Consider the following 110,422-nt stretch of genomic DNA (forward strand, 5'->3'; position numbering starts at 1 on the left):
TCTGTACACAAATGTCTGTGTGTTTAGCATCGTTGTTTGGTAAAATAGCTTTATTTCAAAAGACGAAAAAAAAAATATTCACACTGAAGCTGTGGAAAGAAAATTGATGAACCATTGGTCGTTGGAGTAGTAAAAAAAGGAGGTGCATCTCAGATGGGGGAAAGGGTAATGGGGTCAATTTACCCTAACAACTCACATGGGAGGAAAAGGCGGGCAATGCTTTGAACCGTTCGTAATAAGGATGTGAAATGATTGACTAGTCATTGTGTGCTGATTTACATGCAAAAAAGTTTCTTTGCCTGGTTCTTTCTTGGCAACTGTTGGAAAACTTTGTGGACTGGTAGATAGGGAGTGTGGCTCCCATCCTTGACTTTCACCTCAGCCTCCAGAGAAGACTTTGGTGGTGTGCCACTTTCTCTAAAAAAATATTTTTTAAAAATTATATGATTATGTAAATAATTTTTTTATCAATATGAATTTTGTTTAATAAAATTTATTAAATAATGCAAAAAAAATTAAAAAAGTATTTTTTATTTTCATTATATTTGTGCTTGAAATTACCTTCTTTAAAAAAAAAAAAAGTTTAGAACCAAAGCGGAACGGGGCCTTTAGCCTCCTTGCAACTCATGCAATATTGCAATCAATCTTTTCTTGCCAGCGGCGGCCCTCTTGAATTTGGTCATTTTCTTCTGTCCGACTTTGGTCCGCTAGTCCTTGGTAGGGTGGTAATTACTATAGCTCTTTGGTTCCTCACGGAATCCGTCGCAGGTCTGGAGTCCTTATAATCACTTCCAAGGGAGGGTTGCTATGCCCAATCGCCCTTCCGCCCCTTTTAGCTTACCAAAAAAAAAAGCAATCAATCAATGTGCTTATCGGAATGATCAGTCATTGCATGCTGTTCAATTCAAGTCAAAAGGAATTCCTTAATTCGAGATGTTCCAAGTTTCCTTTTGTGCCACTGTGACATGTATAGGTAGCCATTTTGCCTTGGTCAGCTAAAAAGTCTTGCTAGTCCACTCAAAACACACACACACACACTCACTCACTCACTCTCTCTCTCTCTCTCTCTCTCTCTGGAGATGGAGTCGAGAAGTTTATTTTTGGTTGGTTTTGAAGAAACTGAGTCAGAAATTAAGGTTGTGATATGCCTTAATTACACAGAGCTAAACAGATGTTGGACATATTAAGTAGTGTATTTTTCCCAAGTATTAGAAGAATGCATAATCAGTCAAAATAGTCGCGCGGCGATGTCTCAAGACCACCCAAATAATTTTTCGCAACTTCTCTGATTGGTTGAATAAGTCTTTCCGTACTTTTCTAACAGACATAATTGTCTCTCCCAAGTGGATGAAGGAGAGTGGTAAAGCACACAACCACCTCACCCACCTTCACAGAATCACAGTACTGCGGCCTGCCTTCAATGGCCAAAGTGTTAGGTTCTCTCTCTCTCCAACACGCAAGTGTTCAAAGTCTTTGTTTAACTTGAGAGTCTTTGTTTACTATAGTCTTTTGATAAAGTGTGAATATCTGTGTCAATATATGATGATGATATATTTTCGCATCTTCCACCCCAAACAAATGAAAGATCGAGTGCTTGAACTAACAAAAACCAAGAAGTTAGACAAACAAGGGTATAATTAATTAAGTAAAACATGTACTCCATAAGAAGTACTCTATTGTTCCTAACTATGGGTATGATTTCTGGAGGAAATCAAAGTGGTATACTAGCTAGTACTTTGGCAAAATGACTAGGAAACGTATTGCAACATAATAAGCTAATATACACAAGTTGAACATCACAATCTGGGGAATACTCATCTCCCCTCTAAAGGACTGCTCTAGTCATCTAGCTAATTAAACAAGACTAAATTAGTTGTCAAGACTAAACGTTAAAAAGAAAAAGAATCTGCAGCGAAGAATTACTGTTGGCCGCAAAGAATTACTAAGAATTATTCTTGGCCGCAAAAAAATACTTCTGGCCGCGAAGAATTACTCTTGACTGCTAATAATTACTCTTGGCCGCCAAGAATGACTTATGGTCTCGCAATTCTTTGTGGCCAAGAGTAATTCTTTGTGAACTTCTAATCTCAGTCATTGGCTTTAATGGTTGAGATGGAGTGTCATTTTTATGTCCCCAAAACGCTCCCCTCTATATATACATATTCTTCAAATTAGCACATAATTTGGAAAGTTTTGGTTTTATTCTCTCTTTTATTTTTTGAAAATTTTTAGAGACATTAATGTACAGTTGTTATAAGTAAATAAACTCACACGGCAATTGTGTAATATGTGCAAAAAGTGTGAGTACTTTACTGAAAGGAGGAGAATGAACTTAAATCATTGGATCAAAGTAATCATCTATTGCAATAATTTGTCTTTTGTTAAGTATGGATGGACCCTACACCCTTGTGTTATGTACTATAGAAAATTAAGTTGAATAAGAAAATTAACTCCAATGCGGAAACACAGGCACATATATTTTTTCATTAGCTTTCAACTTTCAACCCTATGAAGGGGAAAATGAAACTATGACTTAGAATCAAAATGCAACAAAATCAATACACTTGCTGCCACCAACATATCACAATAAATCAAATAGTCAAATATATAATTAATAAGTTTTTTTCCCTCAATCACTCAACCAACTAAGCAATTATCAATCTAAACACATTTCAAAAAATTGTGTGTAAGAGAGAAATTAAGCAGTTTTGGATTCAAAATTGGAATCCATTTTAAAATTAACGTGTGAGGGAAAGAGAGACAGCCTTAGATCACGGTAATCGTTTTTTATTGATAACTGTTAGGAAAGTAGGGAAAATTCGAAAATAATGAATCAGAATAATATTAGAAAACAACAATTTTAGTTTTTCTTTCATCTTTCTTCCAAATATTCATTCTTTTCAAATATATTTCTAGTCTTACTATCCGTAAATCTCAGTCATAAAAAAAATATGTACAAATCCAAGTGTCCAAAATATGAAGAATTCAAAAACTGTCGTTCCATATTATATAGATTCTTTTTCATTCACAAGATCATACGGAGTATTTTTTTTCTACTATAACCACATAATTGGATAGATATGAATCAATTAAACCTGCACAATCTAAAATGGTTAAGTTCGAATTTCAAGTTTCAAGAGTTTATGCAATAGATGTTTAAATAGAAAGCGAAATTTTTAACTAGTATCATATTGCATGTTATGATTCTTATCTCTCTTTTTTTTCTATGATATTGATATCTTACCTTCCACGTTTTAAATCGCTATTATCTAATCGGATTATAAGCAATAAAATTACAAATATAACTTTTAGGGAGAAATTTAGTTATTAGTCAATTGGGTTAAAACTCCTATGAAAAAACCTTTTGATTGATATATTATATAGTACATGTATAGATAGGTAAATATAAATCAAAAAGTCTACCACACCGCTCTCATTCACTGCTCACAATCCTCACCATCCAAAAATGTTTTGAATGATCCAGATTTAAAAGAACTCTTTCAGGAAAGTTTTTAAAATTTGGACCATTGATTATCGAGCCGAACGGTGAAATTGAATGTTACGATTGGGAGAGCAGTGAATCTAAATGAGATTAGGGAACAAATAGAGTTAAAATTTCTTTCAAAAGATAATCCCACTTATCGTAAGATTATTGACTTGTAAAATTGTGTTTAAATTAAGTTCCAAATTTAATAATGGGGAGAAGCATTCAATAAGATTTTGCTAGTGGTATCCCGTACGTGCAATGCAAGGAGAAGTAACACTGAAATCCTTCATGATAAATTACAACTTAAAATATATCATAATCCTGACGAGTGCCCTCAAAGGATCAGCACTCCAGAGGAAAAAGATTCTTCTTTTTTTCTCGGCAAACGAAGGATTTTATTAATCTCGAAGGGGTACATCGAGGGACAACAAAAAAGAGAAACACAAGGTGTATCTCAACAAACATAATAGAACAGCATCCAACAGAGTGTTGGATGACACACCTCAAAGAAAATTACAATTTCAGATTATGAATCCCGTCCAAATACCCCTTAAAGTTGTCCACCGAATATAACTTGATGTCGTGCTTTGTCCTCATCCACATGGCCACCCTTGTTTTGATTAAGTCCGCCACATCCCAAACTAACATAGAAGCATTGTTGAACACACAATCGTTCCGCATCAGCCACAACAACCACAGAGTTGCATAAAGACAAGCTTCCCAAATTTCTTTCTCTAAATTCGAAAATCTATTCCCAAACCACCATGCTATTAGAGCCCCTACCGATGAAGGGCACACCCATTTAACATGCCACCAATCCACTATGCAAGACTAAACAGCCCAAGAGAATCGACTGTCTAGAAACAAGTGTTGAGGAGTTTCAAGATGTAGTGTGCAAAGGGGACATACCAGTTCTTGGGGTTCCGCAATAATGTTTCGGCTTTGAAGAACCGACCTTGTTGCCACTCGCTCCTGAATAACCATCCATGTAAAAATTTCCACCTTTGGAGGACTTAAATTTTTCCACAAGGAACCCAACACAGAGTTCCTTAACTGATTGAAAACATCCCCACATTTATAAGCCGAGTTCACTGTATAGCATCCATCTGCAGACCAATTCCACCGCAAGCAATCAGGTTTGGATGGATTCAGAGTCACGTTCTGTAATCTTAGCTCGAGCTCCTCCTTGTGTAGATTCTCCCAGTCGAACAACCTTCTTCTGAACTTCAAATCTCATCTTCCATTAACCAACATTTCCCCCATTGAACTGACCATCTCCCCCTGCTGATCCGACGCTGAAAATAACCGTGGATATTCGTCTTTGAGACATTTATTCCCCAACCAGACATGGTTCCAAAATGAGGTTTCACTCCCAAAGTTCACCTGCACACGGAATACCTCCTGAACAACCCTTCCAAGGCAAGAATCACTATCCCCAACAGAGCAAATATCCCTCCACACATTCGAGACTGAGCCAGAACTCGGAATGTATGGCAGCCAATAGTGCTGATCTAAGTTATACTTTGCTCTAGTAACTCTTACCCAAAGTGACTCCTTGTCTTTACTAAACCTCCACCACCACTTAGCTAAAAGTGCCATGTTTTGTTGCAACAATTTCTTAACCCCTAAACCCCCATTTGTTTTACTCTTGGTAATGCACTCCCACTTCACCAGATGCAGCTTTTTCTTCTCCACATGCAGTATGCCCCCCAAAAAAATGCCTTTGCATCTTCTCTAGAGTTTTAGCCACGGCCACCGGCATTTTGGACAATGACATAAAATAAACAGGCAGAGGACTCATATTAGAGTTGAGAAGAGTAAGGCGGCCTCCAGTGGACATGCATCTACCGTTCCATACATTTAGTTTCTGTTGTGTTCTATCAATGATAGGCTCCCACGTTTTGATTCTCCGCGGATTAGCACCTAGAGGTAGGCCAGATACTTAATAGGCAGGGAATCTACTTTGCACCCCATTACATGAGCAAGGGCAGCCACATCTTGTTGTTGGACCTTAACACCACAAAGAGAGCTTTTGGAGAAATTTATCTTCAGGCCAGACATTAGCTGGAAACATCTTAATAGCCTTTTGATATTTTTCATTTCCTGCATATCATTATTACAAAAGACTATTGTGTCGTTCGCAAATTGGAGATGAAAGATAATTACCCCGTTTCTTCCAAGCTATACTCCATTGATGATTCCCCTGGCCCTAGCCCTCTCAAGCATAATGTTAAGAGCCTCCGCTACGATATTGAACAAAAAAAGGGATAAGGGATCTCCTTGTCTAATTCCTTTTTGAGTTTGAAATTCCTTTGTCGCCGAACCATTAATCAAAATAGACATCGAGACGGAGGAAATGCATTCTTTTATCCACTCATACCACTTCCCACCACAGCCCATCTTTCCCAACATATCTAACAAGAAACCCAAGTTCACACAGTTATAAGCTCTCTCAAAATCTAGTTTGAGAATCAAACCTCCACGGGAACTATGCTTCCAACTATGAATGGCCTCATTTGCAATGAGGACACCATCAAGAATCTGTTTTCCCCCTACAAAAGCAGCTCAAGCCTCCCCAATTATAATTGGAAGATGTTGTTTTATCCTATTTGCTAACACCTTAGATAGAATTTTATAAATGCATCCCACCATGCTTATAGGTTTGTAGTTCTTAAAAATAGTAGGGCAGTCCACCTTAGGAATCAAAGAGATGAATGTTGAGTTTATACCTTTGGTGAGACTTCCACTCTCATGGAATTCAGCAAAAAATTTCAGCACTGGATCTTTCAGAAAAACCCACCCTTTCTTGATAAAGGAAAAGTTAAAACTATCCGGTCCAGGGGCCTTGAGGCTATTACAATCTTTCAATGCAACCACAATCTCCCCCTCCTCAAACTGTTTTTCAAGTTGAACTGCTACATCCGATGTCAAACGTCTGATAAACTGTCCACCCAAAGCAGGTCAAATTATCCTTTCCTCCCAAAGCAGGTCGAATTCTCCTTTCCTCTGTGAAATTAAATCTGAAATACTCCACCGCTGCTTCCTTTATTTCTCCGGGCTCCTCTAATACTCTTCCATTCACCTTAATAGAGCCTATCATATTCCTCTTGAATCTATAGTTAGCTATGCCTTGAAAAAATCTGGTATTCTTGTCGCCCAATTTCAGCGAATTCACCCTCGACTTTTGTCTCCATAACGATGCAGAAAGTCGTGATAGTCACCAAAATTCTGTTCTCGACTTACATCTCTTTGCCTTCTCCTCCTCCGTAAGTAGGCGCTCTTCTGCTAATACATCAATTTGGTGGAGCTCAGCCTCACATTCCTGGAGTGCACTATTTATGTCTCCGAAATCCTCCTTTTTCCACACCCTCAGCTTGCCCTTGATCGCCCTTAATTTCTGTCCACCCATCTACTTTGACAACATCCCACGTTTCTTTAGCAGTCCGCATACAGTTGGGGTTGGAGAGCCAAATATCCATAAATCGAAAAGGTCGAGGGCCCCAATCTCTATCATCATTTAGAAGCACGACTGGACAGTGATCAGAAATTGGGCGTGGCAATCCCCACTGAATAATCTTAAACCGCTCCAACCATTGCTGGGATACCAAAAATCTATCTAGACGACTATGAATGGCCTGTTGTTGATGGTTGGTCCATGTGAATTTCCTACCAATCATGGGTAAATCTACCAATCCTATATGACTGCAAAAATCTGAAAAATCCCTCATTCCCCTCTCTATTCTGGTACAGCCAATCCTTTCGTTGATCTCTTTAATCTCATTAAAATCCCCCGCTACACACCATGGTACTTGATAGTTCACTTTTAACCCCAGGAGCACCTCCCACAGTTCTCTTCGATTACCGAAGATCTTTCTAATTAAAATATGGTACAGATATATTAGTAAATTTTATCTTCTTCGTATGTCACTACCTAAGTCATACAATGCACGTGCGGGGGCAAGAGGATAGGTGCATGCGTGAGCGCATCATGAGTGCGTGTGCTATTTTAATTGGGAAAAATTTTCACTCACCTTCCCTGAGGTTTTTGAAATTGCTATGTTCTATCCTATCACCCTTATCGGCTAACGTCTATTAACGGAACAAATTGACGTACATTACTGCCCCTCCATTAACCTCCCTTGAGAGACAACTGAGGTACCTTCATTCACTTACTGATTGAACTCATCGGATGGGCACCGTGGGCTCAACTGGACTTCACTCCATGAGGAAAATTTGTTGCTGTCAAGCAAAAGCACAAAGTGGAATGAGGGTGGCATCAAAATGGAAATATAGTTTTTCAATTTAAAGAATTGATGTAAGGTCCATTATAGGATTTGTAACATGTCCAATACACCTCATATTTCCAAAACATCTCTAGTCTAGTCCATTATTTTTTTTAAAGTCTCAGGTCCACTTCATTTTTTGACAAGACAAAATTGTCCCTTCATTAAACTTTACGCAACCACCACCACTACCGCCGCCACCGCCCCACCACCTCCACTATCACCACCACCACGCCACCACAACCACCACCACCACAGCCACCAACACATCCCCACGACCACTTCAACCATCACGCCACCACCACCACAATGTCGCAACATCCACCACAATTACCACCACCACGCTGCCACCAAAACCATAACCACTACCACTCCACCACCACCACCACCCCGCCCCCAACACCACCACTACCACCACGACGCAACCACCACCGCTCCACCACCACGCCCCCACCACCACATCCACCACCACCACCACGACGCTGCCTCCACTACCACCACGACGCCCCCACCACCACCTTAACCATTATGTCACCGCCGCTGCCACCACCACCACCACAATGCCGCAACCTCCACCACAATTACCACCATCACTACACCACCACCTCCACCACGATGCGACCACCACCGCTTCACCGCCACCACAACCAACACGCTGCCTCCGCCACCACAATGCCGCCCTAACCACCATCTACACCACCACCACCACCACAACGCCGCAACCACCACCACTCCACCACCACTATGCCCCCAACCCCACCACCATGCCACCACCACCACCTCAACCACCACGCCGCCACCACCACCACAATACCGCAACCTCCACTATAATTACCACCACCACCACCACCACAACCCTACCCTCACCACCACCCCCACCATGTCGACCACCACCACGCCCCCCACCACCACCACGGCGCCACCACCTCCACCACCTCTACCACCACCACCATTCCACCGCCACGCCCCCACCACCATCTCCACCACAAGCACCGCTCTACCACCCCTACCACCTCTATCACCATCACACCCCCACCACCACCTCAACCATCACGCCGCCGCCGCCACCACCACAATGGCGCAACCTCCACCACAACTAGCACCCCGCCCCGACCACCACCTCCACCACTACTACCATCACGACCACAACGACCACCACAACCACGCCACCACCACAATGACCAAATGCACTATACATACTTTTCGTTATATATTTAGACTGCAAATTATTAAATGAACACCAGCGCTCATGACAATTTAGACTGCAAATTTGCACTTTTAGACTGCAAATTTGTTAATCGAACACCAATACCAGAAAAAATTTAGACTGCAAATAAAGGCACTTTCGTAAACTTTGCAGTCTAAAAGTGTAAATTTACAGTCTACACAAAAATTTAGACTGCAAATTATTAAATGAATACTAACGCCAATGAGAATTTAGACTACAAATTTGCACTTTTAGACTGCAAATTTGTTAAATGAACACCAACTCCAGAAAAAATTTAGATTGCAAATAAAGGCACTTTCGTAAACTTTACAGTCTAAAAGTGCAAATTTGCAGTCTAAATTCTCATTAGCGTTAGTATTCGTTTAATAATTTGCAGTCTAAATTTTTATGTAGACTGCAAAATTTGCACTTTTAGACTGCAGATTTGTTAATTGAACACCAATGCCAGAGAAAATTTAGACTGCAAATTTATAGTTTCGGACTGCAAATAAAGGGATTTTCATAAACTTTGCAGTCTACACACAAATTTACAATGCAAATTATTAAATGAACACTAACGCCAATGAGATTTTAGACTGCAAAAAGAAAATTTAGATTACAAATTTGCACTTTAAGAATGCAAATAAAGACACTTTCGTAAATTTTGTAGTCTAAAAGCGTAAATTTGCAGTCTACACAAAAATTTAGACTGCAAATTAATAGATGAACGTAACGCCAATGAGAATTTAGACTTTAAATTTGCACTTTTAGACTGCTAATTTGTTAATTGAACACCAACGCCAGAGAAAATTTAAACTGCAAATTTGCACTTTTCGTTTGCAAGTAAAGGCACTTTCGTAAATTTTGCAGTCTAAAAGTGCAAAATTTGCAGTCTACATACAATTTCAGGTTGCAAATTATTAATAAATACTAGCACTAATGAGACTGCAAATTGTTAAATGAACACCAACGCCAGACAAAATTTAGACTGCAAATTTGCACTTTTAGACAACAAATAAAGGCACTTTCATAAATTTTGTGTTCTAAAAGTGCAAATTAGCATTCTACGCACAAATTGAGACCGCAAATTATTAAATGAACACTAACGTCAATGAGAATTTAGATTGCAAATTTGCACTTTTAGACTGCAAATTTATTAATTGAACACTAATGCCAGAAAAAATTTAGACTGCAAATTTGCACTTTTAGACTACAAATAAAGACACTTTCGTAGACTTTGCAGTCTATACAAAAATTTAGACTGCAAATTATTAAATGAACACTAACGCCAATAAGAATTTAGACTGCAAATTTGTTAAATGAACACCAATGCCAGAAAAAATTTAGATTACAAATAAAGGCACTTTCGTAAACTTTGCAATCTAAAAGTGCAAATTTGCTGTCTACATAAAAATTTAGACTGCAAATTATTAAATGAACACTAACACCAATGAGAATTTAGACTGCAAATTTGTACTTTTAGACTGCAAATTTGTTAATTGAACACCAATGCCTAAGAAAATTTAGACTTCAAATTTATAGTACTTTTAGACTGCAAATAAAGACACTTTCGTAAACTTTGCAGTTTAAAAGTGCAACTTTGTAGTCTACACACAAATTTAGACTGCAAATTATTAAATAAACACTAACACCAATGAAAATTTAAACTGCAAATTTGCACTTTTAGACTGCAAATTATTTTCTTAAAATACTAACGCCAATGAGACATCAGAAAAGCAAGTGTAACCCAAAAGGAAGGTGAATTACCAAAGAAGAAGTGGTGGTGGTGGAGTGATGGCGGCGACGTGGAGTGGTGTTGTTGATAGTGGAGTAGTAGTGGTGGTTGTGGTGGCGGTAGTGGCGGTGGCGGTGGCATGGTGGTCGTCATTGTGGTGGCGGTGGTGGTGGCGGCATGGTGGTGACGGTGGTGGTGGTGGTGGTGACGGCATGGTGGTGGTCATTGTGCTGGTGGTGGCGGTGTGGTAGTGGAGTGGTGGTGGTTGTGGTGGCGGCGTGGTGATTGTCATTTCGGTGGTGGTGGTGGAGTGATGGCAGTGGCGGCGGCGGCAGCGGCAGTGATGGAGTGGTGGTGGTGGTGGTTATGGTGATGGCTTGGTGGTGGTGGTAATTGTGGTGGAGGTGGCGGCGTTGTGGTGGTGGTGGTGGTTGTGACGGCATGGTGGTGGAGTGATAGCGGTGGCGATGGTGGTGGTGGTGGTAATTGTGGTGGAGGTGGCGGCGTTGTGGTGGTGGTGGCGGCAACGGCAGCGTGGTGGTGGTGGTGGGGGCGTGGTGGTGGTGGAGGTACCGGTGGTGGTGTTGGTGGCAGTGATGGTGATGGCGTGGTGGTGGTGGTGATGGAGGTGGTGGTGGGGGCGTGGTAGTGATGGAGGAGTGGTGGTGGTGGCGGCGGCGACGTGGTGGTGGTCATTCTGGTAGTGGTGGTTATGTGGTTGCAATAAGATCGAAAAAAATGAAAAATTATATTTTTTGTATTAGCCAAACAATGTCTTGTTTCTTTTATATATGTTATTTTTGTCATTGAAATTATTAATCGACTAAAAGTGTTAGAAATTTTAGAAGTAAATTGGGTGGGTTAAAAACATGTTATAATGGACTTATCAAAAATTCTCCCTTTTCAATTTCATTTATCTGTTTGTTTTCGCACCGCACCTCAGGTGACCCGTACCCAAAAGAAATAGGGGACAGCTTCAGAACTCCTATTGAAAGAATATTCCATGTGATAGCACAAAAAATAATAAATCTCAATGAAAAAGAAATAGGGGACAGCTTCAACTTTGCTTTCATGACGATCCCAAAATATCGCAGGATGACTTCACTAAAAAGATTTTATGGAATAAATTTTGAAAATCAAAATCTTGGCATTGATATTCAAATCATGTTCGCTCGTGTCAGAAAGATTTCCTGCTATATCCCCATGTCCTATTATGACATGTTCACCTATTACATAAGTTCACTTTTCTCAAATAATCCAAAATCTTTCTAGCTTTGACTTATCAAGGACTTAAAACAAAATACAAATTGAGACTCTATGAATTCGTACGAACAAAATAAAGCAAATAGATAAGCTTTCCAAACACAAATACAAGTATCTATCACTAATCTTAAAAAAATGTGAACATTTACAAGATTTCAAAGCACCACTTAAATGGAGTACTTTTCATGTCCGTAATTTTAGAAGCAAAAGTACTAATTATGCCTGCACAATAATTTTCATCAGAAGCCCCTCCACGTTTCAAAGCATTTTGTTTCTTCTTCTTATTTTGTAACTCAATAGATGTCTAACCTACTTCTAATGGAATGAAAAATGGATACTACTAAGCGGTATACAGATGGGGAAGGCCTAAACGGCATCAACTATCACACCAAGTATTTACGATCTTGGCGAGAATCGAATCATCATCTTCCATATGAAAAAGTGTCATTTGACTATAAGCCCGCTGACACAATGCAAAAAGTCTTTAACATTCATCGCTTATAGTATTATTTAATTTATTCACACATCAAACAGAAAGCATGGAAAAGAAAAGGCCCCAATAAATCATGATATTCTCTTTTATTATATGTTTACGTGGGTACCAAATAGAAAAGGCTCCTAAAATATCCATATTTTGGAGGATTAAACCGGCTGCCGCTCAGGGCCGGCACTATTTTTTGCTATAAAGAATTTGTAATACGTGTGGTGTTTGCTTGTGTCAAAATCAACTTTTCAAAAATAAGTAAATAATACCGGCCGGCACCCTGCAAATTTTATAAACTTTTTATTGTACATTCAGCTACCTCCCTTTTATAGCACGTTTTTCAATAAATTTTCTCTTTCATTTACTATCCATATGTTTATCGAAACTCTTTTCTGCTTTCTCGAATGGAGAATCGGCTCTGCCCCTGACATGGCGACCTGCTACTCCCAAATTCTGCTATGCAATCTGTCCATATTCTGCTTTCTTATTCCAGAAACAAAAGCACTAAATTTCAACCTGACAAGCATAGGCCCTCAATGTCAAAACGTCAACATAACAACATTCTCAGATGCCTATATCTCATCCCAAGGCATCCAAGTCACCTCCGACGAGCAGAACACCGATTTGAAGCAAGTTACCGGTAAGGCCACTTACATCAAACCCCTTCACCTTTGGGATAAATCCACTGGAAACTTGACAGATTTCTATACGCATTTCACTTTCGTGGTTGACTCGGACAGGCTTCCTTCTTTCGCCGATGGACTTGCCTTCTTTCTCGCTCCAGATGGGTCGAATTGCACGGCTGGTGGTGCGATGGGCCTCCCAATTGACCCAGTTACGATAGAACACACTAGCCCCTTTGTTGCTGTGGAGTTTGATTCGTACTTTGATAGCGGTTGGGACCCGGTTGATATCACTCCTGTTACTCATGTAGGCATCAGTGTCAATTCTCTTAAATCAAATGTTACTGCTGTTTGGTACTGTAATATAACTAATGGGATAGAGAACGAGGCTTGGATTAGGTACGATTCAAGTTCATACAATCTAAGCGTAGTTTTTACTGGTTCTACTAATACTACAAGAGTGGAAGATACTATTCATCTAATTATCGATCTGAGAGATTACTTACCTGAATGGGTAACATTTGGGTTCTCAGCTGCAACAGGGGCGCTGTTTGAGAAACATAATGTTAAATCATGGGAATTCAGTTCGAGTTTGCAGGGTAATGAAGCCAACAACAATGTTAAACCTTCAACGAAACCGGGACCAACAAGACTCTCCCCTGGAATGAAACCGGGACCAAAAAAACTCTCCCCTGGAGATTTGGCGGGATTGGTTGTTGGCTCTGGTGTTTTGGTAGGTGGGCTGGTTTTGGTTGGATTTGGCTTGTGGAAGAGAAGTAGAGCACAACAAGAGAGTAAGTTTGAATTTGAGATGTCCATGGAGAAGGAATTCAACTCCGGTATTGGGCCGAAGAAATTTTCCTACAATGAATTATCTCACGCGACAAATTACTTTCTGGAGGAACAAAAGCTTGGAGAGGGAGGATTTGGAGGAGTTTACAGAGGTTTTCTGAGGGAATCTAACAGTAATATTGCAGTCAAGAGGATATCAAAGGGATCAAAACAAGGGAAGAAGGAGTACACATCAGAAGTGAACATCATCAGCCGTTTGAGGCACAGGAATTTGGTTCAACTCATCGGGTGGTGCCACGAAAAGAAAGAACTACTACTTGTTTATGAGTTCATGGAAAATGGGAGCTTAGATTCCCATCTCTTCACAAGGAGAAGCTTGTTGGCATGGCAAACAAGGTACAAAATTGCTCAAGATTTGGCCCTTGCGTTGCGCTATCTACACGAAGAATGGGAGCAATGTGTCGTGCATAGGGATGTAAAATCAAGCAATGTGATGTTGGACTCAAATTTCAATGCCAAATTGGGAGATTTTGGGTTTGCTAGGCTTGTTGATCATGAAAAAGAGTCACAAACAACGATGACAGCAGGAACCATGGGCTACGTCGCACCGGAATGTGTCATCACAGGTAAAGTTAACAAGGAATCAGATGTCTATAGCTTTGGAGTCATGGCATTGGAAATAGCATGCGGAAGAAGAGCAATTTGTGACGAGGATGAAGAAGTCGAGACAGGGAGTTTGGTGGAGTGGGTTTGGGACCTCTACGGGAGGGAAAAGCTGCTTGAAGCTGCAGACTTAAAACTGGGTGAAAATTTCAATAAGCATGAAATGGAAAGATTGATGGTCCTTGGCCTCTGGTGTGCTCATCCTGACAGCAAGCGCCGGCCTTCCATAAGGGAAGCGATTCAAGTTCTTAATTTTGAGGCTCCATCGCCTTGTCTTCCACCGGCGATGCCCGTAGCAATTTATTTCACTCCGACTTTCATGGCTGACTCTTCACCTTTTCCATTATCCAACGACGACTCACACTGTTTCCAGAGGCAGCCAGATGCAATCTTCAAGGTCTAGTTACAATAATGTGCATGATTCCTCCAAGATTGTTACGACGTTCCCTCATGAGTACAACTCCTCTTCCATTCGTGATTTTTTTTTCTTATAGGAAGTGGAAATATTCTACTATATCCAACCTAGGTAGGACTTCTTTTACCACTTGGTTTGTAAATCTCTTTAAACTAGGCCAAGGAAGTTTTGTGCCCTGCATTAGCTCAAAATCTGTATCAAAAGCTAATCACTTTAAATTCACCTTACCACCTTGGAGTGGGTAACTGTAATAGAGGCCGGCCGGGGCACACGCGATGCATGTGCAAGTCGATTTTTGCACCGATGCACAAAGGCTGCCTGTTATTTTGTTTGATACCTAAAAACAACTTTGCCAGGGAGCCCTTTTCTAGTTGGAAACTTTATTTTCTAGGCCAAAATCTAGGGGCCCAAGTAGTTGCTTCCTTGGCCTAGCTACCTTCAGAGCCGGCCCTGCTCTCTAAGTGGAACTAGATCCTATTGAATGTTACTAATACTTCTACAGGTCACGATTTTCATACCACAATTTCTTTCTATTTCCCGTCCATTACTAAAGAAGATTCGTAGTTTCATACCCTTCACGAAGAGGATTATCTTTACACAACACTTTGGCTAATTGTTGTTCTTTGTTCTTCAGTGTGAAACGTTCATATATACAACTTTCTGGTGCTTAAGTTTTGGGTCTAAACAAAGGCAAATGTGAGCACAAAAGAATTGAACTGTGAAGGCGGAAGGGTATAGAAACTGGTGAAGTGGTGGGAGCAATAGAGGTAGTTATGACTTATGAGCAGCCACAGTTGTTACCGATCTTCCCCGGGCAATTGTAGAACCTTCGATCCCTGTAGAATAAGGGTCCTCACGAAACAAATAACTAAAGAAAAAGTCTCTGCCAATGCTTTCTGTGAAGAATTTTGGTCTTGTTAGCACTTTCATAGATGTGGAAGAGTTCATCTTTTAAGAATTTTGGCTGATCACGTCTTTTGGAAGCTAACAATCAAATGTTGTTGCTACATCGATCTTTTCTTCATACTACTAGTTATTGGATTAGTTGCTTCATTTTTATCACTTGGCAACAACTTGTTCAACCCTCTCTTGCTCGATGGATCCTACGATTCAAGAGAACGAAAAATAGATAACTTCTTTCCTCACCCAAATTGAAACAAGAGAAAGGAGATAACTTCTTTTTCAAAACATTGCTCTTTTGTTAACTTATTAAAGCAGCTTCATTCAACTTGTTCGCAATAGCAGCGAATGCAAGATATTGTAAGTTCGGTGGATTGTACGAAAGCTTCATGTGTTCCTTCCTGTAAAGATAAGATCTTAACTGCTTCACTACTAGTACCTAGTTTTGATACTAGTAGATTCCTTGTCTTTTACGAGGATTCAAACGTTCTAGCTCGAGAGTTCTTCACTTACTATGACAAATTCTTAGCTAAAAGTTGTACACCATAAAGCCCAGTGTGAGAGATGTTACATGGGCTCACAACATGGTTGCATCAATTGTTCTCCTTACTGATTCTGTTTTCCCTGAAAGTTGGTACTTTGGTTTTGGATTCGATATGTTCCAGAATCAACTAATCTCAATTGCAGTTTCGCGAGAGAGGTTTATGTATCAATTTTGTATCTGACAAGTCTTGTTTCCACAAACAGCTGAAGCGGATATCAAGCTTCTATCACCTTCTTCACTCGTAGCCCGAAAAGCAAGCTTTTCAAGGTTCGACATGCAGGAACATGGTTTATTCACATGGAAGCGTGCTCAGAGTGCCCGGGATGCAGAAACCAGGGATCAAACCACTAATAGTAGCGCCGTCACTGATTCCCTTCAACCTAGAAACATGTTATACCCCAAACCAAATCAACACACACGAGACCCGCACAAACAACAAGATATATGTGGTTCCCCAAAATCAGGTACTCCACGGAGGTAAACCAGAGCAATTCTCAGATAATGGAAGGTTTACAAGTGAGGCCTCTCACCTCACTAGTCACTACACTCTCTCATCTCTGACCTACATTGCTGCTACAAACAGACCTCCCTTATCTCTCTGGTTCAGACGCCAATAGCAAAGACCCAAAGCCCTTCTTATAGCCATGGTCTTGGCACTATTTAGAGACAAAATTCATAACAGTAGATGGGTGTCCATGTCTGAGGCAAACCCATGTGAGATTGATGAAGAAGGGAGCCACCATGGCCCCTTTGTCAACAAAACAGTCTATCAACTGCTTATTCCAGCAATTGCTCAGAGGGAAAAATTAGTGCAATGCCGCAGTTTAGCGAACAAGTCTTCGCATACTTTTCGATGTACCATAATAGTTTCGATCAGGAAATTCCAATTTCCTTTGAGAATATGGACCGAAAAGAGGAAAATTCCAAGGACTAGGCAGTCTCTTTCGTGGAACTCCCCTGTTGATGCAGGGAAACCAAACGTAACCCACTCTGGAATTTGATCGTGCTTAGAGGTGGTATAGGATCGTGCTTGGATTCATAACTTAAGCTAGCGATTAAAGCTTGCATTTTCATCTTGTTACTAGCTAAATTAATCGCACTTGGACTTATCCGTCTTGGCATACTTTTCGCGATTTTCTTGTTTGTGGAGTTCTAACTCCCTCCGAGAAGGTGGAAATGCCGAATAAGCTCTAGAGAAGATATTTGTTGTCTATTTGATCAAAAGAGTTTTTGCATATGTAAATAACATGGTGTGATATTCTAATAACGGGTCACATTACTTTGTGTTTAAATAGTCGCGCTTTCCTCTTGCTTTAAGTAAGCACGACGGACGCTATGTTGAATCGGGCGCACACGATAGCTTCCCCAAATGATCAAATGAGTCTTTTCTTTTCAATGAAAAGAAGTAATCTGATTGCAGAGGTTCCATTTTCTCTGTCAGTGTTTCCTCTAGGGAACTAACAAGTTACTTTAGCTCAGATCGAGTTTTTGTTTTCTTTTTATGCGGCCTAATTATAAGCTCACTGTAGACGTGATAAAATAAAATAGAAATAAAAAATAAAAAGCTCACACTTGTCAAAAAATTGCTCACTTATGCATAGCGTTTTGATTTCTAGGCTCACTATATTTACGTGTCCGTTACAAAAAAGGGTTCTTACCAGCCGGCCCTCTTTTGTCTCCTTTTACCTGTCCAGGCCCACCTCTTGTCAAACCCTACCCACCTAAACCCCATTTTAAATAAAGTACCTAAAATACCCCACCTTTAATACATATCAAATCTTCCCCCAAAAAATCGTACAAACCAGCCATGGAGAGGAAGCCGCCGACGGCACCCCCTCCCCGTCATCTCTGCCTCCGCCCAACCCATTAACGATAAGGCCCATTGGGCTTCCATTAGTTTACGAAAAATAGTGCTTAAGGCCCAACCCAGTAACGATAAGGGTATCTTGAGTTTGATTGGTTACAATTAACTCCTACAAAAACATGTACGTTCTGAAAATGCAACTTTATTTATTGCATTCCCCTTTGAGTTGTGCTACCAAGAGATGCTCCCTTTCACTTTGCACCAAAATAGTGTCTTAAGACCAGGTCTCTCTTTTGCTCGTTAATTAAATAACAACGTAATTCAATTACCGAAACCACGATATACCTAGGACATAAATTAGTCCTAAAATTGAAAAGTAGATCTCATCCAAACAAATTTGACCTGACTTCTCGATGATTGCATAAATAAGACGCCAAGTGACTATTGATCAAGGTTTGATATGCATTTGATTTTTCTGCTGACGATCTTCTCGGTAAGTTATGGAAGACGAAAGATCTGGGTGCTCGAAATAAAACAAGAATCCGTATTATGACAACTGTTCACTGCAACTGGTCATTTTCACAAGTGAAGGCTCAACTGCTAAGGAAATTACAAAATGGGTTACGACCTGGCAAGGGCCTTTTTATATTGCTAGCTAGGAATCCGAGGTAAGTTTTTATATTAGGATTTAGGTTTAATGAGTTCTTGGATCTCTGACACTTGGACAAGCTCTTTGTTGGAGAGGCATGAAACTTTACATTATCTTCAACCCCACCCTTTGCCACTTGTTTATTATTTACAGGGTAAGGATTCTGCAATCCTCTGTTGGAGTACTGCTTATTTAAGGTAACATGGAATCTTAAAAATCACGCATGTATTTAAGGTAACAAAATACAAAAGCCGCTAAAAAAAAAAAAATAGAATAGAAAACTCATAAGTCCACTCAAGATTAAGTTTTGAAAATTTCAAATCTGCATCCTGCAAAAAGCACCAAGCACGTCGTAGTTATACATGCGGACATTGCAAACCCTCATACCCAAATTTTTAAATAAATGTTTATGGCACAGGGCTTGGCCCCCTTCCACAACAAATATATGAGGGTTTGTTGAAAGCATGCCTTGGCAAAAAGATGTGGTGTTTTCTAAGATAGAAATAATTATGGTCTCACATGCATTGTTATAAGAGTACAATGAGCTAGAAGAAGTGTAATGAACACGATTTAGGTGCAATTTTGATTGGATTGGTGAGGAGAAAACATATTAAAACTCTATCATGATCGCGCGCGTTTCGTTTTCATCAATAACTCTATATACGGCAAGGGATTAATTTTACAATTTACTAACAAAGAAGCTAACTAATGCCTAGATAAAGTTTTGTATGAATTGGCTCAATATAGAAAATGATGGCATGCGAGTAGATAGAAGTCGAACCTCATTTCAAATGCTTCAACCTCTTGAGGTACTTCTATTGTGACCATGCACGTCTGATTATTGAATCAATTAAGGGTGCATGTTTCCACTAATAAAAAATACTAAAAAGATAACGCATTTTATCATCTTGTTTTCACTAACAAAAAAGTTTTAACATTTTACCATTTCGTTTTCACTAACAAAAAAATTGTCAATAAAAACTTTTTTGGCTACAGTAACTCTATTCACAAACTCATCAACAACTTATTCACTATCGAAAATAACTTGATGTTTCTCAACAATTTATTCACTACCGAAAATACCTAATAATTTCTCAACCACAAATAAAAATCTATAAATTTTTCACTATAGAAAACACGTTTGATTAATTGGCATTAATGCGTTGTTTCAATGGTTTTAGCCTCGATGTTTCCACCAGACGTTGGGTCACCCAATATGGGTTAAAATAAATCCGACAATCACAGAATTGATAGTCTCTCAATATAACAATAGTGTTGGGTGCGAAAGTTGGCCCAAGACACTTTGTATTACGAGGAAAAAAAAAAAAAAAAGAGTGTTGAGTTAGCACTATGTGCATGGATATTTTGCACCATTTTTTCCAATACTATATACCCTCAAATATTTATATAGCTGCGATTAAGATGGATAACTTTGTTTTGACAGCTGTGAATGCCACGAAATAATTTTTTAACAGCACGATGTACAAATAGACCGTTATATATATATATATATATATATATATATATATATATATATATATATATATATATATATCTCCTCATCCTCATCCCTTTTCTTTTTTTTCGGATAAGCACAAAGAATGTTACTATTAATCATATATAAGGAGTACAATGATTAAAGGAAACGAGAGCAAACGGCATCACGAAAAAATCCTGAGGGGAGTTGGGAGGGTCAAGGCGCTCAAAAAAAAAATTAGCTAATCAAAATCAGTCTTTCACTACACCGACAATTTTATGTATCCATCTCATCTTCATCTTCATCTTCCAAGTAGTGCTATGTGTACGAATGGAATGTACAGCCGATGTACATATGGATTTTGTGGAGCCCACCTCGGGTCCCAAAAAAATGATTCGAATCGACCATTAAATTTTAAACATTTTTTTATGAAGCCCAGTAAAAAAATCAGGTCAATCCGATATTGGTAAGGATTTTTCTGAACTTGTGGGGTTGAAACTGAACAGTTAAGTAGTTTTGCCCTCACAAATTCAGAAAAAATCATTACCGATATCAGGTTGAGCTGATTTTTTACAGGGCTCCATAAAAAAATATTTTAAAAATAATGGACGATTTGAATCATTTTTGTGGGACCCCGGTGGGCCTCACAAAATCCATATGTATATCGTATGTACATTCCATATGTAATCATAATTTTACCACGATACCCCTCAGCCCTTGTATATCTCTCCCTCCTCTGTAATCAAGAAACCCTCAGATGATAGAATAGGCTGTCGGGTCGAAATCAGGTTCCTTATCCTTTTGTTCTTTCTTTTCCTTATCTAGTTTTTCAAGAGAAAAAGCACTGGAAGGTAAGGAAGAGAAGAGAGGAACAGGGCCGGCTAGGGGTAAGCCCCGCAAGCCGGCCGGCTCGGACAACCCCCGGCAAGGGGCAACAAAAAAAAAAAATTTGTATGTATACAAAAAAAAAATTAGAAATTCAGCAAAAAACATATTTAGGGGCATCATCCAAAAAAATTTGTACAAATTTTTTAAAAAAAGTAAATATGTATGGTTTCCACCTACTTTAAAAAATTATGATACTTGAGAAAATTAAAAGGGTAAAAGAGAGGTTTTTACATATCTGGGGTAAATAACAGATTAAAAAAAATAGGAGGGCAAATTATTAAGAGAGAAAATTATGAGGGCTATCAGATAAGAAGAAAAGGGACGCTATAGCCAAAACGAGAAGGGACGGATGATGTAATTCAAGCTAAATGAACAATATAATCTTGTTTTTGTCCTTTTTTTGTTGTTGCTTGTATGTCTTTTTTTTATACTTAACACTAGTGGGCAACGAGCCCTGTTATTCGCAATAAAGATTTGCAGACAACCACATAAGGAAAAACTCGTTTGGGCCCATTCTAGGTCCCACAAAAATTTAGAAATATATTCATAAATTTTTTAATATTATTTTATGGGGTCTGTAAAAAATCAGTTCCAACGGACATTAGTAAGTGTTACTTTTGAATTTATATGGGCGAATTGAGCAGTTTCGCCCCAACGAATCCAAAAGTAATACTTATCGATCGATATCTCTTGAAGCCGATTTTTTACAGGGCCCAATAAAATAATATTCAAAAAATTTTGGATATTTTTCTAGATTTTTGTAAGACCCGGAATGAGCCTGAACACATTTTTTCTTGCGTGGTTCCCTGCAAATCTTCCTTGCGATTATAATTTTCGAGTGGGCAACCAAACGGAAGGTCGGGCTTGGACAACCCAAATGTCGGGGCCGGCACTGGAGAGGAACAGAAAATCAGTACACAATTACGCCTTATTTATCTCTTAACGTTTTTTGTCCGGTTTCTGCTGTTAGATAAAAGAGAGGAATTGGGCGATGCACGTATAAGCTGGATTAGAAGATCAATGGCTACAAATCACAATTTTTCATACATTTTTATATATTTTTTACACATTTTAAAACAATATATTTCTTAAATCTCAACGACAGACTACTAGACTGTCTTCAGCATTCTCCTTAAAGAAATGCGTCCGTATATTTTTGGTACTTTTATACTACATATTTATACTAGTACTATATACTCCGTATGTTTATTACTGTATTACATATATAGCATATGTGGCGCGCACGCATCCGACCAAAGTGGGTGTTCGATCCTTTTCCATTTCCCATACTGTTTGGTGACAGCGAAGTATTGGTAGTGATATGACCCGGACCTGAGGAAGGAAAATGAGAAGGAACCTCGTACGAGCCAAAAATGTATCTCAGCACGATAGAATATAGAATATAGTGTAGAATTTATTTAGTACTGACAAGTTGAGTGCGCCTTTAATAACTAAAGTTGAGTGCGCCTAATTATAGTTGCAACAGACACATACTAGTAGTACTTGTATACCTTTTCAGCTACGATTATCATTCACAGCTGCAACTTCCCACCAACTTTTTGTAAGGAAGCGTCGGGTCAACTTACGCGTATTTTGACTAATTCTGAAGATCAAATCTCACGGTCTTGGTATCTCTCTCTCCATCTATTGACTAAAAGATATGTTATTTTTAAGAATCACAATAATGAAATAGAACCCTGGTATTGGTACCGATAAGATTGATATCGATGGGGGATCCGAAATTTGAATTAAAAAATAGAAAATTGGATCGTGCACCTAGCTACACATATTGAATCGAGCTGTTTTTCGTAGACCCACTCGGATTTTTTTTTTAAATTATTGAACGGTTCTGATTATCCATGCGAGACCCAGAATGGATCCCGCATTCCTGTCTGTACTCTATCCATATCAATCTTATCGGTCCCCTTAGGATTACGCAATAAGATATGGACAATTGGGAATGGAGGGTTTTTTTTTTCCAAAACACCTATACACCTGCAACGTAAAAAGAGTAACCTACAAAAATTAAATAATACCAATTACAAAAGAGATTAGCGATAGAAAAAAGGGGAATAGTGTTAGAAAAAATAGGAGTAGCAAAATTAATTTCTTAAAAAAAAAAACAGCAGTGCTACAGTCACAGACCTTGGCCACCGACCGCGTGTGGGGTCCACTCCGGACCCCGCACAAATGATCCGAGCCGCTCAATAATTTTAAAAAAAAATCGAGTGGGCTACGTGAGAAATAAGCTCAATCCGATGTGTGTACGTGCTCGTTCCAAACTTTCATTTTTGAATGGCTCAGATCATCTGATTTTGGAACAGCTCGGATCGAGCACATACACACATCGGATTGAGCTTATTTCACACGTAGCCCACTCGAATTTTTTTTTTAAATTATTAAGCAGCTCGGATCATTCGTGCGGGACCTGGAGTGGATCCCACACAGGGTCGGTGGCCGGTCACCGACCCTTCCGGTCGGTGACTGTAGTGTTTCTGAAAAAAAAAGGGTACTCCGTAATAGAATAGAACGGAAAAGCACGTGTCAGTGATCTATTAGAAAGTCAGACAGCACCATTTTCGAATCACAAGCACCACCAAATCTTTCCCACAAATCAAAGACCATTCTGAGAGTCCCAGGTAACAATACTTACGCCCACTCGCTCGAGTACGTAATATCCCTACTCTCTCACTTCACTCGACGCGTGTCCTCCTCCTCTTCGGCTCCTCCGTTGACCAATTGACAGCTGTCACCGTCCAATCGCGGGTGCAGGATTTTTCCTCTACTCGCGCGACTACGAATTTCTCGGACTTGCGGAAGTGCTACTGTGGTTTCTGGTGCAGAGAAACCATTTTTTGGCTAATGGTTTTACCTTCTCTTTTTGGTAAACCACTCTTCTTCCACTTAAAAGCTGTTTTCATTCAACAAAAGAAACCCCCCCGTCTCTCTCTCTCTCTCTCTCTCTCTCTCTCTCTCTCATTATTTCCACCTAAATAGTAAGCTTTTTGGGGGACTTTTCTTCTTTTTCCTGTCTTTTCTAAAATTTCATGGCTATAAGTGAATTTCTACTTTATTTTGTCCTATATTTTCTATTTTTATCTGATTAATAATAGTTTGTTGGTTTTTATTAATCAATAGATTCATTTGGTATTTATTTGCAGATTATAGGAGATGGGGGCATTGCCAAGATAGAAAACCCTAGGTTACGAAGTATCAAATCGAATCAGACTTATTGTTGTGTTCTGAACTGAAAGGGAATATCAAAGGAAAAATATGGGGAGAGGAAAGATTGTGATAAAAAGGATTGATAATTCAACAAGCAGGCAAGTAACCTTCTCTAAGCGAAGAAATGGATTGCTCAAGAAGGCTAAGGAGCTTTCAATACTTTGTGAGGCTGAAGTTGGATTGATTATCTTTTCAAGCACTGGCAAGCTCTACGATTATGCAAGCTCTAGGTCAGATTTATTCCCGAAATTTCTCCTCTCTCTTACTTTCATATGAAATTATTTGATTTCTATGCTATACCTGGCCTCTTTTAAGTCATTTTGTGATGTTGTGTCGTTTGTATGATGTGGAGTACTCATCAAGCTAGTGAATTGAAGTGTTTTTATTTCATGTCTTGATTGCACTTTTTTCTTTATTTGTAACTAATAACGTTTATTTGATAAATTTGGAGCATCTTTTACAGAAATAAGTTTTTGTTTGTGCCTGTTTTAGCATTGCCCTAATAACTAGAACATCTATTAAAGTAGATCATGCATCTTATGACCAATCATCATGACTTCTACATCAAAATTCTAAAAAGAGATTACCTAAGGTACACTTACTTGAACTCAGATCACCTGCCTCCTGTCCCACCTTCTTCTATGTCTCCAGCTTGGGTCTTGTTGGTCCCGAGGGTGGCTGTTGTTTTACATGGAAAACCGTGAACCACTTATATTTGAGGATATCAAGTAGTAGGCACGTGAGGCGATAGAGGATTCAAATTCAGTTTGGCTGAGGTATCCAGATATATTTTTGCAAAACTAGATTTTTGTCACTTGCGGCATGCCTTAATTGGATTGCACTTTTGTCACACGTATAATGCATTGATGATGCATATGGTAAGAATTGATCGCAAACTGATTTTTGCCCGTTAGATGAAGGAATTTAAAGTGGATTTTTTTAAAGTGATCAATAATTAAAAGTTTTCATGCAAGAAACTAGAACGATTTACTTTTTATTGTCACAGTAAGTGTTTTGGTTTGAAATGAAAAAATCACAATTAAAAGACCACACTATTCTATATGGGGATTATTACAGAACTGTTGTTTGCGTAGAAGTACAGAATGAGTTCCATGATTCAACGAATTTGAGGAATGAATTATAATCTACACTTAATTCCAATGCAGATGAAATACAAATTAATACCTCTTTGAGGGAATAGTTGTTATTCACAAACACTACTCTAAATTACATGAGATGATATATTCAGACAAATTTCTTGGTTAATGCTTGGTCAATGTTTTACCATGAAGTGCTGTCTTTTGTGGGAATCAGAATCCCCAAACTAGTGGAAAGCAATTGTCCCAGCTTTGCATGAGAAAATTTTCCACTTTCCAAGAAATAAACCAATAAATGTAGAAGGAATTGTACCTTTTTTTTTTATCTGGAGAAGGAATTGTACTTGGGAGGGAACATCCCAACATTCTAGGACTAAACATACAAATGATCAACACACGTGTTAAAGGACTACAGAAGGGTACGTACTTGAGTCTACACGAACTTTTTTTTTTTTGGGTGGGGGGGGGGGGGGGGGGGGGGGCCAGGGTACAAACATTTATGCATGCAGGGTACGTGAAATGCTTTTTGAATTGTCTTTCGGTTTTGATTTAATGGCATGATTCTATGGTATAACATCTCTTGAATTTTTCGATTTTTGGTTTTGATTTAAGGACATGGTTCTATGGTATAACATCTCTTGAGTTCCTCGGTTTTTAAAAGTGCAGGAGGGTCGCTATTTCGGTAGTAAAAGTTTTTTAGAACAATCATGTGCTTAAGCATATATGATTAAAGGTTATGTCTATTTTTAGTCATCTCTGCCCATACCCTTATCTAGTGGGGATCGGATTACATAGGTTTGTTCTTTACTTCTATTGTTCAATTTAATTTAAAATTTACTCCATATTTCTAATTGTATTTTTGTTCCTTAGTTTTGACAAGATTCATGGATATTGGGGTATTCAATGTCATGATCAATTGGTTAATGCGAAGAGGGTTGGGTAGTGATCATAGTCACCTAGTAATCTATAGGGACTTCGAGAAGCTTTTGATCTAAAATTCAATTCTTGTGTCAGGTCAGTTCGTAAGTGCAAAACATCAACTTCAATTGGCCCCCGCTTATAGATGGTGAGGTTGGTTCCATGGATTAATCTGTTGTGTTAGATACGGAGTTATCAAAAAAATTTGTCCTCCGTGCGCGAATTGGTTTAAGTTGCTCATAAGCTTTGGATTCTTTCCTCCCATATACGTAGAGATCTAAATATACAAATCTGTAACCTAATTAAGAATTTCCATTACTCTGCATCCCAATTACTATAGATCTAAATATACATAGGTATGGAGTTTAATGTTTGCCACATATTTTGGTTCAATGTTTAACCTAGATATAAATTTGGTGTTATAATCTTACAAGTATTTCAAGTGTTGGGCAAGAAACGGATGGTGAGTTTCTCTTTACTGCTCAAAAGCGGGATTGGGTCGTTATATCCTGAAGAAAGAACTCCATCAACCCAGTGTAGAACAAGATAATTCGTTCATAGTGCGTTTCCACATACCTCAAACCAAGCCCACAAGCCACAGGCTTTTCTGAACCCATCTCATCAATATTTTGGGGTGATTATTTGGTTAGCTATCATTATATTGAGCTTATTATTCTAATGTGAATCCTAAGCAGAAGAATATTTCCAACAATTTCTTCTGCTTGGTTCGTTATTATTACCTAAATTTAAAATTTTAAGTGATGAGAAATATAGTTATCAAACTAACTTAATACTCAAAACTTGATGCATTCCAATTTTAAGTGTTGAATTAGGTTTATGAAATAATTAACCAATCAGATTATGTTTGATTGATCATGAATTTATGGAGATTTGTGGGGTCAAAATAAAAGCGAAGGGATCAGTAAAGATAGTGTTTTCCTCTCTCTCTCTCTCTCTCTCTCTCTCTCTCTCTCTCTCTCTCTCTCTCTCTCTCTCTCTCTCTCTCTCTCTCTCTCTCTCTCTCTCTCTCTCTCTCTCTCCCCGTAGCTTTTCGTTTCCATTCGCAAATCTTGTTTTTTGCATGAGAAAGCATGCATATTAATGTACCAGTCAGGTTTTTTGGGTTTCGCATTGGTTCATGGTTGGCTTCTTGCCAATAGATGTGTTGTACATACATAGTTTTTATCTGTTTATTTTCTTTAATCAGCATTTTTTTTTATTAATTATTTCAAAAGGATTACAAAGATTAAAAGAATCACGGACACACTAACATAAGCCACCCAAGAACCAAAAACCAAAAGAGACAAGATGTCAACCAAAGCACCATAAACCAAAGAACGAAAGCCGAATGCCCCGCTAAAAACACCCCAATGACAATCAAACACCAAAACAAACTAAATCCAAAAGAAACAATCTCAAACCCAAAAGAAAACATATCGAGAGAACAAAACCAAAAGACCTAGAGAACAAGCCAAAAAACGCCAAACCACAAAATTAAAATTCAAAGGAAAGAGAGGCGCCATCCTCGAAGTCATCATCATTATCCACAAAAACATCATCCTCCAAGTCATCTAGAGCATTGATCATTTCCGCAAGTTTTTTACTGTTATTAATATACCTACAAACGGATAAAATAAAGCATGCATAAACTTCAATAACCGATTGCTTCGCAAATTTGCTATGAATGTATAACATTTTAGCATTATGTATATGCAAAATATTCTGACCACATATGCGCATATTGGCCAATCAAAAGAAACTCAAGAAAATGAGTTTGTGACTACCCCCTTCATCTTATGCTAAGCCCTAAGGTTGTAAGACTTGCTAGCCACTTGTTTATGACGGAAGATAGATACTCCTGGATGTATAGTCCGAAGCGTAGGATTTTTAGTTGTTTGTAGAATAACTTGGTAAAACCAAGATCGTACCACAGGGAATCGAATACAGCTAGTTCAGATTGTGGGCTATATGTGAGGTTGGCGACGTTTAGACGGCCAACTGTTGGTTTTACTTTGAACGGTGGAGATTTCTCTCGAAAAGACTAGAAATGAGTTTAATAAACTAAAAGAGGCAAGTCTAGGGATCATCCATCCTGTGACTTAGGCTGTTATCGATTCTTGAATATAACTCAAGTGAGAGTCGCAACTGCGCACTCACGCTCAGAAGACTTAGCTTTAAAGATTACGTTTAATCAAATGATATGATTTACCATAATCGAACTAACTTGTTTGAACTAATTAATCGAACATGTAGGATGACAGAGTTCCAAGCATACTGTGTGCCAAGATCGCTTGTCGGCACAATATCAAAAAAGTTAACAATCCTAGTTTAGACCGAAAATTGTAAGATTAGTTCTAATTTGAAAACCATTCTTTTAAGCCCGAGAGTTACAAGAAAAAATAACAACCTAAATCATTGGTATAGATTATCCTCAAGACTTAGCCAAAAGACTACTCAACCATGCTCAAAGAACAAAAGATAGTAGAAAAACGAAGCATGTGATTTAACTGATAAAAACTGAAATAAACTTAAAATTAACGAAGATCTAAGCCATAGCTACAACATTAATAAGCAAGAAATTAATGAAAAATAAGTAACTAAAGTAGTTATGGAAGAAACAAATCTTGAAAACCTTAAGACAACAATGGAGAATCCTAAAAAGCAAAAAAGAAAACTTAGGCCTAAAGTTATGCTATATGGTCATCTAAGGCACACAAGCCTGTTTATATGGCTTGTAAATCAACTTTACAAAAAACCAAAATATTCCTAAAATTTCTCAAAAAATTTCTATAAATGGAAATTTTCTATAAATAAAAGATTGAAAAAGTTAACAAAAATCTGCAGATTTTTTCTGGTAGTACTGGGACTGGCATTTTCCTTGTACCGATACCGGTGTTTTTGGCCGAATTGGACAACCTCTGGACTGGCAGTACTGGTACTGGCATTTCCTCAGTACCGGTACCAGTCTTGTTTGACAAATTTTTGGGCAACTTCGCGGGGGACACTCCTAAACTCGGATTTGGGTGTTTTTTAGACCGTTGAAAAGCTTGTTGAGTTTACTTTCTAACCCAAATGATTTGGATCCAAGATAATTTGTACATAAAAAAAATGATGATTCTACCCTCAGCTAGTCGGAAAATGAATAGCTTTGGTAAAATCTTCATATCTCCTTCAATTCCCTTGACTCTTGGGCGACCCGAGCAACCTCCAAACCATCTTTTTGAGCACCACAATGAGGTGGCATGTGGCCTTGGTTGCACCTGAAGCATTCATTGCCGTTCAAACGCATCTTATTTATACAAATTACCAGCTGAAACACAGAAAAACCTACCTTACATACAATATCTCATAAAACACGAACTTTATAAACGTAAATACAATAAAACTAAGGACTTAAGCACTAAGAATATGCATTATTGGATGCTTATCACCACTTGAATACCTAATACAATTACAAACGGTTAGAAAAATGCCTTGAATTTATAACTTTCTTATTTGACTAATTTTAGGGTTTTCTTATAAATTGGGGGTACTAGGGTTGGTCCCTTTTGGGTCATTATGGAGAGGCTGCTTTGGATCCATGGACAGTAACATTTGGATATCAATGTGGAGTTGTTGGTTCCTTTTGTGTTGGGGCCGGGCTGATATTAGGGTTTTGGGTTGTCTTTTTGGGTTTAAATAGGATTTGTGCTTCCTTTTGAGTTCTACCAAATATTTGTGTTCCTGAATATCGTTTTGTTCTTCGTTGAGAGTTACGAATATAGCCAGCTCTTTGCATTCTCTCATCATTCATAGTGAATTCTTTCTCGCTCTTCGCCTGTAATGTACATTTAAACTTTATGCTTGAGCAGAACCACGTAAATTTTTGTGTCATTGTTTTGATTGATTGCTGGTTTGTTTATTCTCTATTTTGTGTGTCATAACAGCATCTAAAAGGTCAAGTCACCTAATCATGAGAAACAGCTAAAATAGTTTTTAGTCTTCAATTTGGATGAATTACTTGGAGGTATTAGAATCTAAGGTGAAATTTATTGGACTCATAAGAAGGTCAATATCATAAAGAAAGGAGATTGAGTCGAGAAGTTACAGAGTACTCCAGGTTCGGGAAAGGTAATAGGTAGATGAAGATAGGAGGCATTCACAAGGCATTATGGGTGAGTTTTTCATTAAATACGGTCTTTCAATAAGTTGTTTTCGCTATTTGGCCTTTTCATTTTTTTTTTTTTTAACTATTTAGACTTTTAGTTTATATATATGAGGAAAATAATAAACAGTTTAGTCCGCTTAATTAGCCAATTAGGAAAACTTGGCCTACGTAAGTGCATGTCTAATGTCAGGTGATTCCTTTGACCTAACCTCGTGTCACAATGCTAGAGCTATATATTGACCCATTTTCATCCTGCATGTCACGTTACATTTTCTATATCATATTTCCTATTTTTATATCATACTTCCTTTCTTCTTCAAAATCCTCAGGGGTTCTTTCTGATGTACCTAAAAAAGCTTTTTGAGTCGAGCATTAAAAACTTGGACGGTATAGGGGTGCTTCTTGTTGGCCTCTCGTCAGCCTTGTCTTTTGAGATCTGGGCGGCATATGGATAGGCATGGAGTGTGTATGTCTTGTGTCGGGATGCCATCTTGTTTCGAATCTTTTTAATCTTTGTAATATTTTTTTGAGATTAATAAAATTTCTTCTTCGTTGTTCAAAAGAAATAAGTTTAAGAAACGAACCTATACCTTCTTCTTGGCTAGCCCTCTCAAATGAGTTAGATTTGTTCTTACTTTGAGAAATCCTGAGTTCAGATTTCAGCATCTGTCTCTGCTAATTCTCTTTCCAAAGACTACCAAAATTTCTTTCCTTTCTCTGACCTGTTTTGTCTGAATCTACGTCAAAATTCAAGACGACCTTTAATTAGCTTTGTAATAGTCTACACAGTGCCCTAAGATGCACGACAAAGTGCTTGCATACTCTTTATATTAGCGTCATGCCCGTTTGATGTTCAGGACAGTGAAAAAAAAATAGAAATTTTTTATTCCTCGGGCATCAAATGAGCACAATACTAGTCTATAAATACATATATGTAGGTTTCTATCATACGTAGGTTTGTACGTGACACGTGGCAAATATTGGGTAAACTTCTGCATGATTATTTCGGAACGGGAGGCATGCACTAGGTGCACAGCACGGTGTTACGCAATCTCAATCGTCTAAAAATGTTATGGATGGTCCAAATTTTAAATGAAGAGTTGAACTCTTCCCCGGAAAAGTTTCATTTTAATCCAAACCATTTATTACCAAGACGGATGGTGCATAGCACACTGCCCAACATAGTCCCCGCTTCCAATCACAGATACAAATTAGAACCTCAGTATTAATTAAATGTTAAAACCCACGTTGTAAAATATTAAACATACAAAACCAAAGCATTCTACATATTAGATATATCATTATTTGGAAAGGAAAATAGATTTGTAGTGAAATTAATCTTGTTATACCATATATGTATCTTTTGATCAACGTATATGTTTAGTTATTTAGGTCAAAGAGACAGAGACTAGTACTCTGGTTCATCGAGACACTCTTCTTCATAATTATCATAGAGAGAGAGAGAGAGAGAGAGAGAGAGAAAAGAAGAAGAAGAAGAATTTATTTAATCTTCTTTTGGATATTTGATAGAGATTTTTAGAAGCTTTTGAGATTGATAGAAATCCAAACCAGTTTCCCAACTTGAAACATAAAAAATAAAAAATCTAATATAACCATTTACGGCCTTTCTATTGGTGTAAAAGGCAACGGTAGTGATTTGAAAGTTTTCTCATAATTGATGACCCAAAATTATATTCTCTGAATATTTTTTTGCTCGACTATATTCTCTGAATATTGACAAGCGGTAGTCAGAAAAGTTTTTTTTTCTTCCTTTCATTTTTGTTCTTTTGTAAGGTAAAAATGAGACTAAAACATAAAATAAATACATTAAAAAAAAAAAAAGCGCAACGAAGGAGAGAGGGGTAAGTAGAACCAAAGACTTCTTTATTTCATTTTAAATAACTACTATTTGCTTAAATAATGTGTGTACATATTTCCAAAAAGGGGGTGGTGATAATGTCACGACAGTTACTTACTCAAAATGGTTTGAAAAGGCTCAAGTAAATCTAGACACTTTGAATCGTTGCTATCCATAGGAGGTTATTGTTTTTAAATCTAGACACTTTGAGGCTCCTATCTAGATGAAATACATGAGCTTTCTAGTATGATATAATTCGTCTATCTTTTGTGAACCAGGTTCGTATTAGGTTTTTATCGTTGTATTTCGGATGAAATTCCTTGTAAGTTCCTTAGGGCTTGTTGGATGGGAATCATTGACATCGATAAATGAAAAAATATATATTATATATATACGAGAACCATTTTTTTTTTACCAAAAATAAACTCGATTTATATATAAAATTAAAATACAAAGGACCGGAACTTCGTCGGTCGGAAAGTAAAAAAAACAACAAACAAAAACAAAACACAACAAATAAACAAACAAAACAAATTAAAGAGAAAAGCCACCTGGAATCAAGACGCCGGAGTCGAACCCGTCAATCACACTTGTGAAAGGGAGTTGGAGTGGCCAAATATGAACACAGAGTAGACTCTCCTGAATGGATCCGCCACATCACCTTGAGCTCATTCTCGCCGCAGATTGAAGGCTGAATCCGCTACAGACGCCGCCACAATCGCCTCTGAACTGGTTCCAAGAGACCAGATCTAGAATTCTAGATCTGGCTCCTGAGTCCAAAAATGATAGAGAGAGTAGGAGATCTCACCCTAAGGAGAGAGTCTCAACCACCTCACAATCATGGGCTTAGAGAGAACAGGAAGAGAGGAGAAGTCTGGAAATGGGAGATTGAGAGAAGATGAAGAAAGATGGTGAGAGAGGGGGGAGAAGATGAAGAAAGATTGGGGGGTGGGGCCGGCACCGGCGCGGCGGTGGGGAAGGGGGATGGAGGGAATGGGGAGGAACCCACCCCAGAGCTTCTCTCTCTACTGCTTTCTTTCTACACGCTAGCTGAGCCTTTTACATACGAGAACTTGGACTTTCTATAAAATGAGGTGTTCTGCATTTCATGTACACCATGAGGGCCATTATGGAATTTCTCTTATCTGCCTGTTGCTCTTAACCAACCCAATGGTTACTCTAGCTTTAGGCAATTTGTAATCCCATAACAGATTTTATTGGCACTCTCTGAATTGAATGAAAACATATCGGCTAAAAGTAAAGATGAACTATAAACAAAGCAAGCTTTTTAACAAATTCATTGAAAACCAGGTACTGCATTAATGTTTGAATCTAATGAATTACGTACATATACCAGAATCGACAGATGAACAGAGAGCTGTAAGGTGTACAAAAAGGCCTCAAATATTTCCCTTCGGAGACATCTGATAAAATTGGAACAATTCAGTCATTGATTGTAATACAAAGACGAAACCAAATGTGTTGCGAATGCTCGGTGTCCACAACTCCACATGCATAATCCTACTGTATGATTATTGTCACTCTACTTTTTTTGGGCATGGATCAAGCTTCTTTGTTCATTGCTATTTGCTGCTGTGTATATATAGGGTCATAATCTTACGGTATGATTATTGTCATAAATGACACATACAGAGAAAAAAAAAATTACGTTTGAGGAACAATATTTACAGTGCTTCAGCTCTTCTTTTCATCAGCACAAAAGCTGTAATCGAGCGATACGACAGACTGAAAGAGGAACGCATTCAACTTCTCAATCCCATCTCTGAAGTCCAGGTAATCTTCCATGATTTATTCAACTTTTCCTGCATCAGTAATGGCATACATATTGAATTTCTGCTTTCTTTTGACATGAACGTTAATTTGTTAACAATAACCAAACTTAACAAAATTCATAGGGCAATGCGTAGATGTTTCGATCCTTTGGTTTCTGATATGTAGCATATTATTAATGGCCACCTATCACCAGAAGGCAATAGTTTCCCCTGGACCTTCACTTAAGGGTTGACAGATGTCTAAAACTACTGAACAGAACAAGATAGGTTTATAGTTGATAATATGATTTTCTGAAAGAAAGAGACATATGACACGAACAACGATACATCATACATCACACATTATAATTATAACAGGCCATCACCAAAGAAATCCGATTTGTAAGAGCTCCTTGGAAATTTAGCCCTCAAGTTTTCAGCACCTTATGTAATACTACCGCAAGAAAAAACTACATAAGGTTACCGTATTAGTATGAAACAGTATACAACACACAAAACTTTATGTAGAATGCATCATATTTCAACATAAAGAATACATCAGCCAACCAGCATAACATTGGAAAAACTACATCCTGACTTCACATATGAAATATTTGCAACTATTTAAAACCAATCCACCGGAAACAGAAACCAAACAACTTTTAATGACGAGTTTTCATATTTACTCTGTTCTCTTAGTTATGGCCTATAACTTCAATCTGCTTCGTTGTTCAATTCTTCGTTTCATCACAAGACGAAGCAAGTTAAGATCCTCTACTAGTTACTACTGTAGAGTCCACCACTCCACCTTACTTCAATATTCTTTGCCAGTCGTTCTATGAAAATTAGATGATAACAGTGGTACCCTTATTCGAAATGATAAGAGATTTATGTGTTGGACTTGGGTAAGCAAAATCCTGACCTTTGTACGCTGGAGTAGAAATGAGGGAGAAATGGGTACTGCACAGGGGAATTCGTAGCTTCAGAAGGTCCAATAAGTAATCACTTTCAAACAAATTTAGGAAATCTGGAATGCTGTTGGAACATTTAAGGCTGTTCCAGTGCCATCACATAGCTCGCAAACTAAAGTTGCACTAGAAAACACCAAGAATGCAAAAAAAAAAAAAAAACCAATGCAGGAAGCTACACATAAACCATAGACCATTGGCAGATCAACTGCTGTGAGGCCCTCCATGCAGCATAGATATTAGATTTACATTTCTGAACAAGTTCAAGTACTAGATTTTGGCATTAGAAAGTGAAGTGTGGGACGGTAACTGCAACTTTATTACACATGGACAGTGCAGATCATGGTAGTTGACAACGTTTGACTAGATCACATGCTTAGACTGGAAGGCTTCCGATGATACAATTGTCTTCCTAGACCTATTTCTGGATTTTCTTCCCGGAAAAATGGATAGCTGGATTCAAAACCCAGCTCTATCTACAACTTGTTATATAAGCCCATCAGTGTGGCCCCAACAGAGAGAGACTATTCTCTCAACCCTGGGAAATCAGTGATACCTGAAATATTCTAGTGTAAAATAAAATGAAATACGGAAGGCATGGACTCCGTGAACGTCCTGCGCTGCACGTATCATGAAGATGCAGCCCTTGAATTCGTCAAAGATACTAGATTCAGGGAAAGTGAGCAATACAAGGTCACTGAACATTGTTTTCGAGTAATTATTCAGTGCCCCAAATTCTTCTCTACCACACATTTGTTTGGGCTCCACACAATGTGTGTGGAGCCCAAACAAATGTGTGGTGGAGAAAGAGTTTGGGGCACCAAGTGGCGGTGCCCTAGTGGCATTGAATAACTTTCCATTGTTTTCCTAGTTAAAATCAAACCCCCAACCCCCCAACCCAGCCAGATGGTTCTTTTGTTTTACTTTCTGTTCTTTTTGTCGTCTTAGATTGTCAAATGTGAATCCATGTTTACCACTTTTGCCAGTTGCCATGCAGTTCTGGAAATTAGGAAGGCAAGGCATAAAAGGGGGGTTTGGCCTGAAATACAACTAAAATGTGACAATGCAGGGTCATGTAGCTTATTTGGCCTCATTGCTTTGCTTTCGTTGTGTGCACTTTAGATTAGGTGGTCATCATCTAATCTTGGATGGCTCGCATCTTAGTCTTGAGATGGTCCCCATCCTTGTCGTATTGGCCTGGGTTATACCCCTTGAATTGCTATTTTACTACTTCATTTTTTTAACAGCGCTAATTTTCTACTTTATCCTTGTATACTCCCGCTAACCCCAAAGAATTCTGTATGAGACTGGAGTGACAGTCACATTGATAGTCCTCTAACAGCCTAATTGAGAAAAGTATAACTCCGAAGTTTTCACTTCTCTAAGCTTTGTGGTATGGCCACACTTAGGCTGAAAAAGTGGGCAAAGAGCAACAAGATTTGCGGTGTTCAAGCTCTGCGTTTGGTCAAGACAAACCGTCTTCAGACGGAGTAAGTGGATACAATGCACTGTTAGGCCATGTTTACTCTTCCTGGATTAGACGAGGAATTGGACAAATAACACATTGATCCCAGATATTTTCCTTGTTCTCTAATCACTCAAATCCCACATTTGGTCATCCACAGGGGGCGAGTATATAGTCAAGTTGGACTGTTAATTCATTCAACTTGGTTAACTAATACCACCCCTCACCCGGGACAAGTACTACCAATGTCCAGATCATCTTCCTCCCTCCATCGGCAATCCTAACCAAAGTTAACATCATATTACAGTAATCCAATGGTATGGGGAAACCCATCAAAAGTCCCTACTGCTGAAGGATCAGCAATATAATTTGATGCATGTCATATCGCCATGCACCAAAGACAGATCAATAGCCAAACAACAGAAACAACCTCACAGGTTATTCTTCTGGTTAGAGAATCCATCCCACATTGCTTCTCTCAATCATTCAAGCTCGTCCATAACTTCCAAAGGCTTGGGTTGATTGCCTCCAAACTTCTGACATGCTACTGACTGATGTCAGCTTTCTTTTTTCTGCTGGATACCATTTTCAAACGAAAAAAAATGTGGACTACTACGCAGTCTTGCTGACAAAGTTGATGTACGGATTTGAACCATATTGTTGGTGGAAAAACGAAGAAAGTGCACCCAGCAGCATTGAGTTAATGCTTCATCTTCTAATGCATTTGGAGGTCTCGGCTGCTAAGACACAATTTCAATAGCAATTATTCTTCTACATAGATTTGTCGGCGAGGCAAGTAATGGTCTGATGTTTCTAATTGCAGAAGCATGAACAGAAGTCCCAGACCATCTATAGGAAGAAGCTCCTGAAGGATCCACAACTGTCAAGTTTCAGCATAAATCCATTGAAAGATAGTTCGTTCATCTTTAACGATCAGGAGAACTAGAAAATTGCAACCTAAGGCAATTAAATGAAGGAACTTATAAGAAGTTGGAGGATTGTTTTGTGCGACACCAGCTAACATACTTTCCATCAGCGTTCAATCCCCAGAGGTAAGATTTGCCATTGCAAAATAAAGGAACCATAACGAATAATTACTCGCTTACTATGCGTGTTCATCAATACTAGAAGAGGACTGGGATTGTATAATATGCACCTTAAACTCCGACCAGACTGCTACACAAATAGAAGATGGAAGCTAAGTTTGCAATACATGAGCGAACTAGGGACATGATTTGATAGCAGCCATCTCCTTGAAGGGTAAAACAATAGGGCACCAAGATACAAGGTGGTACCTGCATACCATACGCAGGTACTCCTCAAGGGAAGCATTCCCAAGAGCAAAAACCTTACGACTTTTTAAACCGGATCTTCCAAAAATTGCAATGAAAGATGCCATATTTCACATACCTAGGAAGATTCTAGCCTAGTACTTCTAAATTTTGGGAATCGAAACAAACCGAGAAGCAAAAGAGGAAATCCGCAAAAAATTAAGCTACTTGGGCTTTTGGGATTTAGTCTCAAAGATCAAATTTCACCCTCCACAGGGCCATTTACCAATTTACTCTGTTTAATTTAGTTACCTCACCATATTTTTTCCTCCCTCCCTCGCATGCATTACTAAAACTAAAATCGTCCTTAAGTTCTTCTATGTTTTTTCTTATCAGCCTTAAGTTCTTCTAGGTTTTCTCTTATCATCCTTAAGTTCTTCTAGGTTTCATTAATAATAAAATTACAACGCAAAAAACCCGAGAGAGGATCCACAGGTTGTGATTTATCACTTTATCAACTCCACGCCATCTCCACCTTGATATGCTTCCAAGAATATGCGCTGTATATTTTGAGAACTCAATGATTTTGGAGCCAACTAATGGTATATCCCCAAATAGTAAATCTACTATCACCTCAGTGCATTGGTTTGTCATAAGTAAAGCAAATTTTATTCCACAAAAGCAACAATTGGGAATGTTGCCCTCGAACAAACTCACAGCTTACATCTGTCATCAGAACTTCATCATTACTCATGATTCTTGGTGGAATGCACAGCCATCTTTCTCGCACAACTTGTTGCTTGACCGCAACCTGCATCCATCTTCATGATTTCACTCCTGAATAACACATATTATTGCTGCTCATCAGTGTTCTAAATGGCACTCGGCGCTACTCAAGCGGTGACCCGCCACCAAGCGATTCGGTGTTTTTTTCAAAAATATATTTTTTAAATATTTTTAAGGCAATCAAGTCCCGCCAAGACCGCCGCATAGCTCCTCCAAATCTCCGCTAGCCACCAAGCTCCGCCAAATCTCCCTATTCGCCGAACAAGCCACCGAGGGTGAAATCATGCCGCCGAGCGCCGGCGGCCGCCATTTAGAACGCTACTGCTCATAAATCTAAATCAGCTGTGGTCCACGAGCTGCCACCAAGAGGGGAAGACAATGATAGGAGTTGGCCATGCCTTGAAGGCCCCTTTGAGACCTACCGATCAAAAAAGGAAAAAGGCCCCTTTGAGACCTGCCTCGTATTACTCCAATCTTACCAAATTGTTCATCTCTTTCCTCTATGAACAAGTCTCGGAGTCTAGCTCGACACCAACTCGCCCAATATAATGAACTTGTGATGAATGAGCCTACTGACGAGTTATTCCACTACAACTCGGTTCATCTACAAGACTGCAACCCTACTCAATACACAATTCTAGTTACTAATATAAATGTCTGATATTTTGTAGAGTTGAAACCCAAAATTCCCATGATATATAACCACTAAAAGATATAAAAAATAAAAATAAAAATAAAAAAATTAGGAGTTCTCTCAATCATACAGAGCAAAAACTAAAATGCTTCAACTTAAAGCACCAGATTTGGGTGTTGTGTCCTAATAACTTAATAGCACGTTAGATTTCACTATGTATACACATTTAAGTCTACGTTACCTGGGGCGTGGGGTCATACCTGTAGGAAGAACAGGAACGGTAATGCCCTACACTATTGTCCTATATTATGGTACGATAAAGGTAGGCTTATATATAAATTACAAAGCAGAATGTACTTTTTTCGAGAAAATCTTATGACAAAAATATTTTCTCCCTATGTTATTCATGCAGGAAAAATGACTATTTTTAAAACATTATCTCTTGCAAAAACTCTACTCCCTCTAGCTTTTTAGTTTATCATATTTGATTTTTTTTTTTAATTTGGGATCACTAGGGATTGTTAAATCCCCATTTTTTAATAGTGTGCCACGTTTCGGAAGGTGTGCTTCACAACGTAATACCCAGGGGTATTAAAGGTCCCAGGAAACACAGGTTTACTTACAAAGATCAGGCACAACATCACTCTCAGGGATTCCTCTTCTATAGAAACATATCAACTAGCAGGGCAATCACCTAGACAAATGGCCTCCCCCATTTCATCCAACATCCTAGAGGGATCTGTCTAGCCTCCGATCCAAAAATCAAGGAAAGTCAAAAAGAAAGTGTTAGCAACACTCCTGAGGTCTACGTGTGTCCCATTCGTCTAGTCATGGTGGCACAAACAAACGTTTGAACCGATTGTTTTGGTTGTGTGATATGCTTAAATTAATTTTTCAATGCTCAAATGTTTCTATATACATATAAATATATCCCTGTACAAGTAACAACAGCCTGAGCTCTCAAGCTTTTCTCTTAGAGCAAGATAATTATACACCATTGAAGAAACAAGTGTCGTCCTTTCTTTCTCGAAGGCCGTCGAACTTAAGGCCAAAGCTGTTTGCATTTATCTCCTTGTTGTGCTAGTCTATGATGTAGTTGTTTAATCAATTTAGAAGAGGATATGAAATTCTTTTATATCAAATTCATAAAATAGAGGATATGAAATTCTTTTATATCAAATTCATAAAATTGGTCCTGCATTCTCATCAGATTATATTCGACATGATAAACTTATTGTTTGTATTTTCCAGTTTTGGGAAAGGGAAGCAGCAAGTTTGAGGCAACAGCTACAGTACTTGCAGGAAAGGCACAGGTAAGATCCTTTTGTCCTATTACTTTTAATCACAGACATCCGATATGGGCCAATAGACTGTAGAAATGCATTGTGCATTATAAAATATAAATGATCAGTGGTCTTACATAGAGGGCAAACCATCTATGGAATGGCCATCAATGTGGGACATCTCAGCTACTTTCATGGATAGAGCAATACAACATCCTTGAACAGGACTATCACAAACAAAAACAATGTATAACTTAAAGATGGATCACTTAATTTACACATTCGCTAGTAACATAGCAAACATAGGTTGAAAGCACGGACAAACCAAGCACGCTTTCAACACGATTGTACGTAGTTTAAAGCACTTGTTCACTGCGTTACCTGGCTTGGGTAGAGTAAAATGTGTGGATGTGCTTCCAAGTATTTGACCTCCCTAAACCCTAAATCTTAGGATGGAATATATGTCCACACATTGGGGGTGGTAAGTGGGCGCTACTTCAACATTTAGACTGACATTGTAAAATGAGATGTCATAAACCATTTAGCTATGTACTTGAAACTAAATTGGACTATGCAGGAAAGGGTTTCTATCTTCCATCCAAGTAAAATAATTTATTTCCTATCTAATATGAGCTTCTCCTTACAAAAAGGGTCAAAAGATAGAGAGCTCCAACTGTCTAATTCAGGTATGTGGGTAGTACAACGTACCCTTGTCGTATCTGGTGAATATGCATGAGCCCCTTCAAACTTTTTCTTCCAATTGCCTGCTTAATGTCCCACCTAAAGAAACCAGCCCTTCCAAAGTCAGAAGGAAGAAACCAACCCTTGCCAAGTCAGAAGGAAGAAAACGGGCAAGATCTTACACAAAATCATCTTTATCATACATAATCCCGGTATTACTAGTGGCTTTTCAAGTCTTGCAGAATATAATGAGTAAACTATCGAGGGAATGAATGACAATCAAAAGTGGTACTATTGGGCCAATAATTAGGATAAAGTTAAAATGGAATGAAATGCAGACTTGGTGAATTCAACTACATAAAAGATGTGGTACGCCCTTTGCGGATAACACGGACGAAGGAGCTTATAGATTGTAACTTCGCAAAAACACCTCCTAAAACTCGAAATCTACGCCAATGCTTAAAAATCCTGAAAAGAACCACAGCAATACCAGCTCCTGGACCTCAATCCTGTCAAAGCATATTACCATCACCTTAACTTCATTCACCAAAGACTCAGAGCTAATAAGCTGCTTTTGTCCCCTGGCAGAGACATCATCAATGAATCAAAATGTAGAGATCAGCACCCCACAAAGCTCTCACATTCACCAGCAGTTCATACCTAGCAAAAAATATGGGGCGACGCATCTTCTCCCTTCCAAAACCACCCTGCCTAAAGTAAACTTGGGCAACCACGTCCTTTAAATCCATTTGGCCGTTAGTTTTTCATCCTAAGCAAAATGACAGCATACTTTCAGAATTTAAAGGCTCTGCAAGATCAGGAGTGGCTTGAAAGGAGATCAGCACCATGCGATTAATTTCATAACCAGCTCTCACAAAAAAAAAAAAAAAAAAAAGATTTAATGGGTCAGTTGCTGCCTTGCAATATTGGACCATGATATTAAGGGGTTGGACTATACTGCCCAGATAACATACCACAGACGTAGTCCCTCCTAGAACCAGAAGTCATATATTATTCACTTCTATGCCAATGCTTAAAACTTTCGAAGTTGCCCACAAAACATTCATGAAGATGGGATGGTGTTCCAAAGATGAAGCTATACGGGTACATTTTTAAAAAAATTGGTTTTAGGTCAATTATGTGAATTTCATAAACCCATAAGTCCACCTATTACTTTTGTAAGGTGTCAAGTCCAATTTAAAAAGTTCATAGTAGGGTACCCTAGGGTTTAGGCACTTTCATAGGGTTTTATGGTGCACTTTCTTATTTTAGGGTAGGGTACCCTAGAATTTAAGCACTTTCATAGGGTTTTAGGGTGCACTTTCCTATTATAGGGTTTTAGTGGTTTAGGCACTTTTATAGGGTTTTAGGCACTTTCATAGGGTACCCTTGGGTTTAGGCACTTTCATAGGATACCCTAGGGTTTAGGCACTTTCATAGGGTACCCTAGCATGTGGAATGTAGATTGTGGGCTTACAAAACTAATACGTAGACTTATGGGCTTATGAAATCTCTATAGTGGACCTATCACCAAATCTCCCTACATTTTTTAGGAGTTATGGGCAGGACACCAGCAAGACCAGACAATACCCTTCACATCCTATCAGTCCTCAAGTGATGGATAAACCAAACCCATGATTACCGCTTAACTCTGCTTTTAGGCATTGTCAGCAGCAAAATAAACCAAAGACTATTAAAAGGTCCTTCAGAAGAAACAAGAAAAAAATTTTGGTTATATTGGAAATAAACTGTTTCCATGAAAGGCAAAAATAAGATCATACTAGCCTATATAAAGTTTTCACGATATGCACCATTAGTGGCCATCGAAATAATTGCAGGCAACTCTTGGGAGAAGGACTTTCTGGCTTGACTCTCAAAGATCTACAAAATCTGGAAAGCCAACTGGAAATGAGTCTGAAAGGTATCCGCATGAAAAAGGTATGCTTGACCTCAAAGCATTCTGCTTCTCAAAAAGTACATGATTCCTCATCTCAAGTGTATGCCCCGCCCTAATTGCAGTTACTTTTTTCTGCAGGACCAAATTATAAGTGATGAAATAAAAGAATTAAACCGGAAGGTCTTCTTGAAAATTGCCAAACTTCCAGTTTTCTCTCTAAATTTACACACATGAAGGAACTGAGTTTAATTGACGTGTTACAGGAGAGTACCATTCACCAGGAAAACATAGAGCTGCAGAAGAAGGTAATCCAAATGTGCCAAGAGAATAAAGAACTGCGTAAAAAGGTAAGCCAGATATGAACTCCAAATAGGTAAATACCATATGCAAGATTACATACCACTGTCTTCTTTGAGTGGAAAACTGGAAGTTGATCTCTAGCCCATTCTGACCAGAAACTTAACATCTCAGGTTTATGGAGCAGAGGGTATCGATCAACCAAACGGAAGCTCCCAAGTTTCACACGGCCTCCTTGGATATGAGTTCCAGGCACCAACCAATCTCCAGCTAAGCCAGCCGCAGTCTCAGGAGAAAGCAACACCAGAAAAAGCAGTGACATTAGGGTAATCTGTCTTAAAATAGTCAATTTCCGAAGATGAGAATGAAAACCAATTGTTTAGAATTGTCATACCTTGAAATTCATACCAGGCTACAGCTGCACTAGCCAAGCAGGTTGACAACTGTGGAAGGATGTCAGCCACCACAATATTGCCCCACAGTAACTGACATCAGGCTTCTCACCATTCAGACAGCTGAGCTACAACACAAATATCAAGCACAATAGCCATCAGATTTGCTAGCATGATCTATCGAACCAGTTTTAAAAGGACCATATTGGAATCATAAATCTTTTGTGTAAAGCCAAGCGATAATGAAAAAATCACGTCTAAAATGTTCCATTAACTTTCTACAGGTTATATAGGTGTGCAAATGGATGTTGTTCTGTTCTTGTGCTTGTGCTTGTCTGATGGTAAAGGTGCAAAAACAATGAACAGACGCTCTTGAATTTGTAACATTGGGATTAAAGGCAGCAAGTACCCAAAACTTTGCATACAACTCGCTACATCTCAAGCAAAATCAATGGGAAAACCGCCTCAGGAGTAAAAGGATGCATGATCATGAGAAAGCTTGAAGTCAGCTCAAAAATTCCTGGCCAAGACCGCCCTCATTTATGGAATTGATACCAAACAAGGAAAAAAGAAAAATGCAGATAAGTGCAAGATTAAAAAGTGTGTACATTAATTTAGTGCATCCCAACCTGATTCAAGTAACTGCTTCTCAAGAGGATAAAAAACAGCAGACATATGCACATAAAGAATGACATCGTCTGTCACAAGGGAAAAGGAGCACACATCATGACAAAGCAGTTAAGGAAAAAGGGTTATTGCATCAAAAAGCTCAGTTTTCCATATGCTCCCAAAGACAGTCTTGAAACAACAAGTAGCATGAGCAAGTTGTCCAACATACCCTTACTATGATTAAGATATGTGCAACAACTAAGAGTCAAAGAGAATAGCAGCATAAGCAAGTTGTCAAACTAAGTTACTGCTATCTATCACATCTTGAGATGGATTTCCCTGAATTCATTCATCTCATTGAACTTTCGCACCATTGGTGTGATTATACAATCAATCAAAGCCTCAAAATAGCAACCGGACTAGAAACATCAAAGGAGTTCAACCATTTCCTTCTGCGCCTCTTAAAATCAGTAGGCGAGCACAGTGCACAGAGACAACTTCTAGCTTTCTGTCTCTTAATAAGATGCCATTAAACACCCTATTACTGATGGAATCAACTGGGTAAGTCATTCAAACAAAGACACTGCTCTAAATGACAACAATAACTAATGATGGTTAAACACGAAGACACCCTGCGGTTTATGAGTGAGGGAGCAAGCCTGGCTGAATAAGTGTACATCCATCACTGAATCGAAAAAGGTAAACAAAACGGGAAACAAAGCAAAAAGATCTCTAAGCCTATATTGCCTGAAATAAGTTCCCTTATAAAGTACATTTTCCACAATTCTGATCAGCAGATAACTTAGGCACATCCAAGAATGAAACAGACAGGCTGAAGCACAAAATGAACGAACTGGGTTTGGCCAAACATGATAATTAGACGAAAACCAAGAAAAGGAGCGGGCAGTGTTCAGATGTCATCATGATCTTCCATGAGATTTTATAACTTAATGGATTCAAATATTCAATAGACACAGCAACAAGTAAAAGATGCCAAAGAGAGATAGGATAACCAAAAAAAACTATTAAGAGATTCAAGCAACTTATCTATTAGAAGAAATGTTTACAGGAGTACTTGTTTGTTATTTGTGAAGGTTTCAGGATTGGATCTTGTGTATGGAGGAGGGAGCATTGGCCTAATGGGTTTGGTTTCTAAAACTTTCACCTTGGCGGAGGCCTATGTTCTTAGGTATTATTCCACTACTGACTACACTACCTTAGTTTCGTTGGTAGGGGCCATGTCCTTCCCTCACTGTCCCATTTCTCTCCTCCCCAATCACGTCTATTGCCAATTACCACTTTCAGCAATCCATACACGACACCAACCATAATAACACTGTGTCAGGTACCAAAATAATTACTCGAGAATCCTGATGTTCAGTCCTAAACCTTTCTCTTTCTCTTTGTACTTTCATCAATTATGTCTTCTCTCTACGATTTTACTGGATTTGTCCAAGCTTTTTACAATACATTTAACCAATCAAAACACTCAATTGTTGAACCTTGGTAAATAATTGTCTAACTATCTAAGTAAATATTTGTGACTGCATGCGAAATGAAGATATACTTCGATTCACTTGAAGAAATACGACCTATCTGCATCTAAGTTTCATGCTGTTTAATCTTAGAGATGAAGTGACCCAATTAACAAATGGTAGTTTGTGTTTGTTGGTCAATTAATACATTTGCAGGACATGTTAAGAAACTCACTGCCAAAGTATGGCCGTCCTCAACAGATAGACAAGTATACAGTTCTTCTCTTACTGCAAAACAAGAAGTCTACACTATACGGTTGACTTTGGTAGCCTGTAAACAACAAACAAGATAAGCAATCAATTGTCCAAGTTTGGCTTGGAAACTTCCTCCCTTCAAACAGCATTCAAGCATGGCTTTTATTTTTTGAGCTAATTTCAGACCTTCTATCAAGTAAAGCTCGAGTACTTGGGTATTTTAACACAGCACAGCTTATCAAACTCAGACCGAGCTGAGCTTAGAAATTAATGTTGTGTTTGGATGAATTTTTGAGAAAATTTATAGGGTTATGAGTGGAGAGAGAAATGAGAGTAATGATTGGAAGTAGAGGTAATAATTGGAGAGAGATAGAGAGAGAAATGAGAATAATGATTGGAGATAGGGGTGAGTAATGATTGAAAGTAGGGGTAATGAGTGTTTTTTGAGTTGAGAATTTTTTTTCAAAAAGCAATCCAAACAAAGCATAACTTGCTTCAGAGTGTGTACAAGTTTGACTTGTTTGCAGAACAAGAAAACTTTAACTAGCTTTCAACGAGTCGCACCACGACTGAAGATCAAGTAGCTAGCTCCCTATTTAGAGCCCGACAAAAAAAGGTGTAGGTATAATACAAATAAAACGCCCCATGTAGACCATTGGCCTAGTAACTTGTTAAGGCAATAAGGCCTAACCACGTGGCCCAAAATGCTCAAGCCCAAGTTACTAATAGTAATTTACATGGTTCCACATATACCCAGGATCACCCATGTAGACTTCGATGTGGGGCGGGGTATCACAAAAATTCCATCTTAACCACCAATCAAAAGAACCAACAAATAACTCAAATGCGCTGGGCGAAAGATTATGCTTGGATTGCATGGTTATCACTAGTATCATGTGTGACAGTGATTTTGTTTTGAAATAGTTTACTTATGTAATAACCGAACATTTATGCTAGAATAGATAGTAAGAACTAGGAGAAGGATATCTATAAGCTTACCAAATGGAAAGAGAAGAAAACAATAAATTTTTGTCAGGTGCATAAAAGATGCCGATTGTAGGGAGTGAAGGATGATGAGAACCGATTGTAGGGAGTGAAGGATGATGAGAACAAAGGAAGATGGAAGAACTACTTTGAGAAACTATTGATTGAGAAGCATGAGGAGAACCTAAATGAAGAGGGTTGTATGCTTCTGTAGACACCCTAATTTGGCTTCGCAAATTTTTAAGCCCCGCCATGAGCGAATCCTGATGATGAAATGATTTCCCCTAAGATTTGATTCGGATATCGAGCTTTGGAAGGTTTGAGGCATCCCTGTAAACACCCCAATCTGGACTTCCAGATTAGTTTACTTTTGGTTTTTGATTCCCTAATGATGAAACGGATCAAGAACACCCGGGAAATGATAGCATGTTTGAGCTTTGAGTGTTTGCAAAACCCTTGAACCTAAGCCATTTCAAAAAGCCAGAAAACCCGCTGGCACGCGTTGGTTGAGAACCAGCGCACGTGGGTCAAAGTGCCAGGTGTTTGTCAAATTGTCCTAATTGACCGTTGACCAGCGCATGATCATTTGGATCCGCGCGCACGCATCCACGACCCGCGCGCGCTGCGGTTAAATTTGCAGCCGACCCTAGTGCTTTCCACTTCTGGAAGGTTTCTGGAAGCTTTCCATTGATGGAAGGTTTCTAGAAGGCTTCCATTAATGGAATAGTTTCCATTAATGGCATGTTTTCCATTAATGGAAGGTTTCCATTAATGGAATAGTTTCTATTAATGGAATAGTTTCTATTAATGGAATAGTTTCCATTAATGGAGGGTTTCCATTAAAAGAAGGGTCTTGCCCTATAAATACCCCCCTTTGTTCATCTTTTAAAGGGTTCAAAAAAAATCCATACATGTTGGGTTCGAAAGGTTAAGGAAAAAAGGTTACAAAATCTTACACCCCATTTCACACCTCATTCAACCTCAAACATCAAAGCTCAAACGCGTTTCAAACTCAATCTAGGTATAGCATACCTACTGTTTCTATTCTGATCCCTGAGGGGGGCTACAGGGCCAAGGCTGGTAATCAATACCAGTCCTGGTCCTAAAGCTGGCAAGGTTTCAAAAACCGTTGTGGTAGGAACCAGCGCGCAACGGTCCCAGTCTCACGCGCGACACTCCGTGGCCGCGCGTGCAGGACCGCGTGGGGATTGGTTTTCTACTATTTTATGTCTTTTTGTTTATATAGATCACTCTACAAGCATGATAAAAACCAGTTTACTACTTTCCTTTGCTAGAAATGCTAGCTGTATTTCAATTTGCATTTCTGCTGTTATGGAGTACCCTTGGGATCATTCTGGACCAGTCCCAGAACCCAGAAACGTGTAAACCAAGCACTGGTGTGGTTCAGACCCTCGCGCGCCATTGCGCAACCCTCGCGCGCCAGAGCGTCTCTGACCAGTGGCTGGCCTTGCACGGGTAGATCGACTTTAGGCCATTATTTTGTCTCCACGCTGTTTATGGGGTGTTTTGTTAATTTGTAGGGCTTTTTCAGCCTTTAAATTGTATATTAGCTGCTTATCAACTGCTTATAACTGCTTGATTTGTCCAGGGTGTGCACTGGTCCTTCCAGAGCGACTCAATTGTTGTAAGGATGGATAGAAAGGGGATGATGTAACACATAGAGTACAAGTTGGATGAATCAAGAGGCGAAGTGCGGGAGTGTTGTGGGACTACAATGTACCTACAAAGTGGAATGGAAAATTTTTATTATATCGCTATAAGGCCTGCTGTGTTATTCAGCAAAGAGTATTGGACTACTAAGAAACAACATGCAAGTAAGGTACGGCCTTCTAGCAAGTTTGAAAGTTGGTAATAATCATTCAACTGGCAGCAGCGGCAAGAAGCGGAGGAGTACCGGCAGTGATGATGCAGAGAAGTAGCAGGGGTGTTGAAGCAGAGGAGTAGCAGCGGAGTTTTCATGCGATGATGCAGAGGCGAAAGAGCTAGGGTTAGGGTTTCTGTTTATCGGGCCGGCCGGCCGGCCGGCCCACTGCACTTGGGCCTGGCCCATTTTGGTTGCAATTGGGTTGCTTTTCAGGTTTGGGGTGTTTTGGAGTTGGGTCCAAACATAAGGTGTAGATTGGGCTTGTCCCTTGGGAGTCTTGTTGACATCTTACTAACAGGTGTACTTTAAAACTAGAGGTGAAGAATTAGGTTTAGATCTCGCGGGAAGAAGTTGCTCAATGCATTTCTACTCCTACTGTATTGTACTAATTTCATTTTATATCCTCGTGATGAATGAAATTATTTTTGCCGATCAAAAAAAAATATGAGTGCAACTGAAATAATAATGTTGCAATGAATGTGAGGTAAGACTTTGCAAGATAAATAGAAACAAGAACTCGCAAAATGCAGGGGTAGCACTAATAAAAGATGAGATGAGAAGAAGAAAAAAGATTATGGTGGTTTGGACATATTTAACTCAGATTGACCACTGCAGTAGTTTTAAAGAGTGATATGGTTAAGGGTAAAACTAGGGGGGGCGGGGCAGGGAAGGTAGTTTGAAAGTTGGTAACAATCATTCAACATAGGTCTATAAAATTAAATTCACTCAATATAGGGGGAAAAAATGTACGGCCATAATTAGTACTTTTATCACTAAAAATGTAAGAAGAGAAGACTAATGATTATTGAAAAATGTAAGAAGACCGATGATTGTTTCGATAAGGATGTAAGATTTTGAAATTTTATCTTGTTGATTACTAATAAGTTTGTTTTTGGAAGGTGGCTTATCTTTTCAATTTTGCTTGTAAATTGCATAAATGGCCCCATCTTTTCAAATTTGCCTTGGGCCCGGCCCACCCCAAAATGTCAGGGCCGGCCCTGATTCCCTACCACTATAAGCATCGTGTAACAACCTCAACCTAGGGTTTCTACCATTGTTTTCTCCCCAGTCCAATTCAAAAACACCATGCAGAAGCCTCAATCAGTCCAATCTTGTTACCATCATTAATAACCCCTTCAAATGCTAATTTGATAGGATAGTGATTTTGGCACTCCAAAATTGATGGAAGTGCTCCAAAACTGAATTGTGTTAATATACAAAACGACGTCGTTTTGGAGCCCTCCATTAATTTTTGGAGTGCTAAAATCAATTTCCAATCTGATAACACCATACTCAAATAAGAGCAAAAAAGAATTCAATAACTACATAAACGCTGCATCTACAATCAAGCCTACTGCTACACGAAATCGATAACAAGTAGTCCCAAATGTGCATTACTATAAATAAATCAATCAGCTATCAGGCTCAAAAACAATAAAGATCGAAAGAAACCGAAGGACAAAGTACTATAGAGAGGGGGGGGAAGTATATGTGACCAACTTACCAGTTAAATATCAAATACTGTACTTCACTAGAGGAGAAAGAATCGATTTTTTCCTGCAAAATATATCATCGCATCAGAATGTACAACTTTAAACACATGGCATGTATACAGACAAACATAGCGTGAGCGTCACGAAGTGAAGGATGCGGTTGCGTAACTGTAAGTGATCGTATAAGACGGTGACAATCGCCGTGAAAGGAGTCAAGGACAGACTACAAAGCTCCAGGAAACCGAGAGAGAGAGAGAGAGAGAGAGAGAGAGAGAGAGAGAGGACGAGAAGTGAGCATGTACGTACGGAAGAGAACACAACTGTGGATCTATGGTGTCTGCACATGCGTATCGATTGAAGCTCTAGAGAGAGAGAGAGAGGAAGGCGGGGAGGAGAGAGGAAAATATCAGAACTCTGGAGAACGTTCGAGTGTCCAATACTATATAAGTACTCCTAAAAAAGGCAACGAAACGGAGATCAGATGCGGTTGGAACTTCTTTTGTTCTTGTAACTGGACACCTGGCGTTAAATGCGTCTCCTAGTTGCAATGCAGAGAGTTTCTTTCTTTTATTTATAACCGGATATCCAAGCCAGCTTTTGCGCACCTTGACTAATTTTGGGGTCCTGAAGATAACAAACAGGTATAAACTCCGGTGACCCAAGGTTTGAAATATTTGACCTTCGTGAGAATGAAACCTGTGACATCATGGAGGAGCACTTATTGTTTTTTTACAACAACTTGACCAAATCCCTTGGGGTTAGTTTGTTTTTTTGGTAAGAGGAAATGCGGTTGTGCACAATCTGACCCGTTCGTTGGTTCAGATTTCATCTCACCACCAAGTCGTTCATTGGTGAGATGAAATATGGACTCGACCTTTATGAGACTGAGGTCATTCGCCACAATAAGCTAAATGGCTTATCTTTTCATCTTTATTCAAAAAAAAATCGCATTGGTTAATTTTGTCGATAATTTTTTGCTTCGTTATTACAAGAGAAATCTAAAAAGTAAAAAAATTTGATCGAAACTTAAATTTTTTTAATTTTAATAAAGACAAAAATAAACCAATAAGTTATTTTTTTATTTTTATTCAAAAAAAATCGATTTCGATTATAATTTTTTACTTTTTAGATTCCTCTCGTAATGACGAAGCAATAATTAACAGAAAATTGACAAAAAAACAAACAAATGCAAAAAAAATTGAATAAGAACAAAAAAAAAATAAATCATTTGGCTTATTAGGCCGGATGGCCCCTAACTCAAGTTGCTTCCAAGAAGTTGCTAGGTGGGAACAATTTTCCATTTAGTCACGTAATACGCACTAAGTCACAAATGCAGGTGCGTCAGCTCCAGGCAAAGTGAGCAATTGGGAGTAATAAGGGATCTTATCGAAAGATTACGTGACCTAATGACATGAAGTGTGAGGAATATTCGACGAGTAAAATAGTTCCTTGCCCCCGTGATATCAAGGATTGGAACCAAGGACAATCTCAATCTCAAGTTCTCAACCTCATTGGAAGCTCCGGGCTCGCGAAATCTTAGCGTGAGGTCTTACGATTACGAGTACCAATGTGAAAATAAAATGTTATTTTAGCCGATCAAAAATAAGGATATTAAATTTGAAAATCATATTTTATTGCTTTTTGTGATGATAATTACCGTTAAGAGGTTTTATTTTCACCAATGAACATAGTTTTGAAAGTCAAATTTGCAAAGTATACACAAACGTGCACGACATCGAGGCGTCTTAAGATTGGAGGCCCTAGACACGGAACTTGATCGCTTAGTGCTTGGGGGCTGCTCTTGGATTTAACGGAAAGAAAATGAGAAAATGATTAGAGATGCATTAATAAATTTCAAATCATATGTTGAATCACTAAAAGTCATCTATTGAACCACCCAAAAAAATTCATGTCGGGCTACAAAAATTCGTAAAATGAGTATCAGACTTCCTAAATAATGAGTGTGTATTGAAGCATTTTCCCAGCACGTAAATGTGTATGTCATTTTATTGCTACTAATGAATATTATAGTATGTAAGATCATAAAAGCATGCACATGTGAGCATTAACATGGTAATTTTTCTTCTCTCTTTTTTCCTTTAACCAAGAAAATGAGTGAAACTGCCATTTTTCTTCTCCTTCCCAAGTTTCAAATCCACCACACAAAAAATACGAGAAATATTGTACTTTATGAGCTAATCCTAACCAATGAAATAAACCCAAAACTATTTCAAATGTGAATCTATATAATATGGAATAGCGATTTTTAAATTCTCTATATTTTGGACCAACGGATTTGTACATATTTTTTCTATAGCTGAGAGTTACGGATAGTAAGACTAGAAATATACATGGAAAGAAAGAATATTTGGAAGACGAATGAAAGAAAAACTATATTAATGTTTCCTAATCTTATTTTGATCCCTTATTTTCAAATTTTCTTTACTTTCCTAATAGTTATCAGTCAAAAACGATTACCGTGATCTAAGGCTGTCTCTCTCTCCCTCACATGTTAATTCCAAAACGGATTCCAATTTTGAATCCTAAACTGCTAACAACTGTACATTAATGTCTCTATGATTTTTCAAAAAAATAGATAGAAGAATACCAAAACTTTTCAAATTCTGTGCTAATTTGAAGAATATCTATATTATAAAACAGGACGGGTATCTTACAGAATATTCTTTCTCAACGGTTCAAATTTATCCCTGTCCAATATTTATCTACCCATACAAACAAATCCGACGGTCCAGATTTATTTTCATCCTTCCTTCTACAACATGGCAGTTTGGTAAATATCGGAAACTTCAAGACCAAAAAAGGAGCTCATTTGAATTGAAATATCCTAATCAATCATGGTAATCTAATATTACAAAAATTGAAGTTTGAAATATTGGAAAGGAACACAATCAAACCTTCAATTGATTCCAAACGGCAATCAAAGCTTATTTTATTCCCAAAATAGTTACAAAATAGTTAACAATTCAAATTTCGGGTTTTAGCTTGAGTAAAGATCTCTTACTCCATGTTTCTATAGATGGTATAGAAAAACGGCAACCAAAGCTTATTATTTGATTCCTAATTACTAGCAATTCAAAGCTTAATTGATTCCTAAAATAAATCTAAATTGCTGAATTCCGGTTAGGTACGTAGGCTGTATCAATTAGGTAGGTTCCATAAAAGCTAATTCCTATGATTTTATACCTCTATACATAGAAACTAGGAGTAATTTTTTGGGTAAAACTATAGAACCAACAAAGTATTTTAAGTTTTCAACCCCCGACCTTTCTACCGCCGACGCCGACGCCGACGCCGCTACTTCAAACCACTTCAGGTTAGTGGGCTTCCGAATCTATTCTTTTTCGTTTGTTTTTTTTGAATATCTTCGTTTTCTCTCCGAAATTTTTAGTATCTTTGTTTTTTTCGTCCCGCTTACAGAATGAATAATAAGAATGTTAATCCTAATGTTGTCCGACGCAACCGAAAGCAGCCATTATCTGTATGCCACACCGATATTGAGATGTCCAAACAAGCACGCCATGTTAGGTCAAGGGTCCCACTCAACGAAAAGGTTATTCATGAAGATACTAATATCCATCACCCAATACTTCTTTTTAATCAAGTCTTGCTTACCAGTTACCATGAAGTATTTTTTAATAATGAGAATGATAAACGATAGGGGTGCATACTCAAGTTCAACCGATGAGGTGTACGGTGGAGCATTGAGGGAGATAAATTTGAATGGCACAGCATCGCATGGTAAGATTTCTAACCGCACGGTTGGGTCAACTGATCATAAATCAAAGTCGTGATAATTTTAAAAAACGCACGTGCATAGAAGAGATTCTTTTCTTCATCAAACAATATTACTTCTACTTTGATAAAGACCACCTCTACTGCTAATTAACAAGGATTGCAGCCAAAAATATTGTTTTGAGTTTTTTTAAATTGATTCAAGATCCGTTTGGAATAAGCAAAATCGCTTGGCTTACAATTTCCTTAACAATTTGGAATAAGCAAAATTGATTGGCAATTCAAATTCCTTTAGCTTGAGTAAAGATCTCTTGCTCCATGTTTCTATAGATGGTATAGAAAAACGGCAACCAAAGCTTATTATTTGATTCCTAATTTCTAGCAATTCAAACTTTCTTTAAATCACTTAGACTTACAATTTCCTTATCGATTTGAGTTTTTTTAAATTGATTCAAGGACCTGTTGCAATTACTGATTTCCTGAAGCATCTTTATGATGGTATCGAGTAAAAGTCCTCATCAGACATATAGCTAGAGAGATGCTTTTAGTTATCCAAATTATGGTTTTGTTAGTTTACTTTGACTTTTATAGTTTATTTTCAATTTCAGCTATAGTTCCTAATTATTTTTGATAAACTCTTTTGTACTTTATATGGTAGCAGAAAGGAGGTGATGATTGTGTTTTTTGAGGGAGCCCTCAAAATTAGTGTTTTATTGTGTTTCTGAACAATTTTTTTCTAAACAAAAGTCAAATGACTCACTACGCACCCTGGTTGAAATTAGTGTTTTTACTTTAACGTTAGTGTTTTTGCACCAACGTTTAGATTTAATATGCACGTATCTAGAGATAGAAGGTGGTGGAGGAGGTCATACTGTTGGCTATTCTTTTCCGAATGACTCACATTCTATCTTCTTCTTCTTCTTCTTTTTATATTGTTGGCTACCATTCTATTTTTTTATTGTTAGTAGCTGTTAAGTGCTACATCAATTATGGTGGCTTCGAATTTTAGGGGGATGGCCCCCTCTGTGTACTGAATTCATTAGTCTTAACTGACATTGAATACGTTTTGATCGACTTAGTTAATGTTTGTGATTGGAATAGCAGCTTCGAAACGGTTTTGATTCCTAAGTAATATTTTTTATTAAAAGTAGGTAAATTTATTGTTGATAGTGCTAGAAACTTTTATATTAGGTTAATGCCTTTTAATTAATAAGCGCTTTCAAGCATAGACTCATTTGTTGAGAACGTGTTGCATCATGCCTTCAGGCAGAGGGCACAATCTCTAGGGATTGGAAAATTGTTTGTTCTTTATTTGCTCATTCAAGTTAAATATGTCAATGAATATGCTTGGGTTATTATTTTCCGCATAGTTGGATTTGTTGGGCAGTGATCATAGTTCTGAATACCGTTTCGGACAGGGTACCGGTTTTTCTACTGGTACGGTACGTACCGGTACCGGTCAGGTACCGGGTACCGTTTCGGATTTACCGCAACTATAATATATATAATAATTATATATAATTATAATTCAAAAAAATCCCCCATATCATACAATTCATCATAAAATATCTCTACTAGAGATTCTCTAGTCCCACATTGCTTAGTTACAAAACTCTTTTCCACTTTAAATGACTTTGCACACTAGTGAACTTGTGAATGAGAACCCCATAAGAGGTCTCGCGCGCTCGGGAAAATGTGCCGTGGCCGAAGGCAATTTGAAAAAATTGATTCGGAAACCAATTAACCAGGTGCGCATCACGGGTTATTCGTGCGCAGGGGGGGTGCAAATTCGGGATCTAAGTCTCGCGCACGTACTATGGTTAAGCCCGTGTTTTGCTAAAATTTTTAACAACGTTTTTTTAGTTTTTTTGGGCTTGAAAAGTTTTTTTTTTTTTTTTTTTTTTGGGACCAGAATTTTTTTTGGGACCAGAAAAAGTAAAAAAAAAAAACTCTGCAAAATTTCGGCCGGAATTTCCGGTATCCCGATACCGGCCGGTATTTCCCGAAACGGCCGGTACCGACCGGTATTAGGACCGGAACGAAATTGGGGGGTTAGGGTACCGGTTCTTCGTCAAAACGGTACGTACCGGCCAGTACGGAACGGTATCAATAACTATGGCAGTGATTGATATATTGCACATGGGTTCAAAATTTATTTGCGTGTACTGATCGTTCGTGCCGTGCCTTCAGGCACGGGCATACACTAGTGTATATATATAGGGGAGCGTTCCGGAGACGCAAAAAAAAGACACTTCATCTCAACCATTGAAACCAATGACTAAGATTAGAAGTTTACAAAGAATTACTCTTTGCCGCAAAGAATTACTAGAGGCCGCAAAGGATTACTCTTGGCTGAGAATTACTTTTGGCCACATTGAATTGCACTTGACCGAATTGAATTGCACTTGGCCACATCAAATTGCTTTTGGCCGCGTTGAATCGCATTTGGACGAGTCGAATTACTCTTGACTGCATCGAAATGCATTTGGCCGCTACGAATTGCACTTGGCCACATCGAATTGCTCTTGGCTGCGAAGAATTACTTCTAGCCCAAAGAATAACTCTTGACCGCGTAGAATTGCTCTTGGCCTCTACAAATTGCACTTAGCCGTGTCGAATTGCTCTTGGCCGCGAAAAATTACTTCTGGCCTCAAAGAATTACTCTTGACCGTGCAGAATTACTCTTGGCCGCTACAAATTTCACTTGGCCGCATTGAATTGCACTTAGCCTCATCAAATTGCTCTTGGCCACATCGAATTACACTTAGATGCTACGAATTACTCTTGGCCACATTGAATTGCTTTTGACCGCGTATAATTGCACTTGGCTGCATATAATTGTGAGACTATAAAGTAATTCGATGCGGCCAAGTGCAATTTAATGCGGCCAATAGTAATTCCTAGCGGTCATGAGTAATTTTTCGCGACTAGGAGTAATTCTTCGTATCATATTCTTTTTCTTTTTAACTAATAGGTAAGAGAACAAAATTGTTGTTTAGTACAACTTGAGTTGTTGGTTTAGATGATTTGGAGTTTTATGATCTGTCTGGAATTGAAAATTGTAGGTTTTTTGTTGGAGTCTTTTGGGTAGACAGAGTTTCAAACTCTACTCTTTACTTTGTTATATTATATATGTAACCTTGGAACTATTTTGCTTTCCTATTTTTCTAGGTCAGTTAAAGAAACAGGTACGATAGGGTTGTCACTTTTGAGTGAGTGAACGTTCAAAAAATTGAATTCGAGTTGGAATCCCGTATGATTATACATTTTCAATATCTCTAATGCTATCCCTGAATTCAACTAACGGAATTAAATAGATTTGGTAATATTTGTTATGTTAGACTATTTATGAACTTGGTTAGATGGACCATGTTTGAAGCTTATTCTTAAAATTAAATAAAAAAATTTGAGAAGTAGATTTTGTTGGGAGAAGGAAAAAATTTCTAATTTACGGTTATTTGTAATGCTCCTCTCGCATGAGGTGGGACCATACGCATATCCAGGACTCACTTCATGTAAAATTTTAAAAAGAATCTTTGTATCCACAAAAAAACCTTCAAAAAAGTGGGATTTTATAGTTTATTTAGACTATATTTAGAAAGTATTGCGTGGGAAATTACTAGTGTGTGTATACCACTTTTGTTGCGCCTTGTTGTTTAAATAGCAGTACCAGGTTTCTCTCCAGTTAAACTTCAGAGAAGTGTAGACAGTTTTTGTATCTCGATAATTCATGATTCAAATATAAAAATGTACGTCTCTTTTCAGTAAGAGTTTTTAACAAATTCAAACCATTAAAAATATTCGTGAGCGATTGAAATAGCGCGGAATGCTTTATGCAGTCCAAATCTAAACGACTGAGATGCCATTTCCAACATGTTAAACAATAGGTCGTAAGATTAGAGGCAATGAAGTCTCCATCTATGGCACCATTCATCCGAGTTTAACTATTTGGAGTCTCCCATGTCCCCTCGAAAGTAAATTGGATACTTATGTGTGTTGGTATGAAAGTAACGTGAAAACCCGATTTGCTGGGTTGTTCAGAGATTGCGGAGAGTGGATTTTTAACTATTACGATATGACAAGCTAAACCGTGGATCAAAAATCAAATTATGGGGTATATACGGAGGTCTCATCATAATGTCAGAGAAGAGCATAAACAATGTCAAAGTCGGATTAGATTCTCTCACGGATGTCCATTTCAAGAATTCTAACGGTCCGCACCTGTGCCTCGCTTAGTCACACATACTGTCAAGCTAACCAAAGTGCAGACCACGTAGCTAGCAAGGAGGGGTGCAGGTGCGGCAATTTGTGCTAGAGTATCGTCTTATGTCTATTGTCATGTATATTTGGACTTTTTCATATGATTCTCGTTGTGAACTTTTGAAACTAGCGATTGCTCGGTGGCTCCGCACAAATGTGTGGTGAGGAGGGAGTTTAGGACACCCGCCTACCATGTAATAATTTTTCACTTTTGAACATTTGACATTATGAAGTACCCAAATAAAAAAGAAACAAAGAACAAGAGTCTCGTATATCAGCAAAAAGTTATGGTTGATGGGTCAAAATTTTCCGGCCCATTTACATCCATTGTTGGGCTGGCTGTCCAGACAGCCCAATCAAGTTCTTATTGATAAAAATGAAAGCCTACAAATCCTTCTAAATTGGAAGGCCCAATCTTCTTCTCTTTTTTTTGGATTTTGATTTTGGCGTTCCAAAAATTACTGGTACCAGCGCTCCAACAGGTGGAGTGCCAAAAATTTTTGGCACTCCACTTTTGGAGCACCGATAGTAGTAATTTTCGGAGCGCCAAAATCAATCTCCTTTCATTTTTCGAAAGTCTATGTCAACTTTTGTTTTCGCCGCGCCAGCTTATGGAACAAATGCAACTTAAATAAGTTGAAAAAAATAGACTTTTTCCAACTTGTACCGCATGCAAATAAGCTCCGAAGCTCATGTGTTATTTTTTTTTTTTAACAAAAATGTTAAATACAAATGTCAATATATAATACATGTGTTATTAAAATACTTTCACATCAATTTCATAAGAAGTAGTTGGAACCACTATTTGACTAATCCTTCAGTCCAATATTCAATGGTTTGATCAGTTCCTGAACAATTGCACCTTATTCTCTTTATCATCATTTATTTATATTTCTCTAATATACAAGTATTAACGAGAAACTTGGCTAGTAATTTTTACATGTTCAAACTAAACTGACTGTAACTCTTCTCTTGAATTTTTTACACTCTCTATGAATTCTAGTTTCTACTTTCTAGGAGTATGATTTGGTTGTCCACTTGTCCGGCCGGCTTAACTCTACATCAAGATATTATGGGCAATGTATGAGAATGACGTTACGGGAAAAAAATCAACGTGGAACATCTACTTTTCAAATGACGTTAGACCAAATTTTGTCATCCGTTGAGATTCGACAAGATATAAGATGGAATATTCTATTTTCTTTTTTTTTTAAATCAGAAGAAAATTTTGTTAATGAAACTTCAATAAGGCCACATCGAGCAGGGAGGGAATCTATCTTTTAAATCAGCTTTGTGGTGTCAAACAAATTAGCGGTTCAACTATGAAGTCAAGAACAACTTGACGAAGAGAAATGTGAAATTACGTTCACCATTTGGGTCAAGGGTACGTACTTGATATAGCAATTTCATAATGTGCTTTAAATTATAAATGGACTATATTGACTTTTGTCTTCTCACATCGTTAATTATTACACATAATAAGTACTTCCAATTATCTCAATTTTAGATTGCGGATGTATTTTGATACCCGGGATATGAACAAAGAAGGACTTTGATAGATAAAACAACACACCAAGACATTAAAAAGAGGGCTACTTCACTAAGAATGATAACATGTGAATTGAAACTAATGGGATGGATGTCAATTATCAAAAACGACTCGATCACTGAGTCCGCCCCGTGGGAAAAAAATTGTCCTAGAAGGGATGCGAAGAAATATTTGAAACCCCTCTCGAACCATTCTACAAATTTCGAATTCCATGTTCGAAAGAGAATCTCGATGTGGCAGTATACACGTAGCCCCATACCAGATCCTCTAACTAGGTACCGCTTTTTTTCCTACCAAATCGGAGGCAGTCAAGAATGTAATGTCAAAAGAACCAACGATGGTGAAAGAAGAGCAGGAGTAGGACGGTATTGGCAAAACAAATATTTATTTTAAAAGAGGTAATAAATACAATAAATTAGGGGAGTCTTAATTATTCATCTTCAAATCTCATACAACTTAAGTATTCATCCTCCATTTTTTGAACAGTTATAATTTCATCCCTGTTTTTTTTTATACCAAAAGTGCCCCTATACCAAAAACTGCTCAAATCAAGCCCTTTCCGGTCATTTTTTTTGCCTATTTCTCGCGGGTGCCCTTAAAATCACGTTCTGAACACATTGAGCGGCTCGGATTATCGAAATTCAATCGGAAAATGGGAGAAATGGGGAGGTCCTTATTTTAACTAAAATAAGGACCTCCTTATTTGAAAATAACTGTATATATATATATATATATATATATATATGTACACACACACACACACACACACACACACACACACACACACACCAGAAAATGAGACCAAAACATAATCTTTCCCATCCCGTCCCACGATTTCCGTTCAATCCCTAAAATTATGGATCCCAAAAATTCGGGTGGGATTATATATAAGTAAGCATCTCTCTCTCTCTCTCTCTCTCTCTCTCTCTCTCTCTCTCTCTCTCTCTCTCTCTCTCTCTCTCTCTCTCTCTCTCTCTCTCTCCAAAGTCCTCCATAAACAGCCGCCACCATTCACATGTCCTCCGGTGGGCGGCGATCCACTCGTCGTCCGATGTCTTCCGCTCTATCGCCGCCGTTTCCCTCCTCCCTCTCGCCGATCAATCATCCTCCGTCGTCATCAATGAAGCCGACAGAAATCTCCCTTCAGTACCGTTGCTGTTGACCGATTCCCTCATCCCTTTCACCAATCAATCATCTTCTATCGTCAATGAAGTTTAACGAAGAAGTGGGCGTTATCGTTGTCGCCGAAGCAAATCTTTAAGATGTAGTGATTTGAAGTTTTTTTTTGTTTATATGGTTTGGGTATTCATGGTTTATTAACCATGAATCAACGATTGAATATTTATGTTTTTTTTTCTCGTCTTGTTCGTTGATTTTTTTAATTTATGACTTGTTTGGGTATTTTTACCATGATTATTAATGAAGGTTTCCATGACGATACACAGATTGAATGGTTTTTTGTTTATTTGAACCATTTACCATGAAATATTTGTTCGAATCATGGGATATTAATCGTGTCCACGTAGTAATCGTCATGGTACTTTAACCATGTAATGTCATTGTAATTTAAACATGTAACGGTTTGAATATGTCATGTTATATATATTTTTTACGGTAATTTAGCTATGTTCCATTTAATAAGATCAATGAAAAATATGACTTTCTGTTATTTGGTTGGCCAACTCGAAGAATGAAGAAAAAATATAAATATGTGGTCAACTTATCATGTTATATTCCTAAAAATAAGTAATCAATCATATTGAAATTTACCAAATCCCATTGAATTAGGAAAATAATCCAATCCAATCCCACTAAATTGGAAAAACAATCAAATCCAATCCCACTAAATTAGGAAAGCAATATAACATTGAATTAGGAAAATAATCCAATCCAATCTCACTAAATCGGGAAAACAATTAAATCCAATTCCACTAAATTAGGAAAGCAATATAACATAATATATGTATATCATAGTGAAAAGGGTAAGAAAGATAATTCACACACTAAAAGGATGAAAACATAAGTATGAAAAAAGGGCGGGATGAATTCTTACATGACATAGATAAAGAGGATGAATATTTAAATATTCCTACTTTCATACATGCTAAACACCACATTATTATTTTAATGTGATCATGTTGGTTCATGCGCCATACTTAGCCGGTCTCATCTCTTTTTTCCTTTTTATTTTTTAATTCGGTTAGATTCTTCAGTTATATATTAGTATAATTCAACTGGACAAATTTTTTTTATGGCCTTGTTACTAGTATTTTTTTCCCCTTCTTGGGCACTAAGTCAAAACAAACAGTAGCTGACAATTTTTTTCAATTACTTTATTTACGGCTATCAATTGCATATGAAAGATTGGGAGTCAAATGGGAGCACGACAATAAGTAAAGAGGCTTACTGCTTTGAACTAGCAAGTTTTATTCCCACTATTTAAAAAAAAAAAAAACGAATATGTGGAAGTTTGCTCGATCGCTAAGTTAATGTTTAAAATTAATTTGAGATGTTTGTAAAGTAGTGCAGACAGCCGGTTATATACGAAAAACATACTTAGATCAAAGTGCAAAAAAATATGATATCTCATGTCTATGGCTTCGTAAATTGTAATTCTATGAATGAGTGTGCAATCATGTCAAAACTACAAGGACTAATAATATAATTTACAGTCATACAAGTACATCTGGTCAACAGCGATAAAATTTAAGTAGAGTGTACCAAGTCGCGCAACACGAAAACCTTCTCAAGGGTCTCCATATTGCGCTAATGAACTACAAATGTAGGACGCTTTGGTATGCTCAATCGAATTTTTTTCATCGTCATGCGAACCGTCCAATTTGTAAGGTATGGTGAGTAGCTCGTTCAGGAAAAAATTTGAATTGATCGAATGCATTAGCCCTTTGGGCAAACGACATTGATTATAAGAAAATAGATGGTCAATATCATTCAAAAAAAAATGTATTGCAAGACAAATCTATCTCGATCATATAAATAGTAATATCTGGTTACAATATTTTTTGATACACGTCAACAACTTCTACACATTTAACAGTTCAAATCACCATGAAAAAAAATTCAGCTAATCAGGTCCAGAGAGTGTATAAGTCAAAAAAGAAAGAAAGACTAAAATACCATCCCATGGTATAAGGGCATCCACATCTCTCTTTATTCTCCTCTTTAAACTAAATTAAAGAGCCAAATTAAGAAAAAACATCCAAAACCCCCTTTATTAGTCTCTCTTCCTTCCTCTCTCTACTTTGAAGAAATTTTAGTTTTGCTACAGTAGCTCGTTTGGATAGACGAGCTACTGTTTACTTGCCTCTAATTTTTATATTGTTTCTCTCTCTTTCTCTCTTGTAATTGTTGTGTACCAGCGCCAGCGGTTAGAGACAAGGGCGGTCAGAGACAAGGGAGACTGGGAGAGTTTTTTTTTTTTTTATATCAGAAGGAAGAGTTAAATGGAGTATTTAATTGAGGTGGATTTGATTATTTATTGAGAGAAGAGTGAGAGTAAAGAGTCTGATGCAATAGTTATTTTAAAAGTAGATAGCTATAGTAATAAAGTGACATTTTAAAGTGTAAATTGGTCCAAAATGTAAAAAGTCCTGTGCGGATGCTCTAACTAGGTGTCAGGTGACATGCTTCTGTAAATCCATCACGAAAAAGAGGAAAAAACATCCACCACCAACCGGTAAAATATGTTGGAAGCAATCCGAGTTGTCTAGATTCGCTGGTGATCCATCATCATCCATGACTCATCAACTAACACATGCACTACCCTTTTAGTAACTCTAAAACCTCAGAAAAATTGTCAGATAATACCCATTTCTAATCCATGATTGGCAGTTTCATTGGACATACCATGCCGTACATCAGATTAAAATAATCCTAGTCCTGGTTTTGAAGTTTCCACGAAACTGCACTACATGTTGAACGCCTTGAGTAGTTTTTTATTGTTTTGTTTTCCTTCTTGTTCCATCTGGAGGTAGTATTTCTCAGGCGTTTTCTAATTGGGCTTTAATTACGAATCTATCTATATCTGGGTGTTAAAAGCTTGGAACGACCGTCCTTGGATCAGAAACATCCTTTTCTGAGTTCTTTCTGGGGTTTGATTTCTTGTTCTGATTTGGGTCTTCTTTGTTGGCTTGCCGTTCCTCAAGGGTCCTGGTTGAGGTAAGCGCTGACGCTTTCTTCTTTGTTGGTTAATTTATCTTTTGGTTGATTATGGGTTCTGTTTGATTTTTAAGAGTAATACTCAGTTGTTTTTTTTTTGGTTTTTGTTTGGGGGGGGGGGGGGGGGGGGGGGGGGGGGGTAAAACCCCTGGTGGGTTTTGGTTTGGGATTTGATTTGATGCTAAAAACGTGGAATTATAATGTTAATTTTTCAGGTTAGTGTGGTGGATTGGAAAATCTTGGTGGGGTTTAAGGGGGTTGTTGCTGTTTGGTGGATTGATAAGAAGGGATTTTATTGAGATGTGCAGAGTTGGTTCATTCCTGTTTTGATTTGTCAATTTGTTCATTATCGCCGTCTGTGATACGGGATTTGATTCGAGAGGGTTGGCAAGAGACTATTTTTGATGCTGAATTGGTGTGTTTCTGTTTGATAATTGAAGGATTTGGTTACATATTGAGATCTGCAGAGTTGGGTCAATCTTCTTGCGAATTGGTCCGGTTGGATTTGGTATCACCATTGCCATCTCTGGTACCGAAATTGATTCCAGAGGGTTGAAAACAGACTGTTTTGACGCTTGAAATTGAAACTTCTTGAAAATTGAATGTGAGTGTTATAGTTGGGCTCAGTTCTGTTGTATAGAATCTTCTTATCCTCGTTGTGGTTATTCTGATCAGTGACTAAAAAATAGACTCGGGAATTATGGCATTGCCTCTGGAAGAACTAAACCTTGATGGAGAAGTAGAGGGAGAGGAAATGTTGACAGAACGCGCACCTCTAAAGGAGAGTCGGCTTTATAGGACTAGTTTCCCGGGTGCTGTGAGAAAAAGAGCCTATATTTTCGATGGGGAAGGGAATTACTATAACAAGGATTGGGATCTTGTAGAGGGTAGAGGGAATGAATTTTGTTGGTACCATGTGGAACTTCCCAAAGGCAATCAAAAACTTTCTCAATCCGCTCAATACCTCATTGATGTTCTTTGCCCTCCCCTAAAACTCCAAGACATCCTCTCTCTGGTCAGCAACGGACCCTTTTGTGGGCATGTAGATGGTGCCCTTGTGTTTAGGGTTAACTCACCGGGTACTGCCTCGGGCAAATTTACATTCAGAATCGCTGCAAGAGTTACTGAGAATTCAGTGATTACAGTCTCTTTGGGCCGTGTCCCAAGATTGGGCTTCTCGCCTGTTGGTGAGTCTCTTCTTTCAGAGATTCCAAGTGTGGAGAGTCCAAATCATGTGAGAGGAGAGAAGGAAAAGGGTGGGATTGTGATTGGGGAGCATGTTCTTGAATTTTTGTTGACTATGAATCATTCTGAGGAAGCGGATAATCCTGTGCCGAAATCTGTTGCGAAACTCGTCATTCATATTATTGACACACATGTAGATCATATCCAAGATATCGTGACCAAACTTGAGATTGACCTGGATGGGGTGGAGTTTGAATTGGATAGAGGTAAGCTTAATTAATGCAAACTTTAGGTTTCTGTATGCGCAAGTACTTATTTTCCATTTCATATATGTTCTTTTTGAGTACTGATAAATTTTATGAAGCATGCTGTGAGTTTCTATTCGATAGTCGCTATTAAAGATGTGAGACACTAGCTTTCATGGCGCATGATGTCCTTTCGATCTAGAACTACTTAATAAGATGCCCTCGATATTGTATTATGGCATGCCTAGGGTTGGACTTGGTTTTGTCATTACTACCTCAATTTTGGTAGCTATAATATACCCATTCCAGATTTCCATCTTGATATTGTAGATTGTATTTATTATTTAACAAGTTTCTCATGATAGTTAATTAGAAGGCCACCCCTTATGGTACAACATTTGCGACTGAACGAAACCTTGATGGACTGCTTCTCATGTTTCTTATAAGCTCTTTTGGATTGGAAAACTTCCACTCACAGAATTCATTTGTTACAATAATTTCCTGAGGAGTCAGATACTACTGTCCGGCTTTGACGAATGGTATCAGATCTTGGCACGTAAGAAAAGTCATGTTTCATTAAAGCAGTGTAGCGGAAGTAAGGGTGAAATGAATGAATCGTTTTACTAGAAAAGATGAAATTAAAGAGCAGCCATTATTAACAAGTCAGAAGTGGCACAAATTGTAGGGCAAAACTAGAAGAGAAAAGCCATTTGAGTGGTGTGGAGAAATTTGATCCGCGGGGAGGGTGTTAAAGAACTAAAGGAAGGTGAGAACGTGGGAGGAGGTGAAAAGAAGTGACACAACTTAGGATACGACTTTGGATAGATACAGTTCAAGAAATGGTGAATGCGGCAGGCGTTAAGTAATTAGGACAAAGGCTTGTTGAGTCGAGTTGGATAACTTTGTCTTTGCACAATCATGATGACGCTGCCACCATCAATACTGGTGCTATAAACTGTTGTTCGATCAGCATCACTATAAGATGTTTTACGTAAATATCAAGATAGAGATCAAGTTTTGGAGAATTTGAAAATTTTGAGACTGTTGTTGAAATGCCTTCTTGACAGATTCATACATTAACAAGGCCACACTGATCATACATTTTAATATTGACTTGAGTAGATAACGTAGATCTTTCCTTAATTAGTACAGTAACTTTAACGACCAGGAGTGTGTGCTTTCTAGCTCCTCCCATTTAATATGATCTATTGAGAGATCCAGTCCTTCACCCAAAAGCCTGAATGATTTCATAGTTCGTTTTTTCTGTCACTTCATCGTATAAGTCTATTTCTTATTTACGTCTTCTAATGTCAAGACAAGATTCGTTCCTTTAAAGGAGGATCTAATAAAGTACTGTTAGATTTCAGTTTTTTTTTCTTTTTAATCAATGATGATCTCATTCGCCTCTGATGTGGGAGGTGCAATAGTTAATGACAATAATTGACATCCTAAGATCATATGCATTAGCTTCAGATTTGGCTTTAACTGGTAAAATCGTTAAAAAGGAAACGGTGTGGTTAGATTGAAAAGAAGTTGCTTCCACATTCTGTTATTTTATTTCTCAACTTGAACTCCTATTCCTCTTTTTTTGGATGTGCATTATTTTTTATGCGTTGTTTGATTGCACCATTTTGTTGGGATCATTGCAGGTGGTTTTGCTTTGAAAAAGCAAATGCTAGATGACAGAAGATTTCCTAAAATGCATCTTGACTTACAGCGCCTCTTGCAGGTAATGTCCATCCTCTATGGCATGGCATGAGTGGAGAAACATAAAGACATAACTTCAGTACATACTCACGAAACATATGGCTGTGGTAGTTTATTCATGGCTTGCAAAACGGGTCATGTTTCCTATTCCTTTTCATCCAAAGAGTTGTGATCAATGAGCTTCTCATAATTCTCTGATGTGACCTCTTGTCATGTGATTATCCCTTATATAGGTCAAAGAATTTTGAAATAAAAGCACACAGCTACACGTTCTTGTGGATTTTACCCATTGTAATCCGACGTGGATGCAGGTTATTGCACATGGGGAGCAAGTATTTCCACGAGTCAAGGAGAAGTGCGCTTCAAAACACTGGTTTGCCCATGAAGACATCAGTTCACTTGAGGAGTTAATCAGTCGCCTCAGGAGGCTAAAGGAGAATGTTGGATTCATAGCCAATCGAGTCACAGCAATTCAAGCTGGTCTAGACAGCTGGCAGGCCGAGCAAATAAATAGAAAGCTATACTATCTCTCGTTCCTTTCGATCATATTCCTCCCTCTATCTGTAGTGACTGGAGGTTTAAGATCTTTCTTCGACCCTATGCTCTCTTTTTTAATACTATTCTGTGTAAAATTTGACTTGTTTATCTAGAATTGAAAAAGTAGGGTGCCAACACATTTGGTAGATGTTAAGTTTACATATCAAATAGACATCTTTTAAAAAGATTACAAATATCTTTTTATCCCAAGGATAAGCAATTGCGTAATGTTAGTATCATGAAGAGAAGGGCGGCGCGCCTCTCCGCTCATGGGGGTGGGTGAGGTTGCGTACATCCAACAACATCCAACCTTCTCCAGACCGTGCAGTGGCTAGCCCATTGGTGTTATGTAGATATAACAACTACTTTTGCTAAATAAATATCATTGAACTAAGATTTTTGGGCGTTGGCTGAATGGTTTAAAAAATCCCATTTTGACATCCTAATGTGTCCCAAACATGCTCCTAGCATGTTGTCAGCATGTCTAAGTAAAATAATTGTACGTAAGGATTAGACACACTTTTAGGCGTGCCCAACATGTGTCTGTGTCCGACACTAGTCAGACACCTATGCGCAAGGCTAGTAGACATCTCCGTGCTTCTTATCTTTCTAGAGAGGGAGAACCATTCAAAGTGAATCACTTTTTTTTTTTGCTTTCTTTAAACAGTGTTTGGGATGAACGTAGGAGGAGTTCCTTGGACGGAGCAAAGAGATCCGAAGCTGAAGGATGGTTTCCGCAATGTCATCTTTCTATGTTTTGCAATGCTGCTTTTTGTTCTTTTGTGCTTCATTGTCCCAGCTATTTATACACGTGTAGCTGCTTGGCGGAGGAAAAGAGAGATAAGGAAAAGCTGGTCTCTCAACAGGAAGCCGTTCCTCAGGAAAAGCCTAGGAAGCGAAGAAAGAGGAGGTTACCTTCGGCTTTGAGGGTACATGCTCTGCTCTTAAATTTTTCTATTATGTGGAATACTTGCTTTGGTTCCTGCTTAATCATGTTGTGTTTTCTTACTTCAGGACTGATGTTTTCTTACTTCACGACTGATGTTCATTGTCTTTACTTCATTTGGTTTGATTCAAGATGCACTTTTCCCAGACTCAGATCATCAATTTTGCTTAACCTTTCACTAGAGATGTGAATCAATAGTGAGCACTTTCTCTCATTAGGTCTGGTGAAGAGATGGAACTGCATAGTGGAAGCTCAGCATCTTGCATGGTTAGATTTTTTTTGTCCTTTTCCCCTTTCTTGAATTCATTGTTTTTTTGTACATGTTTTTTGTATTTTCATCTTACAAAATGCGAACATGAAGATTTGTACAATGATTCATTTTTGCACAAATTTCTTACAACAGGCATTCTTTGACTCTGAGCCTTTTTTTCCTTGTAATTCAGTTGCGCTACGATTTCGAATATTCTTAAATGGTTACAACTGCAAATGGTCGTCCAGTTTTAACTGCTAAAAACTCTCTCCAACCTCGGGGAAAAAAAGAATCAATGCAGCCAAACTGGTGTCATGTACAATTTCCACTACGTATTTGTATATCTCTTGCAGTACGGAAGTATTTTCCCCCGAACATGCAGAATCCTTGCAGAAATTTTGAAGAAACTAATACATAGTGAAAAACGATAAAATTTCGTTATACAAATTGGATTTTGGAAAATGGAATGCAAATTCAGCTGAGTTAGTGAGAAATCAGTTTTGGAAAGGTCCACCTTATTGAATGAAAACTTTTCTTCATTAGCACCATGCCTAGAATACCATATCGATGAAGTTCAGGTAGCTTGGATTCAACATGCTCATGGATCCAGGCTTTGGCCATGGCCATGGCCATGTGCAGTGGTAGATGTGGATTGGATATTAGCAGATCTAGCATAATTCAGTCAGAATTCACAAAGCTTGAGTTTGTGCAACCGATGGTGGAGATTCATAAATTGAGTTGCTATCACAGAAATGAATAAGACATGGAGTTATTAGGAAACGTTGGACTATCGTCGCGCAATTCGTAACTCAAATGTGATTGATTAGTGCAGGGAGATTTTATCACTTCAGCGGGTGATCTTTTATCAAGGTGATCTTTTGTCAAAGAAATACAACAATGATTAATGTTCTGTTGATCTATTAGAGCATCCGCAGTAGAATAAGCAAATGTATCAATTTAGAGGTTGCTAAAGTTAGCAATGTCAAATCTCATATTGGTTATTTTTTGTCCATAACAAAACCAATAGGCCCTTCAAACTTTTTCCCTTAATTTCACACATATTTTTTGAAAAAACAGTTTTTAAACAGTTTTTGAAGAAAAGGATACAGTTGTGTAAAAAAAACAAATTTTCAAAAACACACTCTGTTCACTTAAAAATTGTAAATACAGTTTTGAGAAATTTTAAAAGAACAGTATTTACACTAACAGTTTTGAAAATTTAAGAACTATAAATAGAGTTTTTAAAAAATAGATTTTGAGTAAAAAAAGAATTTTGAAATCTCAAAAACCATTTACCAAAAAAAGTTTTTAAAAAACAGTTTTGTGTAAAAGAGTTTTGAAAACAGTTTTGAAATTTCAAAAACAGTTTTTTTTAAAACACACTTTATTTACTTACAATTTTTGAAAAAAAGTCTTTTGTAAAAAAAAAAGTTTCTGAAAAAAAAGGGAAAAAAATCTGAAAATACAGTTTTTAAAAATTACTTTTTGAAAACATTGTTGACAGAGAGAAAAAAGGGAAGAATGAAGGCCTTGTTCGTTTGCGAGTTTTGAGTATTTTAGTTTGGGTAGTGGGTGGAAAGAGAAATAAGGTAATGATTGAAGATAGAGGTAATGAGTAGAGAGAGAAATGAAAGTAATAATTGAAAAAATAGGGTAATGATTGGAGAAAGATATAGAATAATGATTAGAAAACAAAGTTAAGTATATAAACGAACAAAGCCAAGGTTTTTGTGTAATGATGGTATACTTAATTGAGAGAGAAGATTTGGTTATTTGCAAAAGGTTGCTAGCTTTGATTATTCAAAGACCAAAATTTGATGAGTTGCTAAAAGGTTGCTAAATTTGATTATTCCAATATAAGCACTTTTTTGAGCAAACATTGTTAACCTTAGCAACATTTTGATTTTGATTATTCCACTCTGGATGCTCTTAGTAAGTAGCAATTAACACTTATGGAAGTTTGCGTACCATTAAAAAAAAAGGGGTGATGAAAACTCGACTTAAAATCGATGCAATGAAAAATTACAACTTCCCTTATCTTGACGCAAGAAAAACTTTTAATTCCATGTACACTTCTTTACGCGAAAGAATTGTCTAAACAAATAAGGCATTGATTCACATAGTTGAACGATGGCATTGCGAAGAATTGAAATCAATATTGACACGACACAGATTTCTGGCTATATCGGGCCTAAACTATTTTTGTTTTAAACCAAACAGCGAAAATTTATTGAATTAAGACATTTGCCAAAGACGACATTTGTTGAGGAGTGTGAAGTGATGGGTTAAGCCACACGTGGATCAATAAGAAGTGAATTCGAGATCGAGACAAGACCTCATAGGTGCACTCTATTAAGCACTCGTTTTCTAGGGTTTCATTATGTATTGGGAGGCAAATACGTCTGATTTAGCCAAACTCAAAACAAATCTAGTACTTGCATAAAACACCCAGAAAAGCAGAATATGCAACAGTAGGGAGAATCAACCTTAAAACGAGAGACATAAACACATCGAAATTGTACCTACACATTGATATTTAGAACTTCGTTCATAGTAACCAAAAAATGTCATTTGTAATAACCTCCCCAAGAAAAAGCAAAGCCTCACCATAAGAGCCATATGCTAGTATCCTACATCTCCGAATGATCTAAAGTTGTCTCGCTCAGTACAGGAATTTCGAATGATTTAAAGCTGTCTCGCTCAGTACTGGAATTTCAACATACGTCCCAATTATGGAGGAGCCCATACATACCAACACCGTCAAGACGTGGACAACTCCAGGAGCAATCCAAAAATGCTGATAACCGGTTCTGCCCCCATAGAATGCAAACAGTAAGAAACTGCTCACCATCTCTGTAATCTGAAAGGCATTCTCCAGTATCATGGACATCACCGTATTGAACCTCAAGAAATGGGGATGTTTCTTTCTCCTCACCACACCGAAATATGCAGCGATAAAATATAGCATAACAAAACTTTTCGCCAATTTGTCAAAAACCCGGTAAAATCCAGATGTCAAGAACTTGAATTGCTCCAAGCATGGGTAGAGACTACAAGCTGCTTCCCAATACTTCGATGTATCCCGGAGGGATATGAGATATGGGATGCATGCCAGAATTCTCCACCACCACATAACCTTCTCTCCTTTTGAAGCAGGGTCAGGAATATGCCAAGGCATCTTCTCCATGGAAGTTCTTGGAGGGGCCAGAAAAGGTTGCTTCTTCTGCATACATATTGTGGGTATGGTACTACGTGAAAGGCTACCATCCTGACCACTTAAGAGCGGTGGTAATGCACCCGCAAGATGCAGAAGAGGAGTTTTTCCTGCGATATGAATTCATGATATTCTGCAAAAACTTTTCATGGAAAAGAGCTAACTCACTCACACACACGCACATGCTCACGCATATGTATATACCCATATCCATGTCTTTTCGCATTAAGCATTTCCATATCCGGGGGAAAAAATGCATATCCATAAACATGTTAACATTTCTTTCCGCTTTAGCTTCTGGTACAGAACCATCCTTGTTAGTTGTTACCATTGCTGTTAACCTATCATGGTTCTATTTTCCTTATGAAAAAAGGGTCAAGATGAGGCCCATCCCAACAATCCCAGCGTACCATACCGTACATATATTAGATATATGCAGTATTGCAACATAATTTGCCTTTAGATATATGCATTATGTAAGCTGAAAGCTTGTACCAAATTAATTTCAAGCCTAGCTTGACTAAGATGCATAATGCCGACCAGAACGGGAAAAAAACATCACTTATTGGGGACCAAAGCCGTACAGTCCTTGTTTTTACTTTGGAAGAGCGTATAGTCCTTTGTTTAATCATATAATTTGCGCTAAGCTTTTTACAGTAAAAAATTGAAATAAATATCAAACATCCAAACATTAAAAATCACTCCAACAAATAAATACTGAATCTTATTTAAAAAATGCAACTTAAATGAAACAAACGAGAGATCATCAACTTGACAACAGCATTGACATACCAATGGAAGACTGCAATGTTAGCTCTTGACAAGGTCTCCATGAACTCCTAATGCTTCGATATGAAACACCGGAAGGCAGAGGAGGGATGCCACAATATGGACCTGAGAAACAGGACTTTGAGTTGAATGCCTAGGGGTAAACACCCGGAGTGACCAAAGAGCATCCATTTAGAATCATGTTCTGGCAATCAAAACAGAATATATGAATGTGTATATATACCAGATCAAGATACAGAGTATTTGTCAGCAGGAGTTAGAAAAAAATAACTGAAAGAAGCAAATCTCCAGCTCTGTATCCAAGACTTGTGAGACCGACAGCCCAAAAAGTATTTATTGGAGAATAACTACCACCCTTTTGAAATCACTAATTAGTGTCCAATCCCTAAATGGAAAAGAAACTTGAGCTCGTACGACATGTTTGGATCTTGAATTTGTTCAGGGAATTGAATGTGAAAGCCAACTAAATTAACCTCGCATAGCTATTTTTTTCCCCTCCAATAATTTCGGAGAAAATGGAATTTTTAACTAATAACTATTCATTCTCATATCTCACCAAACGCAACAAATGGTTTAGCTTCGTTGAAATCATGTTATTCTCTTATCTCCTTAAAATCGTCTGAGTCCTACCAAGCAATTCAATAATTCATGGAAACAGTCACAAACACAATTTTTCTACAGCTTTGACACCAATTCTTTAAGTCTCTCACCAAGACATTGATGAAAGCAACATATTTCAAAGTATTTTACGCTAAATCGTAGACTTCTACGTACACAGAGCACTCTAATTCCATAATCACCGAGTTTAAGTGAGTTTCTATCGTAACATCCAAACCCCCATCTATCTGTACTCTTAGGCTTTTATCGGAAAATAAATTAAACACAAACCCCCATTTCTCTCTATCCCTCTCTCTCCCTCCCTCTCTCTGTGATCACCTGAAGACCTCATTTTGCAATGACACCCTTCACCCTCCCCAAGCTAAAAATCATCCAACGTCGAAGGAGCCCTAAACAACGCCGGTCTCACCTCCAAAATCAAAGCCACCATTCCTTGCAATACCGATATCTCATTCTCCCCTGCTTCGACATATTCAAAAAAAAAATTCTCCCCTGCTTCCCAGTCCCCTACCCTCCGTTGGCAACTTACAGTTCAAGATCACCGCCTCTCTGTGATCACCTGAAGACCTCATTTGGCAACGATACCCTCCACCCTCCCGCGCTAAAAATCATCCAACGAGCCCTAAACAATGCCGGCCTCACCTCCAAAATCAATGCCACCATTCCTTGCAATGCCGATATCTGATTCTCCCCTGATACCCAACCATCTCCCCTTACGACTCAAGATCACTGCAATCGAAAATCATCCAAGTCCACCGCTCCAATGATTTCCCCTTCACCATCAACATCTACCCCTTCCTCTCCCTCTACAGAAATACAAATTTTCCTTTTGATTTGCATTTTTCGACGACAAAGGGGAGAATTATGCACCGATTCGTGATGGAGAGAATGGGTATATGAACATGTTTGATGCGACCTTTTTTTGTGTGTGGTAAGCAACAGTTTTATTCCAAACAAACCAACACAGGTAACATCAGGGCATTCCCTGCAAATAGAATCTACCAAATGGATCATCCCCGTGATCCACACAGAAAAGCAGGCACGACCCACTATCTATTTGCACTAACATTTAGCACTTTAGAAGGAATGTTCCATGCTTGACAAAAAGACCAACTCCTATAGCTATTTCTAAATTCTTCCATGTACAAATCAACTTATCAGAGTTGGGTTTATACTATAATAATATTGCTAATAGGCTTGGAAACTCGATAATTAGGGAAGAAGAAGAAGATAAAAAAAAAAATCTCCGGCACTGGAGCATTAAATTCGAATAAAACGTTTTTCGTACCTTTAGGTTTCAAGTTACCTCCAACTGGTCGACTAGCGATCGACGCATTGAGAAATGATTTCCCTCATCTTCGTCTTCGATGGGGAAATGGAGGTTGGGGAGGGATTAGGGATTAGGTGTAGTTGGTGCATGTGAGGAATACTGACGAGGGGTTCAGATATGGTGGAGATAAACTGGAGTACTAGTTTGTGGGTTTTATGATTTTATCTAGTGTGGTCAAGGCCTAGTTTTGTATTATAAGCCAAATGATTTATTTTTTTGTCCTTTTTGAATTTTTTTTTGAGAATTATTATTTCGTCATGACGAGAGGAATGTAAAAAGTAAAAAATTATAATTGAAATCTAATATTTTTTAGATAAAGACGAAAAATTGGCTTATTTGCTTGTTTTCGTCTTTCTTCAAAAAAAAATTGAATTTCGATTGTAATTTTTTACTTTTTAGATTTTTCTTGTCATGACAAATCAATAATTCTCAAAAAATTAACAAATGTGAAAAAAATTTAAATAAAAACAAAAAAATAAGTCATTTGACTTATAATGCCAAACTAGGCCGTTTTATAGATGTTGTTGGCAAAGAGATACGGAGTACTTAGAAATTTTGTTGTTGGAAAATATATTTTCTAGAGGATTTAAGTTGGGACAGAGGATATAATCGTAAAGTTTTATTTGGAATTATTTTAGAAAAACACTTATTGTGCTTTCATTTTTAACAAATCAACTACTATGGATTTAGAGTGTGTTTCCGCTATATTTGTTTTGCTTCAAGATAATAACAATAGACAATAGTAAGTTATTTCCGCTAAATAATATTTTAGCCGATGTATGCAAAGAGAATAACCTGCATAGAATTCCATGAAACGTGAAACTCTAGTTCATTTTTAATTAGGGAAAACCCTCTTTTTTTAAGAAAAGTGTATTGAAAATTGTCCTGTTGGGCCTCTCCCCAACCGAAAAGGGCTGAAAATGATAATATCGGGCTTGAAATAGTATTAAGCCGAAGGATTTATATTGAGAAAATGCTAGGGCGGTCCCAATTTCCAATTTCATAGCTCTTGGGATCCTCTTCAAGTAAGTCAATAGTTCACTGGGTCCCTCACAAAAAACATCCCGTGCGCCTAGATCATCTCCAATGCACCCTTTATTTCTCTTTTTGAGAGGACCATTTTTGGAAAAAATACAATTCTAATCCCTCCGTTTGAGAGGATCAAATTTTTTTTCAACGGAAAAAGCATATTCATTAATCAAACCATACGGCACCTACAGAATAATCCCGAATACAGATCAAGCAAGCCATACGGCAAATACAGATTTCCAAAAAAAACAGAGATACAGAGACACAATACATGAAAAGAATAAGAGACGAAACAAATGTCTAGCGCCTATGCACGAGCCATCGCTCACTTCTTCACACCGTCAACATGGATCGGCTAACGTGGAGCTAGTACCTAGACACCAACGTCTCGGGATGGCGGAGCTCCATATCAAAGATAATATTAAACCTGTGGAAATCAGTCACCCGATCTGGGTAAACTAGACCGGAACAAAACCCTGCAGGAATATCCACCGGGATGAGAATTGGAACAGCATTTGGACAGAAACTAGCCTAAATCCCAATGTATTTTATCAAATTTTGAAGGATGGGAAAAAAAATTAAAGGATTTCCACTTCAATTCATCATCTCCAAATCCTAATGTATTTTATCAAATTAATGTTGATACATTTATTTTTTTATTAAATTGATACCAATTAAAAGTTATTTACAATATCTACAAAATAAGGCCAATATTCAGTATGCCTTTTTATAAATTTAGAAAAATGATAATTTGAAATGTTTTGGAGGGAAAGTGGTGAAGTTCAACATTTGGAGTGAATTTTTAAACAAATAGAGGTAGAAATATTGGGTTGGAGTTAGATTTTCTCAAAATTGCTTTTGTAATAAAATACATTATTTTAATGCTCTCAAATGAAGGAATGGTGGCAAAAATAAAGTATTGGATTAGAGATGCTCTAAAAAGGTCTTAACTCATCTTATTTGCTCATTCCATTTTACCACCCCACTTACAAGAATTATCATAATATGTAAAATCTTGAAAAATAATTGCTTTTTGTTAATCGCCGCCTACTAAACAGACAATAATATACATATTATTTCAAATAAATTAATTTTTATTTATATTTTACATATATCAATACACTTTCCTGGCAGCAATAGACTTTTCTCGGATCTCGACATACTCTTCCAATATATTTTATTTCCCACCATAGCATTTTCCAATATATTTTTTATTTTTTATTTTTGTAAATGGTGCCTTGGTTTGTTTTCTTTTTCTTTTTTGGTTTTTTAGAAATGGTGCTTTGTTTTTCTTTTATTTGAAATGGAAATGGGGTGCTTGGTTGACAAGCCAGACTAAACGTCTAGAACCTTCTTTCCACGTAGACTAAAAGCACACCACAAATATCCAAAATCTCTCTCTCTCTCTCTCTCGTGTTTGGCCATTTGCGCCTCCTTAAACCCTAATAGGGCCATAAAAACCTAAACCCCGATAAAACCCTCTACCCATTTTTCCGTTCCATTCTCCGGTCAATTAACTTTGATTTTCCACTGTAAAATGGCGGCCGCTGTGTTGCTCAGATCTCTCCGTCGCCGTGACCTCTCCGTCGCTTCTCTCTCTGCCTGCAAATCTGTACGTGCTCATTTACCACTGCACATCACAGTACCATACTGCCCTTCTATACGCATATATATATATATATATATATATATGTATCTCTAACCCTATAATTTGATATATATATGTATCTCTAACCCTATAATTTGATATAACCCTTTTGATCTCGGTCATTTGTACGATCTGGGTTCTCGTGATGGACACGAATCGTTTGATTTTTGTTTCGTGGTAGAGTTGATTGCTGAATTATTGTGTAGATTAGATTTAGTCTTTACGGAATCAAACCACGGGTAGTCTGGGGTTTTTAATCCTTTGCGCAGTAATTTTTTATCTCATGTTTCGATGCTTCATTATTGTGCTTTTAGTTTAGTTCGTTTCCTTTTTGTAGCGGGGTTTGTCAGGCTTGCAGTGGTTTTGGTAGAGAGTCCTGTTTCTGACTATTTTTATCTTTTTGTTTATCTGAAATTTCAATGCGTTTATTTGTGTTTAACTCTAAGCCCTGTGGATTCACCGGGTCAGAGGTGGGTTTGCCTTTAAAATTGTTTGGGAATTCATTTTTGGCTCTTGAATGCTACATTTGGTAGAGCCAGTTCTAAACCATAAGCTGATTGTCGTCTTTGAAAGGGCTTGTATTTTTAACATTTATTGCATGATTGCGCGCGTGTGATTTTTCGACTCTCTCTCTCTCTCTCACGCGCTTAATTTGTGTTTTTCTTCTCTATTGCTCTTCTGCAATTAGAGGGGGATTCTTTAGTTTGGATTTGTGAAATGTTGCTGACATAGAATGTAGGTGTTGTACTAGGCAATATTGCTGCATGTTATATGGATTGTTCCTTTCAAAGCTCTTGTGTTTAACTATTTTGTGGAATGGACTCAAGTTGTGTTCTTGCAATGAGGTACAAATTTTTAGGGTGTTAAGTCGTGTGATGTTAAGGCTTTTACGATTTGATTCTCCTGCATAGAAAGCAATATGCAAGATCACTTGGGTTGTTTCTTTGGATATTCATATGTATTAGATCGGGGTGGTGTGTGTGTGGGTGGGTGGGTGGGTGGGTATGTATTAGGGTTCTATACTGCATCTTCTTAATGCCCATACCTTGCATTATTGGTAAACAATTTAGATGAAGATTGTTGTGAGCATGCTCATTTTGATCAATTTGAGGGTAGTGTGATGCATATTGAATGTTTTGCTATTCTGTAACATTGTGCAGTTAACTGGAAATGCCAAGTCATCATGGGCTACCTCGCATTTAGGTAACAAATGGGCTAGTTTGGTCAGGCCATTCAGGTATGTCAGCTTAAACTGTATATGGTTGCGTGTTATATCATTTTTGTCTTCTTGATGCTACCATTTTAAAAAAATTTCTCGTTTGCCATTTTAGTTTTGTTTTTGTTTTGTTTTTCAATCATTACCCTACTTCTTTCTCCAATCATTACCCTATTTTTCCAATTATTACTTTCACATCTCTCTCTATCTCTCTCCAATCATTACCCCTATCTTCAATCATTACTCTATTTATCTCTCCACCCACTACCAAAACTAAACTAAACTAAACTCTCAACCAAACACAACCGTTGTCTTCTTGACTTATTTTCCTTCTGAAACAGTACGTATCCGGCTGGGAACGATGTCATAGGAATTGACTTGGGTACCACAAACTCATGTGTTTCAGTTATGGAGGGCAAGGTGAGTTTAATTTTAGTTTCAGATATTCAGCACCACTTTTTGGTAAAATTTGATGGCATTGTAAGAACCTGATTAACTTTTTCCATTTCCTGTAGAGTCCTAAAGTGATTGAAAATTCTGAGGGATCTCGGACCACACCATCAGTGGTTGCCAATAACCCAAAGGGAGAGCTTCTTGTGGGAACTCCAGCTAAACGTCAAGCTGTGACCAACCCATTTAACACAGTGTTTGGGACCAAGCGTCTCATTGGGAGACGTTTTGATGATCCCCAGACACAGAAAGAAATGAAAATGGTTCCATATAAGATAGTCCGGGCTCCCAATGGAGATGCTTGGGTTGAAGTCAGTGGGAAGCAATATTCTCCGAGCCAAATTGGTGCATTCATCTTGACTAAGATGAAAGAAACTGCTGAGGCGTACCTTGGAAGGAGTGTTACAAAGGCTGTGGTCACTGTACCTGCTTATTTCAACGATGCTCAAAGACAAGCTACGAAGGACGCTGGGCGAATTGCAGGCCTTGATGTGCAAAGAATCATCAATGAGCCTACCGCTGCTGCACTTTCCTACGGTTTGAACAATAAGGAAGGTCTTGTAGCAGTTTTTGACCTTGGTGGTGGGACTTTTGATGTTTCCATTCTAGAGATTTCCAATGGTGTTTTTGAGGTATGCATGTCAAGTTTGCTTTTAAAACTTTGTTTGTAACTAGGGGAAAGAAAGAGAAGAGAAATGTTTGGGAAAGCTAATTATTTTATGTTGTGTGGTTTTTAAGAGGAAATGAAAGTAAAGTAAAATGGATAGTGGGAGCTTTCTTTGAAGCTGTTTGGCATTTTCCCCTTGTTTTCCTTCCCATTTCTTCCTTCGCCCTTTCCACTGGCAACCAAACAGGAGAAGAGCAAAATTTGTTATTTCCTCTCCTTTCCATTTCTTTTTATAACTTCCAAACACAGAGCGGTACTTGAGTTTTTATTCAGGTGTATACACGATAACTCTCTTACATACAGGTGAAAGCAACGAATGGTGACACATTCTTGGGGGGAGAGGACTTTGACAATACTCTGCTGGAGTTCTTGGTGGGTGAATTCAAAAGAACTGAGGGAATCGATCTATCAAAGGATAAGCTGGCTCTCCAGAGACTTAGAGAATCTGCGGAGAAGGCTAAGATTGAACTATCGTCAACATCCCAGACTGAGATCAACCTTCCATTCATCACAGCCGATGCCTCTGGTGCAAAACACTTGAACATTACCTTGACCAGATCGAAATTTGAGGCTTTGGTAAACAACTTGATTGAAAGGACTAGGAACCCATGCACAAACTGTGTGAAGGATGCTGGCATAAGTACCAAGGATATCGACGAGGTTCTTCTTGTGGGAGGAATGACCCGTGTGCCAAAAGTGCAGGAAATTGTGTCCCAAATATTTGGTAAGAGCCCAAGCAAAGGTGTAAACCCTGACGAGGCTGTTTCTATGGGAGCTGCCATCCAGGGTGGTATTCTCCGGGGAGATGTTAAGGAGTTGCTTCTCCTTGATGTCACTCCTCTTTCGCTTGGTATTGAGACTCTGGGCGGTATTTTCACCAGATTGATCTCTAGGAACACAACCATTCCAACAAAGAAAAGCCAGGTGACCCTTCGATCTGTAAACTCAAACCCATTGTTCTTGTTATTATTATTATTTTTGCTTGTTATTGCGCGGAACTTAGTGCTTGAATAGCTATCTCATGGTCATTGAATGAGGCATCTGAAACTTTGAAATTTGCATTAGAATGGTATAAGGGTATTGTAGAAAAAATATTCTTCTTAAGGAGCACAGAGGTGGACTTGACACAGACATGCAGAATTTTGTTTTTAAAAAATTAGGCACCGACACGATATAAGAAGTATTCACGAGCTATACAGGGCAATTGTGACCGTTGCCCAACTTCTTGAACCTAACTTGTCCTTGTGTGTTGCCAATGTGTATAATCCAAAAAGAACCATGTTTGGTGCCCGACATGTGCCCGGAGTGTACTTTCTCCGTCTCCGACACTGATATGTGAGGTGTATCTGTGCTTCTCTTAGCAGTTCTATAAGTAACTTTATCAACCAGACCTGTTACAGCTTGTGGAAGATTCTAAGGTGCTATTTATGGGTTTCTATTTTTCTCAGGTGTTCTCAACTGCAGCTGACAACCAAACTCAGGTGGGTATAAAAGTAGTTCAAGGGGAGCGCGAGATGGCGGCTGATAACAAGCTCCTTGGTGAGTTTGATCTTGTGGGCATTCCACCAGCTCCTAGAGGCATGCCTCAGATCGAAGTCACGTTCGATATTGATGCCAATGGAATCGTTACTGTATTTGCGAAGGACAAGGCCACTGGAAAAGAGCAACAGATTACAATTAAGGGTACGGGAGGTCTTTCGGAAGATCAGATTAACAAGATGGTCAAGGAAGCTGAGATTCACGCCCAGAAGGATCAAGAGAGGAAAACTCTGATTGATCTTAGAAACAGTGCGGACACCACCATTTACAGTATCGAGAAGAGCTTGAGTGAGTACCGGGACAAGGTGCCAAGTGAGGTGGCTTCTGAGATTGAGTCTGCTGTTGCCGATTTGAGGATTGCAGTGGGGAAGGATGACGTTGATGAGATTAAGGCGAAACTTGATGCTGCGAATAAAGCAGTTTCAAAGATTGGACAGCACATGTCTGGAGATTCCACTGGTGGCGCTGCCTCTGGAGGCGGCTCTGAGGGTGGTGACCAAGCTCCTGAGGCGGAGTACAAGGAGGCAAGGAAGTAGGTAGCGAGGCAGTTAAAAATGCATAACAATGAGAGAATTCTTTTTAGTGTTGAACAGTTTAGGATCTAAAACTTGGGGGACTAGGTGTATTGCAAGTCCCTAATTTTTGGGATAATTTCGGTGCGTATTGAACCTATATTGATGGGTAGAGATTGCAGAAGAATTTTTCCTGCTGAAAGTCTAGATATGTTTGGTGGTCAGATGATTGTTGCCTATGGTATTCTCTGAAGATTACCCTTCTGAATACGTATTATTTTCTGCTATGGAGTATCTTTTTTAACTTGACCTTTCATTGAAAATTACTTCATTAACGACGTGTTTTTGTTTTTGTTTTTTTTTTTGCGTGGCTTTTTGGCCTCCCAGTGGACCTATTCGAATGGGTTATGTAATATAGCCTTAGAGCTGTTTTGTATGAAATTGGTCATATCTTTTAGAAGAGGGAATCTTTTTCACAGCTCCGCCTTAATAATTGTTTAGAGCACTAATTGCGGCCGTCTAAAAATATTTTGGGTGGTTCGGATGTTAATAAAAAAATTTGGAGAAAAGTAGGAAAAGTTTCATTAAAATTCAGACCATCCGAAACACTTTTGGACAGTTGCGATTTGTTGTTTCTATAAAAAAAATCTATTCACGGCAGAGCTGTGAATAAGTTTACCTTCTTTTAGAAACAGACACACTACAAACATACACACATGTATACCTAACATGATTCCAAATTAGAAAAAGTTCCCATCATTTTATAAATAAGAAAAAAGGTATCACTTGCACTAATCACTATCGGTAAAGAACAGCACTGTTGTGGTTGGATGTTGTGTACGTAGCATTATTTAATGACATTATACCACCACAAGTAAATACAAAAATAAATACACATGTCAAATTTGATAGGTCAATTGAAAAAGTTAAAGCAAATCCGTACATGTCTCGTGTTGAAGCCAAAATTTGGCATCAATAATGACAACCATCTACGCCCATGTGACAAACTCAATGCCGTTCTTAGTGCCAAATTTTGTATCAAAATATGAATGAGTTTTGATTCAATGGAATGGTTTGGATTGCCGATAGGAAAAAAAAATAAAAAATTCTCCTATCAAGTGTATGGATTCGAGATTGTACCAAATGGTGCAACCATGTTGTTATGTTTTGATTATTTACAACTATAGTATTAAAATCTGAATTTGACTATACCATTTTAAGGATGGTGAGGGTTTAAAAAAAACCCATACTACAACCGTTCCACTCATGTACAACTCTATATCTTAAAATGTTTGATGTAGTATCTTTTTTCCATCCCAAAATATTTGTCTGGTCTGCAAAACGGAATACACTTATTACAAGAAAAATTCAAGTTTTTTACTTCCTCCGTCCGCGTTTGTTGATTCACAAACATGTTTTTTTTAAGTCCCACAAAGATTGTCCATCTAATCACGTCAATATGCAAAAGAGAGTGATTTTCCTTTCTTGCCTTTCCTTTTTTTTTTTTTGTGTAGTCACATCGAAATTTAAAACTTTACTTCCGAGCCAAATTTTTTATTGAGGGACAAAAAAGAAAATTTATCTTATAAAAAATAATACTCCTATTATTTTGTCTAAAGTTGGAATCCTCAAAATGGACCACCAACAAAAGTGGAGGGAGGGAGTAACTATTAGTACTAGATTCATAGTAAATTTGTGATGGAGGATACTATTTGAAATTTACGTCTAATTTAACAATATTCACAGTACCTTAAAAAAGAATTAAAAATTGAGAAAAAAAAAATTGGGACGGAGGGCTACCCAAAACAGAAGTGATGTCACTTTGAATTGAAAAAAGGTGCAATTAACGGGAGTAATTTGTCTAGGGTTTGGTTTTCTGCAATCGTCGCCGCATATAACCCAATTTCTTCGCGACCAGAACCAGCCCAACATCGAACAGGTACCCTTCTCTCTCTCTCTCTCTCTCTCTCTCTCTCTCTCTCTCTCTTCTTCTACACCTCTGTGTGCTGCTTTCTATGCTCAATTTAGATGCTTAAACGTGACAAGTTTGGGGCCTAGTAAACAATCACTCCTTGAAACAGTATTGGGACGTCACAAACTCAGGAGTGAATCAATTCAACGGAGGTGCAGTAGTACCATTCTTTAAGGGCCGGCCCTGTGCACTCTTTAGGTGCATTTTTATCAATTTATTTCGATTATTGGTACCGGTTCTTTATGTATTCTCTGCAGTACAAGTGCCAAATGATTATCTTATGATCTTATCTATGAAATATTGTTATTCCTCTATGAAAAGTTTGCATCTTGTGATGGTTGTTAAACAAGGGTAAGCATTTTTGATCACTAGTTTTTTGTGTACTTAATTTCAGTTGCAGGGCAAGTTTCAACTAGACTGTATATTGGCAAATGGGTAGTAAGAAAAAGGGGTCCGGTGCCGCTTTGGAAGTAGAGAATGCAATAGATACGGGTACTGATAAAGTTGTTTCAGAGGTACCGAAAAAGAAAATGAAGAAGGAAAAGAAGAAAGTAGTTGAAGATGTAGAAGATCAATCTGTTGCGCTGGATGAGAATAAGAAAGAGGTTGAAGATGGGTCAGTTGTTTCGGAGGTAGTGAAAAAGAAAATGAAAAAGGAAAAGAAGAAAGAAGCCATGGATGGGTCTTCTGCCCCATCTTCAACCACGCAGTCTATTGCATTAGAGGAGAAGAAGAAATCTATTTCACCAAAGGAAAAGAAGAAAGGAGTTGCAGATGGGTCTGCAGCCTCTTCTTCCAATGCACTACCTGATAAGCCAATGGAGAGAAAGAAGAAAAGAAAAGCATTGGACAAAGAGAGACACCATGCTACTTCTGATGACGTGGGACCAAAGGACAAACCTTTGGATTCGAATGTAGATAAGACTCCGGTGCCTAACCCGACCTCACCGAGTAGTGGTTTGCCTGAGTTTCATATTAGTGTTTTTAAGAACCTCGCGTCAGCTGATGCTGCTGAAAGAGAAGCAGCGGTTGAATCGTTAGTGGTAGAGTTGCAGGAAGTCCAAACGGCATATGAAAAGCTTGATAACAAGGAACTGGTTGAAGGTGGGTTGCAATTGGAAGCTGAGAAGGATGATGGCTTGAATAACTGTGCACCTTCTTTGAGATACGCTGTGCGAAGACTTATACGTGGTGTTTCTTCATCGAGAGAGGTATGTTCATTTCATTTATTCATAACCTTTTAGAACTTCATTTGGGAAATGCTTTTGTGCGGTGCCTTTCTTGTTTAAACTGTTGTCAATAGCATACCCCAATTTATGTCCTTATGAAACAAGCACTCGTCTTTGCAATTGGAATATAGTCAATATACTATGAAAGAAAATATTGCATGGAATGTATCGTATCATTTTCCCAAGTTGGGTCCTTCACTCTATGTTGCATAAACTTAATTTTTAAGCTGATGAAGTGACGATTGAAAACATGGTCTAATTATGATTATTTTGCTGACTGTGAGCTCTATTTGGGGAGTGGAAGTTGCTGGGTGTGACTTGATTTTAACTCGCTTGAGGATTGATGTTTTTATAGAGAATACTATATCTCCACAAGGTTCAATAATTTTTTTTTGCCATTGTCTTTTATCATCTTTTCATTTAATGCTATGGTAAATTATGTCCAAGGAGTGCAGTTGCATATGTGGATTTGCCGATGGTTTCGCTATGTTTAACATATACATATAAGGGATCTGTTTGGCATAAATACAGTTTTTTTTTCTTTATGCCTGTTTCCCCCTACTCATAGATAACTTGACTTCACAAATTCAATTATAGTTTTTTTTTTCTTAGGGATTCCTTTGTAAACATCATACCTGCCGCTTGGCTAATAACTGTAAAATGCTTTGGTTAGTTATCAAAAGAAGACGACGAAGAAAGGAATTGTATAGTGAATTATGAAATGCTTTTGTTCAGCTTGTGATCCTCACAGATCAGTGAACACAGTTGATCTTTCAATGTTGATGTGCTTCATGTCTTGTGTAATATTTCCTCCGTTCGAATACACCAACTCATTTCGTGTGTTCTCTACGTCTACAGTGTGCAAGACAAGGATTTGCGCTGGGTTTGACCATTTTAGTTGGTGCAATTACGAGCATCAGAGTTGATGCATTGCTGAAACTGATTGTTGATCTATTGGAGGTTTCTTCTTCAATGAAGGGCCAGGTGGGGAAGAGTTTTTTAATGTTTCAATGTAGGCTTTGGTGAGTTAGCCCTTCTATATTTTTGTTAATTCTTCAATTGCTCTTTAATGTGTTGCAGGAAGTGAAAGATTGTCTTTTGGGGCGGCTATTTGCTTATGGAGCTATTGCACGATCAGGAAGGTTAATTGATGAAAACTCTAATTCCATCAAAGAGTTTACCAGTTCTCTTATTTCCCTTGCATCCAAGAAGCGTTATTTGCAAGAGCCTGCTGTCTCAGTCATTTTGGGTTTGGTTGAAAAGGTATTTTGCATGATTATGTCTTAGTTGTTCGGTTGTTCCTTAGGGTGGTTTCAGGGGAAGATGAATAACACAAACTATTACTGTACTTGTGCTTAGTGAAATAATTTGATTCTAGACATGGACGAATGCAATCTGGAAAATTTCAGTATGAACGGCTTACATGGCATTGCTTTTAGAGCTTTTGGTTCCTTTGTTCAGAAAAACAATTTAGACACAACTGTGGTTGCGATGAGTGAAACTCCACGCAATGATACATATCGCCAGTGTACTTGGAACATGAACTTTGTGTTAAGTGCTTATTTCCACCCAATGATACATATTGACGGAAGGCGGAAGGATCATTTTTCTGGAGTGGTCGGACTTGTGTATAAACATGCAATTATGCAAACATCCACACACGAGGTTCCTGCATCAGGATGCTTGCTGTGTCAAATTCATTTCAACATTTCTTGTTGAAGTAGTTGATATTATGCAGGGCCATGATCAATTATAAACTTCCCTTGTGCGTAGGTTGTGCAAATATCAAATTCATTGCTGCTCCACTCTCCCTTCCATCACAGCACTATTGAGTCTTGGTTATACACTTCTCATAATTTTGACAGTGAAATGGTCAGATGGATTAAATAGGGAATTGCTATATGATCCAATAGTCTTGATGTTTGTAAGTGATGAAGTGTAATAATTCGTATCTCCCCCTCTCTCGCTTTCAAAGGTGTGAGTATTTGCTATTGCTGTCTATATCATTCAAATGCACCCGTGGTCTCTCTGTGCTCCAGTATCATACTCATATTTTGCAGTTTGAATCTTTTCTGCCCGTACTCGTGTTCTCTATTATTTTCCTTTCCTATCATTCTCGTAGCTTGTATGGTCTGGTGTGGCTGCTGGAATGGCTCTGTTAATCCATTATTTTGTTGGTCCACGAGTCTCTATAAAACCTTGATGTTGCCTATTTTGTTGCAGTTGCCGGTGGAGACCTTGGTGAATCAAGTGCTTGAAGCTCCAGGGCTTCAGGAGTGGTTTAAAGGAGCCATTGAAGTTGGAAACCCTGATGCTTTGCTTCTAGCTCTTAAATTGCGAGAAAAAATTTCCATGGATGGCAATTTTTTTGGAAAACTTCTGCCTGATCCATATAGTCCTAGTGCATTTTTTTCGGCTGACCATTTGTCATCCCTTTCTAATTGCTTAAAGGTGATTTTCAGATTCGAATTTGCGCACCACACATTGCCTTCCAGGAATAACTATTTCGGATTATTAATATTTGTTTCTGGTAACTTTTTAGGAATCTACGTTCTGTCAGCCTCGAGTTCACAGTGTCTGGCATGCATTGGTAAATATTCTTTTACCTGATATGGCTTTACCAGATGTTGATTCTACATCAGGCTTAAATTCCATTAAAAAGCACAAGAAGAACAAAAAGTTTAGCTCCTCCGAAGAAGAGATCCAGAAAAACCTTCGATGTTTTTGTGAAATTGTTGAAGGATGCCTTCTTTTGTCCTCTCATGACCGTAAACACTTGGCCTTTGATGTTCTACTTCTTCTTCTACCAAGGCTTCCTGCATCTTGTGTCCCCCTTGTACTGTCTTCTAAACTCGTTCAGTGCCTAGTGGATATACTGTCCACCAAAGACTCTTGGTTGTATAAAGTTGCTCAATTTTTTCTGAAAGAACTGTCAGAATGGGTGAAGAATGATGATGTCAGAAGAGTAGCTGTTATTGTGGCCCTTCAGAAGAACAGCAATGGGAAATTTGATTGCATAACTCGGACGAAAACAATAAAAGATTTGATGGCTGAATTTAAAACTGAATCTGGGTGCATGCTTTTTATTCAGAATTTAATTAGCATGTTTTTGGATGAAGGCCATGCTTCAGAGGAACCTTCAGATCAGAGTCAAACAACAGATGACAACTCAGAAATAGGTTCGATCGAGGATAAGGATTCTGTTGGGACCATGGGAACTTCTGACTTTTTGAAAAGTTGGGTCATAGATTCCCTCCCCAGTGTTTTGAAGCATGTGCAGCTAGATCCTGAAGCCAAGTTTCGGGTGCAAAAGGAAATTTTGAAGTTTTTAGCTGTTCAGGGAATATTTTCTTCATCTCTTGGCACAGAAGTTACATCTTTTGAACTACAAGAGAAGTTTAGATGGCCAAAAGCTGCCATCTCAAGTGCTCTTTCCAGGATGTGTGTTGAGCAGATTCAGTTGTTGCTGGCAAATGCTCAGAAGGGAGAGGGGTCCCATTTGACAGCGACTAGTCTCGAGACAAATGATCTTGGGTCTTATTTCATGCGATTCCTTAGTACATTATGCAACATCCCATCAGTGTCACTGTTCAGGGCCTTGAGCAATGAGGATGAAAATGCGTTCAAAAAACTGCAAGCAATGGAAACAAGGCTATCGAGAGAGGTAATTATTTCATGGATTTGTATCTCTGACAAGTAATGCTGCTTATTGGCTGTTCTGTAAAAAGAAACTTCAACAAAGAGATAAAAAAGGGGAGGGTGTGTTTTTTGGTTGAAAAATGGGGCTTTCTCCCCCACTAATCCCCAGTATGATATCCAATGAATGTATGATGTCCAATTATGCTGCAGTCTTCCCATAAGATATGCTTTAGGAAGTTTTTCAAATTGCATCATCTGAGGTTGTTGCTCTGTCAAACTTGTTTAACCTAAAGCTCTCTTAAGCAGACCATCTTATGTCTGATGTGTTGCTGGGATTTAAGTTATGGTCAAGGATCAAATTTTTGGTTCAGTATGTTGGGTTTGGTTGGCTAGGTAAAGGAATTATTTTGAACAAGTTTCGGAAACATTTGAAAAGTAGCCAGAAAATAATGGAAATTTCAAAATTATTTGGGATTATACGAAAATGTCACTGTTGGCTATTTCTTATATCCCATGGGTGTCTAAGCAACTCAATGTTCATTATGATTCTACAAATTTTGAATTTCCACATGGTTCAATGCATTTGGGTATGTTGCAAGTCAAAAAGTGGTTTTGTGGTATTCTACTGATGTTTCATTTCAGTCTCCTAGGAAATAGAAATTTGTTCCTTGATTATGGTGGAGGAAAACCTTTTTTAAATCCTGCATCAAGTTCTTATCATGAGTTCTTACCCTTCTAGTTCATATGCTGTTAAAGTGGAAAAGTATGTATTGTACAATGGTTAAACATCATTTGCAGGAGAGAAACTGTGGAATGAGTACAGATGCGAATAAGTTGCGAGCCCTGAGGTACTTGCTTATTCAGTTGGTACTGCAAGTTCTCCTTCGACCTGGAGATTTCTCCGAAGCTTCCTCTGAACTTATTATTTGCTGTAAAAAAGCTTTTGCCACTCCTGATCTTGACTCATCCGGAGATGATGAAACGGATGGTGATGGAGTTCCTGCATTAATGGATGTTCTTTTGGATACGCTGCTGTCTTTGCTTCCAGAATCATCTGCTCCTATGCGTTCTGCTATTGAGCAGGTGATTGTCAGATCATCAATTTATTTATCCTCAGCACTATTTCATATGTGTACCTATTGTTCTGTCTTTTATTTGTCTAAGGCCTGTAAATTAGTTTGTGGTGTTTTCAAAATTTATCAGGCTTTGTGCCTATAAACTCTCGGCATGATGAGGGATTTGAAGGTAGAAAACTAGCACAAAGAACAAACAACGGCATTCTTTTCTGGCGTTAAGATGTAGCGAGTCAGCTATGGAAAAGCTTAGTCCGCTTAGTCCATTAATAATCCAATATTTAGGTGTAGAAACATAATCTGAATTCGATTTCACAGGACATCAGTGGCACTCGTATTCTATAAAACTACATAAATAATAAATGGGAGATAAGCTTTTATCTCAGTTATACGAGGCAAATCGGCAAGGTAGGTCAGGGTTGTCTAATCTTGGGACACGTTTTTTTTGGCAAGTCATAGATTGGAATTACAGAGACATCAGATTTTTCTTAGAGTGTCGATGGGTCACGGATTCGGTGAAGATTGTTCCTCTGAAAGTACACAAGAGTTTGCCCAAATGCGTTATTTGGCTCTGTTAGAGCATCTCATGCAGATACTTCAAAAATTAACATCAAAAGTGTGCTTTTTTAATTTACTTCGCATTCTGAAGGATGAGATTTTCCGGTGCATTCCATCAGTCAGCAGATTTGTTGATAAGTTACTTGTTTTTTATTTTGTTTCCTTGTACTCCAAACTCCAGTTGCCTCGTCAAATTCCAGATCATTTTAAACTATGATTTGGCATTATAAATATTTTGAAAGGATGCTTTGGTTTGAGGAGTCTGTTTTTTACTTGTTAAGCATCTGCTAGAGATGATCTTGTGTTGCTTAATGCTTATTTTGTTCACAGGACCCTATATTTCAATAGATAATTAAAATTTTCATATTTAATGGCTTTGCAGGTCTTCAAATATTTCTGTGAAGAAGTTACTGATGATGGTCTGCTTCGGATGTTGCGAGTCATAAAGAAAGATTTGAAACCAGCTAGACATCAAGAAGCAAACAGTGAAGATGACGGCGATGATGATGATGACGACCTTCTTGGTATCGAAGAAGCTGAGGAATCTGATGAGGCTGAGACAGGTGAAACTGGGGAGAGTGACGGTCAGATGGATGACTCTGAGGCAGTTGTAGGAACTGAGGCGGTTGACAAAGAACTTGCTGAAGGTTCTGATGAGGAATCTGATGAGGCGGTTGACAAAGAACTTGCTGAAGGTTCTGATGAGGAATCTGATGGGGGAATGGATGATGATGCAATGTTCCGCATGGATACTTATGTTGCAAGAATCCTCAAAGAGCGCAAGAACCAGGCTGGGGGTGAAACTGCTCATTCCCAGCTTGTCCTCTTCAAACTTCGTGTTCTCTCCTTGTTGGAAATTTACTTGCACGAGAATCCAGGCATGTGTCCACCACCCCATTTCTCTCTTTCCCTTTTCCCCTCAATACTAAGACTCCATTAGTTTTGATATAATTATTTATCATCGTAAATCATTTTCCTTCTAAAATGGCTCCGTTCTTTTAAAAGCCGTCATATTGGTTGTTTAACAAACTGTCTCCTGTTTTTTGTTAAAATACTGAATTGTTTTTATGTAATCTTTTGTCAGTGATTTATTTTCTATAATACTTAGCCCATTGCAACATGGGTTGATTCTGATTGGCCCGCTGATTGAGCTTTCTTTTGTTTTTTTAGAAGGAAAAAACAACTGCCAAAACATTTTTACCTTGACCTCTCTATTTTCCTGCTTTTAAAGGGTTTGGGTGTGGAACAATCTATGTTATATACATAATGAATAATGATTCAATTTCTGTTTTGTTATACAGGAAAGCCCCAGGTATTGAAGGTATACTCTAACTTGACCCAGGCATTTGTTAACCCCCATACAACTGAAGGCAGCGAGCAGCTAGGTCAGCGCATATGGGGAATTCTGCAAAAGAAAATTTTCAAAGCAAAGGACTTTCCGAAAGGAGAGGCTGTGCAACTGTCTATTCTTGAATCTCTCTTGGAGAAGAACCTGAAATTGGCATCGAAACCATTCAAGAAAAAGAAATCCGTTGTCAACCCGTCAAAGAAAAAGCAGTCAGCCTCCTGGAGTCGACACAAGATGATCAATTCCCTAGCTCAAAATTCAACATTTTGGATTCTAAAAATCATCGACGGAAGAAAGTTTTCCGAATCTGAACTCAACCGGGTTTTTGGTATTTTCCAAGATGCTTTGACGACATATTTTGACAGTAAAAAGTCTCAAACCAAGCCCGAGTTTTTGAAAGAAATATTCAGAAGAAGACCATGGATCGGTCATCATCTGTTTGGATTCCTTTTGGAGAGATGTTCTTGTTCAAAATCAGAGTTTCGCCGGGTCGAAGCGCTTGAATTGGTGATTGAAATACTGAAGTCGCTGGTTTCTGTCACCAATGAAGAAAGGGCGAAATCAAGGAAAACGTTAGGCAGACATATTCCAAAGCTTAGTCAACTGATAAAGGAGTTGGTAATAAATATGCCAGAAAAGCAATCTAGAAGAGCTGAAGCGCGGAAGTTCTGCAGCAGGGTATTTCAGATTATTACTGGCCTTAACCTTTCTGAATCATTTCTTAAAGCTTTGGGATCAGATGTTCATGCTGCTTGTCAATCTCAACTTGGTGACGTGTTTCTTTCTTTGAAGAAGCTTGAACGGTAGGGAGCAAGATTTTGTATTTGTTGGAAATCCAAGCCGAGGGATTTAGTTTTTCATTTATTGGGAAATATATGCGGTTCCGGATGACAGTGCTGTTAGGGAAGATCTCGTCGAGATACCGATGGCAATTCTGGGATTTCATTTCAAGAAAGAATTCGCGGCGGTTGCTTGGATCCTTCCTCCGTGAAAGGTTTCAGTTTTCTCTGTAGAATTTTCTCTTGGTGAGTTTTGTTCTCGTCACCTTTATCTTTAATACTATCTCTGTTCTGCTATGGTAGTTCACAGTGTAGGCATTTTTATGTGCTCTGGATTTTGCTTGGGCTTTCCAATCTTGAGTTGTATCGATTGACATTTTTCTTTTAACTTATCTTTATTAACCAATCCAAATCTTGTTTTTAATGACGTAGCTTCACTTCAAGTGGCTTAGATTATGAATTATTAGAATTTTGTATATTCTATTTTTACCTAAACAAAAATGCTGGAGTACAAACAAAGACCCAAGTGCGGATCCGTAAACAAATATATTCAAAATCATCCGATGTGTATGGGCCCCACATTGGTTTTGTGCGACTCATGTGCTTCATACGGTCTCAAGTACATCTTTTCGTGGATTTATGCACTTTCATCTATGTCCGTGTTAGTAAATGGAACTTGGAATGTGTGTTGGTTATAGTTAGCTCACGGTTTCTCTGCCATGTCCATTTAGTAAGTGCAAATGGTACATGAAAGGGAATTTTCCTCGTTTAAAATAAGAGGATGATTTAAGGGTGAAATAGTATTTTAACATCGCATTGACGTTGACTTTGACTAAATCATTCCTTCATTCTCAATATAGGTGCTTGCTTCTGTCACCACCACTTCGGTAAATTTCTTTTTTGATCTGACCGCTTTTGCATATTTGAATGAAAAAATTCATTCACAAATCATTCATTGTTATATATGCTAGTGTGACAATTAAGAGGTAGTTCGCAAATGACCCAAACCTTATGCAGTTACAGACAAATAAGTTCTCTAATCAAAACTTCTTAAAAATACGGGTTGTGCTGATGGGCTTGGCGGTTTATAATACCACTATCCAACGCTAACACGATCTGTTGGCTCTCACTACCGTCTCCCCATCGATTCAAATAACTTAAACGAATTGTCATTCTGTCTCATCCTTTTGAAAATCTTAAAAATGCCATGTTAACGCAATCCTTTGTTATTGTCGTCCCCATCGTTGGACAAAGACGTTTCTCCACAGGTTTATGTAGATCTTAATTGTTATCTATTTTTAAGGAGTCCCTAATAAGAGAAATGGTCTATACCGGCCAATTGTCACCACTCTGTCTCATCCTTTTGAAAATTCTAAAGTTTCACCTTAATTTAATCTTTTGCCATTTTTGCCATGGTTGGACACAATGGATCCCTCTAGATCATCCTATAAATCAATCTTACTATTTTTAAGTACTCCCTAATCTTGGAAATGGTCTACTGGCAAATTGTCATCCCTTGGTCTCATCCTTCCGATAATTCTAAAACTTTCGCTTTTTATTCAATCCTTCGCCATGGTTGGACACATTAAAATTGTCAACTTAAATTTAATTGTTCAAGCATTGTCGCCATGGTCGGCCTATTTTTTAGCTTTTAAGAGATCAAAAATGTTGTACCGACCAACTCTCACTCCTCCGCCTCACCCTTTTAAAAATTGCCTACTTTCATCTTAATTAAATTCTTCACCATTGTCAATATGGCTAGACACATGAGTCTCTTGTAAGTCTTTCGATGAATGTTTCAATTTTTGTGGGAGCAAATGGGCATATTGCAACTTTATCTAGAAACATTTTGCAACCTCGTACTCTAAATCAGCTGTAGTCTAGTTATGTCATCTATTTTAAGGATGCATGACATTTAACTAATTTAGAGGATTAATTTCACTCCATTTTATTTAGCAAAATGACTGCTTTGGTCACTAGTTATCAGCTGGTGGATGAAAAGGGGTAGGTAAAGAGAGAAGGGGTGAGGTTAGAGACGAGGGTAGATTTGGAATTTGGTTTGAGTAGATGGAGAGAGAGTGTGGATGTAGGAAAAATAATGGTGCATTTAGAATTTCCATTGTAAAATCTCCATTTAAGATTACAATAACACCCTCCACGCGCCTCTGGCTCTGTCCGCCTTTCCCCGTACACGCTCTCTGGACCCCACATATCACAAACCCTAAATTCACCCCACATGACACCCAAATTCACTCCAAAACTCCCCTTCCCCAATCCCACGTCCCACATGACGCCACGTGTACCACCCTCAGTTCTCCACCGTCGATCCCTCGGTCAGCTACAGAGCCAGCACACGAACCCACGCCAGCCGTCCGATCCCTAGTCGAACTCGGATCGACGGCCCGAAACCTGCCCGGGGTCTCCAGCGGGCAGATCTCGTCGCCTTTAAGAAGCGATGCTCGTCCTCTCTCCTTCCTCGCTCAATTCCTCCCAAACCCTACTCCTAGGGCAATACGTACAACATATACCGGGCGTATAGCTGTACATATGTATATGTACCGGCGTTAGGACTTGACTGGTGCCGTTGATCGGATTCCGGCGAGCTGCGGCGTAGAATATATCATTGCCCGTCGGTTCATGATTCCTCACACGTCAGCATTCGTGGTCTTCCGACGTCGATGGCGTCAGCCGTCCTAGCCAGCCGCAATGAATCCAACTGGGGACAATCCGGCGCCGTGTTCATGGGCAAACAACTCCCGTCGTCGTACTCCAATCACCACCACCTAAACCCTAACCCTAACCCTAACAACCCTAATTCCGTCCCGAAGAAGAAAAAGAAGAAGCAATTACAACACCACTCGTTGGTCGCCAACGGCCACCACCACAGCAATAACGGCGTCGTCTCGCCGCCGGCCGTAACGCAGGCCGCCTCCGACGATGCCTACTCGTTCAACCAGAGACAGATCGATACGAAGAGCGGACCTGCGATCGATCGCGGTGATGACGCGTACGTCAGCTTCGACATCGGCTCGTGCACGAGACACGAGCTGGTCGAGCTCAAGAAACGGTTGGTGGCGGAGCTGGAACAGATCCAGAGATTGAACGAGCGAATCGAGTCGGGAGATTTTAAACGACATCCGCGTGATCCTCCTCAATTGTTACAACATGGCAAGAGCAACAGGAAGCTCTCGGGAAACAAGCGGCCGGGTCCACCCCGAGAGCAGCTTCCTGTAGTTTCCCCGAGGGAACGGGTACCGGATGGGATTGAACTGGCGGAGATAATGAAGATGTGCAGGCAGGTGTTGACGAAGCTGATGATGCACAAATCCAGCTGGATCTTCAAGACCCCGGTCGACGCCGTTGCGCTAGGGCTTCACGATTACCACCAGATTGTCAAGCGCCCGATGGATCTAGGGACGGTAAAATCGAATTTCTCCAAGAATTTGTATTCATTTCCTGGCGATTTCGCAACGGACGTGAGATTGATCTTTGAGAATGCGATCTTGTATAATCCCAAGGGGGATGAGGTGCATAGGATCGCCGAGCAGCTTCTCGATCGGTTCGAGGAGCTGTACAGGCCGATACAAGATAGGTTAAAAGGCAACGATGACAGAGATGACGGAGATGAGAGAGAGGAGGTAGTACAGGGGAGCTCGTGGAATCATAATCATCCAGCTCCTGAGAATCCAAAGAAGAAGAAACCCAAGTCAATGCCAACTCCTAAGGAGAAAATAGAGGTTGTTCCGGCAATGCCTTCGAGTCCGTCAAGTCCTTCTTCACCGAACCCTCCATTGGTGCAATCTCCCGTGGCGGCTGCAAAGGCAGGAGGGGTGAGAGGGAGTTACGTTGGGAAGCAGCCGAAGCCGAAGGCCAGAGATCCGAATAAGAGGCCAATGAGCATGGAGGAGAAGCACAAGCTGGGTGGTGGGTTGCAGAATTTGCCTGAGGAAAAGATGCCTCAGTTGGTTCAGATAATAAGGAAGAGGAACAAGCATATGGCCCCGGAAGGGGACGAGATCGAGCTCGATATAGAGGCCATTGATACGGAGACCCTTTGGGAGCTCGATCGGTTCGTGACTAATTGGAAGAAGATGGTGAGCAAGAACAAGAGGCAAGCGCTCATGACAAACAATGCGGTTGCTACTACGGCTTCTGGAGATGACAACGTGGTAAGAAGGAAAAAAACATGGGTTTTGCTTTGAGTTATGATTAGTGATTGGTACTGAAGGTTTTGCTAATATTTTTGTGTTGTTGATAGGAGGTTCATTTGAGTGAAAAAACTGATTCTGTGAAGAAGCCGAAGAAAGGGGAAGCTGGTGAGGAAGATGTTGACATTGGCGATGAGATGCCAATGACCCATTTCCCACCAGTGGAGATTGAGAAGGATGATGGCGCCACGGCCGGTGGCAGTGGTCATGATAACAAGGGTCATGCAACCAGCAGCTCTAGCAGCTCCAGCGGCTCAAGTAGCGATTCGTCCTCATCGAGTGGTAACATCTCCTAAAATTCCTACATTTTCTTCCTCTGTGGAAATTGTTGGTGAAATTATTTGTGGTGTGGTTATGTGATCACAAGGGATTGTGTGCAGATTCTGAATCTGGGAGCTCTTCGGAAAGTGATTCTGATGCGGATGATGCAGAGTCGAGGGGCCGAGAGTCCAAAGAATTTTCGAAGACTTGAATCAGGACTGAGTGAAGATGGTTGAACAAAACAAGGGTCTGAATTCTTTCCCTTGGGAAAAAGAAGAGCTCCCATTGGTGGGTGGTGAATTTGAGGTATAAACTGATACAATGAACGTGCATCCATTTGTAATGGGAGAGTGTTGTGAAGTAACTTGTGGGTTTGTGGTTAATTGCAGCCATTGGGAAGGAATGTTGTAATGGAAGTGTTTGATTGGCAGCTGGTTGTGGCCTGGAGGGTGGAAAAGAAGCCCATTTGGGTAGAAGTTGTTGTCAAAAGGTTTGAGAAATGTGGTTAAAGTGATTGGATTTGATGTTTTAGTTATGGTTCCTAAATTAGAACTAGAGGAAGATTTATGTAGAGGGAGTTTGAGATACTTTTGTACAGTTTTTTACAACACTAATACAACCATGATTTTTCTTCCCAACCGAAAGTCCCTTATTAGCACTTGATTCCTCTTTTGGTAGTATTTTGATTAACTTGTGTTTACCTTTTGATGGAAGTGTCCAGAGTTCCAGTTTAGTCATTTAACAGATTATGCCACCTGCCTCAGGTATTGGTGGACCCAATATTGAAATATGCAATTACTACACTTGAATTTTGAATTTTTAAGCATTGATTCCAGTACTACCCTTTTTCTCTCCTTGATAAATTTTGGAAATTTAAACACTGACATAACTTTTCGAGGAGATACAATCATATACATATATTCGGGACATTTGAAATTGAATGTTTAAGGACCTGCAGTAAGGGATGGAGTAACTTTTAAGCAGATTGAAGTGGAGATAAAAGGTGCTCCAATTGGTAGAAAGTTGTCCTAATGATGAGTGTTGTAAAATGATCTCTAATTAATAGTGTATTCATTGGCACATCACAAACCTTATCATCCCTGTGTTTGGTAGCTCAAGTGGATGTTACGAGGATATTCATGAAGCTACTTAATTCGTGTTTTAACTGTAGGAAGGAAAGAGACCAATGAAATACCTAATGATACTGTTTGGTTGACTTCACTTAATTTACTCTTACTTGGATCAAAGAGAAATATATTCACAGCTCAGCTTCAAGCTATGAACATATTGTTTAAAAGTGTTATGGACGGTTCGGATTTTAATGAAACTTTTTTGAAGAAAAGTTTAACTATACTCCGGAAAAGTTTTATTTTTATTAACATTCGGACCGTTCAAAACACTTTTAGACTGTCATAATTGGCTTCGAAAATAACTATTCACGGCCGCCGTTAAAAAGATTCTCTCCATTATATAGTATAGGGAAAGCATTAATGACCTTTTTGTAAGGTTGTTTGTTACTACTGGTAGGTTTCTAGTTATAGACATGGTAGGCTGGTTAATGGTTATTGTCTTGACTCGACTTTATTGAGTATTTGACACTTCTCTCCTTTACCTCTTCTTCTCAGGTGTTACATGGATAAAAATGTTTTGGGCCCCGTCCAGTAAAAAACCTTGACGGGTAAAACAAGAATCATTATGTACTTGGAATTTAGCCTCGGCGAAGAACCAGACACCCTGATGAGGTTTTTCATACACAAACTAAAAGGGAAAATCCAATGCATGAGGCTCCCGGTATTGCGGAGTCTGGGAAATGGTTGATGTATGCAGCCTTACTCTTACAAGCAGAGAGGTTGTTTTCGTGACTCAAACCCGCGACCTCCAGGTTCCGTAATTATATCTAGAATGAAGTCTATAAACGTACTACTGGTATGGAACCGAAAGATTCAGAAACTCAAGTTAAAACTACCGAAGAATATCCAAGGTTAGCCATGGAAACACCAAACGGAGGTTAGCAGTGGATTATGTAACCACAGGGGCAGGATCTCTAGATATGTTTGTACGACATAAGTCCAATTAGAGTACTCCCTCGTTTCAAAATATTACTCCATCCGTGCTCCGTTCAATTGTCGAGAAAGTTGTGTGAAAAATTGGTTCTCAGAAAAAGTGAAGTGAGGTGAAGTAAAAGAAAAAGAAAATTATTTTCCTGTGAGTGTTCATTTGACAAAAGAATTTTGCAAGAATAATTAAGGTTTAGTTGTTCATTTGTCAGGAAAAAGAAACTTTCGGGAAAATTTTGTGAGTGTTCACTCATTTTCCTTTTCCCGTGACGCAAAATTCTGTGTTTTTTGCAGGATCACTTTTGCAGGAAAGTAATTCCTGCAGGAAAACTTAAAAACATGTTTCCCACTACTTTCCTGCCAACTGAACACTACAAAAATCATGGAAAAGTTGATTTTCCCATCTTTTCCTGTACTTTCTTGGCAACTGAACGGGGCCATAATGTTTGACATTTTCAGATACGTGTCATTTTTAAATTGCATATATCTTTCAATCATAATGTTTTAGGTGATTTTTTGAACTTTGTTTAATTAGAACAAATTAAACTTTATCAAACAAGATCTATATTGCTTATAAAAAACATTATGAATTAAAAGATATAGTTAATTTTTTCATAAAGCTGCAATAGTGAAAGTACCAAACTTTATGGGACGGATGAAGTATCATGAAGTACTTTCGTTTATATTTTCCCATCTTTTTGCAATCATTTCGTAATAGACTAGAATTTTGAAACAGAGTATTGTATTGGAATTTATAGCCCGGCCATTAACCTCAGATGCTCTCACTGGATAACTCACATTCGGGGCAAAATTAGAATGCAGACGGAGTACAGAATGGAGAAGCTAATGTTGATTGACTAGAACAAACATGAACCTCTGTCTCTCCCTATGGCCGCCCCAAGCGGTCTTCTCGCCGCCGCCAGTGCGCCACCACCACCCCAATCAGTCAATAACCATCACTGAACAACTCCACTCCCCTACTCTGGCCACCACTTTAACACATATCTGTGCACTAAACATTTCGTTTTTTTGCAGAATTCGCAACAAAAACTAACGGAAACTGGTTTCTTGTTCTGTTAAACAGAAATAAATTAATAAAAAAGCAAATAAATCTGCTACAGAAACCTTTAAAATTAGATGAGATGTAAGCCTTAAGTACGTGGTTCAACGTGTTCTTAATTTGTCCCTAACGTATACTTAATAAAAATTAACACACATTTGCAAATCTTTTACAGCTAAGATTGATTATCCCCAGCTAGTTGAATTAATAATCAGTTCCCTTCACATGGTGCCACCAAGGCATATGAGTTTTATATGGTTGGGAAATGGTTTTGAACCTCCTCCGTCTTCTGAGAAAGAAATAGTTTTAAAAACAAAAGTGAGATTATGAAGACATAAATAATGGCAAGATACTTTCCAGTTTGAACTATCCAGTTATATACAAGATTATCTGTGATCCGGGAATCCTACAGGGTACCCTGTAGGGCACAATCATAGCTATCCAAAAGTGCTTCCAACGATAAATCTGCACCTTTAATAAAACTCTCGTGGACGACAATGTAGTGTCCTACAGGATTTCTAATTCCCATTATCTCGATACTTGTGCTGAGCTTTTGGAGAGGCTAACTAAGATTATTACTGTAGCTCTTAATTAATAAAGGGCACAAATTAAAGTACTATCATGTACCCAAAATGGTAGTATTTGTGTTTGTTGCGGATAACTACGCAAAATTATGTATATTAACTTAATAAGCAATCCCTAAGATCTGGGAGGAGACTGGCTGCCCACAAGCCATATCGTACTCCTTTTGAAGAACTTATTTATTAGAGTAATCATGATTTTTGCCAAGGATAGTGTACGAATATCACTACAAATAAACAAGCACACATAGTAAGCCGGTACGATGTCTTCTTTGTACTACTCACTCTGTCCCATTTTCGTTGAAATTTTTTGATATTCGTGTTATTGTTAAAACTCTTTTATCTTTCGGTATAAATCTCAAAAAATATGTAATATGAATCTTGTTTGATAGTTCTCGATTAAATCTATAATATAAAGTTTTCAAAATTACGAAAAGTATTATAAATTGAGAGATATAAAAGTTTAAAAAACGGTGCCAATATCAAAAAAGACCAAAGAAAATGGGACAGAGGGAGTACATCAGTTTAGAATCAAACAATGGATTACAATCTCTAAATTTACTCTCCTAAATTTCTAACAATTTCAACATGCCACACCTTCTTTGTTCTCGTAATCTTGGGTGATAAAACTTTGCCACATGTTCTTCATTCTCATATTCCTATGTAATTTCGTGCGAAAAGACTTTTAAGAAAGTTTGAAGTAGCATGAAAAATAAAGTCGAAGAATAACCAACACCTATAAGCCAATCCACACGTGGTTGCCTTAATTGACATGCCACATTGAGAGCAACATGAGATTGCCATCATGCAATAAAAATAGTAGACAATTCAAATATAGAAGGCCACTCGAAGAGTTGAAGCAGTCATTTTTTTTTCTCTAGAAAATGGACGAATTCAAATTTTCTTCAACTTATTTCACTGTCCAATTTAATGGACATAAAGGACAGATTGCAAATTGTATACGTCCTATTGAACACGCATAGATGATAGATACATTCGTACGTACATGCATCCGTATGTTCTTGTTTATAAATACAACGGCTCCGAACAAATAGGTCACGATTGTATTGTAAAACCGTGTTTCTAGGCATTTTGAATTAAAAAAGATACAACTGATAAATCGACTGAATTATTTCCCGCGTCACAACCACCAATATGGTAATACATAATGGAAAAATAACACAAGTTTTTGGCATTACAATTTTGTTGAGAAGTCTAGAACACACAAAATACAGAGGGGTCGCAGCAACACTCGTCAAGCAGGCAACAGCAACACAAAGCTGCAAGGCTGCAAATCCAAAAGAAAAAAAAAAAAAAAAAACCAAGATTAGAATTCTTATTCTGAAAGATATGCATATATATGAGCTCGAATCCTCTTTCACGATTTGTGCTTATATCGGTGTTCCATTACACTTCCGACTATTGGATTGTACATAAATATTTTCTATCTCTCCATATTCGTAACGACAAAAAACACACCGAAACACCAGTACAGATAAAGATAGGCACAAAGGACTTGAAATTTAGCTATGGGAAGTACAGGATGGAACAGAGCATACCATCCCTCAAGAAAACCAGTGTCTCTCCTTGGGGGTTGTGGAGGTGGAGGAGCATATTGAGGTGGGGCATATTGAGGTGGGGCCATCACTGGGGGGCCTTGATAATAACCTGCACCTTAAAATTCATTTCAATTCAGATTGAATTTATAAATATTTTGGTGGAGGCAAATAACTCAAACAAGAAGCATATATGTGACTATAACCCAATGAAATATGTGACAAAAAAAAAATGACCTTTTCTTTTTGCTTATATTTGGATATTATGATCATTCGTTGGATATGTTAGTATATGAGGTAAATTTAGGAAATTGATAAAGTGTTATCCACCTGAACCTTTTAGTCATCCACCCCAAAAATCCAGACCTTTTATATACTAGACCTCATTGACAGCTTCAATCACGTCAGAAATCATATTGATCGACTATCTTTTGATATAATTTCAGAACACATCTATCTTGTCAAAAAATATTGTTATTACATATAAACAAATGTGTTCAAAACCTATGAAACATATCAAACGATATCGGTCAATCTGGTTTTTGACGTAATTAATGTTCTTGACAAGTCTATAGAATAAATGATGATTATTAAAGTGAGCTCGAAAAGAATCCAGACATAAGGAATAAAAAAAATACACCAAAGTCATTAATGATCTCTCCTATCTTTTGGGAATTGCAGGTACGGTACCTATCGCACCACAACAAACCACTATCTGTAGGGGATTCCACAACATCTATGTCGACTTAAGCTTAAGCCCCACCACGTGCGAATGGTGTTAAGAATATGTATGTTTAGCTCCAACGAAGAGCTATGAAAACTTAAACTTGTGCATTGTCCAACCAAGTTCAGACTTATAACTTTAAAAAAAAACACATCCTAAACCAACCCACCCGGTATTGGTCATCTCTCCTCCGCCCAAAGAACTACTCCCATTTTTCTCACATCCAACAATCATCATTCATCACACATAACACAAAAAAAAAATCTAGAGAGAGAGAGAGAGCGCAACAATCATCATTCATCACACATAACACAAACAAAAAAATCTAGAGAGAGAAACACAAACAAAAAAATCTAAAGAGAGAGAGAGAGCGCGCAACAATCATCATTCATCACACAAAACACAAACAAAAAAATCTAAAGAGAGAGAGAGAGAGGTGGGTACCTTGAGCAGGGTAAGGATATGCATATTTGGGATCACTCATCTCTGCAATACAAACCCAAATCAAGAAGAAGAAGAAGAGCACTTCAGAAAGAGAGAGAGGAAATATTTGAAATGAAAGAATGGGAATTGATGACAAGGAATGGGGTATCATGCGAATGAACCCCATTCCCCCCTTTTTATGCCACAAAAGAAGTACGGGGGGGGGGGGGGAATACTTCGGTAGAAAGGAAAGTATAAAAGAGAGATTTCGAAAGGAAGTTCTAGTGAGATACGTATTCTTTTCAACGTTTCCTTCTGGGACATCTATAACTGGAAGTTCGGGCCAATTTTCGTGCATTTCAATTAAGGCACTGAAATTAACGATCGAGCAAATCCTCCAGTAGTCATAAAATTTAAAATATTCGGTTTTCATGGAATTTGAACATCTGACCTCACGAAGAATCATCACTTATTAGTTTTCTCAAGTCTGCTTTGCTAAACTCTGAATTCTTTATGGGACAACTATTATCCTCCTCTCTCTCTCTCTCTCTGAAGGTTCCAGAGAGTTACTCCACTAGATTGAACTCCAGGTTATATATATAAATTGACTATGAGGAGTATAATTTGAAATTTTCTTCTTCTAACCTTCGGAATTTTTACACTTTTAAGGCTGCCGACTAAATAATTACTAGTATCAACACTATCCGATCGGGTAACACGTTGCGAAATGTCTTTTTTGACGATCTTTTTATAAATTGCGTGTCAAAAATTTTTTTTCGAGTCAAATATTTATGCGCTGTTTTTGGTGAATTGTTATTAGAAGATAAAGAGTGACTCGTAGCATCAACATGCTAACTTATTAGCATTAAGATGCCGCGTAAACGACACCAATTGGCTATTCTGCAAGCGCCCATTAATTATTATTAGTGTATAAATGAATCTTACAACCTTGATTAAAAAAGTGATTAAGACTAATCCTGATTCCCACAGGCTGCGTGAAAATCTGACATTTGCATTAACTGTGGCGGTTTAGCCAAGAGAGAGTTCTTCATTGTCACCTTTGGCTTTAAATTATCGTCATTAAAACTTAAAGCCCTGTTTGTTAATTATGGCATATAATTAAGAGGGAATACAAGCTCAAGGGGTTCGTCGAATGAGAGTACAGTAAGAAGCTTATTGCAAGGGGGGAACTTCTTTAAAGTCACAGGAAATTTGTCAACGTTAACTTTTAAGACTTTGAAATCACAAGAAATGCTAAGTGCAAAGAAAAAACTCTTAAAGTGTATTTGAACGGCTCAGATTCATTGCATAGTGAATCTGAACGGTTCATATACACTTTAAGGGTCATTTCTTTGCATATTTTCTTTGTCCCTAGCACTTCTCTTGAAAATCACTGTAAAGGCGTGCATAAGTTAGTGTAGCCATCCAATTATAAAACACCGTGGAAGAACAGACAAAAAACATGGGTATTTGCACGTTCCTCTCCACCTTTTTCTCATCCAATATCCTTTAAGAAATTTACAATTTATTTGTACTTATATTTTGAGCCGTTTGTCAGTATTGTTAGACTAGTTACATTAGCACATCGAAAAGGAGTCGAACTCCTGACTCCAATACATCCACTCCTTATGCCGTTTGTCGACTCCAGCAATGAATTAAAAGGTGTATGTTTTCAAGAATTCTTGTGTCAAATACTCCAATATGCAAATGAACAAAAGGACCCCACACTGCCTCAAAAACGAGAAATTTTTCAGTGCCGGTAGCACAGGCCACGTGGTGCCGAGCACGCATCTCAATCGTTCAACGTATTTTGGACGTTCCAAATCTGTTTGGGCTTGAATAGATATTTTAGTAATTTTACACTAAAAAATTATCCAAACAAATTTGAGCTGTCCAAAACACGTTTGAACGGTCGAAATCGTGCTCAGCACAACGTGACCCGTGCCTACCAGGCACTGAAAAACTTCTCCTCAAAAACCCAGTGGGAAACAATCTCTAGCGTGCTTACCTGGAGAAAGTTGTTTCTTCCCCTCACAGGTGTAAAGGCTTTTACTTTTTGGAGTTGCACATCTGTAAAGGTCTTGTTTGGATCAGCCTTTTACAGAGTGTTTGAGATTTTTCACGAGAGTTCTTCGAATAATGTGTGTATTTACCATTTTTCTAGATACTGGAGTACTATAATACTACTATGCAATTCAATTACTACTACTTGTCTCTTGTAACAGGATCCTCTCCTGGACTCCGTGTCAATTTCGGGCCCTCCCTGGATCTGTCTTGACGATCGAGACTGTTGATACTTTAGACCTCGTCGAAAAAATTAGCCACGTAAAAATTCATGATAATTGAATATCGAATTTAGAAATAGATTTATCTCGCGAAAAATACATGTATCTTTCCGAAGCAGAATAACATCATACAATTGGCCCGTCTGCCTAGCCCATCATTTACACGGATCCACTACATTCCCAGATATGGGCCTCATCAAATAGGCCCATCTATCCATTTGATCCATTTGGTTTCCCAAGAAATACAAGCCGTAGACGAGAATAATTCGGACACTGGTGGATAGATTTTGAGTGGCCAGAGAGTGTTTGTTCTATGGGTTAGAACTTGAATTTTCTTGCTCAATACTTGGATTAGTCTCTTTAGTTATTTAATGATGATGGGACTAAAAAGTCTATTCTTTTGTGCTCGTAGTACACGATGGAACCTAAGTTTCGCCTCCACATAGGTAACGAGATTCCGTGAAGATAGGGATAGATTTTGAGTGACCACAGGTGTTTCCCTTGTTCTATGGGTTAGTACTTAGTACTTGAATTTTCTTGTTCAATGCTTGGATTTATGAGCCCGTTCCGCAATGCAAAAAAAAGTCTTTATTTTTTAAAAGACAATTTCAAGCTCAAAAATTATGGATTTATTGAAATATAAAAATATGTAATATAGATCTAATTTGAAAAATCTCATCTAGATCTTTTATACAATGCAAAAAAATTTGAAATTTTATTTTTCATTTATACTATTTTTTATTTTGAAAATGTGAAATAAACTGTTTATTTTTTAAGAAAATTTCTGGAACGGAGCCTAAAAAGTCTATTCTTTTGTGCTCGTAGTACACTGTGGAACCTAAGTTTCGCCTCGACATAGGTAATGAGATTCCATGAAGATAGCTGAGTGGAGCTGATTGCGAAGAATCTCTATAGGGTATGTAGTGAAGGCAAGTAGCCTACTGGCATGCCCATTTTGTGTGCCAAAAGGAATATGTTTTCCTTAGCACGGTACTTTGAAGGAGGGCAAAAGGGCAATTCCACATACCAACTCACCTAGGCAATTGCTGACTAGGGAGAGACATGATGGACCCTTTAAACACATACACACAATACCCAAACTCCCGATGTGGGAGCCCCTTAGCACGGTACTTAAATTGACTAAAATATAGAGTTTCTTCCCGGTGTGCTTACTTCTGACACTTGAATCCAAGCTCTTGAGGATTATCGTGTTCCAAGCACGAAAATACGTTGCTCATATAAATTTATTCCAACCAATTAATTTTGATCTCTCACATCAAAATATCTTTGGATGTTGAATTTGTCAATGGAAAGAAACAACATAAATGGATTTGCATTGCTCATATATTTTGTATTTATTGGTTCTGTAATCAACAAAAATATTCTAAATTCCTTTTGACCAAGTGTGTAAAGAGCATTTAGATAAAGATTTCATCAAGATGGTGTATAAAAAGTACAATTAATATTTGCTTTTTAGTGATTAGCCAATTGCTAAGATTGGCTCAAGCGTAAAGCAAGTCAATCCTCAGGAGAATAGCTTAATCCCATATTAGAATTGTTGCATTCATTATGCTAAAAGGCACCCTCTAACGACACGCGCGAGCTGGCCTGTCAATTCTTAACCTAACCACACGTGACTCAAAAAAATTATCCTCAGGTTATAAAATAGTTGTTCGGAAATTCTTATAAACCATATTTATTTTACTTGTTTTCTTGATGTGGGACTCTACACACCCCTAATTTTTAAAGGTAAAATTGAGTCCTTAAAATGAAAAATGTAACGAAACGGGAGTATGAATTAATCAACTACAATGATTTGCCGGTGAAATTTGAGTGCTAAAGATCTACTAATAATTGCTGAACCAAAAAAAATTGACAATTAGTAAAGAATATGGTATTTTCATATAGTATTTAATGGAAAAGACTGGGCTCCTCTGCAGTAACTATCCTGAACAGTTCAATACTTTCTCGCAATGCATTGGGATATCTTTTTGGAAAAATACTTTTGCAAGATCCGCACTTGTAAAACAATATCCAACAATTGTCCGAGAGAGTTACCGGAGAGGATTCAATTCCCCTAAGTCCGTCTTAAAGTGTCGCTTTAGGTCTCAAATCACCTTCAACCAGCCATGTCAATTGCTATGCATTGTTAACATAATATTTGAAAATATTATGTTACCATGTCTTGAGGTTCTCTATTATTCACACTTCCTAGTTAGTCTCGGTTTCTTTGTTATACATGTTTCTTAGTTGATTTAGGGTATGGCGTCAAGTCTTGTAGCCTATATAAAAGCATGTCAGGGTTATGTTTTAATATCCATGAATAACAAATCAATTAAAACAAGTTTCTTGTCAATTCTCATTTCTAACGTGCATTATTCGAAGTAGAGTGCATTACTATCTATACAGTGAACTACTGCACGGAATGCATATATGTGGGTTATAGCTATTTCGGATAGGGAATTGATATTCGCGCATGCTCCCTTTTTTGATGCAGGCGCTTCACTTTCAATGTGAAGTTACAACTTCTAATAACTTCATGAACAAAGTGAAGCGTCTGCATCAAAAAAGGGAGCGTGAATATCAATTTCCTTTTGGATTTTGATTCTCTCTATCTACTATAAGATATGGGGACATGGACTAGTGAAGATCTTTTTTTTCCAATTAACAGTAACAAACTACGTCATATTATGTGTTTTGAATCCTGCTTAAAAGTTTTCAAATCAAAAACAAGAATTTATATTACTAATATAAACCCCAAAGGCTTGGCTAGTGGTCAAGGTTTGAGACTTAAGAGTTTGCTCCTTCCTAAAAGTTTAGGTTTGCTCCAACATTTGACTTCAAATTGGAGATGTCAAAATTTTTTTTTTTGAAGGTTTATGTGGCACTTTGGCATTAAAACCTCATCTCCAAACCTTATGCTAAATTCTATTTATTTATAAAAAAAAAACTCAAACAAGTAGTACGGAGAGGTTTTAAACTTTCTAACAATAGTTTTTTTACTATCAACGGTTACTTTTTGAAATTTGGCATGGGAGAGGGTAGCTGTCAAAATTGGCATACAGGAGGTTCATGCCAAACCCACATCAACTTTGACATGAGTGAAGACAGATAGGTTGGAAGGTGAGTTGATACCAAAAGTAACCATTGCACAGTCCATGTCATGTTTGACATCTCCCATTGGAGCTGCTTTTAGGTGCTATCAACTCCTCTGGAGCAAGTTCATACAGAGTTTTGCTCTGACTTTAATTGGGACCCCCGTAAGTGGACAATGAGATTTGGTCTCCCATAATTAGTCGAGCTGCGATAAAGCTCATCCGGACACCTAAGTTATTAAAAAAAAAGGAAGAGAAATTATTTGTAATATTTTTATGTAACAAACATAGACAAGGAAAAAGAGAGGATATATGAATTCGGAATAATGTTAGTAATATGTAAGTCATATTAACAACAAATAAACTTAACTTAGTGCCACGCCATCTTAGATTCCGTCATAACTTACTAGATGTTTCAATTAGATGGGAGGGGAGGATTGGATAACGCAATACATACGAATCGTAACGTGTTCAATAAATCAAATTAGGTCTAAAATATTTAAATTCAGCGAGAAATTTTTAATAAAATGATTCAAATGAATCGGACTAAAACAAAACATGAGTCATAAGATCGAAAATACTAAAAGAGGATAGAGACTGTCTGAAACAAACATATCCTTCGACGCTTATGTCATGTGTGACGTGAAATTTTTTGGTGTTGGGTGGATCCATATCTCACATGGTATTTACTTGGCACATTCAGATCGTTCAATACACTTTTGAAAGATTCAGATTGAAATATTTTCTCTTCTCCCATCCCAACACTGTCTCTTTCCAAATCCGAGTCATCCAAAAACGCAATGGACGGTTTAAATGCTCAGAGTGGGCACCACGTGGTACCCACCCGGCACTGAAAAATTTTCCCATGCGTGAACCCTCGTGAAATTTTCCCATGTGTGGTCCCTCGTGAAATTGAAGAGGCTGCTAACCATGGAAGAAAAATGCAGGGTGGTGGGGTCAGTGATGGGGTTTTGTTCCCCAGGAAAATCGCACACCTGTACACGAGATAATATTATTGCGCCTTCCGGCTGCCATCATCAACCCAACCCATGCAAGATCTCTTGTGCCAAAAATTCTAGTGTTTTTGTGTAACGAAAGATTTTTCGGCCGTTGAATTTAGAAGATTTAAAAAAATCACACAATTCAACGGTCGAAAGTCTTTCGGCAGAGAGACATAAGAGTTTTCAGGACAAAAGAAATCGGACCCGATTGAGTAACCCTTTTCTGTGCTCATCTTTTGCAGTAGTTTGTTATTTCTGTATTGATATAGTAGTACGCTAGAAATGGAAATTTCGCACATAAAAATAGTACAGTACAAGAAAACACCATAAATGAAAAATTTACACAT

At 38.2% G+C, this 110,422-nt stretch overlaps 9 protein-coding genes and 1 long non-coding RNA gene across 37 annotated transcripts; 6 read left to right on the forward strand and 4 right to left on the reverse strand.

The window, feature by feature from the left end:
• Window positions 1-4,000: 4,000 nt before the first annotated feature.
• On the reverse strand, window positions 4,001-6,587 carry LOC131307140 (uncharacterized). The gene is made up of 7 exons (XM_058333548.1): window positions 6,522-6,587; window positions 6,217-6,430; window positions 5,675-6,039; window positions 5,465-5,590; window positions 4,760-5,152; window positions 4,397-4,711; window positions 4,001-4,318 (listed from the first exon to the last, which is right to left on the reverse strand). The coding sequence occupies exons 1-7, from the start codon at window positions 6,585-6,587 to the stop codon at window positions 4,001-4,003; spliced, it is 1,797 nt and encodes a 598-aa protein (XP_058189531.1).
• A 6,250-nt stretch (window positions 6,588-12,837) lies between these two features.
• Window positions 12,838-15,179, forward strand: LOC131307223 (L-type lectin-domain containing receptor kinase IX.1-like). The gene has a single exon (XM_058333627.1). The coding sequence runs from the start codon at window positions 12,889-12,891 to the stop codon at window positions 14,938-14,940; it is 2,052 nt and encodes a 683-aa protein (XP_058189610.1). The 5' UTR covers window positions 12,838-12,888; the 3' UTR covers window positions 14,941-15,179.
• Window positions 15,180-33,759: 18,580 nt separating this feature from the next.
• LOC131307225 (uncharacterized) lies at window positions 33,760-51,041 on the reverse strand. 22 transcript variants are annotated; one of them, XM_058333628.1, is made up of 9 exons: window positions 50,776-51,041; window positions 50,618-50,670; window positions 44,535-44,603; window positions 43,908-44,033; window positions 43,617-43,799; window positions 43,269-43,348; window positions 41,347-41,418; window positions 40,776-40,865; window positions 38,779-39,139 (listed from the first exon to the last, which is right to left on the reverse strand). In XM_058333628.1, the coding sequence occupies exons 4-9, from the start codon at window positions 43,917-43,919 to the stop codon at window positions 39,055-39,057; spliced, it is 522 nt and encodes a 173-aa protein (XP_058189611.1). In that variant the 5' UTR covers window positions 43,920-44,033; window positions 44,535-44,603; window positions 50,618-50,670; window positions 50,776-51,041; the 3' UTR covers window positions 38,779-39,054. The 22 variants fall into 22 exon arrangements, 1 of the variants encoding a protein (XP_058189611.1); XR_009194040.1 differs by lacking the exons at window positions 38,779-39,139; window positions 41,347-41,418; window positions 43,908-44,033; ... (1 more) ...; window positions 50,618-50,670; window positions 50,776-51,041 and adding exons at window positions 33,760-34,282; window positions 43,488-43,509 and having other exon boundaries at window positions 43,131-43,348; window positions 43,617-43,758; XR_009194038.1 differs by lacking the exons at window positions 38,779-39,139; window positions 40,776-40,865; window positions 43,908-44,033; ... (1 more) ...; window positions 50,618-50,670; window positions 50,776-51,041 and adding exons at window positions 33,760-34,282; window positions 43,488-43,509 and having other exon boundaries at window positions 43,131-43,348; window positions 43,617-43,758.
• Window positions 35,762-37,968, forward strand: LOC131307226 (uncharacterized). Its single transcript, XR_009194043.1, has 2 exons — window positions 35,762-36,150; window positions 36,219-37,968. It is a non-coding gene; the product is annotated as an uncharacterized LOC131307226 (long non-coding RNA).
• A 12,849-nt stretch (window positions 51,042-63,890) lies between the features above and the next one.
• LOC131307227 (uncharacterized) lies at window positions 63,891-69,384 on the forward strand. The gene is made up of 6 exons (XM_058333630.1): window positions 63,891-64,344; window positions 64,560-65,795; window positions 67,424-67,503; window positions 67,793-68,057; window positions 68,686-68,947; window positions 69,033-69,384. Exons 2-5 carry the CDS (start codon window positions 65,045-65,047, stop codon window positions 68,943-68,945), a joined length of 1,356 nt encoding a protein of 451 aa, XP_058189613.1. The 5' UTR covers window positions 63,891-64,344; window positions 64,560-65,044; the 3' UTR covers window positions 68,946-68,947; window positions 69,033-69,384.
• A 2,332-nt stretch (window positions 69,385-71,716) lies between these two features.
• LOC131307229 (protein TIC 20-I, chloroplastic-like) lies at window positions 71,717-75,295 on the reverse strand. The gene is made up of 3 exons (XM_058333633.1): window positions 75,124-75,295; window positions 73,221-73,401; window positions 71,717-72,538 (listed from the first exon to the last, which is right to left on the reverse strand). The coding sequence occupies exon 3, from the start codon at window positions 72,441-72,443 to the stop codon at window positions 71,877-71,879; it is 567 nt and encodes a 188-aa protein (XP_058189616.1). The 5' UTR covers window positions 72,444-72,538; window positions 73,221-73,401; window positions 75,124-75,295; the 3' UTR covers window positions 71,717-71,876.
• Window positions 75,296-77,584: 2,289 nt separating this feature from the next.
• LOC131307228 (heat shock 70 kDa protein, mitochondrial-like) lies at window positions 77,585-82,530 on the forward strand. Its single transcript, XM_058333632.1, has 6 exons — window positions 77,585-77,806; window positions 79,003-79,079; window positions 79,400-79,478; window positions 79,574-80,140; window positions 80,479-81,099; window positions 81,624-82,530. The coding sequence occupies exons 1-6, from the start codon at window positions 77,732-77,734 to the stop codon at window positions 82,248-82,250; spliced, it is 2,046 nt and encodes a 681-aa protein (XP_058189615.1). The 5' UTR covers window positions 77,585-77,731; the 3' UTR covers window positions 82,251-82,530.
• A 1,481-nt stretch (window positions 82,531-84,011) lies between these two features.
• Window positions 84,012-93,251, forward strand: LOC131307230 (uncharacterized). 3 transcript variants are annotated; one of them, XM_058333634.1, is made up of 10 exons: window positions 84,080-84,165; window positions 84,308-84,396; window positions 84,593-85,409; window positions 86,286-86,411; window positions 86,508-86,690; window positions 87,651-87,878; window positions 87,970-89,091; window positions 89,865-90,149; window positions 91,080-91,575; window positions 91,999-93,251. In XM_058333634.1, exons 3-10 carry the CDS (start codon window positions 84,630-84,632, stop codon window positions 92,850-92,852), a joined length of 4,074 nt encoding a protein of 1,357 aa, XP_058189617.1. In that variant the 5' UTR covers window positions 84,080-84,165; window positions 84,308-84,396; window positions 84,593-84,629; the 3' UTR covers window positions 92,853-93,251. The 3 variants fall into 3 exon arrangements, with proteins under 3 accessions (XP_058189618.1, XP_058189617.1, XP_058189619.1); XM_058333635.1 differs by lacking the exon at window positions 84,308-84,396 and having other exon boundaries at window positions 84,012-84,165; XM_058333636.1 differs by lacking the exon at window positions 84,080-84,165 and having other exon boundaries at window positions 84,174-84,350.
• Window positions 93,252-95,266: 2,015 nt separating this feature from the next.
• LOC131307231 (transcription factor GTE7-like) lies at window positions 95,267-99,497 on the forward strand. Of its 4 annotated transcripts, XR_009194045.1 has the most exons (5): window positions 95,267-96,993; window positions 97,083-97,314; window positions 97,413-97,599; window positions 97,683-97,783; window positions 98,919-99,497. XR_009194045.1 is itself a non-coding variant. In XM_058333637.1 (3 exons), exons 1-3 carry the CDS (start codon window positions 95,503-95,505, stop codon window positions 97,502-97,504), a joined length of 1,815 nt encoding a protein of 604 aa, XP_058189620.1. In that variant the 5' UTR covers window positions 95,267-95,502; the 3' UTR covers window positions 97,505-97,931. The 4 variants fall into 4 exon arrangements, 1 of the variants encoding a protein (XP_058189620.1); XR_009194046.1 differs by having other exon boundaries at window positions 97,413-97,783; XR_009194044.1 differs by lacking the exon at window positions 98,919-99,497 and having other exon boundaries at window positions 97,683-97,931.
• Window positions 99,498-102,035: 2,538 nt separating this feature from the next.
• On the reverse strand, window positions 102,036-103,954 carry LOC131307233 (protein CYSTEINE-RICH TRANSMEMBRANE MODULE 11). Of its 2 annotated transcripts, none has more exons than XM_058333638.1 (3): window positions 103,716-103,954; window positions 102,551-102,665; window positions 102,036-102,279 (listed from the first exon to the last, which is right to left on the reverse strand). In XM_058333638.1, the coding sequence occupies exons 1-3, from the start codon at window positions 103,879-103,881 to the stop codon at window positions 102,207-102,209; spliced, it is 354 nt and encodes a 117-aa protein (XP_058189621.1). In that variant the 5' UTR covers window positions 103,882-103,954; the 3' UTR covers window positions 102,036-102,206. The 2 variants fall into 2 exon arrangements, with proteins under 2 accessions (XP_058189621.1, XP_058189622.1); XM_058333639.1 differs by having other exon boundaries at window positions 102,551-102,659; window positions 103,716-103,931.
• Window positions 103,955-110,422: the final 6,468 nt, after the last annotated feature.

This window comes from Rhododendron vialii, chromosome 11a (assembly GCF_030253575.1).
Source record: "Rhododendron vialii isolate Sample 1 chromosome 11a, ASM3025357v1".
Classification (NCBI taxonomy): Eukaryota; Viridiplantae; Streptophyta; class Magnoliopsida; order Ericales; family Ericaceae; genus Rhododendron; species Rhododendron vialii.

Coding starts and splice junctions, on each gene's coding strand:
- LOC131307140 (XM_058333548.1), bottom strand. CDS start 6,587: ATGATAGGCTCTATTAAGGTGAATGGAAGAGTATTAGAGGAGCCCGGA. Junction 6,431..6,521: donor GAGAAATAAAGGAAGCAGCG/GTGGAGTATTTC, acceptor TTGGGTGGACAG/TTTATCAGACGTTTGACATC. Junction 4,712..4,759: donor CGGATCAGCAGGGGGAGATG/GTCAGTTCAATG, acceptor TGAGATTTGAAG/TTCAGAAGAAGGTTGTTCGA.
- LOC131307223 (XM_058333627.1), top strand. CDS start 12,889: ATGGCGACCTGCTACTCCCAAATTCTGCTATGCAATCTGTCCATATTC.
- LOC131307225 (XM_058333628.1), bottom strand. Junction 43,349..43,616: donor TCCACTCAAAGAAGACAGTG/GTATGTAATCTT, acceptor TTGGTCCTGCAG/AAAAAAGTAACTGCAATTAG. Junction 40,866..41,346: donor ATTCACCAGATACGACAAGG/GTACGTTGTACT, acceptor TGTTTGTGATAG/TCCTGTTCAAGGATGTTGTA.
- LOC131307227 (XM_058333630.1), top strand. CDS start 65,045: ATGGCATTGCCTCTGGAAGAACTAAACCTTGATGGAGAAGTAGAGGGA. Junction 67,504..67,792: donor ACTTACAGCGCCTCTTGCAG/GTAATGTCCATC, acceptor ACGTGGATGCAG/GTTATTGCACATGGGGAGCA. Junction 68,058..68,685: donor TCTATCTGTAGTGACTGGAG/GTTTAAGATCTT, acceptor TTCTTTAAACAG/TGTTTGGGATGAACGTAGGA.
- LOC131307229 (XM_058333633.1), bottom strand. CDS start 72,443: ATGCAGAAGAAGCAACCTTTTCTGGCCCCTCCAAGAACTTCCATGGAG.
- LOC131307228 (XM_058333632.1), top strand. CDS start 77,732: ATGGCGGCCGCTGTGTTGCTCAGATCTCTCCGTCGCCGTGACCTCTCC. Junction 80,141..80,478: donor TTTCCAATGGTGTTTTTGAG/GTATGCATGTCA, acceptor TCTTACATACAG/GTGAAAGCAACGAATGGTGA. Junction 81,100..81,623: donor TTCCAACAAAGAAAAGCCAG/GTGACCCTTCGA, acceptor TATTTTTCTCAG/GTGTTCTCAACTGCAGCTGA.
- LOC131307230 (XM_058333635.1), top strand. CDS start 84,630: ATGGGTAGTAAGAAAAAGGGGTCCGGTGCCGCTTTGGAAGTAGAGAAT. Junction 85,410..86,285: donor GTGTTTCTTCATCGAGAGAG/GTATGTTCATTT, acceptor CTACGTCTACAG/TGTGCAAGACAAGGATTTGC. Junction 89,092..89,864: donor AAACAAGGCTATCGAGAGAG/GTAATTATTTCA, acceptor CATCATTTGCAG/GAGAGAAACTGTGGAATGAG.
- LOC131307231 (XM_058333637.1), top strand. CDS start 95,503: ATGGCGTCAGCCGTCCTAGCCAGCCGCAATGAATCCAACTGGGGACAA. Junction 96,994..97,082: donor CTTCTGGAGATGACAACGTG/GTAAGAAGGAAA, acceptor TGTTGTTGATAG/GAGGTTCATTTGAGTGAAAA. Junction 97,315..97,412: donor CGATTCGTCCTCATCGAGTG/GTAACATCTCCT, acceptor GATTGTGTGCAG/ATTCTGAATCTGGGAGCTCT.
- LOC131307233 (XM_058333638.1), bottom strand. CDS start 103,881: ATGGGGTTCATTCGCATGATACCCCATTCCTTGTCATCAATTCCCATT. Junction 102,666..103,715: donor ATATCCTTACCCTGCTCAAG/GTACCCACCTCT, acceptor ATGAATTTTAAG/GTGCAGGTTATTATCAAGGC. Junction 102,280..102,550: donor ACTGGTTTTCTTGAGGGATG/GTATGCTCTGTT, acceptor TTGGATTTGCAG/CCTTGCAGCTTTGTGTTGCT.